The following is a 144,179-nucleotide window of genomic DNA, read 5'->3' as shown; positions in this document are numbered from 1 at the left end:
TTCTGAACTAAAGAATATAATCCATGGTGGGAAACTTCCCATGGGCCTTTGCTACTAAAATTACCTAAGTTACCCCTGACTCCTCTATTGGAAAATGTATTGCCAACTCAGTGAAAATCTTATGTCATAGGCAGTTAAGCAGTTTTTTTTCCCCCTATTTTATCATGGGCAGAGACCAATTTGGAGATACATACATTTGAGTCACAAACAGCACTCCCAGCCTGAGTTATTTATGCTCAAATTCCTCAATGTCTAATAACAAAAATGTCTCTTCTCATTAGGAATGTCAGAAACAAAGAGTTTTTCCCTGGGAGTCTAAATAAAATCACACATCTGGATTGGAAATTTAAAAAAATTATCCAGATACTTCTACATAGTTGGAAGTTTAGCATAATACAAACATTTAGAGTGAGCTTTTCCCCTCCAGTCACAGAGTTATTCCTGTTCCTTTGTAGATAAATGATTAAATGCTATTACAAGGTAGAAACTCCAATTTTGAAGATGAACTCTGAACTATTAAGCCTTCAAGACTTCATTCTGTAAGAGTCAATTCTAGAGAGTTCTTGATGATCAGGTTGTAGAGCAATGTATTCAAAAACCATGAAGCAAATATTCAAGACATTCTGTGGCCTGGCTATATCCAGGATCAATTATTCACAATATTGGGAGAGACTACTACATCAGTAATCTTGTAAAAATTTATAAAGGGACTTCAGCATGCAACTGAGGCTGGGACCCACCGTAGTCTAAACCATGTTATATGTGTGGTGGGATATTGATATTCTCAGCTTTTAGGGGGCTACAGTCCCTGCGCAGGAGCAGGTCACCTCTGGCCCTCAATCCTGCTTCTCTGGGTTGTGAAGAAACATGATTATTTTCTATGTGAAATAGGCTGAGAGCACCTGGTGGTTTAAAATCAACCCTTTCATTTATAGAAAGTGCTATGGTCTGAATGTGTCTCCAAACTCATGTGTTGGAAATATAATTTCCAATGCAACAGTGTTAGGAGATGGGACCTTTCGGGAGATGTTTAAGCCAGGAGGGTTCTGCCCTCATGAATGAATTAATGCTGATATAATAAGGGCTTGCAGGAGTGGGATCACTCTCTCTTGCCCCTTCTGCCTTCTTCCCTGTAAGGACACAGCAGGAAGACCCTCACCAGATGCCGGCACCTTGATTTTGGACTTCCCAGCCCCTAGAACTATGAGAATTAAATTTCTGTCATTTATAAATTGTCTAGTCTCAGGTCTTTTGTTATAGTGGCACAAAATCAATTAAGATGGGTCATCAGCCCGAGTGCCATGAAGTCAGTGTAGGCAGCCATTAGGTCAATCAGGTAAGCTGGTGGCTTCCAACAGAGGGTGCCTACAATGGATGTGCTTTGTTTCTTTCTCTCTCCACCACCCCCTATCACCTCTCTTTTCTCCTGTCTGCTGGCCTGCTTACCTGTTATTTAATTTACTTACTTACATTATTTTGCCAACAGTTTTCAGAGGAAAGTCTTAGGGAAACATTATTATAAATCTTTAATAAGTGTAAGAGATGAGTGATTGTTTGAGTGAACTTAGCACTGTTCCTTAGGCACCTCCTCCTCTGGATTTACCTATGGGAGTCCCTTAATCTGGAATTCTATTTTTCACACACTTTCTTGTGTCTTGGGATTTACTTACTTGATCTCTCACTGGAATCCTCTTATCTATATTTCCCCATATACACACCTTTCCCATACTTCATGATTCACTTACAAATGCTATCTTCTCTGCACACCCCTGCCATCAGAAATATAATCTATTGCATTTTTGAACTGTTGTAGCACTTTGCATGCTTTTTAATTTTATTATTATTTTAAACTGACAAAACTATATATACCAATGGTGTATAACATGATGTTTTGGCATATATATGTATTGTGAAATTGCTAAATCAAGATAATTAACCTAAGCATTACTTTTCATGCTTATATTTTTGTGGTTGCATCTTATGTCCTAAAGCACCTATCACTTTGTACAGCAAGCAGGTGGGTGTTTGTATACAGGACTTATCTACTGCTGGTGAATATTTTTGGGGGCCTATCAAGCTCCCATTTTCCTTGTGGCAGATTTCATTTTCCAAAAGAAGTTGCAACAACAATTCCAGTGTCACATATTCTTCCAGAACCTTGCCACTGAGCAAGGAAAATTCACTTTTCTTCTTTTCTATCACAAGGTCAAAGGATAATCCTGTCCCATTTGCTACTGATTGTTTCAGGATTCAATTCAGATCCAAATACAAGAGGACACGTTTGTTGGGGACTCCTTTGTTTTCTTTTTCTGGGAAAACTTCTGGAAGCAACTTTTACCCTCTTCTTTTAGATCTTGTCACGTGCAGACGTAGGGTCTAGAACCACTACACCTGTATCATTACCAGTCTGAGATGAGTCTTGCTCATGGAAGGGAGCAGAGGCCAAGAGTATTGCAGAGGAATGGAGCTAGAGTCACTGGAGCACACCATTCCCAAAGCCCACCCTACTGCAGTTCTTCCCATTATGTGAGTATGTCATTAGGGCCAGGCTTCAATGTGAGTCATGTGGACCTAAAATAACAATGACTTAAGTGGAATGGATGCTTAATTCTTTTTTCACGTAAAAGTCTGGAGGAACTCAGAGCAGGGCTAGTGTGGCAGCTCCACTTGGTAAAGTCCTCATGGACTCCGAATTCTTCCAGATCATCACTCCACTATCCCTAGGATATGACCTTTATCCTAAGGTCTGAGATAATGACCTCTGTTTTCCAGGCAGCTAGAAGGAGGAAGACATAAGACAGAAGAAGGTGAAGTGTATGTGCACCCTGTCTCTTGAGGAAGATTCTTAGAAGCTGCCAAATAGACTTCTATTTATATCTTATTGGCTAAAGCTTAGTGTGAAGGAGGCTTGGAAAAGTAGTTTTTATTCTAAGTGGCCAAATGCCCAGGTAATAATTAGGAGTTATATGATTATGAGATATTGGGGGACAGCTCAGTCTCCAAAACTGTGAAGCAATAAATTTCTTTCCCATTTAAAATGAGTTTATATTGGACTTTCTATTAACTTGTAGCCAAAGGTCATGATTAATACACCCTCTTTCTAGCGCATAATCTAGAATACTTTTCCTCTTCCAGTTTGTTGACCCAGTTCAATTCCAGGATCCTGGAATTTACAGACAGAGTAGTTGTGTGCTTTCCTTCTCTTATCTTATATCTTTTAATAGACAAATTATAATAGCACAAGATAGTCTAAGTCAGGAATGGGAAAAGCTTTTGTATTAAATGCCAGCCTCATTTCACAAGCCCTCCAGGAGGGCAGGGACCAAATTCCGTATTGTCTGCTGCTATAGCACAGCACCTGTGACAATGCCTGGCACACTGTAAGTCAGCAATAAATATTTGCTGAGCAAATGAATAACTAGATAAACTCTGATTGATTCATGTAGGTTTCCTAAGGAGTTGTGTTGAGGAGGGCTCCAGGGCTTTGTCTGGGCAGAGCCATGATCCATTCCTGGTATCTGCTGTGAGCTCAGTGTGGGGAATGCCAAGTATTTGCTGGTGCTTGATGGAGAAATACCTCCAGTGATTCTTTACGGTAGGTCTGTTCTGTGCATCTTACACATTGTATATAGACTTATATTTCAATTAACAACCATCTTTTCCCATAAAATTACATTTTTTCCACATAGGAAACCTGCCATAATAACTTGCACATGGTAGAATCAATAAATATTGAATCTCAATTGTGTTTTTCAAAAACAGTGTTCTGCGTTCACCGAGCAATCAATTAACTGCCCAGATGTGTTTTAATTAAATATTCCTACAGATGCCTTCATGCGTATTTACTCCAATTAGCGCCTTTTAATCCTCAAAAAAGAAATATAATCAGTACATCACAACTTGTTGGTAATGCTAAACTGAAGGAGAAGCAAATACTAGTGAAGGACTTGAACCAATCAAAACCTGTGTAAAGAGGGTTTTTGTTTGTTTTCAAGGAAAGTAATTCAAAGTATATATTAAGCATCTGGGAGCAATGACAACAACAGAAATGTCAAAATAGTCATGGTGAACGAAATGCTAACAAGACCCATGTGTGTAATGTGACTTCCTGATGGGAAAGGGCAGGGCTATTTTGGCTGGAATGTCTCATGGAGGAGGGAGAGCCAGTCCTTCTCTTGAGTCTTTTAGGTACAATTGCATTGAGAATGCCAGGTCCAGTTTTTAGACTCATTTGTCCCTATCCTCAAAAAATGATCATATGGGTGGAATAAAGAGAAATGCACGTAGATAATAATAATCAATAATAGTCGATATTGGTAGAGGTCTTTGTATGTGCTGGCTGCCACACTATATACTTTCTATTTATGCTTAATTTGGTCCTCAATACAAGCTCTTGAGGTAGCTGCTAATACTTTAAGGAATTAGGGATTGATTTATGATGAGAAATATAAGGAGAGAATCATGCATAGCTCAGCTGGGAAGGAGCAAGAAAGATGTCAGCAATAAGACCAAGCCAGGAGTCACTTGTATTTGACCTAGAACATGAAGAGAAGAGATGTATTTCAGAAAATGAACTCGGGCTGCATGCTGACACAACACTTTAATGGTAGTAGGATAGCTGAGATTGGGCCTCAGAGTCATCCCCTTTTGAGATGCTGGACTGTATTGGCATGGAAGGGATGGCCAGCTCAGTGGGTGTTGCCTTCTTCAGTAGCAGTCACATGCAGGACATGGATTCTTGGGCAGGAAAATGGCAGAGGACATGTAAGTACAAGTGTAGTGGTCTTTGAGGAGATACTTTTCTGTTTTTTTGAGATAGGGTCTTGCTCTGTCACCCAGGCTGGAGTGCATTGGTGCTATCTCGGCTCACTGCAACCTCCACCTCCAGGGTTCAAGTGATTCTCGTGTCTCAGCCTCCCAAGCAGCTGGGATTACAAGCACGTGCCACCACGCCCAGCTATTTTTTTTTTTTTTTGTATTTTTAGTAGAGACGGAGTTTCACTATGTTGGCCAGACTGGTCTCGAACTCCTGGCCTCAAGCGAACCACCCGGCTTGGCCTTCCAAAGTGCTAGAATCACAGGTGTGAGCCACTGTGCCCAGCTGAGGATATGTTCTTTATGCTCTTTCTAACACTTAGAGGTTATAAATTTGTAGATTAGGAAATCTCCAACTCTGGGTATTTTAAAAAGATGCCTCCATCTCTTCTTTTTCTCCCTCTCTGCTATAGTTTCTTCCTTAGAAATAATTAGATTACATAGACAGATGCGGTGGCTCATGCTTATAATCCCAGCACTTTGGGAAGCTGAGGCAGGAGGATCACTTGGGCCCAGTCTAGGCAACATAACGAGGCACCAACTCTACAAAACAACAACAACAACAACAAAAACAAATTGGCCGGGCACCTGTAGTCAAGCTACCCAGGAGGCCGAGGTGGGAGGATTGTTTGAGCCCAGGAGGTCGAGGCTGCAGTGAGCCGACGTCACACCATTGCGTGAGACCCTGCCTCAAAAAAATAAACAAAGAAATGAAGACAGAAAGGAAAAGAAGGAAAAGAAAAGAAAGAAGAAAGAAAGAAAAAGAAAGAAAAAGAATTAGGGCCGGGTGCGGTGGCTCATGCCTGTAATCTAGCACTTTGGGAGGCCGAGGTGGGCAGATCACTTGAGGTCAGGAAGTCAAGAGCAGCCTGGCCAACATGGTGAAACCCTGTCTCTACTAAAATGCAAAAATTAGCTGGGTGTGGTGGCGGGTGCCTGTAATCCCTGTTACATGGGAGGCTGGGGAAGGAGAATTGCTGGAACCCAGGAGGTGGAGGTTGCAGTGAGCTGAGATTGTGCCACTGCAATCCAGCCTGGGTGACAGAGTGAGACTCTGTCTCAAAAAAGAAAAGAGAAGAAAAATTACATTACAGTGCTGTGAGCAGCAATGGGAGAAATGAACATGTCAGACAGATGCACTATGGCTATTTTATAATTTTCTGTGGCCTATGAGTTACTGGGAAGGGCCAGAATGTTGCAGGAGAGTTCACCAGAACTTTGTCTTAGTCATTGTGACAAAGTGGGGAGAGTAGTAAGTAGTGGAAAGAGTCTCATAAATCCCCTCATCACTAGTAGCTCTTTCATCGCCTTCAGACCCCATATGCCTCGTTATCTTGTCATCTTTCTACCTGGAAACTTCATGGGGAACTCAGAATATATTATGAGCAAAGCTATAATACCAAACTCTGTGCTGGAGTACTTCTTCCCAACAGCCTGTGAAAAATCCTAACATGATTGCAAGGGTGGGGCAATACTTACAGGGTTTGTGTCATCGGGGTTGAGGTGTGATTAAAGGTGGGGTAGAGGTGCTGCTTGAAGCCCAGTTGCCTTTCCTAGGGAGGCTCTGGGTTACTCCGGGCCAAGGTCTGCAATTCATTTAAGAATATCTAATTCGGTGCTGCCCACAGGATGTTAGATTGTGGAGGAAACTCTGGAGAGCAATTTCAATGGTGGAAGAAAACAGGGCATATGTAATGAGGAGTAGAGGAATCACATAATATTGAGGAAGTAGAACATGGGGTAAGAAGTTAAACTCTGACTGGATGCGGTAGCTCACTCCTATAATCCCAGCACTTTGGGAAGCCAAGGCAGGATTGCCTGAGTCCAGGAGCTTGAGACCAGCCTGGATAACATAGGGAGACACTACAAACAAACAAACAAAATTAGCCAGGAGTGGTGCCACGTGTTCATAGTCCCAGCTTCTCGGGAGGCTGAGGCAGGATGATTGCTTGAGCCCAGGAGTTTGAGGCTGCAGTGAGCTATGATTATACCACTGCACTCCAACCTGGGCAACAGACAAGATCTTGTCTTAAAAAAAAAAAAAGAGAAGTTAAATTCTGCTTCATCCTTGGCGATTTCTCTTCAGTGTCATAGCACCTGCTAAACTAACTAACCAAATAAGAGATGTGGATCCCTCTCATGATAAGAACTGATGGGTTTTCACTTACAGATAAATATATATAAAACATAATGTGGTATTTGCTCCATACTCTCATAGATATTTGAACTAAAATTTCTATAAAATGAGAGTGGTTGAAAAATTAATGCTTTATGAGATTCCTAAATAATTAAAGGGTTAGATTTGATGGTAACAGGAGTTAGTAACACAGAGGTGATGGAAGTTGGAGCTGAAGGCTGCAACAGTGCCTCCTGCCACATCATGTGAACTCAGGAACCCTATGAGAAAACAACTGGGTGCTTACATGATTTGCCAGCCACCAAACACACATTGGGATCTCTTCCCCCTCTGCTTGTAGGACCCCTGATCATTCAAGATCAATATTTCCAAAGAAAACAAAATCATTCATTGACATTTAGGACTCTGTGGCTCTGTGCCCACTAGTGGTATTGTCACCAAAGACTAACAATGATCTTTGGCTAATTGTCAAGACTTTGATGAGCTCCTGTGCTCAGATGCCAATCTGCAAACCTGAATGCTCCAAGAGAAAGAATTCAGGAGGAGTTAGAATGGCCAAGGGATTCAATTTTGGCAATGAAAATTCTTCCATCTCCTGGAGTTTTTACTCTGGAGTTCTTGTATATTTCAGCAGAACTTTTTTGTGACTTGGACATTGGGAATGAAATCAGATCTCGGGATCAGCAGTGTTTTGCCCAGTGATCTCAGTCCTATGCCTGAGTCCTTCTGCCTCTTCATTCTTTCTCTTGCCCCTCCTTTATCTTCAGGGTCAGTGTAACACAGGCATTTTAATTTTAGGAATACTCAGCCTGCCTGAACTGGACTGATGTGTGAAGTGTCAGGGTGCCCAGGAGGAGAACTAAGTGCTGATTGACGGGCTTGCAGCCTGAGCTGCAGCCTGGCCCTGCAGCAGCGTTCATTAACAGAAGCTTCTTTGAAGAGCTTGATGTGCTCACTTCCAGATTGTCCCTTAGGCCCAGCTATGGCTCTTCAAAGTCTAAATGTCAGGGCTTGTTCTGCCTCTAGCCACATGCTAGAGATGTTCTCTGTTTTCCTCAGTCTGTTTTGTCTCTGGTGCTATGGAAATCCTCAACTCATTCAACCAGGAATTTAGTTTCTCATCCTCTTTTTTAGTCATGTGGTTGGTAGCTTTCAAACAGGATTAATACAGCTTCTGAGTTTAACCAGGTTTCCAAGTTGAAATCTGACACTGATTCCATCACACAGGTACAGAAGCAAGGGATGGCAGGCCGCTTCTGTGGACAAACTCAGGGACGGAGAGAAGTAATAATGAGTTTGGAGCCTGGGACTCCTTTAATGGGAGGAAAGAGCTTGTAACTTTGACGATGAAACTACTCTGGCTCCAAAATAAGCAGAAACATGATCCAGTGACTTAATTTCTTCTAAGAATCAATAGAATTAAAAAAAAAGAATTGATCCCATTTTCAAAACAACAGAAAGTTTTCTTTTTCTTTTTTTCTTTCTTGTTCTCTTCCCTCCTCTGCTGCCTCTCTTTCTTCTTCTTTTATTTTAACTCTCTTATATCCTAATGTGAAAGATCCAAGGAAAGTTATTTCTTCATTGAAAAGTAGATCTGTGCAAATTATTCATTACACTTTATGATGCCCTGAGTGCTCTATTGATACTGCATTGCTCTTTTATGATGCTTATCAAGGATTTTGGATCTAGGGATTAGGAAAAACTGTTTGGCTTTTATTCATTTCATAGCTATGCCATCCACTGCCTTGGGTGGCGATTTGATAGGCAAGAAATAAAACTTGGAAAGGTGTGGTGTACCAGGTATTTAAAACTAAATGTAACCATCCATGGAGACCCTAAAGCAGAAGTTTTGCCTAATACGTTTTCATGCCCTAGAGTCTCACCTAGTGTCTTATATAGAGTGGATGCTCATTCAACTTTAACAGTGGACATAGAAGATATTAGTTTCAGCTACTGGTCTCCTTCGACCTTCAGTGACCTCCTGGAAGAAAGGAACTGTGTTTTAGAAAAGCAAACAATCCCAAAAAGAACAAACAAACAACCCCTCCAAAACTTTAGGTTCCACATACTGGGTACCATGTAGCAAAATAATTGACCCATAGTACATGTCTTGGGCTCGATAAGCAATGAAAAGGTTGATTTTTATGTGTATAAACACCTCTGGGTTGCTTTTGAGTGTGTATATAAGTAAGAGGCATAGAATGTCAAGTAATCTATTCTACTAAAAAAATTTTAAGTAACAAAAGGACCCTTACTGTGCTTAGGCTATAACCATCTAAATGTGTGCTATTAGTTTGGGTAATATTTTAGTTATAAGCCCATATGTTAGAATTCAATGTCTGTCACTTGTCAGCTTTTTTTCCGTAGAATGCCCAAGGAATCTTTAAGCTGTGAACACGTAGCATCAGAACGTCAGTGTTGAATGAGCCTCTGTGTGCAAAGCCCTGCCTTATACACCATGTGTGAGGAGTGGGCAGGGCAGGAGAAAGAGCAGACCCCAAATAGACCATCACAAGAAAGGTTTTTTTGCTTCAGGAGTTTACCATGTTGCTGGGTGAACAGGAAATGCACACAAACCCATCATCTCTCAACACCTATGGTATATATGGTTGTTTACTCATTCTTAGCTTTTCAGTAACCCCAAAGAAGGTGTTTTGAGGCTGTTACTATTTGTTTTCTGAAATCAAGGAAAGATAAATGAAATTTCCTTAATGGAACTGGTATCTATCTGCATGACTGTATTTTACATACATACACACACACACACACACACACACACACACACACACACACACACACACACACGGTTTTCTTTGGTTAAGGTGGATCCCCTTTGGCCTTGGCCTTGGTTTGTCACATTCTTTCACACAAACCTGACTACTAAAGATATCAGGTTTTTCTGACAGCTCCTGGCACCTAACAGCTTTCAGCAGACGTGGTTTCAATTTATATTTAGTCTCTTAGACGCCCTTAGCAGGCTTATTCGCACCATGAGGTGAATGAGGGTGGAATGGCCAGGCCATAAATCATCTTCCTGAACATGTTCTCAAAGAGTCACTTCTAAAGGAGCAGGATCAGGCGACCTGTGTACTACTTTCTACTAACAAGTTCAAAGCTCTCGTAGACAAAGGCCAATTGATCTCAGCACACTTTCTCTTTGGAGGAAGATAGGGTATCCCATTTAGAGAGAGGGAAACTGAGACACAGTGGTGAAGTTACTTTCCTGAGGTCATGGGGAGCTCGTGGCAGAAAGGAATAGAAGCTTCCATCTGGCTGGCTTCTCTGTTACAGCCCCCTGCCTCAGCTTGGGTACAGTGAAGCTAATTTTGATTCAGATCGGGTTCCCCTGATCTATTCTTTATGCAGCAATGGGAGTGAGTTCTCCGTATTTCAACCTGCTTCCCTTGGATGCCAGAAGGAACTTTTGTGCTTTGGGGCTTCTGCTAAATGAAATACAGAGGTTTAATCCGGGAGAGCTCATTGTTGGGCCATCGTGGCCTCTCAGCAGCTGTGTGTCTTGGGAAAGTCACTTTATTGTCTGTGATTTGGTTTTCCTATGTGTAGAATGGGAAGGTAATCGTGACGACAGGGCCAGGTTCCTGTGAGGACCAAATGGGATAATGCACCAGAAAGCCTTTTAAAGCTTTTAACAAATTATTGTGTGCATTTTTTCTTTTATTTTTATTTCTTTGTATGAAATCTCCCACAAAGTATGTGTTTATTTTCATAAAATGGAAAACTTTATGCAAACAGAAATATATATACAAAGTATTCAACCCCCAGGGAATATTAACTTTCTGTAAGAATCTATCTACTACTCACTTCTTTTGGAATATTTTGAAACCAGGATTCTTCCTGCTGTCTGTTTCACCTACTGAACCCCACTCTCCTAAAGAGCTTTCTAAAGAGATTTGTCTCCTTATTGCTATGGCCAGTGGCTTTGTCTTTGTGTTGAAACTGCTTTTACAAGGATTATGACAGTGAGAGAAGTCTAGCATGGCTAACTCCATCTTGCTTCTAGCCTCACAGGCCGGCTACTGTGCTCATTCCTGGGCCTAGGCCAAGCTAACCATGGGAGGAATTTAGTTGATAGTTTAACTTGAAAATGAGGATGATAATAATCGTTCTCTAAAACGAACCGCCTTCTTTCTCAGGGACCAAAACTGCCTTTGTAAAAATAATGAAAGGCCATGAGATTATGGGAGGGCCTGAATTTTACTAAAATGTAGGTGTAGTTTCTCTGATCCCTTACTGCTTAGGAGTCATGTGGCCACAGGTCACAAGATTTGTAACTTCCCCAGTTGCTCCTATAGATAACATCAGTATTGTAGAACCTAAGACTGGTCTTTTGAGATATTTTTCAGACAAATTCCATCTGGACTTATGACTCAAATGGTCCTGTGGTCTGTCTCCCACCCAGAGAGGGACTCGGTGCATGATGACCGTTTTCCACACTCCTGTAATTGCATCCCCAACCCATCAGCTGCACCATTCCCTAGTCCCTTGCCCACCAAATTGTCCTAACCTCTGAGCCTTCAGGGAGACTGGTTGAGTAATAACTCCATCTTCTATGTGGCCGACCCCGATTTAATGAAACTCTTTCTCCACTGCAATAGCAGAGTGAATTGGTTTTTTCTGTGCACTGCACAGGAAGAACCCGTCTGGCCATTACAGTGTGCATCCTTCTAGAAGAATGTGCTTCTGATACTTTTTACATCTTCTTGATTACCGTTACTTATTTGGATTTTACCAAAAAACCCATGAAATGTATGTACACAGTGACAGATCAAACTATATCCAGAAGTGTATAAAGAAAAAGTTAATCAATTTCCCTTCCCCTCCAATCCTGTCCCACTTCAGTAATCAAAGTTATTAGTTTGGTGGTATGCTTCCACTCTTTTCTCTGTGCTCATGCAAATGCATTTAACTGTGCATGCATAAATATGGGTTTCTCCCCCTTATTTTTTACAGAAAGGAAATCATATTATAAATATTACTTTGCAACTTACATTTTGCTTTAAAAATATAGCACATCCCTTCAGGTTATAACATATATTATTTTTAATGGATACACAATATTTCATAGTATGACTACACCATAAATTATGCAATTATTTTCTTATCTGTGACAGTTTTTCAAAGTTGAGGTGCATCATTGGGTCAATACATTTTGGAATGTATTAGGTGCCACAAGATAACTGTTAAAAATAGATTGCAGCCATTTCCACTCCCAACTGCAATATATTAAAGAGCCTGACTCCCCACACCCTGGCTACCACAGATGCTGTCAATACTTCTGATAGGTTTTAATTTACATTTCCTTGATTACGGAAGATTATGAGTATTTTTTCAGATGTAAACTGACTGTTTTCAGTTCCATTCCTGTGAATTACTGTTCATAGTCTTTGGCCTTTTTGTATGGCAGATTTTTTCATATTAATATTAATGCATCTGCTATATGTAGTTTAGATGTGTTATGGTCTGAATGTTGGTGTCCCTCCCCGCCAAATTCATATGTTGAAACCTAATCCTCAATGCAATAGTATTGTACTGCAGAAGGTTGGGACTTTAGAAGGCGATTAAGCCACGAGAGCTCTGCCTCCATGAGTGAGATTAATTCTCTTCTAAAAGAGGCCCAAGGGAGACTGTTTACCCTTCCACCATGGAAGGACACATAGAAGGCACAAGGAGCAGGCCCTCACCAGACACTGAAGCTGCTGCTGCCTCGATCTTGGACTTCCAGCCTCCAGAACTGTGAGCAATAAAGTTCTGTTATTTCTACATTATCCAGTCTAAGGTATTTTGTTATAGTAGCTCAAAAGGACTAATTCAAGATGTTTTCTCCCAGTATACTGTTTATCTTCTATTATTTATGGCATCCCTTGCCACATGGGAATTTTTAAGTCAATTGCTCTCTCTTTTCAGAAATCTTTTTATTATCTGTGCTGCTTCAATATTTCTGTTTTCCCCCCTCTGTCCTGCACTCTTCCTTTTCATTTATCTCCTGGTTTCCTCTTCTTTTTTTTTCATGTTATCCAGTAGCTATGAGTTCTGTCCTCTTGGTATTTTTTTCTTCTCTCAAAATTTGGAACAATTCTTTGTCATTTCTCACCTTTATGCTGAAGATATCCTTATCTGTAACTCTAGCACCAACCTCTAGTCCTAGGTGTTCACTTCCCCATGAGGCATCTGCATTTGGATCTTTCTCCCACACCTCAGACAACTTGGGTAAGAGCAAATTCTTTGTTTAACCCCTTGCCAAAAGCACTTCTTCTCACCAACTTCTCTTCTATATTCTTTCTCAATATAATTAGTTATCTGTCACCTGGACTTGTGATTTTGGGTTCTTCAATTCTTATCCAACTCACTTAAGGGTTTTCAACCCAATCCTTTCCTCTCTCTGCCCAATGCCTCCTCCCTGGTCTAACACCTGGCACTTTGTGAGGAAATACTTCCATTTTTAAGGTGTGTGATTCCTCCTGCATGGACACAATGTTTGGTGCAGTGTATTAGGAAATGCTCTGGTACTTGGAAGAGTTAAAAACATGGTTCAAGGTGAGAGTTGTGGGCATGGGGATCCTGGACAGGAAACCTCACTAGAAGAATGAAGTCATGTGTGATGCCAATCACCTGGGGAGCAGGTGAGTCCTAGGTACGTCCAGGGAAATGAGAAAGAACTTCCACTAAGAAGGATCTTCTCTAAGTCAGATATCCTGATAGTTGCTTCCATTTTGCATGTTTTAAAGATGGTTTTACCACATGAAAAATGCTGGAAGGGGAGGGTATCAGGCAAGAAGTATTCAGGGATATCAGCCCTTGGAATGAGTAAAGTGTTCTGAGGAGATCATGAGGAACAGGGTAAGCAAGCTAGAAAAGGATTAGACATTTATGTTTCATAAGTCAAACTGGTTTTCTTAGTATTCTTCCTGTGTTTCTACTCTATTCTCATTTATGAGTTTTTTTTTTTTTTTAACAAGTTTTGGCTTGTGTCAGCACTGCTAAGGGGACAGGGCAGCAGACTGCTACTGGGATCAGCATGGTAGTGTTAACAAAGACGCTGATGGATGAGCTCAAGGAAAAAGGGAAGGTACTGAGTGAGAGCAGCTAAGTACTTGGGAGGCAATGCAGTGAAGCAATGGAGGATGCAGGCAGCACAGCTAGACTCCGGCTCCACCACTTGCTAGCTGTGTAACTGATATGGTTTGGCTGTGTCCCTACCCAAATCTCATCTTGAATTGTAGCTTCCATAATTCCCACATGTTGTAGGAGGAACCCGATGGGAGATAATTGAATCATTCCCATACTGTTCTCACAGTAGTGAATACATCTCATGAGATCTGATGGTTTTATAAGGGGTTTCTGCTTTCGGTTGGCTCTCATTCTCTCTTGCCCGCTGCCGTCTAAGACATGCCTTCCACCATGATTGTGAGGCCTCCCCAGCCACGTGGAACTGTGAGTCTATTAAACCTCTCTTTTTTTTTTTAAACAAATTACCTAGTCTTGGGTATGTCTTTATCAGCAGTGTGAAAATGGACTAATACAGTAATCTTCAGCAGGTCTCTGAACACTTCTGTGCCTCAGTTATCTTATCCATAGATGATAATAATAATAATATCTACTTCATGGTTCCTGGGAACATTAAATGAATTAGTATGTCAAGTCCTTAAAATACAGTGACTAGCATATAGTAAATATTTGCAAGTATCATTATTATATCACCTCTCCTTTGTAATAGGAGACTATGCTTTGGGTACTTAATTTTGGAGACTCTGCAGTTTACTTTGATAAGGAAGATGACATTCTTTTATATCCTTCATTCCCTGAAAAATATACTAACCTCCCATTTGTCACCCTCGCTAGATTTTCTAGGGTCTAAACCAAACTTGTCCAACCTAACTTATTTTGTTGCTGTTGTTCTGGTTTTTTTTTTGTTTGTTTGTTTTAGGCTTTAAGCAGCCTGAAGCCATGGTTTAGTTTCTGTCTGTAGTGATAAGCAGAAAAGAGGGATGAGGAAGGGGCTTTACTGGCCCAATCGGAAGCAGAAACTAAGAACCCATGACTGTATTCTCTCCCTTGGACAACGCTGCAACCATAGATTCCATCTTATCACCAGAATATCCTTCCTCAGAGTGTACTTGACCCTGGATTCATTCTGTCTGTGAACATCATCTTTTTTCCTCACAATTTGCTTTGTTGAGGTTGGTCTCATATACAATCCTTGTTTCTACCTCTTTGACTTCCTTAAGAATATAAGAATATTCCTTTACCTGGAATGTTCTCCATTGCCAACCACCCTCCACCTCCACCTCTGCACCTCCCTCTACAAACGCTACCTATTCTTCTGGGCCTAGTGTAATCCAAACTTTTCCAGAAACTATTCTATGGCTACCTTAGTTTTCAACTAGTGGGTCACCTCTACCAGATGTTTTGCTGGCACCTTGAGTGCAACGTATTTAAATCTGAGGACTTTAACCTCCACTTTTCCCATTCATTTTCCTACAGTTTTTCTCCTATTGATGCCAACCAGGGTGTGAGTTGAAGACACCCAGTCGAGATCCAGTAGAAATTAAGAACACCCAATAGAGATACATTGTCCTGGACACTTCTCATCCCATATTCTCAACACTAATTGGCTATCATGTCATCTTGGTTCTATATCTTAAGTAATTACTCCATCCCTCTCATTGGCTTTTGTTTGGACTATGGAAATACATTCCTAATTATCTCCTTGCCTCTAATCATGTTCCACGGCAAACAATCCTCCTTGCAGCAATTAAAATGATTTTTTGAAGATGTAAATGTGATTGTCTGAGTCTCTTTTGATATTCAAAGGCTTCCTATTGTGTAAAGCTGAAATCCCCCTCCTTTTTGCTATCTGGTCTCAACCACTACTGTGATTATGTCCCATGATTGCTCAACTTCGACTGTGGTTCAGCGATGACTGAAGCACGATGCCATTTCTTCACTCTGTATTTTGCACACTCAGTTCCTTCTACCTGGAAGACCCTTCATTTATGAGTCTACTTGGAAAACAACTTCAAGACTCTCCTCAAATGTCACCTTTTTTGTGATATTTCCTCCTAGTTCTCATGCCCACCTTAATGACTATTATCTATCTATCTATCTACCTACCTATCTATAAACAAATAGTCCAATCTTCACTGTTGTAAAATTATATGTGTGTGTATATATATAAATTATTTTTTTCTCCTCCTCTACCTCCCTGTAAGAATATATGTGTGTATAACTACAAACACACACACACACACACACACACACACACTGCATTGAAAGTAAATGATTTAGGTTGGATGCAGAGGCTCATGCCTGTAATCCCAGCACTTTGGGAGGCCAGGGTGGGAGGATCATCTGAGGTCAGGAGTTTGAGACCAGACTGGCCAACATGGTGAAACCCCATCCTTAACTAAAAATACAAAAAATTAGCTGGGCATGGTGGTACACACCTGTAATCTCAGCTACTTGGGAGGCTGAGGCAGGAAAATTGCTTGAACCCAGGAGGCAGAGGTTGCAGTGAGCCAAGATCGAGATCGTACCACTGCACTCCAGCCTGGGTGACACAGCAAGACTCTGTCTCCAAAAAAAAAAAAAAAAAAAGAAAGAAAGAAACTAAATGGTATGTTTATAGGTCTGCCAGTCCCCAACCAGACCGTGAGTTTCTTGTGGGTAATTGTGGGTTATTCATGTTCTTCTTATCTAGCATGTGCTTTACATATCATAGGTGGTCCATTAATATTCATTGAATAAGTTAATAAACAGAACAAACACACTTTTTACAACTGGAGTATAAAGTCTGCAAGGGCAACCACAGTGCCTTTTCCATACTTTTCATCTCACTCATGCTCTTCACTTAGTAGGTGATCAATAAATATTTATTGACAATCTCTGTGAAATTCTGACACACAGAAAGTGTTTTATAGTATTTGAAAATGTTTTAATGCATGTATGCCATGCTCTCATAATTAGATTTACATTCTTTCAGGATAGGTGCAATTTATATATATGAGTGAGATGGAGTCTCGCTCTGTTGCCCAGGCTGGAGTGCAGTGGCGTGATCTTGGCTCACTGCAACCTCCACCTCCCGGGTTCAAGTGATTCTCCTGCCTTAGCCTCCCATGTAGCTGGGATTACAGGCATGCACCACCAGGCCCGGCTAATTTTTGTATTTTTAGTAGGGACGGGGTTTCACCATGTTGGCCAGGCTGGCCTCAAACTCCTGGTCTCAAGTAGAATCCCCTGCCTCGGCCTCCCAAAGTGCTGGGATTACAGGCATGAGCCACTGAGCCTGGCCAAGAGCAATCTTTTATACATTGCTATCCCCACAGTTGCTCATGCAGTGCTGTTGAGTGAATGGCCTCTGATTGAATAACCAGGTAGCAAAGCCTGGATTATTTCCTTCCAACTTTTATGACATTTTACTTCCTGGAACAGTATCTGGTCTCTCCTATTAATGGTTTCTGGTGAAAATGTTGCCAAGGCCTCTGGGAACACTCCTCTTTGGGCCCAGCACAGGCTCTAAGCTCTTTATACAGGTCCCGATGTGCTCTGATGGGAATAACATCTCTAGGTGTCTCAGATATCACTCTGAAAGCACCTGGTCATTGACTTTCTCCAAGAAATGGCAGTGCTCCAGGGCTTGCTCATTTTGGCTGGTGGTGAATCAAAGGGATTCCCAGGCAGCCTGTCGAACTTGGGTGGCCATGTTCAATTCTGCCTTAACCAGCAGAGAGCTCTTTCGTGTTTCCTTATCTGCCAAACAAAAACGATAATTGCCTGTCATCTATCTCAATGAGTTATGAGGAAGCTAAACAAGACTATTCAATATGAAGGAAGCACAGGTTGGAAGTGCTTGAACAGCATAAGTACTGAATAAAAACCAGAAGATTCCTTCTCATCCAGTATTAATACCTGCTGTGACCTATAGCTGAGTGATGGAAATTATAAATGATTAGGAAGTGGAGATTTGTTCCATTAGATAAGGATACTTAGAGAACTATGAATATGAAAAGTCTTTTTTCTTCCATTTTAATTCATTTAAATCCAAATACAGTATTTGTCATCTTCGAGGATTTTGTATTTATTAGTAATGTAAAAAAAATGAATAACATTTTAGGTCTGAATCCTCTATTTCTTAACACAGGAGTGCCTCCTTACAAAATGATGGCCTGAGTCAAAAGTGTGGTTGTCACCTGTGATCAGATATTGCCCCCTGGTGGTCAAAAGTGATCTCACATTTTCTCAAGAAAGGGAATCAATCCAAAGGAAACAGACCAATCTCTCTCTCTCTCTTTTTCTCTCTCTCTCTCACCTTTCTCTGCCCCACCACAACTTCTTTTACTACTTAGTGTCCTTCCTATATCCACCATGTTCTTTTAAATCATATCTGCCATGTACATTTTTATCATTCATTCCTGAATAGACTTACTTGTTCAGTTTATAGTCAAGGAAACATTTATTGAGTACCTACTATGTGCCAGGCATTAGTCACCACCTCAGACAGGAATTTTCGGGCCACTTCATCTTAGTTGATCTCTCCCTTTTCTCTCTAACAGAGCGTGGTTCTCATCATTTTCATGGTCATTTCCCCAAGTTGTGTGAACGTTAATACTTATTTGCTGTCCACCTCCCCTCATCATTTGACGTCTATGAAAGCAAGGAGCATGTCAATTTTGATCACTATTGTGTACTGAGCACCTCGACAAATATTCGGCACCTAATAGTTCCTCAATAAAGTTTGTGGAGTGAATGGGTAAAACCTAAATCATTTCAATTGCGATGTGATAACTGTTGATAGAGGCAAACACAGAGGGTAACAGGAGAGCGGAGAGTCAGCCAACTAGGGGAAGTGGGGGAACATGGAGGTGTGTTCAAGACAGGTTTCTGAAGGAGGCCGTTGGATGTCTGAGAAGCAGAGGAGGCAGGCAAACAAGGAGGAGGAGCAAAAGCATCCCAAGCAGAGAGGACAGCATGAGCAGAGGCATGGGCCTGAGGAAGAGCATGGAGTATATGGGAGCTGTGAGTATTGTTTGGTAACATGGGAGGGTGAAGTTTGAGGGAGGTATGGTAGGAGGTGAAGCTGGCTAGGAGGACAGAGATCAGGTTGTGGAAATTCCTCTATGCCATGCTTAAGACTTTCCAATGAGTAACTGGAAAACTTTGTAAGAGCATGAGATAGCTACATTTGTTTTTTAGATTTGCTTTTTTTGCACATCACCATCTGCATGGCCTCAAAGCTGAGGATCAGGTTCTATTCATTTATGTGCAGGGCCTGGCATGCAGGGAGCACTACATACATGTTGAATGCAAACATGAATTAGAAAGAAAAGGAGTATTTTTTATACCTAGGAATCCAACTTACAAGGGATGTGAAGGACCTCTTCAAGGAGAACTACAAACCACTGCTCAAGGAAATAAAAGAGGATACAAACAAATGGAAGAACATTCCATGCTCATGGGTAGGAAGAATCAATATCGTGAAAATGGCCATACTGCCCAAGGTAATTTACAGATTCAATGCCATCCCCATCAAGCTACCAATGACTTTCTTCACAGAATTGGAAAAAACTACTTCAAAGTTCATGTGGAACCAAAAAAGAGCCCACATTGCCAAGTCAATCCTAAGCCAAAAGAACAAAGCTGGAGGCATCACACTACCTGACTTCAAACTATACTACAAGGCTACAGTAACCAAAACAGCATGGTACTGGTACCAAAACAGAGATATAGATCAATGGAACAGAACAGAGCCCTCAGAAATAACGCCGCATATCTACAACTATCGGATCTTTGACAAACCTGAGAAAAACAAGCAATGGGGAAAGGATTCCCTATTTAATCAATGGTGCTGGGAAAACTGGCTAGCCATATGTAGAAAGCTGAAACTGGATCCCTTCCTTACACCTTATACAAAAATCAATTCAAGATGGATTAAAGACTTAAACGTTAGACCTAAAACCATAAAAACCCTAGAAGAAAACCTAGGCATTACCATTCAGGACATAGGCACGGGCAAGGACTTCATGTCTAAAACACCAAAAGCAATGACAACAGAAGCCAAAATTGACAAATGGGATCTAATTAAACTAAAGAGCTTCTGCACAGCAAAAGAAACTACCATCAGAGTGAACAGGCAACCTACAAAATGGGAGAAAATTTTCTCAACCTACTCATCTGACAAAGGGCTAATATCCAGAATCTACAATGAACTCAAACAAATTTACAAGAAAAAAACAAACAACCCCATCACAAAGTGGGCAAAGGACATGAACAGACACTTCTCAAAAGAAGACATTTATGCAGCCAAAAAACACATGAAAAAATGCTCATCATCACTGGCCATCAGAGAAATGCAAATCAAAACCACAATGAGATACCATCTCACACCAGTTAGAATGGCGATTATTAAAAAGTCAGGAAACAACAGGTGCTGGAAAGGATGTGGAGAAATAGGAACACTTTGACACTGTTGGTGGGACTGTAAACTAGTTCAACCCTTGTGGAAGTCAGTGTGGCCATTCCTCAGGGATCTAGAACTAGAAATTCCATTTGACCCAGCCATCCCATTACTGGGTATATACCCAAAGGACTATAAATCATGCTGCTATAAAGACACATGCACACGTATGTTTATTGTGGCATTATTCACAATAGCAAAGACTTGGCACCAACCCAAATGTCCAACAATGATAGACTGGATTAAGAAAATGTGGCACATATACACCATGGAGAATACTATGCAGCCATAAAAAATGATGAGTTCATGTCCTTTGCAGGGACATGGATGAAATTGGAAATCATCATTCTCAGTAAACTATTGCAAGAACAAAAAACCAAACACCGCATATTCTCACTCATAGGTGGGAATTGAACAATGAGAACACATGGACACAGGAAGGGGAACATCGCACTCTGGGGACTATTGTGGGGTGGGGGGGAGTGGGGAGGGATAGCAGTGGGAGATATACCTAATGCTAGATGACGAGTTAGTGGGTGCAGCGCACCAGCATGGCACATGTATACATATGTAACTAACCTGCACATTGCGCACATGTACCCTAAAACCGAAAGTATAATAATAATAATAATAAAAAAAAGAAAAGGAGTATTTTTTTAGTAGAGACGGGGTTTCACCATGTTGGTCAGGCTGGTCTCAAACTCCTGACCTCGTGATCTGACTGCCTACGCCTCCCAAAGTGCTGACATCACAGGTATGAGCCACCAGCGTGATGGCAGGTGCCTGTAATCCCAGCTACTCGGGAGGTTGAGGCAGGAGAATCGTTTGAACCCGGGAGGCGGAGGTTGCAGTGAGCCGAGATCGCACCATTGCACTCCACCCTGGGCGACATGGTGAGACTCCGTCTCAAAAACAAAAAAAAAAAAAAAAGAAAAGGAGTGAAATAAGGGCAGTTATTAGGGGGATGGCATATTGCAAGTAGAAGATCAGAGAATGGGCTCATGTTTGTGTGTAGAAGAAAGAGCAAAGGATAGAGGATGAAAGTGAAAGTTTTCTTCCAATGAGTAAACTCCATGGTAGATACTTAATGAATGTTTGTTGGATGAATAAACGAACCTTAGAGCTAGTTACTAGAGAAATATGGAGCTGAAGTTGCTGCAGTGAAATTCTACAGATTGTGCAAAATTTGCTGCCTGCCAGGCACAGAGCCAGTTGCATTAAACAAGTTCTACTTTTGTTCTGGGCTTGTTGTATTGCTCATTCTGTAGTGTCTTATTGTATACGCCATTTAAAGACCTAGACCATTGATTTGCTTAGGTTTAACTTACACTTTATAAGGTTTCAACTATGAAATAAGTAAGGAAACTCTGTGAAATCTGGGTATCTCTCCCAGAAATTGGCCCTTACCTAAAAATTTATAAGTTTTGTTTTTGGCGTGCTGTTATGAAAATTAAATTTTGGCTCATTCATGGGGTAAAATTTTATCTTAAATGTATAGATAGAGCAAAACCCATTTCGGGGTATGTTTTTCTCTTTGTAGAGACATCGAAATTCATGGATTTTAAAATAAATATATTACATAAGAGTAAGTTTCACTGTGTGGCAAAAACCTTTCTCCAGCAGTTGCTGGAGGACATGAAAACTTAAGAGTCCAGCACAAAAATTTACAAATATTCTGGATTTTGTAAAACTCTTAAGGAATGATGTGTTTTTAGTGAGGTTTCTTATATTTTTAAGTGTATTGAATTGTTTAGTGATAACAGAATTGGAGGAGCCTGGTATGAGGCTTGAAAAGAAGTCTGATTTGAATTTAGACTCCAGAGAGTTTCTCTTTATGAAAATAATTTTTGGGTGGCATTTAAAAAATTTCCTAATCGTTATGGCCTTTAAAAAGATGATTAGCATGGCCAGGTGCGGTGGCTCATGCATGTAATCCCAGCAATTTTGGAGGCCAAGGTGGGTGAATCGCTTGAGCTCAGGAGTTTGAGACCAGCCTGCGCAACATGGAGAAACCCCGTCTCTACTAAAAGATACAAAATTACGTGGGTGTGATGGCAGGTGCCTGTAGTCCCAGCTACTTAGGAGGCTGAGGTGGAAGGATTGCTTGAGCCCAGTAGGCAGAGGTTGACAGAGTGAGACCCTGTCTCAAAATAAATAAATAAAAAAATAAAAAAGACCATTAGCTATCACAATAATGTCAGAAACTACTCTAATTATGCCAAACAGACAGAGATTAGAAGAAATTAGGTGCTTTACTAGAACTTTGGAAGTGCTGAAAGAGTGAAAGTCAGAAGGCAACCACTTTAACTGTGATCCAGAAAATCAGGAAGTTCCTGCTGCCACCCAGGAACCAGGAGATGGTAGGAAAGTCCACCGCCATGGCACAGTTGTGCTAAAGTGACAGGTTGTCAGGGAAACATAACTACCTAAAACAAGCTTGTCCAACTTGTGGCCCATGGGCTGCATGTGGCCTAGGACAGCTTTGAATGCAGCCTAACACAAATTCATAAACTTTCTGAAAACATTATGAGTTTTTTGCATGATTTTTTTAAAGCTTATCAGCTATCCTTAGTGTTAGTGTATTTTATGTGTGGTACAAGATGATTCTTCTTTCAGTGTAACCCAGAGAAGTCAAAAGACTGAACGTCCCTGACCTAAAAGACCATGTTTGCTGAAATCCACACATTCACTGCCAATTACGAGAAAGGCCTCTGCTCCCCCTCCATCTTCCAAATCTGGTGCAGGTACATGGCATTGCAAGAATCTATAGAGTATCAGAAACTCCAGTAGCAAAGAAGACAAGGAAATGCAGCTCACAGACTTTTAGTCCCTGGGAAGACTACGGGAGGAAATGGAAATGATGCTGAATGACATTAGATAATATCTGGCATATTCATCAATAATAATTAAAATAGTTATACATTTACAGATTTTTTTATATCGACACAGGATATCCTTGACTAATTTTTCATAAATTGAAAAGTAACTTTTACGAGTTCTTATATGTCTAAAAATATCTTTATTTTGAACTCACATATGATTGATTATTTGGATGGATACAGGATCTTAGGTCCAAAATTATTTTCTCAAGACTTTAAAGATACTACTCCATTATCCAGTAATGGGATGGCTGGGTCAAATAGTATTTCTAGTTCTAGATCCCTGAGGAATAGCCACACTGTCTTCCATAATGGTTGAACTAGTTTACAGCCCCACCAACAATGTAAAAGTGTTCCTATTTCTCCACATCCTCACCAGCACCTGTTGTTTCCTGACTTTTTAATGATTGCCATTCTAACTGGTGTGAGATGATATCTCATTGTGGTTTTGATTTGCATTTCTCTGATGGCCAGTGATGATGAGCATTTTTTTCATGTGCCTTTTGGCTGCATAAATGTCTTCTTTTGAGAAGTGTCTGTTCATACCCTTCACCCAATTTTTAATGGGGTTGTTTTGTTTTTTCTTGTAAATTTGTTTGAGTTCTTTGTAGATTCTGGATATTAGCCCTTTGTCAGATGAGTAGATTGCAAACATTTTCTCCCATTTTGTAGGTTGCCTGTTCACTCTGATGGTAGTTTCTTTTGCTGCGCAGAAGCTCTTTAGTTTAATTAGATCCCATTTGTCAATTTTGGCTTTTGTTGCCATTGCTTTTGGTGTTTTAGACATGAAGTCCTTGTCTATGCCTATGTCCTGAATGGTATTGCTTAGGTTTTCTTCTAGGGTTTTTATGGTTTTAGGTCTAACATTTAAGTCTTTAATCCATCTTGAATTGATTTCTGTATAAGGTGTAAGGAAGGGATCCAGTTTCAGCTTTCTACATATGGCTAGCCAGTTTTCCCAGCCCCATTGATTAAATAGGGAATCCTTTCCCCATTGCTTGTTTTTCTCAGGTTTGTCAAAGATCAGATAGTTGTAAATGTGTGGTATTATTTCTGAGGACTCTGTTCTGTTCCACTGGTCTATATTTCTGTTTTGGTACCAGTACCATGCTGTTTTGGTTACTGTAGCCTTGTAGTATAGTTTGAAGTCAGGTAGTGTGATGCCTCCAGCTTTGTTCTTTTGGCTTAGGATTGTCTTAGCAATGTGGGCTCTTTTTTGGTTCCATATGAACTTGAAAGTAGTTTTTTCCAATTCTGTGAAGAAAGTCATTGGTAGCTTGATGGGGATGGCATTGAATCTGTAAATTACCTTGGGCATTATGGCCATTTTCACGATATTGATTCTTCCTATCAATGAGCATGGAATGTTCTTCCATTTGTTTGTGTCCTCTTTTATTTCCTTGAGCAGTGATTTGTAGTTCTCCTTGAAGAGGTCCTGCACATCCCTTGTAAGCTGGATTCCTAGGTATTTTATTCTCTTTGAAGCAATTGTGAATGGGAGTTCACTCATGATTTGGCTCTCTGTTTGTCCGTTATTGGTGTATAAGAATGCTTGTGATTTTTGCACATTGATTTTGTATTCTGAGGCTTTGCTGAAGTTGCTTATCAGCTTAAGGAGATTTTGGGCTGAGACGATGGGGTTTTCTAGATATACAATCATATCATCTGCAAACAGGGACAATTTGACTTCCTCTTTTCCTAATTGAATACCCTTTATTTCTTTCTCCTGCCTGATTGCCCTGGTGAGAACTTCCAACACTATGTTGAATAGGAGTGGTGACAGAGGGCATCCCTGCCTTGTGCCAGTTTTCAAAGGGAATGCTTCCAGTTTTTGCCCATTCAGTATGATATTGGCTGTGGGTCTGTCATAAATAGCTCTTATTATTTTTAGATATGTCCCATCGATACTTACTTTATTGAGAGTTTTTAGCATGAAGCACTGTTGAATTTTGTCGAAGGCCTTTTCTGCATCTATTGAGATAATCAATATAAATTATGCTGCTATAAAGACACATGCACATGTATGTTTATTGCAGCACTACTCACAATAACAAAGACTTGGAACCAACCCAAATGTCCAACAAAGATAGACTGGATTAAGAAAATGTGGCACATATATACCATGGAATACTATGCAGCCATAAAAAATGATGAGTTCATGTCCTTTGCAGGGACATGGATGAAGCTGGAAACCATCATTCTCAGCAAGCTATCACAAGGACAAAAAACCAAACACCACATGTTCTCACTCATAGGTGGGAATTGAACAGTGAGAACACTTGGACACAGGAAGGGGAACATCACACACCAGGGCCTGTTGTGGGGTGGGGGGAGAGGGGAGGGATAGCGTTAGGAGACATACCTAATGTAAATGACGAGTTAATGGGTGCAGCACACCAACATGGCACATGTATACATATGTAACTAACCTGCACGTTGTGCACATGTATCCTAGAACTTAAAGTATAATAATAAAAAATATATATATATAAAGAAAAAAAAGATACTACTCCATTATCTTTCGGCATTTAGAGTTGCCAAAACTTCAGAGGCAATTTGATCTTTATTACTTTATAAGTAAGTTATTTTTACCTCTGTTGAAATTTAAAGGATTTGAAGTTTCAAACGTGAGCATTTGTATGGGTGTAGTCTCTTTTTATTCACTCTGTTTGGCACTTGGTGGGTTCTTTCTATTCTCTGACTCACACTAGTACTAGAACATTTTCTTCTGTTATTTCTTTATTTTGTACACGAGCTTTCCCTCTCCAATCTAAATGATCTAGAAGAGCTTTTAGATGAATGTTGGAACCCTCCACCCATCCTTCTTCCTTTTTAACTTTTCTTTTAATGGGAGTGATATGCTCTGTTCTTCATTTGAGGATATTAGCTATTCTTATTTCAAAGCCCTCTGTTTCCTTCATTAAGCCAATCTCAGATTTTCTGTTCATTTGTTTTTGTTTCTGTTTGTTTTATTTTAGTGTCTCTATTTTATGGCATTTGCTTTTCTCAAACATTGTGATTCTCTGTGGCATGCTCTTCTTTATTTCTGAGCTTTTGTTTGCAGGCATTTGAATGCCGTTTCTATTTAGCATAAACTTCGTGTGGTGAATATAGAGAGGGGGAGGGTGTGCTGTGTAGAGGGAGGGTTTGTTTGTGGGTATGTGGACTCCTATGCTTCTTTGGTGGAAATAGCTATCTGAGGCACTACTCTGCCTCTGTGTCCTTAGGGCTTATACTCTTGGGACTGCTTTAGTGTGAGTCCAAAGAGTGATCACTGCCCAGTGCTCAGCAAAACCTGGAAAGGGGAAAGGAGTCAGTTGGACTGGATGCTCAAGAAACATGTTCTCAATTAAATATGCACTCATATCTGATGGCTTTAGCATCTGTTACCTCTCGACTCTGGGCTTAGGGCTCCCCCAAATTGCATATACCTCTGCAATACATGGCTTCCACCAGCTAGGTTTCTCTATAGATCTGAGTCCATTTGTCTTTCGGAGGTTGCTCAAAATTTCTGGCCTGGTTGTAGAATCTTTGTTTTCCATTACTGCAGTGGAATTATTTTATCTTTAAATATCTTTGATGCCATTTCACAGGTTTTGAGTAGAGGCAGTGATACATGAATGTATCCAGCCCTACATCTTGATCCAGCTGGTGACTTCTCAATTATGATTTTTCAAAACTTTATTCCTTAAATCATTTATAGTATCACTGAAATGAAAGGAACTCACCATTGACTTTAAACATTTTAATTAAAAAATTAGATTTCAAAACATGTATATTCACAATTATCATCCTTGGTTTATAGCACCAAAATTACAAAGTTGTTATTCTGTCTGCTCTGATGTGTTACAACGTGCAGACCTGCCCAGTGACTGAAAAATCAACTTGTTAATCTGCTGAAATTATTTTTAAATCTGAGTTTTTAATTGTTTTGTTTTTTACTACCCAGACACTTAAAAAAAGTTGTCATTGGCTATGGTTGTGGGTTATAGCTATGAAAAGAGAAGATGAATATCAAAATCATTTAAAAAGTATGTGTTCTCTTTATTTTATCCATTCATTTTCATTCATTCTTTCACTCCATAAGTATTTATAAGACTCCTGCTATAAACTAGGCACTGTGTTAAATGTTAGGAATAGGAAATCACAGTATTTTCCAGAAACCAAAGGAAATGAGGCTGCTACATAGGTTATGAGGCTCTGGTAAGAGATGAAAGCAGTGAGATCACAAGTTTGTAAATTATGCTACAGAATTTAGATTATCCTAAGGGCAATGAGAATCTCCCAAAACATTTTAAGTGGAGAAGTGACACAATCAGATTTCAATTTTAGACACCTCCCTCCCTCTTTGGTTAGAGTGTGTAGAACAGATTGGAGGTGGGTAATTTTTTTTTTTCCAAAAGACCGCCTTGTTTCTAGCACTTTTTTCTTGCTCTTCTCCTACATTTGGTGTTAACATCATTTTACAAAAATGAAAACCTAGCCAAAAAATATAATCTAGTTTAATTAAGAAGGTTGCATTTGATTCTGTAATACATATTCTGTAACAGTAGACATTGCTCACGTTTAATAGATTTTTTCCCATCTCTTTTGTGGTAATATATAACTATGCTTGGTTTATAGCCTTGTACTAGAAATTATGTTCCTTTCTTCTGTAACCATTAATTTCATATTGAATGTGCGAACATTAACAGTTTCCAAGATAGATATTACTCAAGATGTGAAACTTTGGAAGAATCCTTGAGTCATTCTGTTACTCCCACTATTTTCTTAGAGTATATAATTTACCATTAATTATTCATCTCCCAGTAGATAATGAAAGAGCTATAGAAGCAAAATATTGTTTCCGAGTGAGTGCTTGTTAGTGAGTAAGTAAATGAATTACATATAGAAAGTTGTTGACAACAGTTTGAGGTTGTAACTGATTCTTATGTTTTGTTGGGTGATATATTCCGTCAGCAAAGTAAAGGTATGTGACTAATATGTTTGCTCTTTGTGGCTACAAAAATTGTGAGAATAAATATATTTATTTATACCTTACCATGTTCCCAAAATGGCCATACACACACACACACACACACACACACACACACACACACACGTATATAGGTTCTCACTGCAGGCAAATATGTGTTTGAAAATTAAATCTCTAATAAAACTTCTAAGAGAATGTAAGTTGTCCAGGTAAAACTATAAAAATTCTTTTGAATAGCTATTTGGAATGAGTTTAAAGTTCATGAAAGAAAAGTTTGTATCTCAGCACTATTCCTATCAAGCTACCAATGTCATTTTTTCACAGAAAGAGAAAAAAACTTTTCTAAAATTCATATGGAACCAAAAAACAGCCTGAGTAGCCAAAGCAATCCTAATCAGAAAGAACAAAGCTGGAGGAATCACACTACTCAACTTCAAACTATACTATAAGGTTATGGTAACCAAAACAGCATGGTACCGATGCAAAAACAGACATGTAGACCAATGCAACAGAAGAGACAACGAAGAAATAAACTGCACACCTACAGCCATCTGATCTTTGATGAAGTCAACAAAAATAAGCAATGGGGGCGAGGACTACCTATTCATTTAATGGTGCTGGGATAGCTGGCTGGCCAGATGCAGAAGAATGAAGCTGAATCCCTGCCTTTCATCATATATAAAAATTAATTCAAGATGGATGGATTAAAGACTTAAATGTAAGACCTTAAACTATAAGACTCCTAAAGGGAAACCCAAGAAACACCATTGTGGACATCAGTCTTGGGAAAGAATTAATGACTAATCTTCAAAAGCAACTGCAAAAAAACCAAAAATTGGCAAGTGGGACCTAATTAAACTAGAGAGCTTCTGCACAGCAAAATAAACTATCAATAGATTAAACAGACAACCTACAGAATGGGAGAAAATATTCACAAACTATGGATCTGACAAAGGCCTGATATCCAGAATCTATAAGGAACTTAAACATTTGAACAAGCAAAAAACAAATAACCCCATGAAAAATGAGCAAAAGACATGAACAGATAGTTCTCAAAAGAAGACATACACGTGGCTAACAAACATGTGAAAAAATGCTCAACATCACTAATCATCAGTGAAATGCAAATCAAAACCACAATGAGATGTCATCTCATGCCAGTTAGAATGGCTATTTTAAAAAAGGCAAAAAATAACATGCTGGTGAGGATGCAGAGAAAAGGGAGCACTTATGTACTGTTGGACTTATGTACTGTTGGTGGAAATGTAAATAAGTTCGTCCACTGTGGAAAGCAGTTTTGAAATTTCTCAAAGAACTTAATACAGAGCTATAATTCGACTCAGAAATCCTATTACTGGGTACACATCCAAAGGAAAATAAATTCTACCAAAATGCTGAGTGTGGTGGCTCATGCTTGTAATCCCAGCACTTTGGGAGGCTGAGGTGGGAGGATCACTTGAGCCCAGGGGTTCAAGATTAGCATGGGCAACATAGTGAGACTCCATCTCTACAAAAATTTTTTTTAAAAAATCAGCTGGGCATGGTGGTGCACCTCTGTAGTCCCAGCTACTCGGGAAGCTCAGGTGGGAGAATGGCTTGAGCCAGGTGTTTGAGGTTGCAGTGAGCTGTGACTGTGCCACTGCATTCAGCCTGGGCGGCAGAGTAAGACTGTGTCAAAACAAAACAAAACAAAAAAGCAAAAAAAAAAAAAAAAAAAAAAAAAAAGACAAACACCCTGTATTAGTTCATTCTCACACTGCTATAAAGGACTGCCTTGGAGTGGGTAATTTATAAATAAAAAGACATTTAATGGACTCACAGATCCACGTGGCTGGGGAGGCCTCACAATCATGGCAGAAGGCAAAGGAGGAGCAAAGTCACATCTTACATGGTGTCAGGTAAAAGAGCTTGTGCAGGGGAACTCCCATTTATAAAACCATCAGATCTCGTGAGACTTATTCACTACCATGAGAATCATGGGGGAAATTGCCCCCATGGTTCAGTTATCTCCACCTGGCCCCACCCTTGACATGTGGGGAATATTACAATGCAAGGTGAGATTTGGATGGAGATACAGCCAAACCATATTGCCTTCCCAAAACCCAAAAAGACACATGCACTCACATGTTCATCACAGTACTATTCACAATAGCAAAAAACATGAAGTCAACCTAGGTGCCAGTCAGTGGTGGACTGGATAAAGAAAATGTGGTACTTATACAACCTGGAATACTATGCAATCATAACAAATAATGAAATCATGTATTCTGCAGCAACATGAATGTAGCTGGAGGCCATAATCCTAAGCAAATTAACACAGAAACAGAAAACCAAATGCCACATGTTCTTACTTATAAGTGGGAGCTAAACCTTGGGTGCCCATGGACATAAAGATGGCAGCAGTAGACACCAGGGACTAGTTAGACGTGGGTGGGAGGCAGGGGGAAGGGCTGAAAAACTAAATATTGGGTAGTACGCTTAGGACTTGTGTGACGAGATCATTTGTACCTCAAATCTCAGCATCACGTGGTATACCCATGTAACAAACCTGCACATGTACCCCTGAATCTGAAATAAAGTTGAAATTATATTTAAAGAGCTTGCATCTCGGTTCCTTTTAGATAAAAATAACAAAAATAATGAATACTTTATACTTTGTAAGTATAATAGTATGTATGACTCACTAGGGGTCAGACATTGCTTTTAGTACTTTAAGTTGCTAATACATTTAATTCTCACTAAACTTTATGAGGTTGTTACTATTATTGTCCTCCAATTTACATCTGAGGAAACAGAGGCCAAAGGGGTTAATCTATTTGTTTACTGTCACATGACTGCTAAGTAACAAAGGTGGGCTTTGAATCCAGCATTTTGTTCAAAAGTCCAAAGTATTGTCTAGCACATCATGCTGTTTCCAAATAGCTAGGAAGCTATTTCAATAATCCAAACAAGAGATAATGGTAGATTAGTCAGAGGTGATAGCGTCTATATCTATATGTATATCTCCATCTAGTTAGGCAGATTTTGAGAATAGAGGCAACAGAATTTTCTCACATTTGTCTGTGGGGCATGAAGAGAATAAGGGGAATCAAAGATAGTACAAGAATTTTGGCTAAGCAATTAGAAGAATGAATATGCAAGAGATGGGGAGGGAATGTTGGGAGTATTGTTTTGGATGTGTTTTGAGATGCCACTTATGTATACAAATGAAGATGTTTAGGTAGTCAGTTCGTCACATGAGACTGTAGTTCAGGGGACAAATCTGGAAAAATGAGTTTGGGAACTAGCAGCATATATATGATGTCTGAACTGTAAGATGGGTGTAGATCACCCAATGAAGTAAGAGTAAGCATGGATACAGAAAAGAAGGAGACCAAAGACTGATCCCTGGGGCATGCCAACATTTAGAGTTTGGGTAGAAGAAGAGGCAGCAAAGGAGATAGAGAAGCGGCAATACTGAGATGACAGGAAAGCGAGGAAAGTGTGGGGTAGGAAAAGCCAAGTGAAGAAAGATATCAAAGAGGAGACTCATCAGTTATGTCAAATAATAGGTAGAGTAAGATGAGGGCTGAGAACTTACCATTGGATCTAGCACCATGGAGATCATTGGTAACCTGACAAGAATAGTGCAGCTGCAGTGGAATGAAGGTAAAAGACTTATTGGAGAGGGTTTATGAGAGAAGGAGAGGCAATAAATGAAAGACAGAGAGTGGAGACAATGCTTTTGGAGTTTTGTGTAAAGTGAACTAGAGAAGTATGTCAATAGCTGCTGGGAAAAATGGAATCCAAAGTTTTTTTTAAGATGCAAAAAATAATAGCATGTTTTATGCTGAATTTGTAGAAAGAAAAAATGATAAAATGGGAGGGAGAGAAGAGAATTTTCAGAGCAATACATCTGAGATAGTGAGAGGAGATGGGATCTAGTGTACAAAAGGAAGCACTGGCTTTAGATAGCTCATCTGCTGTAGTAGTCAGAAGGCAGAGCATAAGGGTGGTAGGTGGGTTGATGTGTTGGAGGGAGTCTATGGAAACTATCTTCTAATTGCTTCAGTTTCCCAGTGAAGTAGGAAGAAAAGTCATTAGCTGAGGATAGGAGAGGAGGTGTTGGATGTTTGAGGAGGTTTAAGAGAGTGTAAGACTAGGGACGTATAGTGTGATTGCCAGGAAAAATTAAGGGCTCACCTGAGGTTCATGTTCATGAATTTAAAGAGATACCAGTCAGCATGGCTATTTGGTTTCTACAATTATGTTCGTCTATATGGGTACAGGCATGGATTAGGTGGAGAGTTAATTTAGCTAGCATTATGGGTTTGACCTTCTGAAAACAATACATTAAGAGAGAGAGTTATTGGGTTATATGAGAGAGATTACAATAATGGAATGATTAGAATTTAATCTGGGTAAGGAGGGAAGACTAAGGATGATAAGGGACATGGAACACTTCTATAAATGTATGGAAATCCCAGGGAGATTGGAGGATAGGAGTCAAGCTACTCAAGAAATTTAGCTGGAAAGACAGGAGATGGTGGTCAGAAAGTGGCATACATGGAATGGAGATAATGGAAGCAGTGTGATACTTAGTAGTGAACACCAACAAAGAAGTGAAGTGTTTCAACAGATTGGAGACATGAGCTTCAAGAGTGAGTGTCTTAGACAGGACTAAGAATGATCTAGAAGTCACATATGAGAGCAAGGATGATACTCAGCATACCTCCTTGAGAAGACTGCAGATGGGGCAGTGTCTTCATGGGACAGACAGGAAACACTCTGTTTACCCTCGGGATTCTCTCTCTGCTTTTCTTCATCCTGCTCGGCCTCAGAGGCTGAGTTCTACACACAGGACAACTGGGATCCCTTGCCCTCTAATTTCTGGTTGGATTTGGCCATTGTGAAACCTTGGCTAGAGATTGAAGGGTGAGGGAAGAAAGATATTTAGATATTTATTCCCAAATCCTTCCTTGCTAGGCTGCATTTGTTGGAGGCTGAGTTCATCTCCTAAAGGTCATAACTTCTCATCAGGCAGTGCTTCATCATCCTTTTTTGGTTTCGCTTAATCTGCCAACACCCTGATATAGTTTGGATGTTTGTCCCCTCCGAATCTCATGTTAAAATGTGATCCTCAGTGTTCGAGGTAGGGCCTGGCAGGAGGTGTTTGGGTCATCAGGGTGGATCCCTCATGAATGGCTTGGTGCCCTCTTCATGGTAATGGGAGGGTTCTTGCTCTATTAGTTCATGTGTGAACTGGTTGTTTAAAAGGGCCTGGGGGCTCTCTCTTGCTCTTTCTCTCACCGTGTAACATGCCTGCTCCCCCTTTGCCTTCATGCCTTCTGCCATGAGTGAAAGCTTCCTGAGGCCCTATCAGAAACTGAGTAGATGCTGATACTATGCTTGTACAGCCTGGAGAATTGTGAGCCAAATGCACCTCTTTTCTTTAGAAGTTACTCAGTCTGAAGTATTCCTTTACAGCAACACAAAATGTACTAAAACACACCCTTTTAATATAATTGTCCTTCAATTCTCATTATTTACTCTTTTTTACTGTGCCTTCTGTTTCCTGCTAGGATCTAAACCAATATGGTGATCAGTAAAAACTTAATGACTCTTGGGTCCCCAGGTTTGGTGGACAGCAAACAGGCCGAGAAATCTGCTTCCAAGGAGATTCAGATTCCAAGGAGGCATATTTCTCAATGTCCTTGTAATGTGACCAAGGAGAATAAAGAAATAGGAAGATTTGATTAGAGAACAGAGCCAAGAGCCATGAAGAACATTGGACTTAGGAGCTCCTCTCTGGGAGCATAATGGAGACAGAGTCAAGGAATGTGCCCCGTCTCAATGGTAGAGGGCCTCACAATGTCTGGCCAGTGGAATGCCAGAATTTATATGATCAGTAAATGTGGTGTTGCTCCCATTCTTATCCTTTAGAATGAGCATATTTATTGTGATTATCCTGTCCCGTTTTGCCATTACATATTGAATATTCAGGGAATGATGACTTGTCTTTTTAATTTATTTGTTTCTCAGGTCGAAAGAACCCATGTCTAAATGTGTGTGTGTGTGTGTGTGTGTGTGTGTGTGTGTGTGTGAGAGAGAGAGAGAGGGAGAGAGAGAGAGAGAGAAAGAACTGTATATTACCCAAGACATTGAACTTGATGCCATGATCAAATGATACTTGGAAGTTTTATGTCTTGGGGACAATGTGAGTGTACTTTACATGGAGGAAGGAGAGTGGGCTAAATATTTAGTGACCAGTGGGGTGACAGTCATTGTTATGACTCATCAAATAAATATTTCTGGCTTTCCTCCTGAACTTATGATGAGACTGCACTTTTCTACCTATTTAGAGTTAAATGGGATCATATCACTTGCTTTGGCCAATGAGATGTGATGTGTGCTACTTCTGGGTAGAAGCTTTAAGAGAACCTGTGCATGATTTGCCATGCATGCACGTTCCCTCTTCCACAGTGACCAGCAACATTCCAGATAGAGGCAGCTCCATCGCATTTGGCTCCAGAGCGAGGCACAACATAGAGAAGAATCCACAGTGAGCAGGTTGGGCATATAGCAGGAGTAGGAAATAAACCTTTGTGGTTTTAATTTACTGAGATTTGGGGGTTTTATGACAGCCTGACTTAGCCTTTCCTGTTATACTGTAGTGAAGATAATTTCACACAGAGTACAACGTGTGTGTGGAAGCCTGAAATGTCATGTCATTGCCACGTCAGAGTGAACCGTTTGGGGTTCAACGAGAGTAGTGTTTTTTTTTTTTTTTTTTTTTTTTGAGACAGGGTCTCTCTGTGTTGCCCAGGCTAAAGTGAGATGGCACAATCATTTCTCCCTGCAGCCTCGACAACCTGGGCCCAAGCGAGCTTCCTCCCTCAGCCTCTTGAGCAGCTGGGACTACAGGTGCATGCCACCATGACCAGCTAATTTTTTTTTCTAATAGACTTGGGGTTTCACCATGTTGGCCAGGTTGGTCTTGAACTCCTGAGCTCAGGTGATCCACCTGTCTCAGCCTCCCACAATGCCGGGATTACAGGTGTGAGCCACCACACCTGGCCAGCTAATTTTTAAACTTTTCATAGAAACAAGTTTTCGCTATGTTGCTCAGGCTAGTCTTGAACCCTTGGGCTCAAGTTATTCTCCCGCCTCGGCCTCCCAAAGTGCTGGGATTACAAGTGTGAGCCACGGTGCCTGGCCGAGAGTAGTGTTCTTGAGGAAAGAGAGTTGGTGGAACACTTTAATGTCATGTAGAGGAGTGCAGATTGCATTCTGCAGATAGAAGGGAGGGGCAGTAGAGTCCTGGAGAGACTTGGTCACTATGTGTGGGGGCTGTGGACTGGAGCAAAGGAGACTTGTGAGAAGGCTGCTGCAAGTGTCTACCAGGACCCAAACTAGATGGTGGTTCTGGAAGTAGAAAAGAAGCAAGGACTGCAGGACAGTGTGGAGGTCAAATTGACACCATTTGATATTCAACTGGAGGTGAGTGGTGGGGGACAGTGAGGAATCCAAGATGACTCAGGTAATTTGGGGGAGCTTGGGGGCCTTAGCTTTGTTCTGGGCTCTGTGCTTGCCTTAGCAGTTTCAGCAAACTGCCTGATTAGATGTCAAGGATGTCTTGTCCAGGGGCTGGGAACACAGGGATGATGTGTTATTTGGCTGCTAAAGCCACAGAAGTCATGTCTCCCCCTTTTCATCCTCTCCCTCAGTAGGAGGAGGGTAGATGGGCCACAATATGCCTATTAGCACTTTTTCCCCTATTGTTTTCTCCTCTCAAGTGTTGTGAAGGCTGATGAAGAGCACAAAGGCAAGACTCTTGCTAGAAAAGAGAATGACCTTTGTCAACATTCAGTTGTTCCATACATTTTTGGGTGTAGAGGAGATAGGGGAGGAGGGTGAATCATCAAACTAATGGAACTTTGTGAATTTTCACAGAACATTTCAAAGACATTTACGCAATTTAAACACGGTACTGAAGGAGCCAAGACTCTGTAAAAAAAAAAAAAAAAAAAAAAAAAAAAAAAAAAAAAAAAAATCTGTAACGGGAACCAGGCTAACAAACTGGGTAATTCACAGAATGGCAAATCCTTGCAAAAAGCACTCAGTTCATCTGTTAAAGGGTGGGGAGCATCTTCAGATTTTTGATCCTTACTGAAATCATGTTGTGTGAGAGATGCCGAGTCATTGGTACTCTGATTCCACCTTAGCTCTATCCCAGCTCCTGGCTGCACGATTGCTTCCATTATTTTATTATCCTGCAAGGCACAGCTGTTTATCTTGCTTTTTTCTGGATTCCTCTGCATCCTCCCACCCCCGAACTTTTTTGAATAAGAGTGAATGAGTTTCTCTTCTTGCCCTGCCTCCAATGGAACATGCCCTGATTGAAATGGATTCCCTCAGTGTGGCAGCCACAGAGAATCCACACACCTGGATCAGTTGCATTGTTGACAGCAGGGCTTCTCAAGTGAGGGCTGCAGACAAGCAGTATTAGCATCTTCTGGGAATATGTTAGAAATGCACATTTTCAGGCTTCCAGAGACCTCAGGAATCCAAAGCTCTGGAGGCAGGACTCAGCAATCTGTTTTTAACAAGCCCTTCACATAACTTGGAAGCACACTGACATTTGAGGCCCCCTGGCCTCACTGGTCTGGAAGGTTTAGAGGTGTTCTTTTCCCCCCCTATTGTGAATTATGCTCTTTTATTTATTTATTTTTCTTTAAAAATTTTTTTTCCTTTTTTATTTCTATAGGTTTTTGGGAAAGAGGTGGTATTTAGTTACATGAGTAAGTACTTTGGTGGTTATTTTTGAGAGTTTGGTACACCCATCACCCAAGCAGTATATGCTGCACCCAACTTGGAGATGTTCTTCTGAGGACCTCAAATAAGGGAAGAAGTCATGAGATGTGGGCATTGTGGTCTGGAGCCAACCACTCACCTTTCCCTCCTCTGCTTTTTCACTTTCTTTCTTTCTTTCTTTTTTTTTTTTGAGACATGGTCTCGTTCTGTCACCCAGGCTGGAGTGCAGCAGTGCAATCTCAGTTCACTGCAGCCTTGATCTCCCCAGGCTCAGATCATTCTTCTATCTCATCCTTTCAAGTAGCTGAGACTACAGTTACTCCCCAGCATGCCTGGCTACTTTTTGTATTTTTTTTTGTAGAAAAGATATTTCACCTTGTTTCCCAGGCTGGTCTCGAACTCTTCCCTTCAAGTGATCTGCCTACCCTGGCCTCCCAAAGTGTTGGGATTACAGGCAGGAGCCACCGTGCCTGGCCTGCTTCTTCATCTTTGAGATTAGGCAGCTGGACTGGTCAGCAGTTTCAGTTGTCATACAAAGTACTATGAGAAGTTTGTCAAATATTTCTAATATTTCAGAAACTTCTTAGAAATGATCCATTTTCCCCCAATATGCTGCAGAGGACTGACCAACATATCATGTTTGCTGTTTTGGGGCCCAAATAAGCTACTGGACTGTCAGCTTCTTGTGGTCATTCATGTTCATGTTTCCAGGGCTTATCATAGGGTCTGACCCAATGAGTAATTCGGGTAATGTTTTCCAAACTAAGCTATATAAAACCAGTATGAAGAGACAACTCATTTCATGCTCATCGGAAGCTCATGTGTTTCACATCAAGCACAGGCGTCGTTTGTAGCAGTGTTAGATTCCCACAAATATTAAAGGATATTCAAAATAGAGACCAGGTGGCCGCAACCCTAAACTTGGCTTGTTAGAGCTCCTATGGACCATAGCCCACTGTACTTATTCACAAATCTGTGTGGTTTCAATTATTTATGATTTTCTGCTAAAACTGGATGTGGTTCCTTTGGTCCTGTAAGATCCATCTGGGTCACTAACAGGACCCTGCTGCGCCCATGTGTGCAGTGTGTTTATTGGCAGTACAAAATTCGGCAGTATGGCAGGGATCACATCTTAACAGACGGTCTAGGCTGGGGGAGGTGTTCTGTGGGCCACAGGCGAGAACTTGAGATAATGCCAGGAACCTTCAATGTTTCGAAAAGGGCTCACTTGCTCAGAATTATCAGTCTGAATCTTGTGGTATCTTGTTCAGTCCTGTATGTTTTTAAGGGGAGCAGATTGAAGACCTCTCCCACTGTGTTGGCCCATCAGAGGGCAAGAGAAAAGAGATGCGGCCTGCTGTTCCCAAAGGGAAATGACTCAGCAGGGCACTGGTTTCCTTCAAACTCTCCTTATTATCTCTTTGCTTGTGAGATTGTCTAATTCAGTGGCTGCCCTTTTGAAATCTGAACTCCAGGGTCAGACACATGAAGGGGCAAGAGAACAGACCAAACCTTTATTAGTTCACAGAACTCCAATTCTTTATTAATCACAGCTTGCTCACAATGACATACAGGAAAATAGCACTAATGAAGAGTAAATATGCAGGCAGCAACCTTCAGGAGTTGGGAGTTGGGGAGAAACGACTTCAAAACTGCGATAGGTACTTATGGTGGGTATCTGGTGATTCTTAGTTGGCACAAATGCCCTGCCTAGCCCCCTTAACTGCGTCAGCTTCACAGATGGAGTGTTTTGTTGTTGGTATTGTTAGTAGGCAGGATTGCCTTACACTGGGGAAGAAAGACCAGCTTGAGTGAAAGTCCGCAGTGTTTTTGATTTTGTTTGTATGTGTGTTTTAATGCAACAACCAGCTCACAGTTTCCAAGTGGAAAAATATTCAGTAGCATCATGTACTTGTACTATAGGTAAGAGCTTAAAATGAACATCATCAATCATGGCATCCACAAATAAGCCACCTGACACATTAATTAATTCATTCCATCAAAAGAACTTAAACTAGAGAATTAAGCCCACTTTATGAAGAGCGATTTCACGGCTGCTTGAACCATTCGAATTTGGATTTGTGTTCAGCACTTTAAAAGGTTCAACTTTTTGCTTCTACCCAGATTGGTCTCAGGTCTGTCTTCTCATCCATCCCTTTCTAAAGCCAAAGCACATTTGTAGCACATAATCCAGGAGAAGCAGAAGTAAATGCTATGACTGGTGGTATTTCTTAGCCTGGTTTTGTAGTTTTTAGGCAGTAAGTAGATTATGAGCGAACAAATGTGAAGGTTCATGTGGAATCATAATACCTGTGATCTAGGTATGGTCTTAGTCAAGCTCAGAGACAACAAAGCCTTCTAGGTCATTAGGCAATGGTGGGTTTCTAGCACCATAGACTGTCTACTGACCTCATTTTTCTTTTGGAATGGAGTTAGACATGGGGAGCTTCAAAAAGAACAGACCTAGCAAATTCATTTGAGTGGAAAGACACAACATCAAAAGCCTGTTACAGGACATGTAAGATTATGAAATAACTTGCATAATGCAATACTTGTATTTTTTAACAAAAATGTAAGTATTTACAAAATAAGATCCAAGGTATTTTTTAAACATCAAGCAAAACATTCTGCAAAGAGACCGCATTGATTTTTTTTTAATTTTTGATTCTTTTTTTTTTTTTTTTTTATAATGAGTTCTTTTTAAACCATGTCATACATTCCCCATCCTGATATCGCATGATCCATTATAATATAGGCAGGGGGATTTACTATTGGTGGGGCGTGCCAGACCCTCCCTTGCTTCAGCCAGACAGTTCAACCTGGAGTTCCTTGTTCCTGCGCACCTCCGCAGCATGCCTCTCCTAAAAAACACAAAAGGAAGAAGAAATGTCACAGGCCCTTGTTGTCTGGTCCTTTGCGTACCATGTGTTTGACTAGATGTAACCCAGTTTGGTGTCTACTTTTAGGAATTTTTCCCATTTCAGAAGAGAGGAAAATATGGGCCCTGCAAAATGTCATGTTAGAGAAGATCTTACAAGACTTATTGTGTTTTAAAAAATATATTTAACACTGTTTTTGTTTAAAACTATGACGAAAAGTTCATGTTATTAAGATAATTTTGAATATTAGGATCACAGTGTAAATCCAGAGAAAGGCAATAAAACATCACATTATTGTTTCTTTATCATTTCTAATGATGTCATTCCTTTTCACTAATATTTTAAGGACTTTATAATCCTGATGGACACTCTGGGAGGGCTAGATCCAGGATGAAGACTTTCTATACTGCTTCTTAAACTCTTGACCTGTTTGTCAAGGCCCTTCATAATTGCAGTCCAAGTGACTTTTCCAGTCATAACCCCCATCTTTTCCTACACACACTTGATGTTTCAGTTTAATGGAATTGTCTTGTCATGCAATTTTCAATGCTAGTATTTCATCTCCACTGGTCAGGATTATAAACTTACTCTTTAAGCCCTATGACCATCGTCCTTTTCTCCATAAAGATTTTTATGAGACTGCAAAGACTAATCTGCAAACTTATCTCACTTTCCATTTGAACACCTGCATAAATCTTTCCTTTTATTCGGCAGTCATTTTATTCTAGCTTGTATTATGAGCCTCTCTGTTCTTGTCTCCTCTGTTATATTTGACTGTAAGCTCATTGAGGGACTGGACTATGTTTTCTCATTTTTTTTTTTCCATTTGCAGGGCCTAGCAGAGTGCTTTGCAGACAGCATGTGATTGGTGGATGTTTACTTACATAAGGAACCAAGGTACTAGCCTTGGTTTGGGAATTGAACTTCCTGAGGAGGGAACTGATGGAGGAAGTAGTTTTTAGTACTAAAATCAGTATTTTTTAGTATGTGACTATACATCAGATGACTAAAATCAAACTGTCTTGCATATATCATAGGTGCTAAATAAATGTTCATTGAATTGAAATTTTAAGATGCTAATTATTAGTAGTAGTATTTATGTTTCTGTAGAATGTTGCTTACATTGCTTCTCTCCCTCCCTCTGAAGCTCCAGAAATTACTTGAGACTCTATAGATTCTTTTAGTTCAGAAGAAATAAACTTGACCAGCTATAAAGTAAAACATCATTAAACTCTATTAATCTCAAGGAGTCTACACTTATAGGGTTCTTTATATTATAATACTGAATATTTATTAGGCACTTAATGTGTACCAGACCTGCATCAGTACAGGTTTTACCTGTATTAATTCCCTTAATCCTCACAATAATCTTATAGTGGACATTCTATTATTGTCCCGATTTTGCAGATGAAGAAACTGAAACACAGGAAGGGTAAGTAACTTGCCCATCTTCATGATACTAACAAGTGGGATATAAACCCAGGGAACCTGGCTCTAGAGCTCACCCTCTTAATCACTGCTATACAATTTCAATGTTGAGTGAGGAGAACATTTTATAGTTGCGTGGAAAAAGTGTCTTTTCAAGTGTAGATTCTGGGAGAAAAAAGGCATAGACCACCCTACACTTCCTTCAAAGATACAGAGTTGGAGTAAGCAGGAAGTTGACTCTAGAGAAAGAGATTAAAAACAATTTTATTTAATTGGTTTAAATGAGCTTTTGTATATGTTCAAAAACCATGAAGAGAAGGAAAAAGGCATGCATAGAGAAATCAAATCCTGTTTGGAAATGTCACAGGGGAAATTAGCATGGATGCAGCTGATTCTTCTTTTTGTTCTGCTATTATGAGGAAAAAGATGAAGCAAAATCTTTTTCTCATGCAGAAAGAAACTAATTAGTGAGAGCTGAGCTCTGGCAAAAATTGAGAAAAAGCCCAGACCATCACTATGCTAGGAAAAAGAAGCCTCAAGTCTAAAGATTCATAGAAATTCAAATTGATAACATAGCAGGAAACATTATAATTAGTATTATTAGGCTACTTTGGAATACACTTCTTGTTAAACTCAAAATTAGTGTTAACAAAATGGATTTTGCCATAGGAAAGAATAAATATAATTTGTGAGCTTGAGATAATGTGGAAAAAGAGAAAATAAATAATTATGAGTTTCTAATTAAAAATTATTTGTTTTCAGGCATTTTAGTCACTCTATTATTTGAACACTTTACATTCACATTATTGAATATTTGCTCATGAAATCTTAATGTGACTTTATATCAAAACGTGGGAGAACCAAAGGCAGTCATGCAGGAAGCGTGTAATTTCCCACACAGTCTGTTTTTCTTGTCAGCTCACTGTTTGCAATTACCAGATCTTGAATCTAGAGGTTCCTAAGGCAGTTGTGATACTCAGAGACCTTGAATCTAGAGGTTCCTAAGGCAATTGTAATACTCAGAGACCTTGAATCTAGAGGTTCCTAAGGCAGTTGTGATACTCAGAGACCTTGAATCTAGAGGTTCCTAAGGCGGTTGTGATACTCAGAGAAGGTTCATCGAGAAGACTACTCTTTGATAATATTTATTTCATTATTGAGCTCCTGATATTTGCTAGGCACAGTCAGAGGCCCAAGCATTTCTAAACTTACAATGTTTTCTGCAATTTACCCCCTTCCTCCCATCAATATAAAGGAAATGTAATACAATATTTGAGCATTGTATGCAACTATGCCTTGTATATGAAAAAAGATGTATGAAAGTTGATTTTAGGAAAAATTCTGGTCCTCTAATTCTTTCCTCTGATTTCATAGAAAGATTTCTCTACTGGAAGGTAAGAAATATGGGGTCTTTTCTTTCTTTACTTTTTAATGTCCCTTTAATCTCACCAGGTATCAAATATAAACAAGGACTTGGACTATATGACCTAGGATGTCAATTCCATCTATGGAATTCTGTCATATGAGCCTAATTAAATTCACGATGAGGTCAGTATCATCGAAAATCCTTTTTACTAATGACTGTGCACTTGCAACATAAAAGAGGGGTCAGGAGTGAGTTGTGTGAGCTAAGACAGCACATGTTCATACATTAAGATGTTGGTAATCAGGGGTCATGGGCAGATAGTAAAAAGGTTTGGAGTCAAACAGACTTGCATTCAAATCTAGTCTCTGTGGTCTACTTGTGATCTTGGCCAAATGACAACCTTCTTAAAGACCAGGTTCCTTAGATGTGAAATGGGGATAATCACAGTGTTTTCTTTTAGGTTGTTGTTTGGATGAAATGTGATAGTACATCCAAAAATGTCTGGCCTATAGCAAACAATTAATAAAGGCTAGTTTTAATCCCTTTTCCTATTTCATTATTCATTCATCAGACATGTTCAATAGTAAGTGGTTGCACAAATGCTATTTGTGCATCAGAATCACAAGAAAACAAAAGATGAGAAGAATGCAATAGGTGTAAATTGATAATAGCTGAAATCTATAACTAAAGAGTTAAATATTATCAACATCAGGGAAATGCAAATTAAAACCACAATGAAATACCACCTTACTCCTGCAAGAATGGCTGTAATTAAAAAGTCAAAAAACAATAGGTGTTGGCATGGATGTGATGAAAAGGGAACACTTTTACACTGTTGATGGGAATGTAAATTAGTATGACCACTATGGAAAACATAAAGAACTGAAAGTAGAACTATCATTTGATCCAGCAATCCCACTACTGGTATCTACCCAAAGGAAAAGAAGTAATTATATGAAAAAGACACAGGCTCATGCATGCTTATAGCAGCACAACCTGAAATTACAAAGATATGGAACTAACCTTAGTGTCCATTGACCAACAAGTGGATAAATAAAATGTGGTATATATACACCATGGAATACTACTCAGCCATAAAAAGGAACTAAATAGTGTCTTTTGCAGCAACTTGGGTGGAGCTGGAGGCCATTATTCTAAGTGAAGTAACTCAGGAATGGAGCACTAACTATCATATGTTCTCACTTATAAGTGGGAGCTAAGCTATGAGTATTCAAAGATATAAGAGTGATATAACGGACTTCAGAGACTTGTGGGGGAAGGTTGGGAGTGGGGGTGAGGGATGAAAGACTACATATTGGGTACAGTGTACACTGCTTGGGTATTGGGTGCACTAAAATCTCAGAAATCACCACTAAGGAACTTTTCCATGTAACCAAACACCACCTGTATCCCCAAGACTATTGACATTTACAAAACAGTTACATATTATCAAAATTACCTCTTAAGGAAAGAATCACAGAATCTTATTCCCTGAAAATATTTTTATCATTTTAAGTTACATCATATTATGTGCTACTATTGCCACTAAAATATGGCTATAATATTTTCATTTGACATTTTCTAGATATTAGAAGTGAAATGATGAATTATAGTGAAACAATTTCTTTTATTTCCTAAGTACTGTACTTCATGGTTGGATAGGGGAAAGCCGTTGTGAAGTTTGTCTGGGTTACTTGCTTCTCTCCTTTCTAAACAATACTGAAAGCTCCTTTGGTATTTGTTACCATGTTATGAGCTCAGATGTCTTGGCATTGACTAAGATGATATGGTAGAATTACAAAAGAAAGAAGATATGATACAATCTGGATTAAGTGGGGAATTCAACAAGGTGCAGTAGAAGTCCTCTTCAGTAACTTGCCATGTTAACCCTCTCTGTTCCTTCCATCGTCCTGCTGTCTTATGGCTCCTAAATGCTGAGTTGCTTGAGAGGAAAAGGCTCTTCCCTAATATCGCCACATACTTTCCTTCTCAACTGGTTGTGTTATATGCTTGATTATAGCCAATGGTATTTCCACACCTGTTTAGCAATTTGCATTTGAAAATTTAACTATCTAATTTAATTAAGTACTACACTAATGGAAAATTGTGAGGGTGGAGAGAAACCTTTGGAAATACATGAGAAAGTGAAGTATTTAGTAGATACTGGGTGAGTCAACTATAAAAGCTACAGAAAAGTTGTAAAAAGTCTATATCCAGGTTATTTTGCAGATGTCTTTAGTCCCTACTCAATTTTAAAGAAATTAAAACTGCAAATCATAGCTAATGTGACTTAAGTGTGAATAATGGCAAGAAAAGAAACCCCCATAGAACCCCCATGAACTGATCAATTTTTGGAGAAGGTATTGGGCCCAACTACATCAAAAGATTGATCAATAAGTTTACACTTAAATATTTGACATTAAAATTATATGTTTAGTGAATAGATGTATTGTTGTTAAAATGATTATACCTGCTTTAACTGATTTTTCAAAACTAACTGTCTCACTGCAATTCTTGATTGGGTCATTTGGCGCTCCTACTACTCAGGGTTCCTAAAAGGGACAGGTGGTGAATTTTCTGCAGGATGCTGCATAGTGCATTAGGGGAGAAAGGGACACATCAGGGGAGGAAGAAAGTGTCTTGAATCATTCCTGTATGTCAAGAACAGGTGTTTCCCCCTCTCTCTTTCCTTTCTTTCCTCTCTTCCCCTCTCCTCCCCTTCTCTGTTTCTCTCCCTTTCTACGTCTCATACCACTCTAAGGATAAGAACATTTTTAACTTCACCAGTCATAATCCACAGACTAGTCTTTTGAGTCCTGCATATGACATCAATCGATCAGCCTAATGCAGGTCTTTGTGGCACAGGCATCCCTTCTGAACCACAGCCTTCTCCACATTTGATTCTTTTCTATATAATAACCTGGAGTGTTAAGATGAGGTGTTATGAAAACAGGAAGCTGAAATAAAAAATGAGTGTAACATTCTTCTTTGGAGGAAGAAAGAACACTTATGCAACAAAGACAAAAAATACTAAAATATAATTTATGATGACATCACAAAGCATATTTAAGAAACATTTAGCACAGTGGTTCTCAACCACGGCTAAATATTAGAGCCTACTAGTGAGCCTTTAAAATAATACAAGGTTCTTGGCCCCATTCCAGACAATTAAATCAGAATCCCTTAAAGAGCTGTCCAGTAGATTCTGAAGTGCAGCCAGGGCTGCTTTTGCTTTAGGCTTTCAGTTTTAGCTAAAGGCTTTGAGCTAACATGGCTGGGGCTCTGGGAGGTTTCTGGGAATTTATCAGTCAGTGACATTGAAGACACCATTATGGGCATCATGGTGAAAATATGCTTGAATGCTCAATTATCTTGACTGAAGGGAAGAGAGACTGAGTGCTGAATGGTAGGCAGATTGTGAAAAAGCTTGCACAGAGTTGTATCATGTCTCTTGCTTAATTGATAGGGCCAGTGAGGGCTATCAAAAGGGTGGGTGCATGGTGTAGTGACCTTGATGTGAATTTACTTTTACTGATATTATTCAGTGTCTTTGTATTTACTGTCTATATTGGACCATACTACATGTCATCTTATTCTCTAATTGTTGGTGCTATATTATTTATTGCTGAATTTTGTATTGTCTGTATTGGGAAAGACATGGTTGGTAAATACCTTTGATATTACAAAGGTTCCCCTAAGCATATAGTAGGGATTCAATACATATTCATTGAATGATTAACTCATTAAGAGGTGTCATTTCAGAAGCAGTCATCTTTTTTCCTCTTTTTGTTTTAGGGACAAGGTCTCGTTCTGTTTCCCAGGTTGGAGTGCAGTGGCACAATATTAGCTCACTGCAGTCTCGAACGCCTTGGCCCAAGTGATCCTTTCATCTCAGCCTTTGAAGTAGCTAGGACTACAGGCATTTTTACAAGTGTGCCACCACTGCTGGCTAATTTTTGAATTTTTGTTTGAGGCGAGGTATCATTATATTTCCCAGGCTGGTCTCGAACTCCTGGCCTCAAGCAATTCTCTTGCCTTGGCCTCCCAAAGTGCTGGAACTACAGGGGTGAGCCACCATGCCCAGCATAATTATTTTTTGATATGGTACATTTCAGAACAGCTTATGTTACATTGGCAGTGTCATGCCTTTTGGCTTTACTGTTATTACTGACCCTCTTTTAAATTTCTAATTTCATAGGAGTAACTTCATTCAAGCAAAATGCTAAATATTGCTTCTAATATAAAACTTTGTTTTATTTTAGGAAAAAGCAAAGTAGTTTTAGTTTACACAAACACATTCACAATATGTAAACCACAATTTTGTACTAAATCCACCTGTGTGATATACACAAACCAAAGTAAATTTGGTATTTCCTCTTTATTGAGGAGATAAAAGATCTTGACTGACACTGGCCAAAGATCCTATTAGATTTGAAAAGCACCTCATTAGCTATGAAATACCAGAAAAAAATGTGGTCCTAGAAATTATCTGGGCTGCATTATATGACATGGGATAGAATGCTGACAGCTGAGATTTAAATCAGAATGGGCTACAAACCACTAGTTCTCAAATCTGGCTGCATATTGGAACTATACAGAGAGTTTTCAAAATGTATGGATGCTGGGTCCCATCCTTGGAGATTCTGTGGGTTGATGTTAGGAATTTTAAGCACTCTGGGTTGATGATTTGCAGGAAAAGTGGTGTGCAGATGTACATGTATGTATGTATGGAGGAGGGCACTAAATTTGAGTGGGAGTGGAAAGAGTACAAAAATGAGCTGAGCATGGCTGGGCTGGGTGAAGAGAAAAAAACACACAGAGGAAAAAAATGGACTGTTAAAAGCTAGCACTTCTGGAAATATTAGATAAAATATGGAAATTTTTTGAACTAGTTTACAATTGAAATCAAGAAGGATATGCCCTGGCTGGGCACGGTGGCTCACACCTGTAATCCCAGCACTTTGCGAGGTCGAGGTGGATGGATCACTTGAGGTCAGGAGTGTGAGACCAGCTTGGCCAACATGGCAAAACCCTGTCTCTACTAAAAATACAAAAGTTAGCTGGGCATGGTGGTATACGCCTGTAATCTCAGCTACCTGGGAGGCTGAGGCACGAGAATCACTTGAACCCAGGAGGTAGAGGTTGCAGTGAGCTGAGATCGCGCCACTGCACTCCAGCCTGGGCGACAGAGTGAGACTCTGTCTCAAAAAAACAAACAAACAAAAAAGGAGGCTATGCCCTGTGTTTGTGTATATGGAATTTGAAAAATAAAAATGCTCCAGGACTGCCAGTGATATAAATCTTGCATTGAGGCCTAATTGAGAATGCTGCAATAAGAACAGCAGGTACCGTTCCTAGCAACTTCACTTAATTTTTTTAGGGCCTAGGATGTGAGATGAAGGTTGAGTCACAGCGATCTCAAACAGATCATACAGTGGCCTTCTGCTGTCCGTGTTACGAGCACTGGTCAAGCAGGAACATCCTTAGTTCTCTAGAGAAGTGCAAAATGGGGGCAGATGGAGGAAGACTGACCGGTTCAAGGTCAGGGGAGTAAACTTTAGCAAATGGAACTTTGCTCTCCTGTATCTGAGTAAAACATGTGTTCCTATACCGCCATAAATCACCTGGAGAGAGCCAAATTCTGTTGCCTCTTCCAAATCATGACTTGACTCACTTGGGTGAAACGCAATGACATTTTCCTGAGAGTATAAAAACACTAGCTTATAAATACAAATTTAATCCGAACTTTCATGTTTTGGATAAGGCATCAGGTAACTATTCCGGCTCTTGCCCAAGTCAGCAGTACTCGTCCATGTACCTCTGAGAGCCTCAGTGTCTTACTGCTGCATCAGAGCCCACACACCCTTCCCCAGCAATGCTTTCAAAAATTCCTCAAGAGCACAAATGAAGATCTCCATGCAATTATATCTTTAAAAGATTCCATGCCTGATTTCCTTTGTTTCTAGCTGGATATTTGCAGTCAGAGACTGAGAATGAAAACAGAATCATCAGAACTTCAGGATAAGGTTTTCTGAACCTTAGATGAGATGGGCCATCTCTAATAGAAGACATGAAACTCTGAGAAATAGTCAGAAAACAGGAGGCTCATCTGACTAAACTCTCAGGGCTCTGATGACAGGCACACTCCTGTTTTGCTCTGCATCTCCAATGCCTATCACACAAAGGCACTTGCTACTGGCGGGAAGGGTACTGACTGCTCAGAAAAGGATTGAGGCATCTTTCTCAAACATCCCATTTCTCAATGCTTATTCCAATTTCTGGAAATGGACACAGCTAAACTACTCACAGCTATACTGTATATTTTCAAAGGAAAGGTTTTTTGAGGGGATAGGTGGGAGGCAGCATAGAGAGTACAAAAGTGAAAGACAGCATTTTTCAGAGGAACTCCAGCACAGCTCCTCCTGACTCATGGGAATGAATATATGTTTAGGTTGTTGAAGAGAAGGGCACCAGGATACCAGAACTGGATGAAACATCCCCTATGAGCTAATCTTTGCTATGGTCCCATGTGATGCTATTATACCCTAGAATGGGCTTACCCGTGTTCATAAATACCCTGGCCTTTTCTGGCAAATATATTTTTCTAATTTAATATTTTAATTAAATATATATTTAATGTCATATATTAAACAAATATTAAATCAAATGTTATTTATACTTTATATCAATATAATATATTGACATTAATATTTCCAATGTAACATTTTTCCTACAGATTGCCTCGTGAGGCTTGTATAGAAGTCTTACACATTTCAAAAGCATGAATCAGCCTCCCTGAATCCACTCACCATGGGAAAATTTGACAAAATTCCAGCTTTCATGTTGGATTCCCACTTCTCTACCATGTTGCACCTCCTGCTAACTCAATGCTACACTGTGAGACCCTGCCCATGGGAGTTAGTTGTCCTCACACCTGCAGCCAATTTTGACTTAGTCTCTGTGCTCAGGCATATGGAAGTTCACCCAGCTGTGTTGCATATGAATATATCCATCTGCTCAGGACTCTGCTGAGATTACCTTTTCCTGCAGACGTTCAATAATAGCAGCTAGATTAGCCTCACGGTTTTCCTTAATTTGTTCCATTTTCAGGATCAGCTTTTCCTCCGCCATCTTGCTGAAGTTGTTGTTCTCCTCCAAAGCCTTCTGAAGGACTTCTCGCTCGTGTTCCCTCTTCTCTGCCAATTGTTTCAGCACCTGGGCCTCCTGAGACTGGGGAAGAAAAACATAGCCATCTTATAATTATCCAAACACAAACCTAGCAGAATAACGGCCCACCAATTGGAGGGAGCGTTCTTTTTAGATGAATAGTACTCCCAGCCTTGAGCACTATTGTCAAGTCTGTACTCATCTGCATGGCTTAGAGTTTTCTATAGAATGTGGCTAGTTGGGAAATGCAGCTAGCTGAATTTTCAGCTGTGAGTATATTTCGGACTGTCTTAGAAGAAGAAGCATTTAATCCTCATTGAGGAGTTACAATTTTTTTTTTTAAAAAAGACGTTGCTGCTAAGCATTTATGCAACAGAAAATGCTATAATGAATTACAGGATGGCAATATTCAACCGAAGCCTGAGGAAAATGGTTGAGGACTGAGACAAGTTCTTATCTTCTTCCTGATCCATTGTTTTTTCATCAACTGTAGGCTAGGCCCTACAATGAGCTTTTCAACTTTCATCAATCAAATCATCAAATTCACTTTCTCCTTTTATTTCACACCCCCTTCCCCCTCTCCATCCCCCATACACCAAAGTCTCTTTGGAGATCTGAGAACAGTGCAAACTTAGTGTCCACTTGGCCACAGAGAGCAGAAAGTCCTTGTTTTGACCCTCTCTTTAAACCCTGTGGTTGCTCAGTGATTTAGATCCAGATGTACACCCTGCCCTGCACTTTGAGCACTGTAATTTTCTTCCAGCGTCAGGAGGCTGTTTGGCTCTGTACAGTAGATGGTAATCACTGGAGCACTTGATAACAATGCAGGTGCCTGGCATCTACCTCCAAAGAGTCTGATTCCAAGGTTCTTTGGTGAGGCCCAGTGATAAGCATCACTAGTGATTCAAATGAAGGTAGTCCAGTCTACCTTTTGTAAGTCATACTGGCATGGGCTTTGATGTCAGGCCTGTGTTCAAGTCTTACCTCTGTTTGTGACCCAGGATGTGTTACGTAACTTCTTTCCATATTCTTTTTATTCTCCCCATTATGCAGCTAAGAAAAGTCCTACCCAATACTGACCTATTTAGGTTTAAGACTAAATTATTACACACTCATGGCTCCTGGATAATTTCTCAGGATCAGCTGACGCCCCGAGGCGATCCTTCACAGGAGTAATTGTAAGTGGGAATATCTAAAGTTTATTCTGAAGTTGATCAGGAATAGGTCTGTGGCTCACTGAAGATTAGACAGAAAATCCTGGGAACCAGCTCTGCCTCTTGCTTTAACCCTATAATGGTTTCAGGACATTTTATTATTTATTTGCTTATTTTTTTTAGATAGAGTCTTGCTCTGTCACCCAGGCAGGAGTACAGTGGCGTAATCTCTGCTCACTGTAATCTCTGCCTCTGAGGTTCAAGCGATTCTCATGTCTCAGCTTCCTGAGTAGCTGAGATTACAGGTGTGTGCTACCACACCCTGCTAATTTTTGTATTTTTAGTAGTGATGGGGTTTCATCATGTTGGCCAGGCTAGTCTTGAACTCCTGGCTCAAGTGATCCGCCTGCCTCGGCCTCCCAAAGTGCTGGGATTATAGGTGCGAGCCACTGTGCTTGGCCGGTTTTAGGACATTTTTAATGGAACCAATGCTTTCTTACTTTGTATTTGTTTCAGGAAAACCAATACAAAAATAATAAGAAAATTATAACATAAATTGAGTTCAAACTCCAATGGAGCCTTTCTGGAAGAAACATGAATAAAATATTTTCTATCTAGTTCACTCTCCTGCCTCTAGGTGGGACTGTTGGTAAAGCATCCTACATAGACTTTGCTTATTTGCTGTTATCAGGACTACGGAATTGTTACAGGGAGAGAGGTGTGTGTGTAAATATTTAAAGTTTCTCTCTCTGGGAAAAGTCTTCATGAAATTAATTTTTTTGTATATGGATAAGAATAGTACCTATCTCATACAGTTGTCAGGATCAAACAAAATAATGTTTGCAAGGTACTTAATGCAGTGTCTAATATCAAGTAAGTTAGTACTGAATGAGTGGTAGTCATTATCAAAAGAAAAATTTAAGACACTTGTGACAAGGAGATGATGGCAACTGGACTTACTGGTATAACAACTCAACTGTAAAATTTTGGCAATTTCATGTGTGCGAAGTATTTGTTCAAACTTCTTTGATTATGGGCAGTTAGTGGATTCAGGGATCCTGATGGTTGATGAGAGTCCAAGTCCTTCCTAACTCCCTCATCTCCATCTCACGCATGCCCACTGACTCGGGCTATATTAATAGGAAATCTCACAGTGAAGTGAGCACCACAAAGAAATAAGAGGAGATAGCTTTGCACCTTCATTTCAGAAAATTCAATACATGTAACCTCCAGTCCAGAAAACCTTCTCGAGGAAGAAGGCTAGGTTATCACAAAACAAGGGTGCAATGTGTCCAAGAATTAGGAATTGGGTTAGAGCCCTAGGTTTCTCTTGTAATGAACAGAAATCCATGGAGGATGCTCCAGGAAACAAAGTCAAACCAAACAAATCAAAATAAAGCAAAGTAAAACTTCAACATTCTCTAAGTGCAGTGCTTTAAAATCATTTTTCTATCTTAATACACTGTTAGGTAATGCTCTTCTTAGCAACTGGTACCCATCAGCCACAGCTGCTAAAGGCAGGTAGCAATGTAATATTTCTGCTCAGTGGTTAAACAATTCCTTCCTGCTCCTCCTCCCATAGATCAGTGTTTCCAACACTGCCCTAGATAGGATCCACCTGGATTTTTAATGGCCACTTTTTTCAAGTAGCCTTTCTGCAGAAACTCCTGTGGCACAGTGACATGAGCCCCAACCTGGTATTTGGAAAGCCTGGGTTTGCATCCTGCTTTGCTGAGCCTTTGAGATGGACTTCATGGCCAGGGGTCTTGTGCCTGCTGCTCTTCAGACAGGATCAGCTTACAGAGAGTTACTGTGAATTATTATCAAGAGGCCACTGCAACTGCCTAATGTTTCATTTTCAGATGCTTCAATTAACTTTGGCACTTTGTTCAGTTGTGTTTTAACTTAATGTTTATATTTGCGTTCTTAATTTTCCTTTGTGAAAGAACCAAAGTCAAGATGAAACACAGGGAAATAAGATTCAGATGGGAAAGCTTTGAAATTACAAGGTAATACAGCAACACCACTTTTCCATACTTCTTGCCTTGGTGGGACACATTTGATCTGCATGAACAAACTCCTGCGGTTTCCATTATGAATAATGGAGAATTCCCATTATAACCAATGCCTACTGCATTTACTGGAGGGCAACGTTTGGCTCAGTTTGAAATGCCTCAATTTAATGGGGCTAGTACTTTTGTAGCTATTGGGGCTAAATGAGATTACACAGCATAGGTGTCAAGTGCATTTCTTTAGCACAATTAATGGGGTGAAACAGAAACAGAAGGCAGTACAGAGTGTGGTCACGTGAGTCTGCTGCTAACTCACAGAGACCTGCCAAACCGGGCCAGGCTGTGCTTCAGGGCTGCTCCCTTCTGTGGTACCTTTTCTTACACCCGGGAAGGGAATGTTATATCCACTATTATCTCAACTCACACATTTGCAGGACTTAATAATTGTCTGTGTTTCAAATATTTAAAGCTTAAGTCCATACATACAAAAATACAGGATGTCAAGTCAATTATGGTAGAAAGCATTCTATCCCAAGGAAATACTTATGACTTCCTATATTAGTCTCTATTCATAAGCACTCAATATTTTTTTTAATTTAGAGACAGGGTCTTGCTTTGTTGCCCAGGCTGGAGTACAGTGGTGTGACCTTAGTTTACTATAGCCTCAAATTCCTGGGCTCAAGAGATCCTCTTGCCTCAGCCTCCTGCATAGCTGGGACTACAGGCGTGCACCACGACACCTGTCCAGCAGTCAATTTTTGAACAAATTATTCAGCGGTGCTAATAACCATGGGGGCATCTACCTCAGTTCCTAAGGTCTCTGCTACCCGCTTGGGGCAGAAAGGCATAACCTCGCTTCCTTTTTCACAGTGTAGCATCCAGATAGATATTGCTGCCCATAACTCCTCTAACTCATTTCTTAGGTAGAAATTGATTCTCACATGAACATAGTTTAATCTTCTAGTCAGACCCTCGAGGAAGAAAATTGGTTCTGATTCCAGTGAGCAAATAGGCAGTTTAATCAATGAGAAAATAAGCAGTTAGTCCAGAAAACTGCACTAAAACATGACGTGAAATGAGTGAGGCTGTAGAATAAAAAAATGTGACATACGAAAGTGGCAGCATTTTCCTTCATTTTTGGCAGAGAAGTAAAGTTCTCACTACATGTTCAGATAGGTATTCTTACTTTATATCTTGACTGTGCAGATTAGCAGAAAGGAATTGTGATTGCGTGGACTTATGATACGGAGGGTGGTGAAGTGAGAAAATCGCTAAAAGTTGTTAAAAATAAATTGTTCAAGGAAAACGTATCTGGCCTTGGAGGAACACTTCTAAATAACATGTACCTAACATAGAAGGTCACTAAAATATTAAAATGGAAAATTAGGGCAAGACAGTGATCAGCTGATATAATGCAAATGTCAAGGCAAAATATAGAACTGAGATGTTCAACTGTGACATTCAGGGAGACTAAAGAACCTTCTCGATCTTGCTATTATGGGAACTGAGGCACATTATTGGTGAGCACATTTTCTAGGCATAAACCTCCTCACACTGAACTCAATCATTGAAATAATTACATGAGAGGTACGTGAAATGAAAAACAATGAGACAGGGAAGGAGACTTATTGTACATTTAGGAACACTTTAACATTTTGCAAAGAGGTTAATTACCAATTTGTATGTTACTGAGTGTAAGAGTTTAATTACTGTACAAATGGAGTGGAAGATAAATTTGAGTGGTACATAAAACTCATTTTACTTTATGTACACAGATGAGACTTAAGACTACATTTTAGATAGCACTAATTTTCCATTTATTTCTGAAGTAAACGTATTTATTTTCTTGTCACTTTTCATTATTTGGGGAATATATTACTTGCTATTCAGGACCGTTGATCAGACACTAAATCTCCTAGTACCAAAAATGCTTTTACACAAGTAGGTTAGGTGATGTGTCTGTAATTATTGACTTTACTGCTAACAATGAAAATCATTATCGACCCATCTAAAGTCACAGATAATGTCCTGTTGAAATATGACAATTGAATATAATTATGTAAAACCAAAGAGTACAATATTCACTTTGTGTTGAAGAGCCTGAAGCATAACAGGAAATTTAAAATGATTAAAATCCAAAGACCTTTAGAATGAGCCCTTCTGCTAAAGTGTGTAATGGGTTTACTGTGGTTAGCTCCTAGGAAAAGAAATGTGGGGGGTGCTCTTCTTCACCGAGAAGGTAGCACACGGAAGATTCTGTGGCGCACGTGCCATGTTCTGTAAGGAGCAGAATGTTTCCTGAATGTCAAGCTGTGAATAATCCAGTACTTTGTTTCATAATCCATTGCTGTACAAACCACCCCCTCTTTCCCTGGATTCCATTTTAATTGCCATCTACAATGTGAGATGCCAACAAATGGAAAAGGTAAGTCTATCATGTTTGGTGATTAATGATCTACTTTTATGCCATTTTATTAAGAATAAGCAACACATCTTCCTTTCAGAGGCTTAGTGACTTTGAAGCTGATTATGCCAGTAATGAGAGCATGCTAATGAAATCTCACTGGACTGGTTCGAGTAGGGTGATTTTTAATTTAATCTCTTCTAGGGTGAGGTTTTATCATGTCATTAAAATTCTTTTGTTTTCACAATATTAATTTTTTCAGGATACTTTTAGTTGGCCTGACCTATTTATATTACCTATCAAACTGTCTTTTCTTCTATGCAATTTGATAAAGAATATTTTATAATGTTTAAAAATATTGGCCGGGCATGGTGGCTCATGCCTGTAATCCCAGCACTTCGGAAGGCTGAGGTGGGTGGATCACCTGAGGTCAGGAGTTTGAGACCAGTCTGGCCAACATGACAAAACCTTGTCTCTACTAAAAATATAAAAATTAGCTGGATGTGGTGGTGGGTGCCTATAATCCCAGCTACTTGGGAGACTGAGGCAGGAGAATTGCTTGAACCTGGGAGGTGGAGGTTGCAATTAGCCAAGGTGGCACCACTGCACTCCAGCCTGAGCCTGAGTGGCAGAGCGAGACTCTGTCTCAAAAAAAAAAAAAAAAAAAAGCAATGTATTGTATGGTAGCATTTCCGTCTCTGTTAATGAGAAACTTCTTTTCTTTATAAAATCATGAGTTTGCTAGATAATCTCTGTGAAGTCAGAAACTGGATGCTTCTTCACATAGTAATTGCTAACCCTTTTACCATGCCGGTTATACGTCTTTATTGTAGAGTAACCTTCCAATTCTCACACTAACTCCATAAGTTCTATTACTAGTCTCATTTTACAGATTGACAAAGGAAGACATAGGGAGATTAAGTCACTTGCTTGAGGTCACACAGCTTTTAAGTGGTGGAACCAGGATTTGAACACAGACATTCTCTTAACCACATGTTCTTAAAGACAATATTTTAAAGATGCCCTTAAACACTGTGCCCTGCTAAGGATGCTCATGTAATTGATTGTCCAAACTGGAACACTCATGAGAGTAAAGAGAAATAATTAATAATGGTATCAAAACAACAAGAGTTAGCTGGAGTTGTCCTGGGCCAACTGGGATGTATAGTTATGCTAGCTCTGCTGCCTCTTGCTAAATACATGTTGGTTGAATGAATGAATAAATGATAAATGGATGGTTAAAGCGTTCATGTCATTTCACCCTTGTGGGTCGGTTGCATTATGGAAACTTTGATTTCAAGAGATGAGGTTCAAACTGACTGGATGAGATTGATATAGACTCATAGATATGATCATCACTGACTACCAGCGATAATCAAAGAATGGAGAAAAAGCAGGGAAAGGGCTTATTCTTTTTATGACAAGCTTCTTCTACTAGCTAATCACTGGAACATTAATTCTGGTTCAAAGGAGCCTGAGGGAGTATCCTCCAACCTAGGAACCAGATGGTCAGTGCTGCAGTAGTGTCAACAGATGAAATGGGGAGGTGGGGAAATTGCCAAAACATTGAACACAAAGTGAATCTGAGCTCAAGTGGAGATGCCTCTGTGGCAGCCTTCCAGCTATAAATCCAGAAAGCCCACCAAACACAGCCTAGGTCATAGTTCCCTGAAGGGGTCCCTGAAGTCCCAGGAAGAGGCCTTCAAGGTATTAAGGGTAGGGGGAGTGAGGAGAACTCGTAAGTTTTTTTAAGTTTAAAAAGCCCTAACAGAAATCATATTTCACATCTATATTCATGTCTATCTGTATATTTACTTTGAGTTAGAATTATGTCAATTTAGTGCAAAACTGCTTATCTTTTAATAATCAGAAATAATTAGCAATTACAGATTCCTTTGATTATAATCATGGTAAGATAATTTATTAATACTTATTTAAAAGTAATATGTTTGCTAGGTAGAATCTTCACAAACCTGTAACTTATTGGGAAGGAAATGGGTCCAGGACAACAAAAATGTTGCTAACCCGTGGGCCAGGTGGAACATGTATGTATTTTTGGAAAGTCTGTAGTGACTCCTTACTGCTTATATAATGGAGTTTGCACACTAACCTGGCATTCACAGCCCTCCCTAATCTCACCTCGCTACTCTCCAACTCCCTATCTAAATCCACTAGTCCAAACCATTAGTCTACCCACTGCCCTGAAACACACACTTTCTGCATTCTCGCCTCTGTGGATCCTTAGTTCTGGAATCACTGTCTTAGTCTAGAACGTTTTCCTGTTTTCTCTATTTATCTAACACTATTTATTTTTCTAGTCATCTCCCCCTTTAAAAAAACGGATACTTCTTTAAAAAGATGCTGTGATTCACATAAAGTAGTGAAATGGCTTTATTATCCTCCATGATCTCCCATTTCATGTGAAGTCAAAGTCCTTAATTGTGACCTCTGACTTCAGTTGCTACCTCTCTCCCCCTGCTCTCAGCTTCAGCCACGCTGGCCTCCATGTTATTTCTCAAACACACCTCGTACATTCCTATCTCAAGGCTTTCGTACCTGCTACTCTCATCACTTTGAAAGTTCAGGCCCCAGAGAAGAGCTGCCTCCCTTATTCCCTTGCTACCTTTGTGCTTCTTTTCAAATGTTGTCTTATTCAAGAGGTTTTTTTCTGACTATCCAATAATTATATTATTATATATAGTAATAATAATATATAATATAGCTTCTTTCACCCCCACACCCCCAGTTCTCTTTGTTCTGCTAATTTTATATCATCTAATATGCTGCATATGTATTTATTAGCTCTTTCTCCCCCACTGGAATGTAAGGTTGATGAGTGTCCTCTGTGTCTAGAACAGGGCCTATCAAATAATAAGTGCTTGATAAATATCTGTTGACTGAGTGATTTTGCCCAGACTAGGATTTCCTTAGCGCAATTTCAGATGTCATTTGGAAACTTAGTGACTATAATTGTTTTAGGATGGGAGGGTGGAATAAAAAATCAAAACAAGCTATAGATTGCCGCTTTCACATTTGGCCCTGAAAGTTATTATTTATTTATTTACTTAAAAACGTTTGTAGTATTCAGGCAATGACTAACAGGAGTTGAATAAGAAAGAAAAAATTTTTGTAGTACTAACTATTGCCAAGCACTACTAAACAAAAGACAAGTTCTATCTTCATGGAGTTTATACTCTAGTAGAAGACATAGGGTTAAATAAATACATATGCATATACATACTAATATGCCAATCAATACTAATTACTTACTAATTGTGCTAGGTGCTACAAAGGAAAACCTGTTTACCATGAAAGACAGTAAGAGATGAAACCTAGATTCAGAGAAGTCCCCTCCCCACAGTGAGGAACTGAAATAGAAACAGAGTGGGTAGCTGAAGAAGAGGGCATGAGATTTAGAAGATCCTATTACTTACAGTACATCCTAAACTTCACACTTGGCATTAGTTCTGACAATGTAAAGACTAAAACCATAGAATGGAAATTTCTTTTGAACTTTCCGAGTTCCCATATCAATGTAATTTTTAAAGAATATATATGAAAAAACAAAGTAAAGTTGAATCTGAATAATTATCTGGTATGGATTTTAAAAACTTAGTCCTAAAATTTCCCCATTATTCACTAGATGTTTTCTGTTTTAATATCTGTATCTGTGCTACCGGCTGCCTTTGGCTATTAGGCACTAGGAATATGTCTAACATGAATTGAAGAGAGTTGTAAATGTAAAATACACACTGGATTTCAAATACTTAGTATGAATAAAAGAATGTGAAACAGCTCATTAATACTTCTATATTGATTACATGCATATTGAAATAGTAATGTTTTGAATATATTTGGTGAAGAATATTTTACTAAAATTCATTTCATATTTCTTTTATTTAAAAAAATGTGGCTTCTAGAAAATTTAAAAATACACATATGGCTCACATTATATGTCTTTCTCTTTTTTTTGAGATGGAGTCTTGCTCTGTCATCCAGGCTGGAGTGCAATGGTACCGTCTCTGCTCACTGCAACCTCCACCTCCTGGGTTCAAGCAATTCTTCTGCCTCAGCCTCCCCAGTAGCTGGGATTACAGGCGCCCGCCACTATGCCCTGCGAATTTTTGTATTTTTAGTAGTGATGGGGTTTCACCATGTTGGCCAGGCTGGTCTTGAACTCCTGATCTCAGGTGATCCACCTGCCTTGGCGTCCCAAAGTCCTGCGATTATAGCCATGAGCCACCACACCGGGCCTGGCTCACATTATATTCCTTGGACAGTACTGTTTCACAGAGCTGCCTAGATTAATATTTTTCATTCTATCTATAAGAAAGTAACTGCAGCAGGGCAACAGAAGAGAGATACAAATTGAATAGTGTATGAACTAAATAATTATTCTAATTGTTATAGTAACACTAAACATTTATAGATAGAAAATGTGGACATCTATAGTTTTGTTTACTTAAGATCCATTACCCCTTCCTCTTGTGAGAACACCTCATTTTTCTTCTGGGGAAGTACTCCTCCACAATTCTCACCCCAGGGATCTTACCTAAAATCCTTTGCAGGTCAGTGGTGGGCATGTGATTCAGGCTAGCATATCAGACTACTACATCCTCTTGGCCACAGTGATTGGTTCTGGGTTGGGCCTGTGATCCAGGTCAGGCCATTGAGACTCAATTTCAGGACTTTTGTTAAACTATTGGGAAAAAGAAGCTCTGTTTCTGCTGGAGTTGCTAAGTTGTGAGAAAAATAATTTGGAGCTGACTATTGAAATTAAACTTTCTTGATAATGAAACCAATTAAATGCAGGAAGAGATGACAGGCACTAAAAGAAAGTTTTCTGAGAATACTGTGATCCCTGGATCCAGCTGTTCCTGATGCTGTAGCCACTCCTAGACTTTTTAGTCACATATTTGCTTTTTGTTTTAACTAGTTGAGTTGGGTTTTGGTTATAGGCATGTCCTTACTAACATAATTACTGAGATATATGCACTTGCTAAAGACTCTTTAAAGATAATTAATAGTTCTTTAAATTAGTGCTAATTAAGTCAGTATAACCCAATAGAATAAAATCAGTTAGTGATTTTTTAAAGTTGGCACTTTCTGCTAATTAGTTGTATTTTCTTTTAGTTAAAACTCTACCATTAACAAAAAATAAAAAATAAAAAACTAAAAATAAATCCCGATCACTGGGACATAATCTATATGGTGATTTTTGCATTACAAAATTTTTAACAAATAACCGGAAAGGTGATGGAATATGGCTTTTAAAGTGTTCCAAGGAATATATTTTTTTTCTGGGTGTCATAACACTGGATGATTACATTTGTAAATGTCTTTTAACCATGTGGCCAGTTTCTAGTTAAATTCAATTGTTTAAATGTATAATCATTGATAATTTCTTGCTGTCAGGGTGCAGGAGCTCTATCGGATTCATTAATTAGTAACCTCAGGGACTTTTATAAGAACACCTAGTTAATTTTGGTGATCTCAGTTCTTTTTTTATCCTCAATAATTTCTTTCAAATTAAGTGTAGTACCTAGAAACACCAGCAACATCCTAAACCAGGATGCTGAATTTTGGTTTGAGTTTTAATTTCACCTCAGTCACTGACTCCGTATTCTAATCAAGTCATAGCATCTCAATATATGTCGACCTATGACTCTCATCTCTACCTAGTGCCTATAAGATGCCAGTGCTTGGGTCAGAACTTAAACTGCTTTGGGTGCAACATGCTCTCCACTGTTTTAGGTATTGCTTACATCTGCTGGCAGCAAAGTTTTGATAATGTTGAATAATTTATTTTAGCTTTACTATGAGAATAAAGCTATAAATAACAAAAAAAAAAGCTGATAAAAACGTTTTAAAGCAACTTCCTGTATATATGTAGTCGAGTTAGTAGCTCAGTTTCCTGCTTTTTAAATCTAGAACAATGATAACTAGTATTATATATATATATACGCATACACACACCAATATTAGTATATAATTATGTTACATATATACCGATATTAATATATAATTATGGCATATATACAATATTAATATATAATTGTGGTATACATATACATATATACACATCTCATATATACCGATTACCATTGTTATATCTATATCTATAATTGGTTTATGTAATATATAGAGATAGCTATATATAATATATCTATAATATAGATATCTCTATATACCAATTACCATTATAATTATATATATAAAAATATATATTATATATATGAAATGCTCATCAGACATTTGGAGAACATCACTCTTAGGTGAAAATTGAGATCAGCATGTTACATATCACAGGAAGATTTTTTTTCAACTACAAAGATTAGTGTTTTCTTGTTTAGAAAATTTAATCTAAGGATTTCTAATGTTTGAGCCTCATTATTTGATAATACACATATTTGTGTACATTTATGTGTGTATATATGCACATATACTATACACAGCACACCTGTGTTTGTCCCGCATTCTCTCTTGGAGAATTCAATCTTTAGGAGAAGGACTATCTTCATTCTCTTTGTAATTATCCAACATAGAAGTATCCAAAGTGTTGGCTGACTTTTTACAGACAACATCATAAAACTGTGCAGGGAACATGTTCTTAGTGATTACCTGATTCTAAAATTATATCATAAAAAATAATGGGAAATACAATGTAGGGATGAATTACATAAAAGAATTCCATTTTTGGATGATCATGAGTACCTTGATGGGATTAACTACCATAACCACATGGTTGGAACAGACACATTCAAACAACTTCTGTCTGTGTACAGAGTCCCTAGGATTTCTAAGTGTTCTCAAATATTAATACCCTTGACTCTTCTTAGCCACGTGATTATGGAAAAGTAAAGATCTGGCAAAAGGAAAGCTCTTTAATACAAGCAGGGACCAATGGCAAAAAGAGAAAAATCCCCATCAAGGCTTAGAAAAAGATGAACATATTGAAAGATCTCAGAGAAGGTCCTGATCTTGGAAGGACCAACTTCCAGGGCAGGCAGTGGGACTCTGAGGAGGAAAGGGGAAGCTCTTGGCCCTTACCCTGGGCAGGAAAGCTCTTGGAGGGAAGATCTGATAATTTGTAATTCCAAGGAAAACCATGCCTGACACAGGGGGCGACACAGATCCTGAGAGGGAGGAAGCAGCCCTTCTTCCCCTCCCTACCACTGGAGTTCGCCAGGGCTGTGTTTTCTCTACAGTGCTTCTGCCTGATGGTCTAGGGAAGGGAGGCTTTTATAATAAGGGGATTCAGTATAGGGGAAGGGGCACTAGGGCACTGAAGCTCTTTGGGTTTCTGAGAGCTCTGGTTTGGCTAGCCTAAAATTAGCATTTATCTTACAGTTTTTACCCCAACTAGCCTGGTTCTGTGTCTACTGAAAACCTATACATGTTGGGATGGCGCAGTTTCAGCTGTCATTGTTCTCTGTATGTGTGTGCATATGTGCATGCCTGTGTGCCTGTGTGTGTGAGAGGGAGGAGCAGGGGAGGGAGAGAGAGAAGGAAAACCTATGGAAAAAGTTACCTTTCTTCTTTCCTCTGCAGCCTCCAGTTTCTTCTGGATCTCCTCCAGGGACAGGTCTTTCTTCTTTGGAGAAGCTAAAGTTCGTGGGGCTTCTGAGATAGGAGATGGTGGCTTCAAGATCAGCTCAAAAGCCTGGCCAGAGGCACGTTTGTTGATTTGCTTCACTTCCATATCTGAAAAATGAACATTTGAGAATGTTAAGCATACAAAGCTGGCAGCACTGGTTTATTTTAATAATTGAGATTCCAGCAATTGGAAGTAGTGTTGTTATTCCCAGAGATAGGAATAAAATGCTGTTTATGAGCATTTGCTCTATGTTGTTTAGAACATATGAGACCTCTCTGTCTTTAGTATAACTGTGGATATATTTTAACAGAATAAATATTTACAATATTGAGAAATTTGACAATATCTACAGGGAGTTGAATAATGGTAAGCATACTTAGATAAAACTAGCCTAAACTGATTTTAAATTAAGCTTTATTTTCCTTTTGAACAAATATGAGCTTTGCCTGAAAATCAAGTAGCACAGATTTATTTTTTTGGAAATTATCGTAGCTGTAGGCCCTTTTTGGTTAGACGAGAAAAATAACAGAGTTCTTCAGTTCTCACATATAATGAGATATCATTATCTAGATATGTGTATATATGCATACATCATTATATATATTACCACCATTCCTGTGCTTAAGAATCACAGGAGCTAGGTTAGAACCAATATAACTCCCTGAACAGTTGGGCATATTTGGCAAAGTCAATGCTGAAATGCAAAGCATCCTGCTGATTTCTGTTTTGCCTTTCTGTATGTTCATTGCTTCCAGTCATCAATCATGCACAGTGCCCACTCCAGGGATGATAACATCATTCTGTGATGGGGGTCCTTGTCTTCAAGGTGCTTACAGTCTAACGGGGGCAATAAGACAACACCCCATTGTAATGTCTTTGCTCCTGTGTTGTCGCTCCTTAGAGTATCCTCCTCTAGTGTACTCGGCTGGAGCCAGGAGCCAGGGAAAGAGCCACTGTGGTGGAGGAGGGAGTGGCAACGTCTACTAATCTAATTTATACGCATACACATGGAATACTATTCAGTCTTAAAAAGAGTTGGGGGAAATCCTGTCATTTTTGACAACATGGGTGAACCTGGAGGACACTATGCTAAGTGAAATAGGCTAGGCACAGAAAGACAAATACCACATGATCTCACTTACATGTGGACTATTCATAAAGATGAACTCACGGAAGCAGAATAGAATTGCGGTTACCAGGGGTTACGGGTGGAGACTGGGGAGATGTTGATCAAAGAATATATAATTTCAGTTAAACAGGAAGAACAAATGTAAGAGACTTATTACTGAGACAGAGTTTCCCTCTATTGCCAGGCTGGTGTGCAGTGGCACTATCTCGGCTCACTGCAACCTCCGCCTCCCAGGTTCAAGCAATTCTCCTGCCTCAGCCTCCTGAGTAGCTGGGATTACAGGCACTCACCACCACGCTCGGCTAATTTTTGTATTTTTAGTAGAGGCAAGGTTTCACCATGTTGGTGAGGCTGGTCTTGAACTCCTGACCTCGTGATCTGCCAGGCTTGGCCTCCCAAAGTGCTGGGATTACAGGCGTGAGCCACTGCACCCGGCTGCAGAAGACTTATTGTACACCATGCTGACTATTGTTAATAACAATGTACTGTATTCTTGAAAATCACTGAAAGAGTAGATTTTTTGTTCTCATCACAAATAAATGACAGGCGTGTGAGGTAATGCATATGTGAATTTGCTTGACTTAGCCATTCCCTATATGTATACATATTTCAAAATATGCTATACGCCACAAACATATACAATTTTTGTCAATTAAAAAAAGAACTGAAGAATGGTTAGCCATTTATTTTCTATCAGTGGCTTATGTATTAAAGATAAGCAGATTATCAGACTCTTATGTTTTAAGCCTGCATAATATAAATTATAATATAAAATGGTATAATTTATAATAGAAAAGATGATAGCTAGCACCTGCTAGGACATTTATAATTACAGAACTCACAATTTAGTAAAATACAATGATTTTTAAAAGAACCTCGCTGGTCATCCCTCAATTTCAGATGAGCATTCTTTGAGTCCCAAACTCCATCTCTCTGGTTTTAGCTCACTGATCCTTGTTTGAAGTCTGAAGCTACCCATGATTAGGCCATTCTCTGTGGTGCACCACCATTTTTCAAGTATTTGAAAACAGTTATGTTCCATTTCAAGTTGTTCCCCCAGGCTAAACATCTTCAAGTGCCCCAGAATGACACTGTTTCTAGATCTTTACCACCATATTATTTCCTAACCTCTAAGTGCTCTCTAATTTGTTAACGTCTTTTTTAAAATTGTGGCAACCAAGCCAGCAGGTTATGTTCCCGTTAATGTTCTTTTAGCAGCCTGGTTAGCGCACATGGAGGTTGTGGTCAAGTAAAATGCCAGGCTGGCAGGACTTGACCTCAGATCCTTAGCTGCTAATAGATATAGTCTAGATAAAACTAACTCAATAAGTATATTGTAAATGATGTGGGCTTTTTCCTTCACAAATGTAAAAATATTTTTCATTTTCCTGATGGCATCCAAGATTATACTTAAATTTTAAATACAATTTTATAAAAATTATGTAAGCCTATGGATAAGGATTATAAGAGAACACGGACAAATAAAAACAGCTTATTTGATAAGGTGATGGGGTTTTAAATGGCTTAGATTAGAGGCTCTGGAATTAGAACTGCCTATATTTGCATCCAAATAGTAAGCCCCTCTTAATAGCTGTGTGACACTAGGTAAGTTAATTAACTTATTTATGCTTTTATTTCCTCATTTAAAAGATGGAAATAAAAAGAGTACCTTCCTTCTAAGGTGGTTGTGAAGATTAAAAGATAAAGGATGCTGAATGCAAAGCACAAGCCATATACTTAGTGCTTACAAATGTAAACAATAATAATAATTTCTTGTTATAATGTTGCCTGTAATAAACAAGTCTCATTATTATCTAACATAGAAATATCAGGTCAAGTTAAAGACTGCAGAAATTTGAAATTCTCTACGGACTCTTTTAGGAAGCACAGTTTACGAGAAATGTTGAATTATCTATTCAACTTTAAATACAGCTCAATAAAAATTATGGAAGCCTATGGAAAAGGGTTATAAGAGAACGCAGGCAAATAAAAACAGCTTATTTCAAGAATCAGCTCACACACAACTTCACATTTTTTTCTTCCCCTTTTTTCATTCCCTAACCCAGCAAAAACCATCCCTGGCTCCTTTGTCCTAACCACTCTGTGTTCTACATTCTAGTCATTCTTGTAAGACTCTTCTACTAAGCCCTGAATTCTTTGAAGGTGAGGACTATGCCGTATGGAAATCTGGATCCTCAGTGACAACCCATAGTTAGACATTAGAGTCTCATAAGAAACATAGCTGGATCCTTCTTCACAGCTACATCTAGCAAATAATAAAGGTCTGTCTAATTTATTTGCTGACCGAATGAATTTGTACAAAGTAGGCATTGGCCCTGCATTCTAATGAAAGTTTTGTTTGGAGACAGAATTCCTTTCACATGGAGGACATTTCCTTATGGAACAGTTAATTAGCATTTATGACTTTTGTGCTACGATAGAATAACTTTGGAAGGAAAATGCCTTTAAGTCCTTGAATAGGCTTTAAAGGCGCAGAAGGGGTTAACTGCCACAAGGTCAGTTTGTCTTGTCGTTAATGTCTTTCTTTACATATGTGGAAAAGAAAAATAATTGTGAGCCTGAGAGTTAGCAAAATATGCCTTAGGGATATCTAGGATACATAGAACTGTATAAAATATTTTAGTTAAATTGACTGAATTAGGTAAGGATGATGTTGATAATGATAGCTATCATTGTAGAGTGATATAATGAGCTAGGCTTGGTTTTGCGTATTTGACTTACATTAAACCATTTAAACCTCACAACAACTCCAAGAGGAAGATGCTAGAGTTAAATGAGACTTAGAGAATCCAAGTATCTATTTGCCCAAGGTCATGTGGATTGTGGCAGAGCCAAAGTAAGCAAAATGAATCAGGATAAATCAAACCTAAAGAGTTGCGCCTCAATAATGTTAATTGCCATGCTAATTCTTTAGGCTTTTCTTTTCAGACTCTCTTTATCTAGGGCCTCAGTAGTAAGTCAGTTTTATTTATTGAGTCAATTATTATTATTATCATTAGCTGGTTGACATGTATATACAAAGTATAGAAACTTTATAAAGACTAAAATAAAGCAAGAACAATTATGGTTGTTGATTCTCTTGAGTTTTCTAAGTATAAAGCATTTTCTTACAAATTATGATCTACACCAATTACGGCTTAGCCTATTAAATTATTTGCAAAGAAAGACCTTAGACATATTGTGGATGTTGATATGCTGGATGTGGCTGTTAATGAGAATCCATCCACATTTCTTAACAGACATTGATGTGTTGTTATTAGCACCAAATTCAAACTGTTTTCAGCAATAGGTAATCAATTGGACATAATAGCTAGACACGGCAAGTCAATAGTGAGATCTACAAAATATTGATGTAATTATATCAGGAGCTGTGAGAAACAAATATATGTCAACCTTTCCAAATGATCTAGCTAGCAGGGGCATGTCTATCCTAGGTTACTCACCATCGTAAGTATAGATGTTGATGTTGCGAGGTTCTGGGTAAAAGCAAGAGCAGATCAGTGACAGCATGGACAGCTCCTTCATTTTTTCCTTGTAGGCTGAAATGAAAAGCTGAAGATTAGTATATTTCATTTTTTCTGAATTTCCCTTTACTGCTTCCTTTAATTTGGATAATAATTATTGCCTCCTGCAGAGTGAATATTGCCAGGTAGACTCCTTTGCATTCTTTCACTAAATATAAATGAATGCAAGATGTCAACGGAATTCTGAAGTGCATGTTCCTTATTGCAGAGGACATCAATTGCATAGTATAGCAGGTTAAATAACAAGAGAAAGAAAGGGAGTTAGAAAAACAAGGGAAGGTTGAAGGAATTAAGATCTAGCAGGATAGGAGGGAGAGACAGGAAACAGATGGAATTAGTGGAAGCAGACATGATTACCAGAGAGAGAGGCTCATTCTAGTAAGTGTGCACGCAGGTCTATTGTACATAAGTAAGATTCCAGAGGGCTACTCTGTTGGTTCAGCCTGAATTTCCACATACTCATTTGGGAATAGTCAGATAACTCATCAGGATAGGTATTAAGCAAACACATTATCCAGGGTCCTATGTTGCTGCTTTCTCTTAATCTCCAAGTGCATTTTCTTATCTGTCCATCTTTTCTTTTTTCTTTCCTTTCTCTCCCTCTTTGAGACAGAGTTGCTCTGTTACCCAGACTTTAGTGCAGTGGTGTGATCCCAGCTCACTGCAACCTCCACCTCCTGGCCTCAAGTGATGTTCCCCCCTCAGCCTTCCCAGTAGCTGGGACTACAGGTGCGCTCCACCGTGCCTGGATAATTTTTGTATTTTTTGTACAGACAGAGTTTCATCAGGTTTCTCAGGCTGGTCTCGAATTCCCAGGCTCAAGCAATCCGCCCACCTTGGCCACCCAAAGTGCTGGGATTACAGGTGTGAGCTTCTATTTCCAGTCTCTTTCTTTTTTTTTTTTTAATTTCAAGTTTTATTTTAGATACAAGGGGTATATGTGCAGTCTTTTTACATGGGAATATTACATGATGCTGATGTTTGGGGTGTAAATCCCATCACCCAGGTATTGAGCATAGCACCTGATAGGTAGTTTTACAAACCTCTCTCCTTCCCCCCTCTAGTAGTCCACAGTGTTTATTGTTCTCATATTTATGTCCATGTGTGCTCAGTGTTTAGCTCCCACTTATAAGTGAAAACATGCTGTATTTGATTTTCTGTTTCTGTGTTAATTCACTTAGGATTATGGATCCCAACTGCATCCATGTTGCAGCAAAGGACATGATTTCATTTTCTCTTATGGCCATGTTGTATTGCATGCTGTATATTTACCACATTTTCTTTATCCAATCTGCCACAGATGGGCACCTAGGTTGATTCCATGTCTTAGCTATTGTGAATAGTGCTGCTATGAACATACGAGCGCATGTGTCTTTTTAATAGAATTATTTATTTTCCTTTGGGCATGTACCAAGTAATGGGATTGCAAGGTCAAATGGCAGCTCTGTGTTAAGTTCTTTGTCTCACCCTCTTTCTACACACACCAAAGCCCTGAATCTGAGCTCTGATTACATCTGATAAGGATCTCCTTCACTCTGTTGCAACACAGCTTGTGTGCCAACCTTGCCATGCAGTTGCAAGAGTCCAGATTGTCACCTCCTCAATCCTTCACTCCCCTTCCCCATTTCATTTTCTCATTTTTCCTCTAGGAAGCCTCCTGCCCTGGTAAACTTGGTGAGTATCTCATCACTGTCAGTTGTCATCAGGCCAAGTATCTGCAAACTACCAGATGGGGATAAGGAGGTAAAATCTTCTTACCTTTGTTAATTATGCAATTAGTAAAATTAATAAATTAAGGAAAATGGAAGAAAATGATGGGTATACTGTGCAGTAACTTGTGAGAAAGTATCAACAGATGGCTGTGACATAAAATATAGACCTCCCAGGTTAAGAGTTGCTTCTTGGCAGGGGCTTCTGATCATTACTATAATATAACCCAAGGAAGAGTGGGTATCTTGGGAAAGAGGATTCTCAGAAGATGAGTTTGGGCATTATTGACAGGTGCATCTTTTCTTGGCCAGAAAGAAACATATTCAACCCCTGGATGCTTTAGATCCACAGATATTAGAATTATTCTAAGAGATTATTTAGTCAACTGTCCACCTACCTCACCACCAATTTTACAAATGAGGATATAGCCCCACAGAGGCCAAAGTCACATGTAGCCAGTGACAACGGTGAAGCTTCTGGATAAATTGCAGTAAATCAATCCATTTAAAAACTACCAGAAGGCTTTCTTCTAGCTCTACAATTTTAGGATGAGGTGCAATGTGTTAACAGGTGCAAAGATCAAATATCATTTGCCTATGATTCAACCTAACACATCCTGAGGATCTGCTAAAAGAATCTCCTCACTATTTAGCTTATTTTCTTAAAATAAGCAATACATGTTGTCCTGTGCCATAAAAATCCTGGAACATCCATTCTGAGGTATTTTGTTGAACACCTTTGGAATTTTAGAAGCCTAAACCAAATTTCTTTGTATCATTTATTTATTCAGTTAATGAAATTGTGTCACTTATAAAGGCCCAGGCAGATCCAGATTTATATGGATGTTAAGTGACAATCATAATTTCTGCCAGAGGATAAAACATTTAATACATTTAATTCCGTGAGCTAATTGAAAACAATAACAGCAAGGTTTTGTAGGCTTGTACCTTTTTTGGAAGAGAAATGCAATCTGGTATCCAAAACATTTTGCAAAATTAAGCACATATTAGAAGCACATGAAGCATATTAAATGCCGACTTTATTAAGAAGGGTCAATCCAAACATAAAAATAAAATGAAAGATTTTTCCATCTCAAAAATTAGTAACAGATGAAAGCTGCAGCAGAACATGAATTTTTAGTGAAGAAAAAACTCCTCAATATCTGTCCTTAGGAAACTAAATTCAATAATTTTCAGTAAGGCCACTGCCCTAATTATGCTTGACAAGCTAATAAAGAGAGGTGAATGTAAAAACTGTCAGAAGCCAGCACATTTAGAGCCCTATGTGTAATGAGTAATCATTACTATTACGGACTGAATATTTGTGTCCCCCCAAAATTTGTATTTGAAATCTAATTCCCAATGTGATAGTATTTGGAGGTGGGGTCTTTGGAGAGTAATTAGGTCATGAAGGTGAAGCCTTCATGAATGGGATTAGTGTCCTTATAAGAAGAGACCAGAGAGCTAGCTCAATCTCTTATTGCCACATGAAAATGCAACTAGAAGTTGGCAGTCTGCAAAACCGAAGTGGGCCCTAACTAGAATCTGATCATTTTGGCAGCCTGATTGCAGACTTCCAGTCTCCAAAGCTGTGAAAAATAAATTTCTGTTGTTTATAAGCCACCTAGTCTATTGTACTTTGTTTTATCAGCTAAAACTAAGAAAATGACTGATAAAAATGTTCTTTCTTGTTCGAGGTGGTCTGGGGACAAAACCCAGTTAACCTCTGTGGGTGATTCCTTTAACAGCATTCTTATCTTTACTGTTATCTGTATCAAAGGCTATGACCCCACATAGCATGACTCTACCCAGTGACAGCCATTGCAGAGATTCTAATTGATGAGTTGCTTGCATTCTAAGGAGATCCTTAAAAGCCAGCTGCAACCACAGTCCAAGCAAATCCTGATTCCTTCCCTGCAGCAAAGGCACACTCTCCTGTGAAGAAGGGTTTCCTCCTAACGTGGTACAATTGCCCAAACTCCCCAGATGGCATTGCTGGAAAGGCATGTCATCAGGAAACAAACTTGAGACACAAATGAATAAAGCACAGCAGGTTATGTACCTGGCTAAGGGAAATAGTGCAAAGAGAAAAAAAAAAAGGGAAGAGACTTAATGAAAGAAGAACTGATAGGAAACAGTAACTGAATTCGGAGCCACTGAACACTTTGAAAGGTGGGATTAACTCATGAAAGACTCTTCTTAGAAAGATTTTTTTTCCGGCTTGTGTGGGAACAATCATTAATATGAATTTTAACACTTATCATTTTGTTGTTATTTAATTTGGAATTGATAGTGCAGTATCATAAAAATTTCTTCTGTTTATTCATCCTAGGCAAAATTTTATTTGAAGCTTTAGTTTTGGCTAATGCTGTGTAAAAGAAGCAGTGATGTGTATTAGACTTCCTGATCACATATAAAAGATAGTAAAGAATGCTCTGGAAATGTCATTAGTATACTACTTTGGGAGAAAATGTGTCATAATCCCTGAAAGTAATACTTGTTTGTGTCCCAACACACTGGTGTTCTTAATGACCATAAAGAAAACGTCATTCGCAGGACCAGATGTCTGACCATGGCCTTGTGTTCAGGACGGCTCTGCTGACGAGGCCCAGGATCTGTTAGCACACTCCCTTTCCACTTTTCCTTTCTCTTGTTTTCCCTGCAATCATATTAGTCTAGTGGGAGGTTTTCTTGGCAAGTCCTTAATACTCAATTTAAATGCAACCTCATTTTTTTCCTTTTGAAATGTGCCTGGGGATAAAGTAAAGGACAAAATCAGATGCTATAGAATGCAGGATTGATGTCTCTTGCCCTTGGTTTTACAGCAATTCGATTTGCACAGTTTCTGATAGACAGAAAGGACAAAAGCACTTTATTTGAAGCTTACCGGTTTATATATACGTGGCAGAAAGCACCTCTTTCCTTAAGAAAAAAACCCCTGTCATTTCCAGGCAGTGGTGTCTTTAAACTGGGTAGAGTGGGGCACTAGCTATGGACCCTGCAGTCCTCAGAGCTGGTGCCAGGATTTAAAAGGACAGCAGTTAATCGGAGAAATAGGGTTCTCTGCTAATGGGTTCTAAAAAACCTGAGTCTTGCACCCGCAATTGTTAAACACTGCTCCTCTCCTAATTCTGTCCTTCCTTTTCCCTTTCTCCCATTACCTAAATCTTAACATAGACAGAAATCAGCTACCTTGCAGTTCATTTTTGGTTCCTTTTCTTTTCATAAGGAAATAACATTTCCTTTTTAATTTCAGAAATTAAGCCCCTGATGATAATTTTAACTCAATTCTGATCATATTGTGTGTTTGGAAGTTTGCTTACTTTGGGGCACTATAACTCAAGGTCAGATAATTTTTTTAAAAGTCAGATATGTAATGCCATTTAAAAATCCTTTTGGGAGGTCCATCCCTGTGATCTTCTTCAAAGACAAAATAGACCAAAATAATTTCATTTTGAACACTTCTTACATACTATATCAGCTCAAATTTGGAGCGTAAAATATTTTGGTTGATGAGTATGTAATTAATGATGTAACTTTAAAAAGAAAAAGAAATAACTCAGATTTTAAAATACCCTTTTTAACATATCAGAAGATCACTGACATGAGGTAATATTCTAGATATTTCTGCTGTGATGATGTAATGCTAATTGCTTTAGAATAAAATTAGATTCATTCCACATTCCACCATCTCCCTCTACAAAAATTATGGTTTTCTAAGCCAGGGAGGTTTTGAAAGATTAATATTTTGACCAAACAAAGCATTATAGTTTTTCTATGGGAATGGATATCAAATCAAATAAAGGGACATTTAAGAAGGTCAAAGTAGTACAACCCATCACTGGGTCATACAGAAACATATGAGGCTCTTAAATTTCAGTTTGATGTATTCTTAGCACCAGTGATAGCGACAAGGAAAAGAAACGAGATGACATGAATCAGTCCTTGTGATCAAAATTGTAATAGAAGCAGTAAATTGTTGTAACCTGGTACCTCACCTTACTCTGGATTCCAGTTAAAGCTCCTGCTGTGTTTAATGAGAGTTCCACTACATCATGCAGGCTCTTGTCCTTTTTTTCTTTCCCCTGATGAAAGAAATTCTTACAGTCCTTGATAGAGACCAAATGACACTGTGGTTTAGAGGAGTAATGAAAGCGCTTTATTCTGTTTATGTGTTAAGATTTTTATCACCAAGTCTAATTCTGAGTATTGAGGGGTTTTTTACCCCCCTAAGCTCCTAAATACTAGCAGGTAGTAAAACCTAAAATGATAGCTAGATTGGTTGGGCTTAAATGAGACAAAGCCAGGGTAAAAAATGGAGAGTCTATTCATCTGATTAAGGACAGTTCTCATGTAAGAATGACTATGCTCTTCCCTTCCTGCAATCTTCTAAACTGGGGTGCTCCTGAGCAGCAATTTGAGGCTGCCATGACATTCTCTGAATTGCTTCTCCAAAATGGCTCAGTGTAGTACCCAAGTGATTTAAATTTCTCCCTATTACTTTTTAATTCTTGGCTGACGAGTAGAAAATATTTTGGATCAATTTTTAATTAGCAGAACTCACTTCCTATGCAGAATGATTATCGCATTTGTAGGGCCAATGTCCAGAGTCACAAATGTTTTGGTCACCAGTGATAAGGATGCCAGCTTCATTGTTTGCTTTGTTGTAATGTGTGGCTTTTCTCCAGAAAATAAACCTTGACTTCTATCTCACATGGGTTTTTGAATTTAGCCTGACTATGACTTTGTATATAAGACTACATAAGGGTGGATAGCCTATTATGCTCTCAGTGAAAGCAGAAACTTTCAGAAATAGAAAGTGCGAGACTTTTATCACACTGCAAAATAAAAAAAAATATTCAGGTGACTTTATTTTAGTTCATGGGCCAGTTGACTTTTCTGTTTGAATTAACCAGAAGTTTGGAGACTGAGAATACAGATTTAATGAACTCAAAGGGAGTCCTAGAGCTATCACCGTGGGATGGGGTTGACTGTCTTTAGATAATGGAATATCTAATTCATATAGAACACTGGGAAGACACAGAGTCAGATTAAGCAGCAGCAATTTGTACCACAAACCTATTAGTTATATCATGATTTAATTCCTCTATCAATCTAAGGAATTAAAAGTTCAGAGCATATTTCTTGAAGAGTTTGCATAAAAACCTCTACTTCTGTAGGCTGGTATGAAGTTTCAGTGGATTTGAAGAGCTCCATATTGCTGTTTTAGATCTGAGTATGTCTTATAAAATTCACTTTATCTATAATAGTTATTAACATCAACTGTGAAACAAATATTTTAACTTGGTGTTACTGCCAAGTAATATTTATCGATGTTCCACCAAAAAGAAGTCTTATCTGGGTAGTGTACAAATTGTACGTAAGGCAGTCTCCCTGAATGTTGTCTTAGGAAATGAACGATATCTAAATAATTAATGGGAGATGACTATTTCAGGCAAAGGCCACAAAAGCTGCATGTAGGAGCCAAAATTTTGCTTCCCTCCATAATCCTAAAAAGAATATCCACGTGTCCTTCAATGAAATTTTGTAAAATGCGCAGTGTGTAGCATTTCTCAACAGTGTCCTAAAGTTGCATTTTTCAAACCCCACTCATTAGAGTTTTATTTTAGTCACTCATTCACAACACTGTGCATTGTTTTGCACAGTTTGCAGCATTAGCTTGGCTTATGTAAATGGTGCAGTGAACAAAAACTGAACAGTTAGGTAAGAGTTTCCTCCTGAATGACAAGTCCCATGACTTTGCTAGTCATACTTAAGTAATATGTCTTATGGTCACTTTGTGTCAAAGAGAATAGAATAAATATATTCTATTTTATATTTATAAAATATATTATATTTTATACTTGTAAAATATAAAGTATACTATATATAAATAGAAAATAATACCGTTGAGGTTTATAACTGCCTGATGCTGCAGTGATTTTATTTTGGAGTATCTCTGGCAGTATGTGGGAATAACAGAGCCTGTGAGGTGAGTGTGAAGCATCGTACTATTGTTCCACTGTGTAATTATCTTCAGCATCCATCTTAGAGGCAGCTAAATAGGGTGAAAGAAATCTTTTGGGTTAACCCAGATATGACATTGAAAATTGCTTTTTTGTTTTGAAACTCAAATGTTACTTCCTCAACCTTTGCATGTAGACTCATTTCCTGAAATAGATTTTATCACATCATAGCCTGAACTTTAATTAGTACAATTTTCTGCAAACAACCAAAAGCAATATACAAGCAAGTAAGTAATCCTCCTAAAGCCTTTGCTTTCCAGTTTTGTGTCATCCAGTTTATGTCACAAACAAGGTCAAAATATAAAAGACAACTTACTCTAGGATAAATTTTCCATTTTTTCTATTTTTTTTTGGATATTTTGAAATAAAAGCTCCTCTGAGAAGTGGTTATTTTCTCCTGAATACACAGTTCTCAAAGGAAGACATATTAATGTCCAGCAGTTATATGAAAAAAGGCACAAGATCACTAATCATCAGGGAAATGCAAATCAAAACCACAATGAGATATCATCTCACACCTGTTGAAATGTCTATTCTCAAAAAGACAGGAGATTGGTTAGCCAGAATGTGGAGAAAAGGAATCCTTGTGCACTGCTGGTGGAATGTAAATTCCTAGAGCCATTATGAAAAGCAGTATGGAGGCTCCTCAAAAAATTAAAACCAGAACTACTAGGCCAGGTGCGGTGGCTCACACCTGTAATCGCAGCACTTTGGGAGTCTGAGGTGGACAGATCACTTGAAGTCAGGAGTTCGAGACCAGTCTGGTAAACATGGTGAAACCCCGTCTCTACTAAAAATACAAAAATTAGCTGGGCATGGTGGCGCGTGCCTGTAATCCCAGCTACTCAGGAGGCTAAGGCAGGAAAATTGCTTGAACCCAGGAGGCAGAGGTTGCAGTGAGCCTAGATGGCACCACTACTCTCCAGCCTGGGTGACAGAGCAAGGCTCTGTCTCAAAAAAAAAAAATAAATAAATAAAAAAAAATAAAATAAAATAAAATAAAACTACTAGATGATCCAGCAGTCCCACTACTGGGTATACATCCCAAAAAAGTGGAATCAGTATGTCAAAAAGATATCTGCACTCCTATGTTCACTGCATCATTATTCACAAGAGCCAAGATATGGAATCAATATGAGTATCCATCAACAGATGAATTAATAAAGAAGATGTGCTACATACACACAATGGAATACTATTCAGCCTTAAGAAGGAAATTCTGTCATTTGTGACAACATGGATGAGCCTGAAGGACATTATGTCAAGTGAAATAACCCAGGAACAGAAAGACAAATACTGCATGATCTCACTAAAAAAGTAGAACTCATAGAAGCAGAGAGTAGAAGGGTGGTTTCCAGGGGCTAGGGTGGAGGTGGGATAATGGAGAGATATTGGTAAAGGATACAAAGTCTTAGTTAGATAGAATGAATAATTTCTTTGTATTTCATAATGAGTATATATATGATAGGCATAAAATATTATATACGATGTGACAAATGCTTCATAAAGAAATTAATGTCTTGAATTTCAAATTGTTTAACTATCAGGGCAAGTTCTACTCTTCCACATGCTACATGCAAGGTCTATTTTTGGCTTCAAATATTCTTTTTCTACTGTTAGAATAAGTGATGCATAAACTATAAGCTTTTTGGATGCCATCTGGAACTCCCTTTGAATTCTTGATACTCATTCTTAAGACATGAGAAGGACTACATGTTGCTATGACTGGCTGAGTCAGATTGGAATAACCTGTGCATTTTATCTGTCACAGAAAATACCATATGACTTGGTCATAAACATACCCAATAAAAAAATTAAGGCAAAAATAGGATCAAGTGTTTGATCTGCATAGATAAATACGACTTGGAATTTGGCATGATAAATTGCTGATAAACCAAACTCACAACTTGGGAATACATTATAAATGAAGGCACAACATTGGCTCTCCTTTATGTCCTATTTTCTCTTGTTTATTCAGCCTAAATATTACTTATAAAAAAAGGGGGATTCATGGTTTTAAACATTGCTCATATCTTCAAAAATTTTACAAAATATTAATAGGAAGGGCCAGACAGAGGATATATGGATTAGAATGTGGTGACAATTCCTAAATGTCTCCAGTAGTTGTGGCCTTGAGGTTCAATAAGACTGGGTTTGTGTCTTCCTAAAAACAGAAGTGAAGCAAACTTAATGGTTTTCTTCACAAGGACCTTGGAGTTTCTTTTCTTTCTTTCTTTTTGTTTTTTTCAAGGACAAGTTTATTTTCCAGGCTTGTTTCACAGACCTTAGCCCTTACTTCTCTATGGCTTTGTATGCTGCTAATGATTTCTTTGCAACTATACTTAAGTTTCCTGAGGGCAAGGGAAGGCATCTCCTTTAACATTTGTTGTATTTTCCCTCGTACATAGGAGTGTGTGTTGCAGTTAGCAGGTGTTCCATAAATGCATATCCATTGGTTGCTAAGCAGGGAGGGGCTGTCCCTCAGCTGCAGATGGCAGCTGCTGAATCTTCCAGTGGCCCAGTTGGCTTCCCGATGAAGAACAAGTGTAGGGTAGGGGTTAAGAGCCGAGATGTTGGAGCCAGATTGAGGTCAACTCTTCTCTCCACTAAATTCCTTTATATTATGCTACTGACTGGTATTTCTGTGCATTTTGAAGTGCAAGAATACTTCTTCTCTTCCTTGGCCCTTACCTCATAGCTTTAGCTACAGTGATAGTTTGAAAATGGAACTACTGGTGGTACCACTCTAATTTCTTGGCATAGAGGCAAAATTTAAGAAAGTCTTCTCATTTCTATCCTTCAAAAGGCAAACTTCACAATAGCAGATAATCGACCTTCTCTATGTAAGGAGAAAGAGAAAGCAGGTGAATGTCTCCTTTGTATTCATTTATACGTTCTCTCCCTTATTTTAGCTCCAATGCTAGTGAGTGAATGTTAGCTACCCCAGGGTGAGGGCAAGAATATGATAGAAACTGAAGATTCGAGCTCTAGGTCAGGAACTATTCAACCTTAGATAATTTATTCAACCTTCTGAACATGAGTTTATTTATCCACAAAATGGGGATAGGGGGTTGTTGTAAGGATTGAGTTAGGTAATGTATCGAGAAACTGAAGTGCTGTGCAAGACATTGCTCATAAGCATTAATTTCTCCAAATTGATCTTTATTTTATTGATTGATTGATATTTTTTTTTGAGTCAGAGTTTTTTGCTCTTGTTGCCCAGGCTGGAGTGCAGTGGCATGATCTCAGCTCACTGCAACCTCCGCCTCCTGGGTTCAAGTAATTCTCCCTGCCTCAGCCTCCCAAGTAGCTGGGATTACAGGCGGCAACCACCACACCCAGCTAATTTTTGTATTTTTAGTAGAGACAGGGTTTCACCATGTTGTCCAGGCTGGTCTCGAACTCCTGAACTCAAGTGATCCACCCACCTCGGCCTCCCAAAGTGCTGGGATTACAGGCGTGAGCCACTGCGCCCGGCCTGATCTTTATTCTTTGGGTGACCTTTTGAAGTTTTAAGGGGCTTTGCTATAGCCAAGTGTTGTGGAGCCTTATTTCTTATAATTCTCCCTGCTTCTCTTACTTACTTTGTCATAATAATCAAATCACCAAACACAATTAGAGCTCTTACTATGTCTAAGAAGACTGTGTGTACAGTGGTTAACGAAGTCAACTTGGGTCAGACTGATTTGTTTCAAATCCTGGTGCTACCATTTTTGTTGGCTGTGTGTGACTTTACCTCCTTTCCTTTCTCACTTGTAAAAATGAGGATGATAATCCTCCTATAAGATACTTGGCACAATCACAGTACTTGACCCAGTAAGTACCCAATACGTGTTGGCCAGTATTGCAGCAATCCAAAGAAAGGGAAAGTAAGTGAAACAGGTTTCTAGCCTGAAAGAAGTCATCAATATAGTTGGGTATAAGAGAAAAGAAGTCTACAGTGCAAAAAATAAAAAATAGTTCAAAATGAGGAAAAAAGTCTATAGTGCAAAAAATAAAAAAAATAGTTAAAAATGAGGAATCTAGAGTGCAGTGGAAAGACCATTAGATTTGAAACTCGGCTCTTCCCTGGCCAACATTTGTGATCCGGAGCAAGTCACTCAACTTTCTATGGCTTCTTTCCTGTCAAGCAAGAATAATGAGATATGTCTCAAAGTGGTATAAAAATCAAATAGGAAAAAGTGCATGGGACATGTGACTTGCAGCTGGCTCAAGCAGAGCAGGTGAATGATAAATAACAAGGGATATGATAACAAATATTGCTATAAGATGGTATGTGGCTATTGTCAAATTCATTGTTAGATAGTAAACTAGTGAAAGTTCACAAGAAGGAAAGATCAAGGAAAGCTGGATTCAAGGTTGACTTGGAAAGCCTGCTATTATTTATTTTGTGGAGAGCATGATCTTTCTGAGCAGCAAATTTGAGAAATCCTCCTTGGCTTCTTAGCTGGCTATCCTCACCGTATGTATTCATAGTTCACTTCTAAAATTTATCCAAAGGGATGAAATGTATAGTTTTCTGGATAGAATAATTTCATGACTCTTTGCTATTTGTAGGAGTGACATCTTCTTTTTGCAACGAGTTTAAGTGGATAGGTTTTTATTCTTTTCAGCTATGCAAGCTGGACACAAAGTCTATTATTCTTTTCAAGTGACTTTTTTCCTTCTTTCTTTCTTTTTTTTTTTTTTGAGACAGAGTCTCGCTCTGTCACCCAGGCTGGAGTGCAGTGGCACAATCTCGGCTCACTGCAAGCTCTGCCTCCCGGATTCACGCCATTGTCCTGCCTCAGCCTCCCGAGTAGCTGGGACTACAGGCGCTCGCCACCACCCCCGGCTAATTTTTTGTATTTTTAGTAGAGATGGGGTTTCACCGTGTTAGCCAGGGTGGTCTAGATCTCCTGACCTCGTGATCCGCCCACCTCGGCCTCCCAAAGTGCTGGGATTACAGGCGTGAGCCACTGTGCCTGGCCTCCTTATTTATCATCTTGGGTAAGTTGTAATATGGCTTGCCACAATCCATAACCAATACACACTGTAACTGTGTACACTGTCTTAAAAAAATTCATTCTCAGAAAAATTTCAACAAATGGAATCTGATTTTTTCAAAGCTGCTTAGTTCAATATTTCTTCAATGTTGTTCCTGAAATTAGAAAAAGTTTTCATCCTAAATGCTGAATTTCATTTACCTTATTTGTTCTACCACAAAACCTTTTTTAAAAAAATCATCAACCAAGTCAGAAGACGCAAAACCTTTTTTTAAAAAATCATCAACCAAGTCAGTTCAGAAGACATGCAAATCTTTTATTTCCACCTTTATGCTTCGGCTCTGCATTCCAGAACCTCATTAGAATTTTTTTTTTTTTAAATAAGTAAGCTGAACTCTCCTGCTTAGTGCAATATATTATGACCTTGTGAGAGTTTAAATTGTAATGGTGCTTTCATATAAAGCTCCTTCTTTGTCACTATTCCATTTTTATGAGAGAGTAGAAGCTTATTTTATTACCTGTATTTTATGGCTTATAAATGTGAAAAAATATTGAGCATTTTTATATGCAGATTATCATCAACAGTATCTAACATGAAAAAGAACTGTACTATACTTGTAAATATAAGCACATATTTCTCTTAATATGTCTGCAGCTATGTCATAAATATAATTCCTGGTTTATGTACCACACATTTACATGATTTGATATTTAGGAGGCAAAACAAAATGCTTAAAATGCTTTGGTATTGGTAGTTATCCTTTCTTAAACCTTTGTACCCAGTTGCTAGATGAATACTAATTTGATTTCACAAGATATCTTTGTTGCTCTAGTAATTACATTTTACTGATACCTTATAGATTTTAAAAATAGCAATAACAGATTACTGATTGGTACCTGAAACACTATTGATTGTAAAGCCTTTGCTTTCCTGAGTGGCTGAGAGAATAGTGCTAAACTCTAAGTATCCATATCCTTTTCGTCACCATGCTCATCTAAGGTATATTCTGTTTGTATTATTTGGCTCTAGTGTCTTTGTCGTGCTTATCCACTAATGGGTGGAGAAGAGGAAGGCTAAACTGATCCAGATAAGAAAGTAACTGGAGGATCCCTGAAAGAAAAGATCTAGCTGAAGGAAGGGTGTTTAAAGTGGAAGCAGGAGAGCAGGAGGGTGCCAGGCAGGGAGAAGACTGGGAGGTGGTGATGAGATATTGTGCACAGTCAGGTGATACGGGGTGGGAGTGAAACTGATGGATTGATAAGATATTAAGAAAGAATGAGAGGTTCTGTGTGTGTGTGTATGCATGCATGCATGTACGTGTGTGTGTGATATAATTCTTTTTCCTGCATTCAAAAGACCTCAGTGTAGATTTTTATATTTTAATATTTCTAAAGTCATCTTTTATTTCTACTGAATGATGAAACTTCCTGGGTAAGCAAGAAGGCTCAGTTTTATTGGAGGTATATATGTATTTGAAGTAGGGTAAGATATAAAATATGATAGGGAAACATGAAATGAGAAATATATGCAAGAGAAATAGACTTTTATTTTAATTATCCATCTTGCTTATTGTGCTGTGACCTAGATAAAATGCTTAACTATTAAATTCTGGCATTATGTAGAATGGATTTTTCCTTGGAGATATACTATATTGGCTGCTGTCTCATAAATGTGATACCAACTCTCCCTCTACCACGAAGAATTATTAAGCAGTAATCATTTCGTCAATTCCAAGTAATTTCTAGTAGATTTGTGATACATGTAGAAATTAACAAAGTATAAGAATTGAGATGTTCACTTTAAATTTTTATTATTTTTATTTAGTATTTTCATCATTTATCTAGGGAATCAGGGAAGGGGATTAATATTTTTGATTACCAAATGCTCAACAATCAATTGCTTACTTAACAACCATGTGATTTAGGTATTGTTTTCCCATTTCATAACTGAGAAAATTGTAATACAGAAATGATTAATAAATTTGCTTAAGAATTCTCAGATAGTGAGTAGTGGAGCATGGTTCAAAACCATGTCCACTGGATACCCACACCCACCTCTAATCCACTAGAGCTCTCTCTTACCTGTAACAGGAACAGTTACTGACCTAAGGACTTTTGGGGAGAACTTGTGGTACTGCTTTTTAATTTTCATAGGATTTAACATTCGTTTGAGTTCCAAGACAAGCTGATTATTTTTAATTGCACAGAGCTTTACACTTCTGTTTTAACTTTTGAAGACAGCTTTAAACTAAGCCTTAACACATTTGGACATGGGCTGCTTTGTCTAAGCAGAGTTTGTACCATCTCAGGAAGGTGGACTCAGAGGGTAGAGTGTCAAGGTGGTGCCAAGAAAGGGGTAGACATGGACCAGAAGCAAAGTTAAGTACTGAGTTTTATCTCTGGCTTATCAGCCCTCTCATATTTTCAGTGTCTACTTGCTGGGGACACCCCTGCTTCCAGAGATTCTCTAAGCTTGATGGCTGCCATCTTGGGCCACCACTTACCATCCTTCCCTTAAAGCAGATTGAGTTGGGGAAAAGTTGGATGTGGATTGACTGTAATAAAACGTCGGATGAGTTAATTGCTTCTTCTGAGCCAGCCTTCATCTAAGAAGAAGAAGGCTCTTCTTTAGGAGGAAGAAGGGCTAGCCAGGTGGGTTCTAATCACAAGAACTGCAAAACGTCTGATGCTGTTGTCAGAGGGACTCAATTAACATTTTATTTCACTTTTCATTACTTAGAAAGTATTTTTCAAAAAGCAAATGACTCAGTTTTTGATTGTGCTCCTTCTTCCCTCTTTACTCATTCTAAATGCGTGCACATAGGTATTTATATTATATCTAATGACAATTTAAAAACTCAACTTCTTGCATTTATATAGTACTTGACAGACACTAATCACTTTCACGTTTGTTTCCTTGAGTCTGAAAAAGACCCTCTGATATGGACAAGGCAGTTCACATGGCTATTTTACAGATGCTGAATTAGAGGAACAAAGAGGAAAATTGACCTGACCAAGGTGAGTCAGCAAGAGTAAAGACTGAAACTCAGAATCCCTTCTGGGCTCTTCCTTCCATGAAGCACCAGCAGCACTGGTGGAGAAGGGTAGAGCTGATGGGGACTTAGACTCTGACCTCTTGATGCCTTGTTGCAGAGCTCCACAGAGGAGGTAACTCACATGCTGTCCTGGCTTGCTGCTTGGAGACCCTACAGGTCACTGCTGTTTTAGGTTTACTCCAAGTGTGGTTCTGAATCAGCCTTACCAGCACCACCTAGGAGCTTGTTAGAAATGCAAATCCATGGGACCTGCTTCAGACCCATAGAGTGAGAACCTCTGGGGATGGAGGCTAGCTCCTCAAACGCTGCTGATTCTCAATAAAATTTGGGAAGCACTTTAATTAAAGAATTCTCTGACCAGATTGGTTGATGGACTCATTAAATATTTAAATTTTTCAGCCTTTTGGTGGATCTTAGTACTTCCTAGTTGATGTTACTAGTGTATCATTATGTACTACGTTGTAATATTGTAGGGCAGTTAAATAAAATTGTTAAGATGGTGAAATTGTGAGATGGTGACTTCCATTTATAGTTATAAATTACCATTATTACTATTGAACTTTTTGACATGTACAGGATCTTTTTTTCTGCAAAAGACTAAATCCACCAAGGGTGAGGAACATTTTTATTTTTGTTCTCATAATACCTAGCACAGGCTTCAGAACAAAGTTGGTGCTCCAATCTATTTTACTTTAGTTAGTGACACTGACTATCAATGACTTTAAACTGAAGACAAATATGCCTAGTGTATGGCTATTCTCACTGTGCACATTTTATTACAGGACAGTGGAGGGAGTGCTAAACCTTATTTTGCGTGAGTGTGTATGTATGTATGAAATAGGCACATACATGATATATAACATATTTATATATTACATATAAATATTTTATAATAGGTAAATAATATACACAACTTTATTATATGTAATACATATATTATATGTTATTATATATATATATATAATATATATTAGACCTGTGTTCCAAGTCTGCCTCTGAGGCTTGCCACTGAATAAATTATTTGAACTTAAATTTACCAATCTTTAAATAAGACAACTTGTATACTATGCCCATCTCAGAGGGATTATGTGAAGATTAAAAAGGATGAAGCAGGTGAATGTTTTCTAAAAATGACAAGGTCCCATATAGATAGATCATGCAATTTAATTTTTCTTTTGAACATTTTTTAGTCTTCTATGCTTGCCTGCTCCTTTTTAAAAACTATATAAGAAAAAAATCATCAGAAATAAAATAAAAATATAATTTTTAAAGTGACAAGAGTGCAGGATCATGTAATATGTCATCAAAAAACTAGAACAACTTTGGTAATTTTTCATGTGTTTGAATAATTATTATGAGAAGGGTGCTAATTGGAATTTCTCAGATAAAGCCATAAGACTTAAATAATAACAATAGATATTTTTCTTGGAAATAAAAAGTAACTGCAGTAATAAAAATAATTATGTTCTGAAGCAGAGTTCCCAGGGAGGCTGCAATATGTCTATCCTAAAAGTGCCTGAGATGATTGATGTTCTTCCCCTGAGAGTCTGGAAATGATAACAGTACCATCCTGATGGAATTTTCTGGTCTCAGTTTTGGAACAGTCAATATAAGTTGGGGTTGTTTCATGTGAGTTAGGTTGCTCCTCACTAGGAAGCCCAAACTGGAAAACTATTATTATAATAGGTTTACTGTGAGCAGCTTTGTTAATGGAAGTTAAACTTTATGGCTGCATTTCATAAGGAAAAAAAACTTCTAAAGAGAGTAGAATGCTGATAAAAATTTAATTTACACTTTAACATGCTCTCTTGTAAAAGTATTTGTGGGACTAGGTTTAGATAAATTTCACTCAATTCTCTTTATCCTGATGTAAAGACATACAACCAAAAGATGGACACATTTATTATCCTGATGATCTATTGTTATATTGGGTACTTGTACTAATGGATAATGTACAAACTCCAACATCCAAAATACAATTATTCCAGAAGAATAACTGCTAAATAGGCACTCTCGCTGGCATTGTTTTTCAATCTTTGTAAAAAAAAAATTCAGTCCTAGGCAATATTGTTGCCCTATAAAAATAAATTATTTTAAATGTGCTCTGTGAGAACTGTAATTATCTATTTCTTGCCATAAAATAAATTTTGAAACCTATAATTTTCCAGAGTATTAAATATTTTACTCTGGAGGTCAACAACAAGTGAGAAAAAACTTAAAATATTTTTGTTATGGTTTTGTAGTATAATATGTGACTCCTTCTCTAAGTACAGTTCCTAAAGAAGCTATATTTCCACATGACTAGCAAAATGATTGCCGAAATGCATTAATTAACCTTTACATTCATATAAAAGTGTTTTGTGAGAACAAATATACACAAATGTTATCTTTAATAATGACTAATAAAAATGGATATTATAAACACAAGCTTTACTACTGCAAATGTCTCCTTGACAAATGACAGGGCCTGATTCCTTTATTAAAAGATAATTAAAAATGTTTCACAAGGGATTCAGAACCTTCCTACAGTTCTCTCCTGCCTGCCTGCCTGCTTTGATGGTAATATGAAGAGAATCTTGAAATAACATCTAATAGTTATATTAAATGTGAATGTGTAAATTTATTTTATTCAACAAAATGTTAAAACTAAGTATCTCTGGCCTATGGAAGTAGTTAAGGAGGCATTTTGAAATGTGCTAACCATGATGGGACTGAGGAGATTAAGTCAACGTTATTTCTGGAACTGGTCATCAGAGTGTGTTCATGCCAGAAATCGATGCTGTGCTGAGCCTGCAGAATGCCATGTGTCTCATACATTACAACCCACACGGCCTTATAGCTCTCTTTCTCCCAAAGCCTAAATCATGGCAATTATTTGAATAAGCCCCAGGTAAGCTATTAAAACTAGGCATCAATTTGGAAGTATTTTCTCTTCAAGGTGAGTCTGTGATCAGAAAGGAGAAGACCATCTCAGGTCTGTTTAAATAAAATGGTGATATCACAGGTGTGACCTGTGCAGTGGGAGCTCACCTCTAACGTGGAACAGATACGAGACTAGCAGGAATCGGTGAAACATGGATTCTGAAGCCAGAGGGCCTGGGCCCAAATTCTGGATCTGACTAACTGTGTGACCTTCAGTAAGATACTTCAACTTTATGTGCCTCAGTTTCCATATCTGTAATAGAAACTACTTCTTAGGATTATTAGGTGATTAACACAGTTAATATGTGGAAAGTTCTTAGAACAATGCCTTGCGTGTTATATGTGCTATACAAGAGTTAAATCAATCAATAAAAGTTACTTCCCATAGAGAATATGGAATTTATGAATACACCAGAAAAACTGTTGAAAGAAAGCACCACTGCGGTAAAATGTTTGAGTAAAGAAATAGTTAGGAAGACTTATTGGCTCGAGGCTCTCAAGTTTAGATTTTTGTCATCTCCAAATGAGGTTATACAGATAGCCCCGCCCGACTGCCAGAATTAAACATTTAAAACATGAATTACTTTTGTAATGCTGTCTTAGTGTGTCTTCCTTTCCTTCAATGTACAAGCAATTGCAAAAATGGAAAGTTTCCCAGCTTCTGAGAGACCCTGAAATGAGCTGTTAACAACAACTGAATGGCTAACTTTGAGACTTAGTCCAACTTTGTGTTGAGTAACAGGATATTCTGCAAACCCTGAAGCTAGTTTTATTTGGGATCATGTTTTTAGTGCCCTATTTGGGAAATGCTATATTTTTAATTTGAGATATTTCATGTATTGTATCATTTTTGCAGCATAACATTTCCAGAAAGGTGGTAATGGCTGCATGGTCAGCCAGTCACTGCATGGGAGACCTGACTATGTCTTTGATGCTATTCCTTGAAGATCCTCTTTTTGATCTGTAGGTTGACTTCCTTAGAAAGTTAGAATTGAATAATGAAGATCCTTTATTGGCTTAGATAAGCAGAAGAAGACACTCTTTTCAAATATACAGTCATACTCAATAAATTCTTAAGAATTTTCTCACATGGTATTCAGGAAGAAATACTCAGAATAATTTGGCAAATAATAAATAGAAGATATAATGAGACAGCAATCTTTTGTTTTAATTTCTTCAGTATTGCTGTTCATAAATAATAGTAAGCTTGCATTATTGATTTATCATCCTTGTCAACTGTGCCACAAGCCGCATTCACATTCATTTCTTCTTAGGCAGACTCTCTCTCTCTCTCTCTCACACATGCACACATGCTCACACAGAGAGCCAAATTCTTATTTTCTACCTTTCTCTCGAAGGTCTTCTGCTGAGTCCTGCAATATGAATATAATTTAAAAAATCCAATTAAGAGAGAGTGATGGGGCAGAACAGATAATTCCCAGAGTAATAAAAATCCCTAGGTATATGAGTTCAGAAGTAAAATATTTTGTAAAGATTACCATGGATTTAAAAATGTTAAGATATAATACCAGAGCTTACTAGGAGGGATACCTGTATATTACAAGTTAATATCCCTAAAACTGATGTGTTTGGTGGTCAGAATCAGCATCATCTGGGAGCTTGTTCGGAAGACAGAATGTCTGCCTCAAGCTAGATGTATTGAATCAGAATTTGCATTTTAATGAAAATCAAAGGTAATTCATATGCACATCAAAGTTTGAGGAACACAGTAATATGACACTATTAAATATTTTATAGATGATTAGAATTACATAAAATGTAATTGAAAAATAATTCTATCAATGCATACATTTAAAAAATCCACTTTTGATGATACCAAAAATTAGTTTATACTTATATATTTCTTCTTACTTCATTAAAATTAACATCGATTTTCTAATAAACAGAAAACCACTACAAGGAGATGCTCAATAATTGTTGAAATCTGATAAAATTAGATTGAAATCACATTGGATTAGATTTAAAAAGTTATCTTTAAATGGAAAAGAAAGACAGACTTAGAAGATGGGAAAAATAATAGCAGTCAGTTTTTGGTACAGCTCCTCAGTATCACATACCTGCCTGTTTTACTCGCTAACCTGCATATTCTCTGCAGGTGGAGACTCTGATATTTAGATGTGCTCTGAACAGGGGGCACATTTCAAATCGATGAAAAAGTAAACAATGATTTTCTTTAATTTATTCCTTTATTTTTAAGCATTGAAATATTCGGCTGCTAAATAATTTTGCTATTACTACTGACATTTCTCTACTATTTATCCACTACAAAATCTCAGAAGTAACATAAATGGTATTATAATAACAATGTAATAAAACTGAGAAGTAAAACCATCAGGGAATAATTAACCAGGGCGTGTATCTACTTTCAGATTATGACCACTCATTTCATCCTGTCTCCTTGAAAATTGTACAAGCTCTGTTCATCCACTAGGGTAAAGCATGGCACCAGCTTATTGAATAAACACTCGAATGTTCCTGGTAAAAGAAAAGATTTTATTAAACGGTTAATATTTGGAACTAGGTTTACATCAATCATCTGCTTTTTTAGAGAACATGATTGCCCTCTAGCGTGGTGAAAAGTTAATGCAGACACCGAGGTTTTCCAATGGACAGAACCAGTCTAGGTTCTGAAAACATCTGGGTCACTGGCTAATTCAGTATTTTCTTTTTTAATGAAAAAATTCTAGCATTTTTCATATAAGGTCACAGATCTTGTGACAACAGGATAATATGTTTTTCTTCCCACGACCAAAAAAGAAAATGGTGTGAGCTGGGGTTCGCTATCAGCAGCTCCCAGTGGCCACGCCCAGGCCTAGGTTTGTGCTGTGAGCTTCCTCCTGCTCGGAGGCCAGCTTTTTTCAGCCTCCTGTGAGCAATGAGCTACCAAGGTAGCCTGAGCATATGATCAGTCACACTCAGTTGAAGTAAAAAATCATGGTGATTGATAAATCCGGAATTTTCCTAAAGATGGTCTGAATTTATCAATGACAAAGTCTTCCATTCAATATGTAATCGATTCATCCTCCACTTCATTGTTAGTTGTACAGATTTAACTTTAAAATTCTGTTTGATAGCTACTGCTAGGTATTCACAGAACTAAGTAACTATTTGATCTTAAATTATAGGGAAGAAAACTATTTTATTATATGAATCAGCCTTATGGCACCCTGAAAGGACATTTCCTGAATCTGAGTAAAATGTAGCCTCTTGTAGCATTTTTTAATCACTGAGAATGAGCTATTTGATGGAAGTCATATTGTGCCAAATGATCAAATGCTTATTCCACCGTCTATCCATTAGTAATTTGAAAAATAAAAACCCAAAGTAATTAAAACTGCTTTCAATGCAACAAATAAAAGTTTGCTAAAAATATTAACCAGGTAATAGCTGTAACAATAAAAACACTCATTTCTCTTTTAGAATAGAATAATTTACTACAAATCTGTAAGTCACATTATTGTAAAAAAACCATTGTGAATTTTGACTAAAGTTGTAGATTTTAATAGCACAAATGTCCAATCTTAATTATCATTTTAAAATATACTTTCTCTCAGAGAATTTTAACGTGCATAGACAAACACCACCAGGTCTGTTAATTTATCCTATCATTCTAGCTACCTGCGACGTGTTACACTGGGTCAGAGAGTGTTTATTGCAGGCTCAGCTTACTCACCTGGTATAAACTAAATACATGAGATTAATTGATAAACTACTGTCATTTCTTTCAGTTTTATCCTGAAGTCCTGACCAAACCCTCAGCTTTTCATTTCTAGTTACTTATATATCCATTCGGAAGGTACCCACTTCATTAGAAAAGATAATGGGGAATATTATATGCACCTCTTACAATCATGCTGAATACGTAATTGTTTAATGAATCAGGAAAAAAGCACTCGCCCTGATAATTAATTATCTTTGAAATTGGAATTAATTTCAAAATCTATTATTTTAATACTGCAGAAGTAGTGTTCTTTTCATGATTTGCAAATGCAGCTAAATTATGGCCAGAAAGGATCCTTGCGTTTGTCGTATTTGGGGTGGGATTTTTATTTGGATGGCAGCTACCATTTCACGATCCATGTATCTGTGTAGGATTGAGGCTGTATCAAGAATCAGCAGTTGGAAGAACAGTTTCGGGGGAAAAAACTTAAAATTTTGTGCATAAACTGTATTTATATATTTATAGATATAACCTTATGTTGAAGATCATCTCAATTATATATGTGTATTTTCACCCATTGCAGCCACAAACAATTCTTTGCAGAGAATTTTCCAGCAATCTTTGGCACACAAACCCTGCTCTTAGCAAGCACCTGCACATGTATCTTAGCCACATGAACATACATAATCCTGGCAGGAAGCAAAAATATATTTGCTTTATAACTTAAAATGAACAACTGGAGAGAAATTTTCATGTTTGTGGGGGAAAGGGATGAGGGCAATTAGGAGGAAGCAAAGTGAATGCAACAAGGGTTAATCCTTAACCAAGAGCAATCCACGTCCCTTTTGAACAAATGAGAACAAATCAGGCTACTGAATCATTAAATAATAACAACGATTTGAAATGATAATAATACTGATGATGACGATGAGTTTGCAGCCGCTAGCCTGCAGCGGAAACCTTTCTGAGGGGTGCAGAAAGCGAGGCGAGATCGCCCCCACCACCCATTCTCAGAACCTTTCTGGACGTGCGAGTGAACTGCGAATTGTGGAAAGCGGGGGTAGCTCAGGACACTGCGCAGAAACCGGTCTCCCTGTCTGCACCGCGGGGGCGAGCGCCCAGCTCCGGGGAGGGGAGCGCAGGGCGCGGCGCGGGGCTCTGCAGGGCTGGCTGCGCTCCACGCACCCAATCGCCACGTGCGCCCCCACCCGGCCAGCGGTAGGCGGCTCTGGGCCTCAGCTGGGAGGGGTGGGGCCGAGCCGCGCCCCGCTGGAGGAGCGAGGGTCTCTCTTAGAGAAGCTCCTCGCGGGGTCTCCATTCTGGAAAATCATAGAGAACAGAGGGTGTGCGGGGGGCTTGGGCTGGGGGAATAAAAGCCCCGAGCTCCGCGGACCGTGGGTGGGCGAGAAGAGACAGCCCTCCCTGAATCCCTGGGAAGGGGGTCACCTCTGCGGTCTCGCGCCCGGGCTGGGTGGGGCCGCGCCTTTGTGTGGCCGGGCGGGGCTCGAGCCAGCTTTTCTGCAGAGCCACCCGCTTGACTGGGAAGGGCTCGGTGCCGGAGCTGAGAGCCACGCCGGGGGTCAGCGCACATCAAGGGGTGCTCGGGCCGTTGTGGACTGCGGGGCTGAAAAAAGAGGTTCTAGGACTGCATACAGCTCAACTGCCCCGCCCATATTCCTCTTCCCCGCCAGTCTCGGAGCCTGAGGTCTTCCCGGCTCCGCGGGGAGGGTGGGGCAGGGCGGAGCCGCGCAGATGGAGCCCTTTCGGCAGCTTTCCCTGTCTCCGCATCCTGCAACCAAGTCCCAGGGGACACGTGCTTCCAGCTGCCACAGGACCCCAGGCCCCACCCTGCCTGTTCACCCCGGGGCCACTGAGAGCCAGAACCGTGGGCACTCAAGGCACAAGACCAATTGCGGATGAAGGCCCTGAATCCAGAATCTTTTCCGGTCATCCTGTGTCTCTACTGTCTTGTCTCTCTGAGCTTATGAAATTGCCGATATTTGGCACTGTCTGACCCACAAGACGGAAATTTCGCGTGGCTCAACTTAAGACTTTGACCTCTTTTGCTTTATATACGGTTTCATGTCATCTCTATTATTATACATACACGTCTAGGTTCTAGAAGCTTTTCCCGCAAACGATCAAAGGTCTTCGAAGAACCCTTTATCTGTGTCTATGTCTAAACACTCTATGTAATTTGCTTCCGAAAAGAAAAATGTTAACCCACTTTTCCCATCTCTCTTAAAAGCAGAACAATGAGGCCAGCGTGGGGAGGGCGGGGTCAGTGGTCAGGTCTCTCTTGGAAGCCGCGGCGGTGAGTCGGGAGCGGGGAGCGCGGGGCGTGGCGCCGCTGTCCCTGCAGGGCTGGGTTCCTGGGTGTCACGCTGCGCTCCCCACCCGACCCCCTTTCGAAGGAAGATGCAGCACGGGGCTGGGGGCGGGGCTGCGCGGTTCCGCACTGGGTGGGGCTGTCCGCATTGTGCGCCCAGCGCTGCAGGTGCCTCCCCCCGGGACCGCTGGTCCGCACACAAAGAAACCCCACCCCAGCGCCTTCGAAGCCGCTGTCCCTCCACCCCTCCCCGCCGCGCGCTTCCCCGCCCCTGCAGCTGCCCACCCGCGCCCTCCACGCCCTCCGCGACTTCCTCTCTCCTTCCCCTCCCTTGCCCTAAAACAAAGGAGCGGAGGTCCTACCCCCACCCTGTCCCCCGCCGTCTTACCTCCCTGCACCGCACCCCAGGACTAGCGGTTTCTCCGACGAGACAATACCGTAAAATGTGCCCAGTTCTCTCCATCCCCTCCCCCCGTCTCCACCCATCTTTCAAACAGCGGGATGGGACCGCTTTGACTTTGCAATTTTCTTTTTCCTTTCTCCCACCTTCCCTTTTCCCCTTTCCTATTTTCTTCTTAAACTAGAGAAGAAATAAAAAAAAAAAAGGTCGTTATAAAGCACTTTCCAAAATGTCCCTTAAGCCCATTTAAGGCAAACAGTTAAAGTAGCTTCCTCCCCTCACGATTGAGTCCTAATTTTAAATATGGAAACAGAATAAATTCTCTACCCACAGGAGGGCAACTTACCTGCTTCTACCTTTTAAAAGAAATTCTTCGCTTTAGATTTCCATAGACCTCTTCTCTGCCCTCCCACCTCCCCCAGAACTGCCCTGTCCTTCCTGGTCCTGTGTTACCATTAACGTCTTTTTCTTTATAAAATATCTCTGAATGCTTCTAGAGCTCAAGAGAGGAGGTGAGAGGTGGGCTCCAGGTAGAGCCGACGGAGAACGAGGCGCAGTGCCTTACCCATTGCTGTTTTAGCCATTGTAGGGATGTGCAGAAGCTGAGCAGTGGCGAAGGCAAAGGGTCCGGCTACAGCAGCGGAGAGAGCGAGAGAGAAGACTGAATAAGGCACTGAGTCTGCAGAGTGGGACCGTGCTAGAGAAAGAGCAAGAGGCAGGAGCCCATGAATAATTATCACTCAGAAGCTCAAGCAGATTGGCTCCCAAGGTCCCCTGACATGACTCCCGCAGAGTCAGAATCTCCAAGCATTAAATATTGATCGGCCAATGGTGCTGGAGTACAAAGTACCAGAATGCAGTTTGAAATGGAAATCAGTCCTTCCCTGGCGGCTCCCCCCATTTTGGGGGCCTGATAGTACAGTCCAAGTAGAGTGGAGCTTTAAGCCCTGAAGCTTCCTAGGAGCTAAGAACTGGGCTGTGCCTACCTAGGAGCCAGGAGGCTTGACTTTGCTCATACATGTGCCGTTGCACAATTCAATGGAAAAGGATTCAGAAGCTTGAGAAGTCCTCACTATATGCAGACTGTTGGAAAATTCTGTTTAAATACGGTGTTTTCACTTTTTCATATTTTCTTTCACCTTTGGCTCTGTCCTTGGTTCTAGTCTTTCAGGGCTACCCTGTGTCTGGCTATGGTGGCAGCTCAGAGCAGACTTGCATTATTGTCCTTTATCTTTTAGCACAGCTGGACTTAGGCGTCTCTAAACTCTTGAAGGTCTCTCAGGAGAGGGAAGCATGGTGTTTTCTTCCCTTGGCACAGAGGAAGGGGCTACCTGGTTGCTTGGGAATAGGGATGGTAATTATGGTCCACCTGGAGACATGGGGGAAGAGGAAGAAAGTTTAACTTCTGGCGCCTGTGTCCTGTCCATTTGTTAACGCGGCAGAAAACAGGTTGGCTGGCTGGTTTGGGCATTAAGGAAACCACAGGTGAATGCCACGTTGCCCCGAAGGTGTAGGATTAAGTGGGTCAAAATTTTAGTAACCTTTCCAGGGCTCTAACGAGAATGCTTTACATGGAAAACTTAGAAGAGATGAAAGGTGTGGTCTGGGTTATTGTTTTTCTGAGATCCAGAAAGATTACATTTATGTGGGCCCAGGAAGGATGTGTTCAAGTTTCGGATTGAGCAATGTTGTATGTGAGGATCTTTGAGACTAGTTGCAAAAAATGACTTTCATTACAAACAAGGCATTTATTAGTTCCTCCTTCTCACTTAATGGATGCCAGTCATTCATTTGTTCTCTTTCACTTGACTTAAATATGTATTGAGCATTTACCATGTGCACAGCTCTGAAAATGGTGAGAAAAAGTTTAGGAGTTGCTGCATGAAGCTTTTAATTACTGCCAATTTAACACTTCTGTGACTTTATTGAGCCAGTCTAATTCCATGCAGAAACTGGTTTTAATATTAGAAAAATAGGCAAAGAGTTGCTAATTCCGACATATTTGAAAGCTGAAAGAAGAGCACGTTGTTGCAATCATGAACAGGTATGAAACCCTGGCAAGTTTTTAATTTCAGAAAAATGAATTTTTTTTCTTCTTATTAAAATAGTCTTTTAGCAGCTTTCTGTCCAATCACGTTTCAATTTTTTTTCTATCCTCAGGAACAATACACAGTTTCAAATACATAAAACCAATTGAAAAATAGCAGGGCACTCTCCTTGGTGCTGAAATACATTTCTTCACCTCCTATTAACTTGTAAGACATTTTAAATGGACGTTTTGCTGAATGATAGGATGCTACTGGAACTGGAACAGTTTTGACCTGCTGAATCATGGGGAAAATAAAAGATGAAGTGGAGATCAATAAAATTATTTCTTGAACAGGAAGATTAGAAATTATAGTTCCTGTCTTTGAACAGATCTGTGACTATGACACAGCAAGAGAGCGATATGGAAGTTGGCAGGGTCTGGAAATAAATAACCATTTTTGGTTGTGTTTCTGCCAGGCTTTGGTATCAGGATGATGCTGGCCTCATAAAATGAGTTAGGGAGGATTCCCTCTTTTTCTATTGATTGGAATAGTTTCAGAAGGAATGGTACCAGCTCCTCCTTGTACCTCTGGTAGAATTCGGCTGTGAACCCGTCTGGTCCTGGACTTTTTTTGGTTGGTAAGCTATTGATTATTGCCACAATTTCAGCTCCTGTTATTGGTCTATTCAGAGATTCAACTTCTTCCTGGTTTAGTCTTGGGAGGGTGTATGTGTTGAGGAATTTATCCATTTCTTCTAGATTTTCTAGTTTATTTGCGTAGAGGTGTTTGTAATATTCTCTGATGGTAGTTTGTATTTCTGTGGGATCGGTGGTGATATCCCCTTTATCATTTTTTATTGCATCTATTTGATTCTTCTCTCTTTTTTTCTTTATTAATCTTGCTAGTGGTCTATCAATTTTGTTGATCCTTTCAAAAAACCAGCTCCTGGATTCATTTATTTTTTGAAGGGTTTTTTGTGTCTCTATTTCCTTCAGTTGTGCTCTGATTTTAGTTATTTCTTGCCTTCTGCTAGCTTTTGAATGTGTTTGCTCTTGCTTTTCTAGTTCTTTTAATTGTGATGTTAGGGTGTCAATTGTGGATCTTTCCTGCTTTCTCTTGTGGGCAGTTAGTGCTATAAATTTCCCTCTACACACTGCTTTGAATGCATCCCAGAGATTCTGGTATGTTGTGTCTTGGTTCTCGTTGGTTTCAAAGAACATCTTTATTTCTGCCTTCATTTCATTATGTAGCCAGTAGTCATTCAGGAGCAGGTTGTTCAGTTTCCACGTAGTTGAGCAGTTTTGAGTGAGATTCTTAATCCTGAGTTCTAGCTTGATTGCACTGTGATCTGAGAGATAGTTTGTTATAATTTCTGTTCTTTTACATTTATTGAGGAGAGCTTTACTTCCAAGTATATGGTCAATTTTGGAATAGGTGTGGTGTGGTGCTGAAAAAAATGTATATTCTGTTGATTTGGGGTGGAGAGTTCTGTAGATGTCTATTAGGTCTGCTTGGTGCAGAGCTGAGTTCAATTCCTGGGTATCCTTGTTGATTTTCTGTTTCGTTGATCTGTCTAATGTTGACAGTGGGGTGTTAAAGTCTCCCATTATTAATGTGTGGGAGTCTAAGTCTCTTTGTAGGTCACTCAGGACTTGCTTTATGAATCTGGGTGCTCCTGTATTGGGTGCATATATATTTAGGATAGTTAGCTCTTCTTGTTGAATTAATCCCTTTACCATTATGTAATGGCCTTCTTTGTCTCTTTTGATCTTTGTTGGTTTAAAGTCTGTTTTATCAGAGACTAGGATTGCAACCCCTGCCTTTTTTTGTTTTCCATTTGCTTGGTAGATCTTCCTCCATCCTTTTATTTTGAGCCTATGTGTGTCTCTGCACATGAGATGGGTTTCCTGAATACAGCACACTGATGGGTCTTGAGTCTTTATCCAATTTGCCAGTCTGTGTCTTTTAATTGGAGCATTTAGTCCATTTACATTTAAAGTTAATATTGTTATGTGTGAATCTGATCCTGTCATTATGATGTTAGCTGGTTATTTTGCTCGTTAGTTGATGCAGTTTCTTCCTAGTCTCGATGGTCTTTACATTTCAGTATGATTTTGCAGTGGCTGGTACCGGTTGTGCCTTTCCATGTTTAGCGCTTCCTTCAGGAGCTCTTTTACGGCAGGCCTGGTGGTGACAAAATCTGTCAGCATTTGCTTGTTTGTAAAGTATTTTATTTCTCCTTCACTTATGAAGCTTAGTTTGGCAGGATATGAAATTCTGGGTTGAAAATTCTTTTCTTTAAGAATGTTGAATATTGGCCCCCACTCTCTTCTGGCTTGTAGGGTTTCTGCCGAGAGATCCGCTGTTAGTCTGATGGGCTTCCCTTTGATGGTAACCCGACCTTTCTCTCTGGCTGCCCTTAACATTTTTTCCTTCATTTCAACTTTGGTGAATCTGACAATTATGTGTCTTGGAGTTGCTCTTCTCGAGGAGTATCTTTGTGGCGTTCTCTGTATTTCCTGAATCTGAATGTTGGCATGCTTTGCTAGATTGGGGAAGTTCTCCTGGATAATATCCTGCAGAGTGTTTTCCAACTTGTTTCCATTCTCCCCGTCACTTTCAGGTACACCAATCAGACATAGATTTGGTCTTTTCACATAGTCCCACATTTCTTGGAGGCTTTGCTCGTTTCTTTTTATTCTTTTTTCTCTAAACTTCCCTTCTCGCTTCATTTCATTCATTTCATCTTCCAGGGCTGATACCCTTTCTTCCATTTGATCGCATTGGCTCCTGAGGCTTCTGCATTCTTCACGTAGTTCTCGAGCCTTGGTTTTCAGCTCCATCAGCTCCTTTAAGCACTTCTCTGTATTGGTTATTCTAGTTATATATTCTTCTAATTTTTTTTCAAAGTTTTCAACTTCTTTGCCTTTGGTTTGAATATCCTCCCGTAGCTCGGAGTAATTTGATCGTCTGAAGCCTTCTTCTCTCAGCTCGTCAAAGTCATTCTCCGTCCAGCTTTGTTCCGTTGCTGGTGAGGAACTGCGTTCCTTTGGAGGAGGAGAGGTACTCTGCTTTTTAGAGTTTCCAGTTTTTCTGCTCTGTTTTTTCCCCATCTTTGTGGTTTTATCTACTTTTGGTCTTTGATGATGGTGATGTACAGATGGGTTTTTGGTGTGGATGTCCTTTCTGTTAGTTTTCCTTCTAACAGACAGGACCCTCAACTGCAGGTCTGTTGGAGTACCTGGCCGGCCGTGTGAGGTGTCAGTCTGCCCCTGCTGGGGGGTGCCTCCCAGTTAGGCTGCTCGGGGGTCAGGGGTCAGGGACCCACTTGAGGAGGCAGTCAGCCCGTTCTCAGATCTCTAGCTGCGTGCTGGGAGAACCACTGCTCTCCTCAAAGCTGTCAGACAGGGACATTTAAGTCTGCAGAGGTTACTGCTGTCTTTTTGTTTGTCTGTGCCCTGCCCCCAGAGGTGGAGCCTACAGAGGCAGGCAGGCCTCCTTGAGCTGTGGTGGGCTCCAGCCAGTTCAAGCTTCCTGGCTGCTTTGTTTACCTAAGCGAGCCTGGGCAATGGCGGGCGCCCCTCCCCCAGCCTCGCTGCTGACTTGCTCTTTGATCTCAGACTGCTGTGCTAGCAATCAGCGAGACTCCGTGGGCGTAGGACCCTCTGAGCCAGGTGCAGGCTATACTCTCCTGGGGCACCGTTTCCTAAGCCCGTCGGAAAAGCACAGTATTCGGGTGGGAGTGGCCCGATTTTCCAGGTGCCGTCTGTCACCCCTGGAAAGGGAACTCCCTGACCCCTTGCACTTCCCGAGTGAGGCAATGCCTCGCCCCTGCTTTGGCTGGCGCATGGTGCACTCACCCACTGACCTGCGCCCACTGTCTGGCACTCCCTAGTGAGATGAACACGGTACCTCAGATGGAAATGCAGGAATCACCCGTCTTCTGCGACGCTCGCGCTGGGAGCTGTAGACCGGAGCTGTTCCTAGTCGGCCATCTTGGCTCCTCCCCCCGTCAATTTCATCAAATATTTACTTTGACAGTAACATTAGACTTGAACTGGGCTGGGCGCGGTGGCTCACCGCCTCCCAGCACTTTGGGAGGCTGAGGAGGGCGGATCACGAGATCGAGACCATCCTGGCTAACGTGGTGAAACCCCGTCTCTACTAAAAAATAGAAAAAATTAGCCGGGCATGGTGGCGGGCTCCTGTAGTCCCAGCTACTCCGGAAGCTGAGGCAGGAGAATGGCGTGAACCTGGGAGGCGGAGCTTGCAGTGAGCCGAGATCGTGCCACTGCACTCCAGCCTGGGCGACAAGAGCGAGACTCCGTTTCAAAAAAAAAAAAAAAAAAAAAAAAAAAAGAAAAAAAACACATTAGACTTGAGCTCAACTAGAGGCAGCAAAACCCCATTCCACTGTTTTTTTTCCTCTCGTCACATATTTAATGGCTTTTTCTGTTTTTGGTTTGATCACTTCCTGAACTACACCTATCTTTTTAGTTCAGTTCAGCAAAAACGGAGCCATGTGCAGTTAGTCGGCAAATGCTGCCTTTTGCGGCAGAAAAGAAATTGCCCAGAGATTTGCAGATGTGTTATTTGGGTTTATTTAGAATGCGCAGGAAACGTCCTCTTTTGGAAAGAGGATTTCAATAGCTTGAATATTTACATCAAAATATGAAAATATTGTACTTATATTTTTGTCATAAACTATTTCAAACGGACACAAGAAAGCAAATAATGAACTTGTATTAGTCAAGTTAAGAAATTACCAAAACTTTATTGCTTCTGTTTCTTTTTCCTTTTTCATCTTTGCTGAAATCTTTAAAAGGAAGTCACGACAATCATTTAAATTCACTCTGTGTAGTTAAGTATGTATCTCTATAAAACATGAACCTTTCTTACATAAATACAATTCTATTAAAATACTTAACAATTATAATCACATTTTCATGATTGTCTCAAGAATGCTATTGCTTTGTTTAAAACAGGACCCAAATATGGTCCACATATTCTATTCACTTTCATGTTTCTCAAATCTCTTTTAATCTGGTACAATTCTCCCTTCATTTTTAAAATTCCCACCATTGGCTTTTTGTAGAAACTGGGTCAATTGTCCTATGAACTTTCTTACATTTTGGATGTGAGCCTTTGCTTCCAATGTGGTCACTTAACTTGTTCCTGTCCTCTGTAAATGAAAGTCAATTTTGAAGCTTGATTAAATTCAGGACAATCTCACCAAAGAATAACTCAGTTTAATTAAAAGCACAGCTGATATTTATTCACATGTGCTGGAGATCAGTCATGAAACCAAGGCAAGGGGGGATTTATTAAAACAAAACCTACAGTAGCGTGAGGAACAGTGAAATATTGTTTTTTTGTCTATGGGCAAGCTGATTAATTAAAACATATCAGGGAGAGCATTTTCCCCAAAGCAGACTGGCAGTTATCACAGAAGGCAACTTTATTTGTGAGGCTTTGGAGAAATCTTGTTACTAAAAGTGCCAGAAAGTGATGTTTTATTTCTGGGTGTGGCTGCTGTTGAACTCTGCCGGACTTCTGCTGAGCCCTTCACCTTAGTTAAGCTAGGAGTGCACCATTTCTCTACTACAGTAATGTTGTTCCTCTTTTAGCCAAAGTCTGCTGAGTGAGCTGTGATAGTTTCAGTCTTTTTGATGCAGAATTGCAATGAACCGAATATTTATGTCCCGCCTCAAATTCATATGCTGAAATCCTAACCTCCAAGGTGACGGTACTAGGAGGTGGCACCTTTGGGAGATGATAAGGTCGTGAGCGGGGGTGCCTTATGAGTGGGATTGGTGACCTTATACAAAAGACCCCAGAGAGCTGCGTTGGCTCCTTTCACAAGTGAGGATACAGCTAGAAGGTGCCATGTATGAGCCAGAAGACGAGCCCTCGCCAGCAATCAAATCTGCCAGCACCTTGATCTTGGAGTTCTTAGCCTTTGGAACTGTGAGAAATAAATTTCTGTTGTCTAAAAGCTAAAAAGTTTGTGGTATTTTTGTCATAGCAGCCTATATGGATTCAGATATAGCTGAGTGTAAGCCTAGCATAATGGCACTATAGTAATTTTTAAGTAATTGCCATCTCATTCAGAAGAAAATGCAAAAGGTATGAGGACCATCATAAATGTCGAAAGAAACATTTGAAATCCCATCTTGTATTTAGTTTTAAAATGGCCTATAACCAACTAGGAGAACAATTCCCATGGATCATTTTGGGCAACCTTATTTATGCTTTTTTTTTTTTTTTAAATCAAATTAATGGCTCCACTTTTCCTGAAGTGTATTGGTTACTGTATTGACTCAATAGATGGTTGACCTGTAAATAGTCAGGAAAAATTTTATTGGCTAGATTAGTCTAGCCAATACATTTATGCTGGTTGGTTAGACTTCTCAAACTTGAGCTGCTTTATTTGTTTTTTGGTCCTAGTTATAAAATGAGGATCACACATTTCAGTCTAAGGAAAAAATGCTAGTGATATTTGGTGTCTCGCATATTTTCTGGTAAGTTACCATGTCAGGTTCCCCACAAAATATGAGAAATAGTAGAATTTTTTTTTAGTCCTTACAAAGACGATCTTGACAAAGAATAGGTCACATTTCGATGTCATTAGCATGAGAGGCCTATCTAATTAAATAGGAAAAATAATCTTTTGGGTGCATATAGAAGGGACATAAAAATAATCAGTTGGTATCAGTTGCCACCTAAATGTGTTTGGTCTAATTGCAAAGAACAAACATTCTAGGTAAATTTAAACAAGTCGTGAAGTTTCTGAATTAATTCATGACAAAACAGTTCAATCATAAGTTGCGTTATTAGTCAACTGTTCCTTGTTATCCTTATATCCCATAGGTGACTTTGAGGCTCTGGATATATAAGTAACAGTAGCAACTGTGAGGAGGGACCTAGAGTTAAGTTGAGGCATGTGGAATAGATGTGTTTGAGTTAATATTTTTTATATGTGCCTAAGCCATATAAAAAATTGTGCAATTGGCAGTGTCGGCAGCGGTGGCAACTGTCTGTTTCAATGATCTACTTCTGTAAGTTTCTTACTTTTGGAGGCCTTTTAGTGAGCTCAGGGTTAGATATCCAGTGGGGATGGATATTCATGTTGTAAGATCCTTAATATGTTTGCATTAAGAAGTATAAGTCCATGGGTCCTGTGTTCTAGAGTTTACAAGCAACAGTAGCGGCTTGAAACACTTGAAATGGCCCTTTTCAATATAGTTCTAAGGCTGACTCTCACTGGTGTCTTTTCCTATATAATGTCTACTGGTTGTGTATTCTGTAGGGGTGTATTCATTGGTGTCTCATTAGGAAATGCAGTTTGTACCTGTTAGGTACGACTCTTGTGTATGACATTAGATTTTGAAAACACCTGACAAGATCAGAATGTAATAAGGTAATGTGGTCAGAAGGAAAGTGAGAATTTATGGGGATTTTGTGATGTAGATTACATTATCATTAAGGCTAGGGTGGAACTTTTAGATAAGATATATTGAATTCTTCTCTAAATATTAACTGTTATGATTTTAAATATTATTAGTTTACACTTTTAAACAGCGCTTTGCTACATACCCTTAAAGACGATAAAACCTGCAAAAAAATCTCGAACACTCTTTAATAGTTTCTTGTGTGTATAGTATGGCTGTGGAAATTCTAGAACTATTTTATATATCTAGTGGGATTAAGAAAAAGGGTAAACGTAATCTCATTGTTGGGAGCCAATGTTCTCACTGGGGAAGAAGGAACTACATACATGTATGGAATTGGGGAAAGTAGGAAAGAATCTTGTGGCATTAGACTGGAGTTAGAATAATACACACATATATTTCTTAATTCATGATTTAAAGGATATCCCATTTATAATAAAAGTCTACATTTCTTAGCTCTATTCACTAAATGAGCTTAGAAGCAATTACACCTTGGTACAATGAGCACAGCTGGCACCCAGATTTTGTTTTTGAAATACCATTCTCCACTAAAAGAAACTAGGGCAAGATGAATGTCGGAAAGGCAGGATGATCTTGTCAAAGTATAGGTCACATTTTCATGTGATCAGCATAGGAAATCCTTCTAATTACATAGGAAAAAGAGTTCCTAAGGGAACATATTGAAGGGACAAAAGTTATTGATGTAACTGTAGAGAACAAACACTCTGGGTAGACTTAAACCACGTAACGGTTTCTGAATAGTTTGAAGCCATGGCTGAATCCAGAGCTGAGATAGAAAACTCAACCTGAGTCTGAAGCACTTTATTGTGCCCAAAAGTATGGAATTTCTAAAAAAAAATGGATATTATATAAAGGTCACAAGAAGCAGCTTGAAGGGCTCTTGATGGCTAAATTTATTATAGGACAATCTAACCATCAACAGAAATATAACTAATGTCTGATAACCCACTGAATAAAATAAGAATCTATAGCTTTCTGTTGAAGCTAAATAAACAAATGGGAGAGAAGGAAAAATTCTTCATTATGATATAATGTTACATAATAAACATAGAAGAAAAGATAGTTAAAAAATTATGCAACTATTATAATTGACTCAGGAAAGAATCATTAATAAATGCTAAAACTACTGTGTGAAAGTTTGATGGGAAACAGATAAATACATTGTCTCAGAGTACTTCCCCACAGATCACTTATCAATTACAAAGAAAATATTGGTGATTTTACATGGAGAAACCTTGTGGACGCCATCTGAGCCAGGTGATTGAAGTTATTTAGCATCACTAGTAATGTGATAAACTAACATCATGTGCCTCTCAGTATTAAGGTGCACCAAGTAGGAAGCAATATTAGTTGTGTGGTATTCCTGCCAAACTTGCAAAAACAAATTGTTACAAAACATCAGAGAAGTTCACATTGGGAGAAGGTCCACAAAACAACTAGCCTGTACTCTTCAAATATATCAATGTCATGAAAGCAAAGAAAGGTGAGCAACTATTACAGATTAAAGGAAACTAAAGAGAGATGATAACTACTTGCAATAGATGATCCTGGGTTGGATTCTGGATCAAGAAAAAGAAACCACATAAAGATTGTTTGGGGATGATTGGTGAAATTGGGATGCTAACTGCATATTATATTATGATATTATATCGATATTAGATTTTCTGAATTTGATAACTTTATGTTGGTTTATGTAAGAAAATGTTCCTATTCTTAGAGAAGATAAACACTGAAGTACTTAGGAATAAAGGCTGGGACGTTTGCAACCATTGGCAATGACAATGAACATTAGCAATAATAACTTTATTATTTATATGAATATATGAATGTATATAGAAAGAAAGACAGAAGGAGAAATATACAAAGTAATGTGCAAATGTGAGTGTAGGTGAAGGGCATATAGGAATTCATTAAACTGCTCATATAAATTTCCTATAAATTTGGATTTTTTCAAAATAGAAATATAAAAAACATTAAAATTTGTTTAATGATTATATAAAAATATCATTTTACATTTTCAGGGCTTTGAGAGTGAAAGCCAATGAAGGTTCTGTTTTAAAGGAAAAACTTTATGTAGCCCCTTAAACATTTCATCTGTAAAGACGGAAATAAACTATACAACTGTACACAACTGCCTTTCTCTCCCTGCAAAGTTTAAGTGTTATACTTTCAGCAAGGGAAATCTTCAATCTAACCATAAAACTTAAAGCCTACTTAAAGGCTTTGTGATTTGGGCAAGTAAATAAATCCATTTGTAAATACTCAAATTATCCTTGGAGTTGTGAGTTTTGTTCTATCTAGCTTTGCAGTTTTTCCTGTGTTATGATAATTACAGAAAAGGCAAGATTTGGTCACTTGTGAATCTTTCAAGGGAAATGTCTTTATAAATATTTTTGAAAAGTTTGAGCCAATTTACTTTTGCCATTGTGGGTATTTCATGTAGCATGTGCACCAAAGGGCTGGACATATACTTGGGTGCATTGAGTAAATGTCTTGGGAATGTCCAAATTCATCACTGTTTATGAAACAATGCTGAGATATCTTTTCTTTTCCTGAGGGAAAGACTGTTATTTTTGAATAAGTCCTTCTGGAATCATGAAATTAGAGGAGAAGGTTTTAACACCAAGAATATAAAAATCAGTAGGGAGTTATATTACAGTTCTCTAGAGAGATAGAACCAATAGCATATATATATATTATATATATATTTTCCTCTCCATATCTAAAAATATGATTAATTAATTCATTCATTTATGATAAGAAATTGGCTCACATGATGATGGAGACTGAGGACCCGAGCTCTGCAGTTCAAAGACCTAAGAAGCAGGAGAGTCAGTGGTGTAAGTTTCAGTCTAAATTCAAAAGCTTGAGAACCAAGAGAGCTGATAGTGTAAGTTCTAGTTCAAGTTTGGAGACAGAAGGCTGACATCCCAGCTGGAAGACCGTAAGGCAGAGAGGGCTCAGCCTTTTGTTCTATTTAGGCCTTCAAGTGATTGGATGATTCCCACCCACTTTGGGGAGGGCAATCTGCTCTACTTTAATCTACAGATTAAAATGTTATACTTATCCAGAAACACCCTCACAGACACATCCAGAATAATGTTTAGCCAAACATCTGGGGACTCTGTATCCCAGTCAAGTTGACACATAAAATTGACCATCACAGGAGTGCTTTGTGCATTGTAGTTTGTGGATAAAGTAGTCCCTTTAGTATCAGAAATGTGGGCTTTAATTGATATCTAAGACTTCCTTTGTATGTAGAACTGCCTCTAATAAGTCACTTCTTTCCTTATGTTTGATTGGGGTATCTCAAGAAGTTAGAAAATCTCTTTGTTTTTATGCCATGCCTATAGGAGAAACTGCGATGTGGCAGCTGCATTCCTCATTAGGACTGGAGGACCTAGGCCCTCAGCCATCAGCTCTTCTTAGAAATTGCTCTCTCCCCTTGTTTTGTCCAAGGTCATGCTCTCTTTTCAGGGGAAGCTTACATCCAGTGACTGACTGATTTTGAGTAAAAAAGGATAATGGGGAATAATTCTGAAAGGGCATCCCAGCCTCAGAGCTGTCCATAGGGTTGCCTCAGATCTTGGTTAAGAATGCATCACAGCCCAATCTTATCCTTTGTCCAATCTTGCCTTTTTTCCATTTCCCTTCCAGACGTGCTGAACCCAAGTGTACACTCTTGTAAATGTCTTACACTAACTAATCTCTGTCTTAGATTTTGTTTCTTAGGAACCCAACCTGCAACAAAGCTGCAATCATGAACAACTTCCAAGACATGTTAACTTAAAATTTTAAATAAGGGAGATTCTGTAACAGAATGCCTAGCACAAAATGTACATAGACTATTGTAAAGACATGAGTAATCAACAAAAATATATTGAAGTGTTTAGGAAAACATTAGTCAAGTCAGGATAGGGCATTATGAAAAACTGTTAAATAGTCATGAAATTTATCTTTACCAGGAAGAGGAAGTAAAGTAGCTGCCCTTAGATTGGAGCAGCAGTTGACTATTATATGGGAATCAGCAAAGTAAAATTTTATAAGTGGGAATAAGTTTGGCTAGGAGGTGTTGGATGTTATTTTAAAGTAATGAGGCTTGCACTTTATTAGGGAGTCACAGTATGAGAGGTGAGGCCAGAACACTTTCTATTGAAGCTTCAAGTAGTTAAGCTGCTGCCACTACCACGTGCAAACAAACATGAATTAACAGAGTCAAGAGACATGCTAAGAAAAGCAATGGGCTTATGACAAGGTTCCACTTTGGGGGATAATCACCATAAATCATAGCTTTTTCTTTTACCTATAATGAGAAGGGTTTTACATAGCTGGGGAATTCAGGAATTGTAATTCCTTCTTAGGAAAGGAGAGGACTCTTTTGGTACTAGAGCCCAACAGGTGTCTCTGGATTATTTATTTTAGTATCTTTCATGGTGAGATAACTAATATATGAAGAATATAATATATTAATTATTTCCAGCATCCATCCCTTATAATGTATAAAAGTAAACTAAGTGGGCCATTTGAGAAGCACCAAGGATTACCTGAGTGAAAAAGATATCTTAAAATGTCCCTGTCTGACAGCTGTGAGGAGAGCAGTGGTTCTCCCAGCACGCAGCTGGAGATCTGAGAACAGGCAGACTGCCTCCTCAAGTGGGTCCCTGACCCCTGACCCCCGAGCAGCCTAACTGGGAGGCACCCCCCAGCAGGGGCAGACTGACACCTCACAGGGCCGGCCAGGTACTCCAACAGACCTGCAGCTGAGGGTTCTGTCTGTTAGAAGGAAAACTAACAGAAAGGACATCCACACCAAAAACCCATCTGTACATCACCATCATCAAAGACCAAAAGTAGATAAAACCACAAAGATGGGGAAAAAACAGAGCAGAAAAACTGGAAACTCTAAAAACCAGACTACCTCTCCTCCTCCAAAGGAACGCAGTTCCTCACCAGCAACGGAACAAAGCTGGACAGAGAATGACTTTGACGAGCTGAGAGAAGAAGGCTTCAGACGATCAAATTACTCCGAGCTACGGGAGGATATTCAAACCAAAGGCAAAGAAGTTGAAAACTTTGAAAAAAATTTAGAAGAATGTATAACTAGAATAACCAATACAGAGAAGTGCTTAAAGGAGCTGATGGAGCTGAAAACCAAGGCTCGAGAACTACGTGAAGAATGCAGAAGCCTCAGGAGCCGATGCGATCAAATGGAAGAAAGGGTATCAGCCCTGGAAGATGAAATGAATGAAATGAAGCGAGAAGGGAAGTTTAGAGAAAAAAGAATAAAAAGAAACGAGCAAAGCCTCCAAGAAATGTGGGACTATGTGAAAAGACCAAATCTACGTCTGATTGGTGTACCTGAAAGTGACGGGGAGAATGGAAACAAGTTGGAAAACACTCTGCAGGATATTATCCAGGAGAACTTCCCCAATCTAGCAAGGCAGGCCAACATTCAGATTCAGGAAATACAGAGAACGCCACAAAGATACTCCTCGAGAAGAGCAACTCCAAGACACATAATTGTCAGATTCACCAAAGTTGAAATGAAGGAAAAAATGTTAAGGGCAGCCAGAGAGAAAGGTCGGGTTACCATCAAAGGGAAGCCCATCAGACTAACAGCAGATCTCTCAGCAGAAACCCTACAAGCCAGAAGAGAGTGGGGGCCAATATTCAACATTCTTAAAGAAAAGAATTTTCAACCCAGAATTTCATATCCTGCCAAACTAAGCTTCATAAGTGAAGGAGAAATAAAATACTTTACAGACAAGCAAATGCTGAGAGATTTTGTCACCACCAGGCCTGCCCTAAAAGAGCTCCTGAAGGAAGCGCTAAACATGGAAAGGCACAACCGGTACCAGCCACTGCAAAATCATACCGAAATGTAAAGACCATCGAGACTAGGAAGAGACTGCATCAACTAACGAGAAAAATATCCAGCTAACATCATAATGGCAGGATCAGATTCACACATAACAATATTAACTTTAAATGTAAATGGACTAAATGCTCCAATTAAAAGACACAGACTGGCAAATTGGATAAAGACTCAAGACCCATCAGTGTGCTGTATTCAGGAAACCCATCTCACGTGCAGAGACACACATAGGCTCAAAATAAAAGGATGGAGGAAGATCTACCAAGCAAATGGAAAACAAAAAAAGGCAGGGGTTGCAATCCTAGTCTCTGATAAAACAGACTTTAAACCAACAAAGATCAAAAGAGACAAAGAAGGCCATTACATAATGGTAAAGGGATTAATTCAACAAGAAGAGCTAACTATCCTAAATATATATGCACCCAATACAGGAGCACCCAGATTCATAAAGCAAGTCCTGAGTGACCTACAAAGAGACTTAGACTCCCACACATTAATAATGGGAGACTTTAACACACCACTGTCAACATTAGACAGATCAACGAGACAGAAAGTCAACAAGGATACCCAGGAATTGAACTCAGCTCTGCACCAAGCGGACCTAATAGACATCTACAGAACTCTCCACCCCAAATCAACAGAATATACATTTTTTTCAGCACCACACCACACCTATTCCAAAATTGACCATATACTTGGAAGTAAAGCTCTCCTCAATAAATGTAAAAGAACAGAAATTGTAACAAACTGTCTCTCAGATCACAGTGCAATCAAGCTAGAACTCAGGATTAAGAATTTCACTCAAAACCACTCAACTACGTGGAAACTGAACAACCTGCTCCTGAATGACTACTGGGTACATCACGAAATGAAGGCAGAAATAAAGATGTTCTTTGAAACCAACGAGAACCAAGACACAACATACCAGAATCTCTGGGACGCATTCAAAGCAGTGTGTAGAGGGAAATTTATAGCACTAAATGCCCACAAGAGAAAGCAGGAAAGATCCAAAATTGACACCCTAACATCACAATTAAAAGAACTAGAAAAGGAAGAGCAAACACATTCAAAAGCTAGCAGAAGGCAAGAAATAACTAAAATCAGAGCAGAACTGAAGGAAATAGAGACACAAAAAACCCTTCAAAAAATCAATGAACCCAGGAGCTGGTTTTTTGAAAGGATCAACAAAATTGATAGACCGCTAGCAAGATTAATAAAGAAAAAAAGAGAGAAGAATCAAATAGATGCAATAAAAAATGATAAAGGGGATATCACCACCGATCCCACAGAAATACAAACTACCATCAGAGAATATTACAAACACCTCTATGCAAATAAACTAGAAAATCTAGAGGAAATGGATAAATTCCTCAACACATACACCCTCCCAAGACTAAACCAGGAAGAAGTTGAATCTCTGAATAGACCAATAACAGGAGCTGAAATTGTGGCAATAATCAATAGCTTACCAACCAAAAAAAGTCCAGGACCAGACGGGTTCACAGCCAAATTCTACCAGAGGTACAAGGAGGAGCTGGTACCATTCCTTCTGAAACTATTCCAATCAATAGAAAAAGAGGGAATCCTCCCTCACTCATTTTATGAGGCCAGCATCATCCTGATACCAAAGCCTGGCAGAGACACAACAAAAAAAGAGAATTTTAGACCAATATCCTTGATGAACATTGATGCAAAAATCCTCAATAAGATACTGGCAAACAGAATCCAGCAGCACATCAAAAAGCTTATCCACCATGATCAAGTGGGCTTCATCCCTGGGATGCAAGGCTGGTTCAATATACGCAAATCAATAAATGTAATCCAGCATATAAACAGAACCAAAGACAAAAACCACATGATTATCTCAATAGATGCAGAAAAGGCCTTTGACAAAATTCAACAACCCTTCATGCTAAAAACTCTCAATAAATTAGGAATTGATGGGACGTATCTCAAAATAATAAGAGCTATTTATGACAAACCCACAGCCAATATCATACTGAATGGGCAAAAACTGGAAGCATTCCCTTTGAAAACTGGCACAAGACAGGGATGCCCTCTCTCGCCACTTCTATTCAACATAGTGTTGGAAGTTCTGGCCAGGGCAATTAGGCAGGAGAAGGAAATCAAGGGTATTCAATTAGGAAAAGAGGAAGTCAAATTGTCCTTGTTTGCAGATGACATGATAGTATATCTAGAAAACCCCATTGTCTCAGCCCAAAATCTCCTTAAGCTGATAAGCAACTTCAGCAAAGTCTCAGGATACAAAATCAATGTGCAAAAATCACAAGCATTCTTATACATCAATAACAGACAAACAGAGAGCCAAATCATGAGTGAACTCCCATTCACAATTGCTTCAAAGAGAATAAAATACCTAGGAATCCAACTTACAAGGGATGTGAAAGACCTCTTCAAGGAGAACTACAAACCACTGCTCAAGGAAATAAAAGAGGATACAAACAAATGGAAGAACATTCCATGCTCATGGGTAGGAAGAATCAATATCATGAAAATGGCCATCCTTCCCAAGGTAATTTACAGATTCAATGCCATCCCCATCAAGCTACCAATGACTTTCTTCACAGAATTGGAAAAAACTACTTTAAAGTTCATATGGAACCAAAAAAGAGCCCGCATCGCCAAGTCAATCCTAAGCCAAAAGAACAAAGCTGGAGGCATCACACTACCTGACTTCAAACTATACTACAAGGCTACAGTAACCAAAACAGCATGGTACTGGTACCAAAACAGAGATATAGATCAATGGAACAGAACAGAGCCGTCAGAAATAATGCCACATATCTACAACTATCTGATCTTTGACAAACCTGACAAAAACAAGAAATGGGGAAAGGATTCCCTATTTAATAAATGGTGCTGGGAAAACTGGCTAGCCATATGTAGAAAGCTGAAACTGGATCCCTTCCTTACACCTTATACAAAAATCAATTCAAGATGGATTAAAGACTTAAATGTTAGACCTAAAACCATAAAAACCCTAGAAGAAAACCTAGGCATTACCATTCAGGACATAGGCATGGGCAAGGACTTCATGTCTAAAACACCAAAAGCAATGGCAACAAAAGCCAAAATTGACAAATGGGATCTAATTAAACTAAAGAGCTTCTGCACAGCAAAGGAAACTACCATCAGAGTGAACAGGCAGCCTACAAAATGGGAGAACATTTTCGCAACCTACTCATCTGACAAAGGGCTAATATCCAGAATCTACAATGAACTCCAACAAATTTACAAGAAAAAAACAAACAACCCCATCAAAAAGTGGGCGAAGGACATGAACAGACACTTCTCAAAAGAAGACATTTATGCAGCCAAAAAACACATGAAAAAATGCTCACCATCACTGGCCATCAGAGAAATGCAAATCAAAACCACAATGAGATACCATCTCACACCAGTTAGAATGGCGATCATTAAAAAGTCAGGAAACAACAGGTGCTGGAGAGGATGTGGAGAAATAGGAACACTTTTACACTGTTGGTGGGACTGTAAACTAGTTCAACCCTTGTGGAAGTCAGTGTGGCGATTCCTCAGGGATCTAGAACTAGAAATTCCATTCGACCCAGCCATCCCATTACTGGGTATATACCCAAAGGACTATAAATCATGCTGCTATAAAGACACATGCACACGTATGTTTATTGCCGCATTATTCACAATAGCAAAGACTTGGAACCAACCCAAATGTCCAACAATGATAGACTGGATTAAGAAAATGTGGCACATATACACCATGGAATACTATGCAGCCATAAAAAATGATGAGTTCACGTCCTTTGTAGGGACATGGATGAAATTGGAAATCATCATTCTCAGTAAACTATCGCAAGAACAAAAAACCAAACACCGCATATTCTCACTCATAGGTGGGAATTGAACAATGAGAACACATGGACAGAGGAAGGGGAACATCACACTTCGGGGACTGTTGTGGGGTGGGGGGAGGGGGGAGGGATAGCATTGGGAGGTATACCTAATGCTAGATGACAAGTTGGTGGGTGCAGCGCACCAGCATGGCACATGTATACATATGTAACTTACCTGCACATTGCGCACATGTACCATAAAACCTAAAGTATAATAATGATGATAATAATAATAATAATAATAAAAGAAAAAAAAAAAAAAAAAAAAGAAGAAATGCTCAAAAGAGACTTTCATGTTGGAAATAAAAATACACTAGACAGTAACTTGTAGCCATATGAAGCTATAAAGATCTCCGGTAATATATATACATTGGCAAATATAAAAAGCAGTATTACCGTAATTTTGGTTTGAAATTCTCCTTTTTTGTAAATAATTTAAAGGTAGACATAGAAATAAATATAAATATATGATAATGAATACATAATGTATAAAGATATATTTGTAACATAAAAAAAAAAAAAAAAAAAAAAGATATCTTAAGAGTTTTATTATTCTGAATTTGGAGACTACACTTAGGAAAGACAGAATCAGAGAAATCTCATTATATTAGCATAGGACAGAGGTGCCTGAAGCTAGGAAATTATTACGTGGTTTTGAAAAGGTAGTGTGTTTAAAATGAACACAATAGCAAGTACAAACATATATTAGAAATAATAGCATTTTCAGAAACAAAGAAAGTTTTCATTAAAAATTATTTAAGTTATCCATTCATCCATTGGTGGACACAGGTTGTTTCCATACCTTGCCTATTGTGAATAATGCTGCAGTGAACATGGGGGTGCAGATATCTATTTGAGAAGCTGACTTTATTTCCTTTGGATATGTACACAGAAGTGATATATGTACGTATACTTTTTTCATGATAGTTCTATTTTTAAATTTTTGATGAACCTTCATACTGTTTTCCACAATGACTGTACCAATCTACGTTCCCATTAACAGTGTACAACGGTTCCCTTTTCTCTACATCCTTGCTTTTTTGAGAATTTATCTCTCATCTTTTTGATAATAACCACCTTAACTGGTGTAAGGTGATATCTCATTATGGCTTTGATTTTTATTTCACTGATGATTAGTGATACTGAGCACATTTTCATATACCTGTTGGCCATTTGTATGTCTTCTTTTGAAAAATCTCTCTCTCTCTCTACACACACACACACGCACACACACACACACACAAATATATTAATCAGCCACGAAAAAAAATCCTGCCATTTGTGACAATATCTATGAACCTGGAGGACATTATCCTAAGTGAAATAAACCAGACATAGAAAGATGAATACTATATGATCTTACTTTTAGGTGGAATCTAAAATAATCGAATTCATAGAATCAGGGAGTAGAATGGGTGTTTTCAGGGGAAGACAGGTGGGGGAAGGGGAGAATGTTAGTCAGAAGGTACAAACTTTCAGTTATAAAATGAATGTGTTCTGGGGATCTAATGTACACCATGGTGACTATAGTTAATAATACTATATTGTTTTCTTGAAATATGATAAGAGGAAAGGTGTTAAGTGTCCTCATCTCACACACACACAAAGTGGTAACTATGGAAAGTGATGGATGTGTTAATTAATTTGATTGTGGTAATCATTATACAATGTATAGCTATATCAATATATCATATTGTATACTTTGAATATATATAATTTTGTCAATCAAATATTTTAAAATAAAATTGATTTGTTATGTGTATTTTGCCACAATTGAAAATAAGAGAAAAAATTTAAAAAACAATTTGGAATTGTAACAAAAGTTCTACTCAAGATCAACCTTTTTCTGAACTAACATATAAAGCTTTCTTTAATAATTAAGATAACCTTTTATGTATGCATTTAAGCATAAATAATATGCAAAATGTAGGATTTCTCCCTCTTCAATTATATGCTGTTTTCTGTAGTAGATTAAGCATATACAAATTTACATAAAGTTGCTTATGTGTTTAACTTGAACTTTAAAAAAATGGCAGCCTTATCGGTATGTCCAGGGCAATTAATATCCTCACTGAGTTTGCCATCCTAATAAAATTGCATCTATTCCCTTGATAAGAAGATAAAACACATCCACCATTTAACATAACAGTATGCAACTATGGTATTCTTTGTAACTACTCTATCACCTATATTAATATCTACTTTTTTAAAATAGTAAATTTTGATCCTTTCCACTTATAAAGAAAACTGGAAAGTAGATAATTGAGAACTACTATATACTATTTATTACTTTAGTGGGACTTACTTTTGCTTGAATATTACCCAAATATACCCTAATGGAATTTTTCTGTATTTATATGTCCAAAAATAAAAGTTATTTAAATTTAGTATAAAAGAACTAAAGTTCTACTTAGAAAAAAGGATAAACTATTTGTTAGCCTGACATAAACTGGTATTTATTTTCTTTTTATATTGCGACTTAGCAACTAAATCCTCATTAGTGGGATTCACAGTTAAACTCAAACTCCTTCTTTTTCTTCCTATGAATTTTAGTTCCTATGGTTCTTAAATAACCAGGATTTTAAAAGTATTTTCTACTTTGCTTTCTTGGAGTTTTTGTTTCTCTAGGCTTGTTTACATAAGGGCTTTAGAAGCCAATCATATAATAGGCGCCCCTCTCAATCTGAGATAATTTATAATTTATTAATATTCTCTGGAATAGACAAAGGTATGGCAATATGTTTGTTTGAAACATATCTCATTGCTCACTGTGTTGAAGAACCTCATCACACTCCCAGAGACATTGAGATTTCCCCCTCTTTCATCATATGCTGCTTTCTAGTACTTTTCCAGTAGACTTCCCTAAGTCAAGCCAGGGGCTCAACTTTAAATTTTTGTTGACACTAAAAGCTTTCCTTATGCCTTAATTTGGCTTATTTTGTGTATTTCTATGGAATTCCCTATTTCTTTTCTGAAGACAGGAGAAAAAAATCATGCAGTCAAAAAGTTCAAATTTCATGGGAGATCATGAAGCTTCAGACAAGCCAGAACCAATTAGTTATATTCCATTTGCATTCCCCTTCCAGCATAATCATACAATTATCATACAAATAGAGTTATTTGTTTTTGAAGGATGCAAATGTTTATATTACTTCCTTATTATCCTTGTAATATCTGTAAGAGGATTTGTATTTATGTTTCCTCTTTCATTCTTGACATTGGTACCTTGTGTCTGTTCTCTTTTTCTTGACAGTTCTTGCTTTTGGTGTTGTTGGTTTTCTCTGTTGTTTTTCTGTATCATACTTTATTGCTTTTTCTCTTTTTTATTTTTTAATTATCTTTTTATTTTAGGAAATTTTATTTTTATTTCAATAGTTTTTGGAGTATGAGTTCTTTAGTAGTGATTCCTGAAATTTCAGTGCACCTGTCACCCAAGTAGTGTACACTGTACCCAATATGTAGTCTTGTATCCCTCTCTCCTCTCCTAACCTGCCCCCTTGAGTCCCCAAAGTCTATTATATCATTCCTATGTCTTTGCATCCTCATAGCTTAGCTCCCATTTATAAGTGAGGACATACGATATTTGGTTTTCCATTCCCGAGTTACTTCACTTAGAATAATGGCCTCCAGCTCCATCCAAGTTGCAGCAAAAGACATTATTTTGTTCCTTTTTATAGCTTTGTAGTATTCCATGGTGTATATGTACCACATTTTCTTTATTTACTCATTGGTTGATAGGCACTTAGGTTGGTTCAATACCTTTGCAATTGCAAATTGTGCTGCTATAAACATGCATGTGTCTGTGTGGTTTTTATATAATGACCTCTTTTCCTTTGGGTAGATACCCAGTAGTGGGATTGCTGGATCGAATGGTAGATCATTTTAATTCTTTAAGGAATTTCCATACTGTTTTCCATAGTAGTTGTACTAATTTATATTCCCATCAGCAGTATAAAAGTGTTCCCTTTCCACCACATTCATGCCAACATCCATTGTTTTTTAAGTTTTTAATTATGACCGTTCTTGCAGGAATAAGTAGTATCTCATTGTGGTTTTAATTTGGATTTCCCTGATAATTAGTGATGTTGAGCATTTTTTCATATGTTTGTTGGCTGTCTGTTTATCTTCTTTTGAGAATTGTCTATTCATGCCCTTTGACCACTTTTTGATGCAGTTATTTGTTTTTTACTTGCTGATTTGTCTGAGTTCCTTGTAGATTCTGGATATTAGTCCTTTGTTGAATGCATAGTTTGCAAATATTTTCTTCCACTCCGTGGGTTGTCTATTTACTCTGCTGATTATTTCTTTTGCTGTGCAGAAGCTTTTTAGTTTAATTAGGCCCCATTTATTTATTTTTGTTTTTGTTGCATTTGCTTTTGGCATCTTAGTCATGAATTCTTTGCCTATGACAATGTCTAGAAGAGTTTTTCCAATGTTATCTTCTATAATTTTTTGGTTTCAGGTGTTAGATTTAAGTCTTTTTCCATCTTGAGTTGATTTTTGTATAAGGAGATGAGGATCCAGTTTCATTCTTTTACATGTGGCTTGCCAGTTTTCCCAGGGCCATTTTCTGAATAGGGTGACATTTCCCCAATTTACGTTTTTGTACGCTTTGTCGAAGATCAGTTGAATGTAAGTGTTTGGCTTTACTGGGTTCTTTATCTTGTTCCATTAGTCTGTGTGCCTATTTTTATACCAGTACCATGTTGTTTTGGTAACAATAGCCTGGTAGTTTTATTTATTTATTTATTTATTTATTTATTTATTTTGAGACAGAGTCTCCCTGTCTCCCAGGCTTGAGTGCAGTGGCGCGATCTCAGTTCACTGCAAGCTCCACCTCCTGGGTTCAGCCATTCTCCTGCCTCAGCCTCCCGAGTAGCTGGGACTACAGGTGCCCGCCACCATGCCCTGCTAATTTTTTGTATTTTTAGTAGAGACAGGGTTTCACCATGTTAGCCAGGATGGTCTCGATCTCCTGATCTCATGATCCACCCGCCTCGGCCTCCCAAAGTGCTGGGATTACAGGCGTGATGAGCCACCGCGTCTGGCCACCTGATAGTATAATCTGAAGTTGGGTGATGTGATGCCTCCAGATTTGTTCTTTTTGCTTAGGTTTGGTTTGGCTGTGTGTGCTCTTTTTTGGTTCTGTATGAATTTTAGTATTGTTGTTTTCTGGTTCTGTGAAGAATGATGATGGTATTTTGATAAGAATTGCATTGAATCTGTAGATTGCTTTGGTAAGTATGGACTCTTTTCATGAAAAAGTTTCCCTTCTTCTTGGCTGAAAAACCTCAGGGAGAGCTGTCTGTCTGGGAGTTGACTGGGAATTATCAGAGAAGGCATTTTCAGTTTTATGGGATCTTCAAGAAATCTTGTTGATTGTAGGATATGTGTGGTATATAAATTTCTAGATAGTGGCTACTGGAGTGTGGCTTTTAGTATCTCCATTCTAGTTAAGCCAAGAATGTATCATATCCTTAATTATAATTTCTTCAAAAATTTTGGCAACAATTGACAAATTAAGAATCATGAATTGTCCATATTTTTGTGATGCTAAGAATGATCAGCAGGCTATGGGTGGTGATGGCCTGATCCCTCCGTTGTAAAGTTCCCCACAATCTAATGATTCATCTATTGATGATGATTGAATTGATTATTTTATTTGGAGTAATAAAATGTGGTTTTAAGAATTCTATAATTTCCCCCACATCAATCGGTAGAGAATTTTCCTTCATGAAGCAGAGTTATTTTGTTACTCTGAAATATAGTTAATAGAGTAGGAATGGATCCTTAATTTCATCCTTCTAATTGATATTTTTTAAATTTAAAAATGCTGTTTACTAAGTAGGTTTTGTTTTTTACTTTCTCTCTTTATTATTATTATTTACTCATTTAACATATCTATATTCAATGTGTTTTAAACAATTACATTCATTATTATTTCTGATATTCAAATCATTTCAAATTTGGCCAAGGGGCATTCTTTCATGTTGACTTGTGTTCCCTTTGGAAATGACCCTTTGACCTTCATAACTTACTTGATTTTTGGGATAACGAAATGTTCATCTTGTATATTTCCAGATACATACTTAGAATCCACTATTTTTTGAAGGCCCTGAATTCTTTTAGTAGGGAATGGTATTTAGAGAATTAGTGTTATTTGGTTGTCATTCAAGAGGCTTGTAGACTTCTTCAGTGGACAGAGCTAGGAAATTTGTATTTCCTAAAAAAAGAAAAAAGTCATGGGTTTATAATGATATTTCAAATTCAAATATTAATTCAATATTAATTAAAATTCAGAATTAATATCAAAATATTTTAATTAAAATTAAAAATTTCCCAGCTTTATTAAATTATAATTGATAAATTAACATTGTATATATTTATGGTGTACAGTGTGATGTTCTATTATATGTATGAGGGGACTTTAAAAGTTTGTGGAAAATGAAATTAAAAGATAAAAATAAAAAGTGCAAACCTTATTTCTCAACATAAGCTCTATCAAATTCAAGACACTTTTGTAAGCAATGATACCAGCTATTTAGTCCATTCCTAAAGACTGAGAGTCCTGGAAAGTTAGCATTATCAATGCATTCTTTTTCACATTATTTACTGCAGAAAATGGATGCCAGTTGAAGATATTTTTAAGATTAGGAAACAAAAAGAATTTAGAAGGAGTCAAATCAGGACTGTAAGGTGGATACCTAATAATTTCCCAATGAAACTCTTGCAACATAGCTCTGTTGTCTGATGAGAGAAATGAGCAGGAGCAGGAGCGCCAGTGTCATGGCAGAGAACTCTCTGGTGGAGTTTTCCTAGGCATTTTTCAGCTAAAGCTTTGGCTAACTTTCTCAAAACACTTTCATAATAAGCAGATGTTATCATTCTTTAGCTCTCCAGAAAGTCTGCAAGCAAAATGCCTTGAGCATTCCAAAAAACTGTTGCCATAGCCTTTACTTTTGACTGGTCCACTTTGACTTTGAGACTGGACCACTTCCACCTCTTAGTAGCCATTGCTTTGATTGTGCTTTGTCTTCAGGATCATACTGGTAAAGCAGTGTTTAATCTCCTGCTACAATTCTTCAATTAAATGCTTCAGGATCTTAATCCCACTTGTTTAAAATTTCCATAGAAAGTTCTGCTTTTTTCTGCAACTATCTGGGTGCAACAGTTTTGGCACCCAGTGAAGAAAATGTTGCTCAACTTTAATTTTTCAGTCAGAATTGTGTAAGCGGAACCAATTGGTATGTCTGTGGTGTTGGCTGTTGTTTCTGGCATTAATCATCAGTTCTTTTCAATTAGGGCATGAGCAAGATTAAGTTTTTCCTCACAAATGGATGTGGATGTTCTACTACTGCGGATTTCATCCTCATCATCTTGTCTCTTCTTAAAACAAGTTATTCATTTGTAAACTGCTGATTTTTTTGAGGCATTGTCTCTGTAAACTTTTTGTAAAGCATCAGTGATTTCATCATTCTCCCACCCAAGCTTCACCACAAATTTGATGTTTGTTCTTACTTTAATTTTAGCAGAATCCATATTGCTGTGATAGGGGCTCTTTTCAGACTGATGAATTATTCTTACTGCCTCAAACTAGAGCTTATTCAGACAAGTTATAACAAGTTTGTACGAATTTATTTTGGTACATAAACATTTTGAAATCCATGCTTAGTTTTTTTGTAATATGCATTTCCATGAACTTTTTGAAGATTCCAAGAATATTGTAAAATTATTAAATCAAGCGACTTCACGTATCCATCACCTCACATGCTTATCTTTTTTTTGTGGTGAGAACACTTAATATCTACTGTCTTAGCAATTTTCAAGTGTATAATATAGTATTATTAACTATCATCACCATGCTGTACAATAGGTCTCCAGAACTTATTCATTCTAACTGAAACTTTTTACCATCTGACCAACTCTCTATTCCAACCCTCCACCTCCAGCCCTTGGCAACAATTCTGATAAAGTCACCAATACTTTCTGATTCTGCGGATTCAACTTTTTTACATTCCACATATAACTGAGATCATGCAGTATTTGTTTTTCTGTACCTGGCTTATGTCAGGTGATATAAGGTGTCTAGGTTCCTCCATGTTGTCACAAATAATAAGATTTCTTTCTTTTCTAAGGCTGAATAATATTCCATTGTATGTATACAATATGTTTTCTATATCCATTTATTTATGTACCCTTTGGTTGATTCAATATCTTGGCTATCGTGAATAATGCTATAATGAACATGAGAGTGCAGATACTTGTTTGATATACTGATTCCATTTCCTTTGGATATATACCCTGTAGTGGGATTGTTGGACCATAGGGTAGTTCTATTTTTAATTTTTTGAGAAACATTTGTACTATGTTCCTTAGTGATTGTATTTTTACATTTCCACTAACTGTGTAAAAGGGGTCTCTTTTCTCCACATGCTTGCCAATATTTGTTATCTTTTATCTTTTTTATAACAGCTATTTTGACAGGTGTAAAATAATATCTCACAGTTTTTTGATATAATTTTCCTGGTATTTAGTGATATTGACCGTTTTTTCATATTCCTGTTCATTTGTATGTCTTTTTTTGAGAAATGCCTTTTAAGGTTCCTTGCCCATTTAAAAAATCATGTTATTTGCTTTTTTTTGCTATTGAGTTGGTTATTTATATATTTTGTGTATTAACCTGTTATCAGATATATGGTGTGTAATATTTTCTCTCATTCCATAGGAAATCCAATATTTTTTCCAACTGTCTTTACTCTATTGATTATTTCCTTTGCTTTGCGGGATTTTGGTTTGATGCAATCTTATTTGTGTATTTTTGTTTTGTTGCCTTTGTTTTTGTAGTCATATTATAAAAAATCATTGACTAGGCCTGTGTCAAGGAATATTTCCCCTGTGTTTTCTTTCAGTAGTTTTACAGTTTCAGGTCTAATATTTAGATCTTTAATCCATTTTGAGTTGACTTTTGTGGATGATGTGAGATAAAGGTCCAAGTTCATTCTTCTGCATGTGAATATTAAGTTTTCCCAACATCATTTGGAAGAGATTATCCTTTCCCTATTGTGTGTCTCTTTCCCATAAAGCTTCATTATGTGGCAGCTTGGTTCAAGATCAATTGAACATTAATGCATGGGTTTATTTTTGGGTCTCTATATTTTTCCATTGGTCTGTATGTCTGTTTTTAGGCCAGTATCATGCTGTTTTGATTACTGTAGCTTTGAAGTATATTTTGAAATCAGGTAATGTGATGCCTTTGGCTTTGTTATTTTTGCTCAAGTTTGCTTTGACTATTTAGAGTCTTTTGTGGCTCCCTATGAATATTAGAATTTTTTTCTATTTCTGTGAAAAATACCATTAAAATTTTTGATAGGGAGTGCATTGAATCTGTACATCAAAATTACAGTATAGACATTTTAACAATATTAAATCTTCTAATCATGAACACAAAATAATTTTCCCTTTGTTACTTCTTCAATTTCTCCCATCAATATTTTGTAGTTTTCAGTGTATAGATCTTTCATCTACTTGGTTAAATTCATTTCTAAGTATTTTATTTTATTTTTGATGCTATTATAAACTGAATTATTTTATTGATTTCTTTTTTGGATAGTTGATTGTTAGTATACAGAAATGTTACTAATTTTTGTGTGTTGATTTTGTATATTACAACTTTACAAAATTAGTTTATTAGTTCCAAGAATTTTTCAGTGAAGTCTTTAGGATGTTCTATATATAAAATAATGTCATTTCCAAACAGAGACAATTTTATTTATTTCCTTTCAATTTGGATGCATTTTATCTTTTTCTTGCTTCCTTATTCTGGCTAAGACTTCCACTACTTTGTTAAATAGAAGTGGTGAGGTGAGTATCCTTGTCTTGTTCCTGATATTAGAGGAAAAGCTTTCCACTTTGTGCCACTGATTCTGATGATAGTTATGAGCTTGTCATATGCAGCTTTAATATATTCAGGAACACTCCTTCTATATCTAATTTGTTGACAGTTTGCATCATGAAAGGATGTTGAGTTTTGTCAAATGCTTTTCCTGCATCTGTTGAGATAATCATATGATTTTTGTCCTTCATCCTGTTAATGTAGTATATCACATATATTGATTTGCATGCATTGTACCATCCTTGCATCCCAGAAATGAGTCCCACTTAGTCAGAGTGTATAATCCTTTTATGGGCTGTTGAATTTGGTTTGCTAGTATTTTGTTGAGGATGTTTGCATTTATGCTCATCATCAGGAATATTGGTCTGTAATTTTCTTTTCTGTCTTTCTCTGGCTGTGGTATTAGGATAATGCTGGTCTGGTGATATGATTAATTCAACTTTTTGATTATATAGTTTTATTGCTTTTCTCTTACATGGATATTTTATTGCTTAATAATATTAAATTTTACTTGTAATATTGTTATGTAATAATATTTAAATATTCATTTTAATGCAATATTAAATTTAGGTGAAATCAAATATTAAATTATTAATGGAATGATTAAATTTTAGGTGAAATCAAATTTTACTTAACATTAAATTTAATTATATATTTGCATTATTCTAATATGTATAGAATATCAAAATAAAATTAACAATGTTATGATTAATGATTGGGCTGCTGTTAAGATTTCTTTCAAACTCTATGAAATATATTATATTCCACTAAATATGAAAAATAAAAATACTATGTAAAGAATTTTTTTGTGTTTATATCTCTAATTTGATATACAATTAGCTTGTTTTTGCTTTGTTTTCATATTTTAGGGCTTTTGGTTCAATTGCAATTTCTTGTATTCTCTTTCTTTTCTCTTTTTATAGCTACTCATTTCTTATAACCAGTTGTTGGTTAGTAAAAAAATTCCCTTTACAAATGTAATTTGCTAAATAAATGCAAATTCTTTTTCTTATATAAAAATAGCACATTATATATGCTATTCTGCATTTTTTCATTTAGTAGTATATCCTAGAGAATATTTCATATCAGTGTATAGCATTCTTCTTTATTCCTTTTTATGGCTATATAGTATTAGTTTACCATAAATTATTTAGCCAGTCTCTATTAATGGACATTTGAATTATTTCCAGTTAAGTATTAAAATTATTCTATAGTGAATAATCTTGTGCATAAAACATTTCATAATTTTGCTTTTTTTGGAAGATTCCTAGAAATGAAATTGCTGAGTCAAAAAGAGAATGTATAAGTAATTTTTCTAGCTGTTGTCAAATCCCCCTCTATTTATATTACACTTTTGCATTTCCAACTCATGTGGTTGCTCCGTGACAATTAAATAATATATTGTCTAATTTTTGGATTTTTGCCATTCTTACAGGTGCGAAGTGATCTCTTAATTAAATTTTACTTTGTGAGTCACGTTGATTATCTTCTCATGTGTTCCAGTTCTTCTTCTGTGTTCTATTTGTCTACATCTTTTACCCATGTTTCTATGTACCATAGAAATATCCCTTTGTCTGTGACATAAATTGCATGTATTTTTTCTTAGTTTGTCCTTTGTCTTTGTTTATAATCTTTTTGTATACCAATTTTTAAATTTTTATTTAGTGTAGTCAGACTTTACTTCTTTTATTGCTTCCAAATTTTGAACGAGGAATATTTCCAACTCTCAGATTATAAAAAAATTTATCCTCATTTATTTTTCTATTGTATGGTTTTAAAAATTTTTACATTTTTGATCTTTGATCTATTTGTTTTCAGTTTGAAATGAAGATTTAGTTTTATATTTTTTTTTCTCAAGCATTATTTTAAAGCATCCATTTTTTACTCACTGATTTTTGTTTTGTTTTGAGATGGGGTTTCACTGAGTTGCCCAGGCTGGCCTTAAATTCTTGGGCTGAAGGAATCCTCCTACCTCAGCCTCCTGAGTAGCTGGGACTACAGGCGCATGCCACTGTGCCTATGTTTCCCTCACTGATTTAGAATGCCACTTTTGTCATAGAAGATGATGTACTTTTCAAGTTCAAAAGTTCATACAAACATTTCGGTTATCAGAGCTAGATGTTTTTAATATTTGACAGACACGAACTGCCTTCATTTTAAATAACGTCAACCCAAACTCATCCTTGAATTTTCTATAAATATTTCATGGTAGCTCTTATTTAAATGCAAATATATTAAAAACAGGAGTAAAATTTACAGATATTATCATATGCCATGCTACAAAGATGTATAAGACACAGACTCTGTAATTAGGATTTTATAGCTTAATGGGAGAAAGAGATATACAATGAGATTATTTCAATGTATTTTTCAATATACAGGTTATTATTGATTTATACACAGAATCTGCAAAGATACATATATGGACATGGATTCTTCAAAAACAAGATGGAAGAAACTATGCAGGTAAAACAAAATGATTGTGCTTCTTTTATGTCTACTCTTTGATATTATTAGTGTTGTCCTAATTCTTATTTTCAAGATAGACCTAAAAGACTAGCAAATCAAGCTGAGTAGATTAAGCACAACATACAAATAAGGAGGGGGAAAATTACTTGTGCAGAAGGCAGGGCACAAGGATAATAAATTCTTAAAATTCTGGTGAAGAAGGAATTCTGCCCTCCACATTTAAGGCCAGGGTACTGTGTGAAATCAGAGAAACTTCAAATTCTCTTTATATTTAGTATCTAAAAGTTCAACCACTTAGGAAGAGGTTTCCTCCCTTTGGTGAATCACCACCTCCAGCATTGACAATGCCAGATTAGATGGAACACTTTCAACCCTGGGGTCAGGTATTCTTGCTTCTGCCTAAGGTTTTTAATTTTAATTGACTCCACTGCTCCCTCTCTCAGGGTTTAAAAAGACTCTTATTACTGGGAAAAGAGTCGTTTTAATTTTCCACTAAGAAGGTTAATTAAAAATCTTTCCTGCTTGGTGTTTGAGTGACAAGAACTTTTCCTCAAATGTCAAAGGCTGAGGAAATGATCTAGAGGACGGATTCCTGGGACAAAGATATACGAACCTGTGTCCTCAACACAGAAGCTTTTCAGGGAGAGTGGCAGACAAACGTATTTCTCCTTCAGAACTGTCTCAATCCTAGGCTAGTGGTGTATGTTGCAATGCTACCCTGGGGAGAGAGGTGATAGAAAGCTGTGTTAAAAAGATGTCTTAGCTAACAGCCTTATGTGATAAATAGCATGCCATTTTTCAATCAATGTCATTTCTAAGTCCTGTAAGGAAATCATTTGTGGGAGTGGTTATTTTGACAATTCATATATCATCTTGATCCATTTCTGACCCCTAGGTTTGGTCAAATGGACTTAAAGATTTAATTAAGAAAAAAATATGACTTTTAGCTTTTTTTTGGAGTTTGAATGGAGTGTTCATATGAATTCTCAGGTCTGTGTATGTATTAGTCTGTTCTCACACTGCTATGAAGAAATGCCAGAGACTAGGTAATTATAAAGGAAAGAGGTTTAATTGACTCACATTTTCACATTGCTGGGGAAGCCTCAGGAAACTTACAATCAGGTGGAAGGGGAAGGAGAAGAAGGCACCTTTTTTTCACAGGGCAGCAGGATGAAGTGAGTGCAAGCAGGGGAAATGCCAGATGCTTATAAAACCATTAGATCTCATGAGACTCACTCATTATCACAAGAACAGCATAGAGGAAACTGCACCGGTAATTCAATTACCTCCACCTGCTCCCCCCCAACATGTGGGGATTATTACAATTCAAGGTGAGATTTGGGTGGGAACACAGAACCAAATCATATCACTCCACTTTTGGTCCCTCCCAAATCTCATGTCCTCACATTTCAAAACACAATCATGCCCTTCCAACAGTCCCCCAAAGTCTTAACATTCCAGTATTAACCCCAAACTCAAAGTCCAAAGTCTTATCTGAGACAAGTCCCTTCTGCCTTTTATCCTGTAAAATCAAAAGCAAGTTAGTTACTTCCTAGATACAATGGAAGTACAGGCATTGGGTAAATACTCCCACTCCAAATCAGAGAAATTGGACAAAATGAAGGGGCTACAGGTCCTATGCAAGTCTGGAATCCAATAGGGCCATCATTAAATCTTAAAATTCCTAAATGATCTCCTTCGATTCCATGTCTCACATTCAGGACTCCCACAACCTTGGACAGCTCCACCCCTGTGGCTTTGCAGGGTCCAGGACCCCTCCCAGCTACTTCCATGGGCTGGCATTGAGTGTCTGCAGCTTTTTCAGGTTCATGATGCAAGCCGTAAGTGGGCCTACCATTCTTGGATCTGGATGATGGTAGCCCTATTCTCACAGCTCCACTAGACAATGCCCCAGTGGGGAATCTGTGTGGGGACTCCAACCCCACATTTTCCTTCTGCACTGCCCTAGCAGAGGTTCTCTATGAGGGCTTCACCCCAGCAGTAAACTTTTGCCTGGACATCCAGGCTCAACACCACATGTAAGCTGCCAAGGCTTGGGGCCTGCACCCCTTGAAGTGATGGCTCCAGTTGTACATTGGCCCCCTTTATCCAGAGCTAGAGCTGAAGCAGCTGGGATGCAGGGCACCATGTTCCAAGGCTGCACAGAGCAGGTGGGCCCTGGGCCTGGCCTAGGAAACCATTTTTTCTTCCTAGGCTTCCTTCCATTTTTCCAGCCTTCCCTCCAGGCCTCCAGGCTGCTGTGTTGTTCTCTGACATGTCCTGGAGACATTTTCTCCATTGTCCTGTTGATTAACATTTGGTTTCTCATTACTTATGCAAATTTCTGCAGTGGGCTTGAATTTCTCCCCAAAAAATGGATTTTTCTTTTCTATTGTATTGTGAGGTTGCAAATTTTTTCAAACTTTTCTGTTCTGTTCTTCTTCTTGAATGCTTTGCTGCTTAGAAATTTCTTCTGCCAGATACCCTAAATCACCTCTCTCAAGTTCAAAGTTCCACAGATTGCTAAGGCAGGGGCAAAATGCTGCCAGTCTCTTTGCTAAAGCATAGCAAGAGTCACTTTTACTCCAGTTCTCAAGAAGTTCATCATCTCCATCTGAGAGCACCTCAGCCTGGACTTCATTGCCCATATAACTATCAGTGTTTTGGTCAAAACCATTCAACAAGTTTCCAGGAAGTTCCAACTTTCCCATGTTTTCCTGTCTTCTTCTGAGCCCTCCAAACTTTTCCAACCTCTGTCTGTTACCCAGTTCCAGAGTTGCTTCTGCATTTTTGGGTATCCTTATAGCAGCGTCCCACTCTTGGTACCAATATACTGTATCAGTCTGTTCTCACACTGCTATGAAGAAATACCTGAGACTGGGTAATTTGTAAAGGAAAAAGGTTTAATTGATTCACAGTTCCATGTTGCTGGGGAGGCCTCAGGAAAATCATGGCAGAAGGCAAAAGAGAAGGAGGCACCGTCTTCACAGCACAGCAGAATGGAGTGAGTAGAAGCAGGAAAAATGCCAGATGCTTATAAAACCATCACATCTTGTGAGAACTCACTCACTTATTATGAGAACAGCATGGGGGAAACTGCACCCATGATCCAATTACCTCCACCTGGTCCCGCCCTTGATACATGGGGATTATTACAATTCAAGGTGGGATTTGGGTGGGGATACAGAGCCAAACCATATCAGTGTATTCATGGAATTACTATATTTGCCGCCTTCAAGTCTTGTAAAAGGGAATAATTAAACACATATTATGAAGCATGATAAAATCATAAGAATTAGAGATGGAAAGAAAAATAAAATTACCTAACCACAAAATAGGACTTATCTACTTTCATGTTCCTATGTACTTTCATTGGAAGAGGACACAGAGCCTATTGTTCCTAACTGGATTCCAAATCAATTAATTCTTTCTGATGTTTGGCTCACAAATAGGTGAGGTATAACCATTTCATATAAATAGATATAATTTTTTAAAATGTTTACCTTGTACTAGTGGCTTAAGATATACATATTTGTAATGTTTATATTTGGTTTGATTCAATTGTCATGTCAACCTTATGAGATAGGTACTGTTGTTCCCATTTAATATTAATAGGTGAATATTTAATATTAATAGGCAAACATTAATAGGTAGAACTTTAGGGCTTGGGAGAGTCTAATAACTTGTACAAAGTAACAAAAATACCAGGATTTGGACCCAGGTCTGTCTGATTCTAAAGCACATGCTTTTAGTAACTATAAATTATTCATAGAGAAACCTAAAAAGTATTAAGATTTGGAACTTTATTTTAGACTTAAAATACATTTTAGAAATTTAATATGGTGTCTTGGAGAAAAATGAGAAGAGGTTATGTCCAGTGATTTGAGGTCTGGACACCGGTTGCTATGGTGTACTATATGGATAGATGCATATTTATCTATGTGCCTATGAATGAATGAATGGACTATTACATTGCTGACCGAGAAATTAGCATTTATATATGCACAGATATGGACATATCTATGAATTCCTCAAATAATTGATGGGATTTTTATATGTGGTAAGTTAGTTATCAGGAACTCAGTACACAATTTCCTATAGAACCAATGTTATATGTCATGCTTATGTATTAAAACCAATCCATAAAACATTCATAATTTTATCTGTTTGCATATGATCATATCCCCAGACTCAAGAGTGGTGCCCAGAATGCAGAAGACAAGCAAATGTTTTGTTAAATCAATAAATGAATAAAATGAGTGAAAGAAACTGAAGAACAATACTAATAACATTAAATATCTATTTTTATTTATATTATTGCTTCTATTGAAAAATTACATTTGGAATTCTAACTTGGGATGTCAGTAACTTACCTTTCCTCCTTACTTGCCTAAATACACAAAGGTGTGAGTGAAACTCTTCATTGGGCTACTAGTTTATTTTTCACAATTTAGGAAGTGGTGTCCTGCAAGCCAGAAATCATTGTACTGGTAAGAAGGGATAAGAAGGGGATTCTGGGGTTTGGGAGTAGAATTTCCAGGAAGAGGACCGTGGAAAGGTGCAGTAGTGTGGTGTGGAAATGTGGAACAGATAAGTGCATGGAAGGGAGGGAGGTAAAGAAATCTTTACTGATGATGAGCTAGAATCTAGAAGAACTCCTGCAGCCTGGCTGAGGTAGCCCTCAGCACATTAAAATTATATATAAATCACTATAGTGTGTGTGTGTGTGTGTGTGTGTGTGTGTGTAATGGAAAGACTGTTTTTTGTTGTGGATAATAGAAATCACTCTCACCATTTTATAGCCGCAGCACAAGCATGTGCACTTAAACTTCATATCACAGCCCATTTATTAGAAGTAATCCTCAAAAGAGACAGAAGATTCATCTACACTAGACTAACAGGATTTGCGAGTTAGGCAAATTCATTGAACGTAAAACTGAAGAAAATATAGCTCCTAGTCTATTTTTGATTCATGCATATTCCCTTAGAAGAGCTCTATATAAGACAGTGATGACTGTGAGGCAAAAGAAGTCCAAAGAAACAGAGTATCTGCATGAGAGTGCTTAGAGGTAGGCCCAGATTTCTTTTGCATTATCAGTATTGACCTAAAATATATAGAATCTTTGGAAGAAATGGAAAATATTTTCTTCCTCTCAGTTCACATATGTTTTCCAGAAGGCTTAAGCTCTCTAAAATTTGTATTAATATTCCTCTGCTATTACATCAACAGCATCCAGGTACTGCAGTCTTTGTTAGAATCCTCTTTTTTGACCAATACCCAATTCATTTCTTAGTAGAAAGCTTGTTAATATAAGAAACTCTTTAATCCTTTCAGTCCACCAAGATACAATCTTGTGCATTACAGTAGCACTGCTTACAGAAAAATGTTCCAGACAGCCTTTCAGAAAGTGCACAGGTCTAAATCTCAAACTACTGAAGTGTACTCAATGGCCCTCACAGTCAATTCATTTCTACCCAGGGTATTACAAGAACAACTTCAATCTAAAGTTACCATTGAGGGTTCTTCTGTAGTAAATAAATTAGAACGTGGGTATTTGAGTTTCTTACAAGTTTTCTTAGTATTCCTTTCCTTTTGGAATATATTTGTGTTCTAATCAGCAATCATTTGATTGTCACCAAAACCCACTCAAATAATTTAAGCAAAAATGAAAATATGTTGAAAGGTACAATGACCCAATGAGAGAAGGGAAGTCAGACCTTACAGAGAGCTGGAAGCAGAAGTGGGAGGTCGCTCTGCTCCACTGCAGCCTCCCTGTCTGTCTCTCTCCCTCTGGGCCCATATGGTGTTTCTGCTCTCACATGCTCTCTCTCTCTCTCCCTTTCTCTGCTCCTTCATATTCCTCTCTCTCAGCAGTTTGACGTTCTTGTACACATAGTAGAAAATGGCCTTCTGAGTCCCCTAATTGTTTACTCAGTTTGATGCTAACAGAGACAATGAGCAATCTCCAGATAAACCTCTGGTAGAGAAAATCCAGTTGGCCTCGTTTGAGTGAGTTTTCCACTCTCTGTGGCCAAGGAAGGGACGGAATGATGGCTGCAAGAATCTGTTACCGAAGGTTGCAGTGAGGCAATTTTAATAAGTTGCTAAACAACAACAAACATTTATATAGCATTTGCTAGAAGCCAGACACTCTTCTAAGTTCTTTGCATGTAGTAGGAAGGCATTGGCTGGTCTATGTCTCAAAAGGTGTCCACAACAATTTAGTGCCTCTCAGGGTCTGGATAGCCATTTTAGTCTATGTTTTCTATGTGTGTTCAAATAATATCCTAATGTAACTTGTTTGTGACATATGTTTAACAAAATTTTCTTATGGATTAATATATCTTGGGTGGCCTGTGATACCTTTGATCTTTATTCTTTCTTCAGTTCTAAATTTGTCTTTGTGTCCTCAATCATTTTATTATGTGACTTTTTTTCTAGTCATAAAAATCCCTAGAGATGGTGGCTGTGTTTTGCTGAGTTTTATGCACTGACAAGACAGAATGATACCACAGCAGGAGTTGCGTCTTTGGGGTCAGTTGGAAGGGGTTTAAATTCTAGCTCAGACAGTTCTAGCTCTAGGACCTTGGTCAAGTCTTTTAGCTTCTTGGATTCTTGGTTTCCTCAAGTTAAAGTGCATAAATATGTATGTTACATGTAGTATTAGAAATAATCTTATAAAGGGCCCAGCATATAGAGGCCTTTGGTAAATCATACATAATAAAGTTTGTTGTTATATATTTATTTTTTGTGTGAGTATGGCATACTGGCGTTGCTTAAAAGAAGTTTTTTGATGTATTTTTGTTGAAACGTTCCGAAGTTAATGTACCTGATTTTCATGGCTGCAAGGCCTCATTCTAATATGAATACAGAAGGGAATAGAAAGAAAATAGAAGTGGTGGAGGGACAAGTATTTGACCATTGATGAAGTTATGAATATTGGCAATTAGAATAAAAATGCAAACTGCATTATGTGTGTGTGCACATGTATGTGTGTGTGAGAGATAATTTTTAAATTTTTTAAAAATTATTTATTCTTTATTTTAAATTGACAAATAGTAATTGCATATATTTATGGAGTACAATGTGATGTTTTTCTTTATGTATCGATTGTAGAAAGATTCAATCAAGCAAGTGATTATCAGAGGCTTGGGATGGGGAGAGGAAAATATGGGGAAAGGGGAGAATAATGATTTTTTAAAAATCATTGTTCAGAATTGCAAAGCTGAGGCTTCCATTGATGGTCATTCGTCATCATCCTAGGTTGTCTATATGTGATTTCTAACAGGAATTCAGCAATGTTGTTCTCCCAATTATTCATACTCAAAAACATAACAAATGAACCTATTTATAGACTTATTTTCTCTATAGTTTATGCAAAGCCTTTTGCAGCGTTGTCTGCCTATTCTTTAATCTCCTGTTAGAAACCACCTATATGTCTTTATCTTTCCAGTGTCTTAAATTCCTCCTATTCAGATATTGAGTTCAGATGTACACAAGTTTCTTTTTTATGAAATTTATATTCTTTTCTATTTTAATTCACTTGGGCAATTTCACTTCTAATTCTTCAAAAATGCCTGGTTATCTACTCAATATATAACACACTGGATCAAGTCCAGGCAATGTCATTCATTAACATTATGACTTTCAACAACGTTCTTAACTACTCTGTGTCTTAATTTCCTCATCTACTAATACACAATTGGGCTAACAGTACCTATCTTAAAGGATTTTTTTTTTTTTTTGAGATGGAGTCTTGCTCTGTCACCCAGACTGGAGTGCAATGGCCCAGTCTAGGCGGTCTAGGCTCACTGCAACCTCCGCCTCCTGCGTTCAAGTGATTCTCCTGCCTCAGCCTCCTGGGTAGCTGGGACTACAGGCATATGCCACCTCCTCCAGCTAATTTTTGTATTTTTAGTAGAGACAGGGTTTTACCATGTTGGCCAGGTTGGTCTCAAACCCCTGACCACATGATCCGCCTGCTTTGGCCTCCCAAAGTGCTGGGATTACAGGTGTAAGCCATCACGTGCCCAGCCTTAAAGGATGTTTTGAGGATTAAATAGTATAATTCAGAGTAAAAACTCATGGAACAGTAGTACCTGGTATGTTTAAGTGCTTGATAGATATTACTTCCTAATATCATTAAACAGGTAAATTTTGGGTATACTTAAGCATCTATTTTGATACAAAAATTTTCAACCTAGAAAAGAGGTAAAAATCTGAGTATTCTTACAAAGGATTCAATATTTTCAGGGTCCGTTGGGTCATGATTTTGTCCTAAATTACCTTAACTTTCTCAGCCACTCTCAGGATAACAGTAATTTGCCACATTGCTATGCTTTATTTCTGTTTTCATGTAGGCAACTTCCCATTCTAATCTACATTCTTACCTATCTCTGTAAGTCTGAATTTCTCTGAAATTCTTTTATAGTAATAAGGAGGTCCACATATGGAAAATGTTAAAGAGCCTAGCAAGAAGATTGCAAAGGACTATAGATTGCATCTTCACTGGTATGCATGTCACTAAAGTGATAATTAAGTTGCCACTTGGAAGCAGCTTTTCTTTTGTGAACAAACCTTCCAAAGAAAAAGATATTTAAAAATGCAGAATATAACATAGTTTCCATACAGGACAGAAACATATTGAGAAATAAAATAGATGACAGCTTTTGAGTATGGTCCACTGGGGAGTGGAAAATTGAACTTGAGGTTAGAAGATGTGGGTTATGGTCAGGGTCCATACACATATACATGAGCATGTCACTGACAAATGGGCATCATAACTCTGTTAGTCCACTTGTGTTGCTATAAAGGAATACCCGAGACTGAGTAGTTTAAAAGAAAAGAGGTTTAATTGGCTCATGATTTTGCAGGCAGTACATGAAGCATAGTGCTGGTATCTGCTTCTGATGAGGGCCTCAGGAAGCTTACAATCATGGCAGAAGGTGAAGGGAAGCCAGTGTATCACATGGTGAGAGTGGGAACAAGAAAGAGAAGGGGAGGTGCCAGCTCATTTAAACAATCAGATCTCATATGAACTCATTACTGCAGGGAGGACACCAAGTTATTCATGAGGGATCTGCCCGCATGACCAAAACACCTCCCTCCAGACCCTACTTCCAACAGTGGGGGATTACATTTCAATATGAGATTTGAAAGGGACAAACATCCAAACTATATCAATAACTCTACTCTATTTCGAGGTTAAAATACTGTGAAACATTTGAAAGAATTTTGTAAGCTATTGGTTAAGTCATTAGGAGTTGTGTAGACTATTTTGATTCTTGAATATTTACCATATGCTTACAGGTAAGTAATTTACTTTTTATACACAGCTTAACTTCAAATATTTACAAATGCTCGTTGTTAAACATTTGGCAGCATTGGCATTGTACGGGTCCAAGCTTACATGCAAATGAGTTTGTAATTACCACCTTGAGAAGAAATGTCATTAAAAAAATTGCAGTAGATGGTACCAGAGGCATCCTGTTCTAAAATTTTATCCTTTGGAAAAATATCACATCTCTCTGCAAGAGACAGTAGTTCTAATTTGTTTGATCAAATACATGCAATTTGTGCCTTTCACCGTAGGGTATTATAGCCTACAGGCATACACATAGCATTACTGAAGGAAAATGACTCCCTGATTATGTCCTGAAAAACTAATGAAAGCCTGTCAAAAGAAAAAAAAAAGCCATTGCCTTCTACAGAATAAAAGGGATTAATCATAGAATTAGAAGGAAATGAATTTGGACCTTTGAAGAAATTGACTCCCTGATAAGAATGCAAGTCAGAGAACTGAGCAGGTCATGAAGGCCCCCTGCAATCCAAGGCAGCACACAGCTGTGTGTGCACATTTGTCAGGATTGTTTTATTTTTTAAAGCAAGTTCACCACTTAAAGCAAAGATCGGAAGTCCAGATTACAGGAAAAAAGGCAGCAATTGTTCCCAAACAGAATTATTGGGCAAGAGAACTTGCAAAATAGCAGTCTAATTTGTGCTTAGAGAAAAAAAAGCTCTTTTTGGTAAGGACAGGTGAATGTTCTATGTGAGATTATTGTTTGGATAACTTTTGGTTGGGGACGTAAGGTGGTGGCAGGATCTCGGTGTGGCTATGCAGATGTAGCGAGTCATCTTAGAGAGAAAACAGCCTGGGAAAGTGAGATGGCCGATGGGAAAGTGAGATGGCCGATCTGACTCCCTCTCCAGTTCCCATAGCAGAAGCTACTGGATGGGAGAACACAGGCTAACACATCCCTTAGGCTCTGGGGTCATTTCTGTTTCTAGTAGACTGCATGGGGCTTTAAGAAAACTAGTCCTGGCCAGGCGCAGTACTCATGCCTCTAATCCCAGCACTTTGGGAGGCTGAGGCGGGTGGATCACCTGAGATCAGGAGTTCAAGACCAGCCTGGCCAACATGGCAAAACCCTGGCTCTACTAAAAACACAAAAACTAGCCAGGCGTTGTGGCAGGCACCTGTAATCCCAGTTACCCAGGAGGCTGAGGCAGGGAGAATTACTTGAACTTGTAAGGCGGTGGTTGCAGTGAGCCGAGATCGCACCGCTAGACTCCAGCCTGGGCAACAGAGTGAGACTCCGTCTCAAAATAAAAAATAAAAAAAAAATTAAAAAAAGTAAATAAAACAAATAGATAAATAAATAAACCTAGTCCTGAAGACCAAGCTTACCTTAACCTTCCTGATGATCAGGCCCGGATTTATTTGCAGTATCAAACTCTTGCCTACTTCCTGTAGGCAGGTCACTGTCTTATTTCAGTATCTGAATCCCTGAAATAGTCCCATGTGCCTTTGTCGTGGTTCTTTTCCAGTACTGCAACCCTGCTTTGCCCCACCTCAATGCTCCCAGGGCCTTGAGGGCAGGCTCTGGATCACAGGCACCGTGGCCATGTACTTGCATTCCACTGGTCTGCTTGCCTATTACAAGAGTTCCATGGCAGCATACTCCATCAAGCTGGGATGACTTCTGATGATGCTATGTTCTAGACTGTAAGATCCATGAGGGCAGAGATTGTGTCTGTCTTATTCAGCATTGTGTTTTCAGGATCTTGCATGGTGCTTAGTACAGGCTAGGTGCTCAATACATTTTTATTTATTTATTTATTCGTTTTTTGCAGCCAATGTCTGCTTTAGTCATCTGTGCTGCCCTGACTAATCCATCTTATCTGGTTCTGGTCATCAAAACCTGACCCGCCTCTGCTGATTGATTCCCAATACTCACATACATAATTTAGTTGAAGCACCATGCTAATTATTATTCATAGAAACACTTAGCACTTTTCATCACTGAAATGTCTTCCAAATTTAGTTACTTAATCAACCACAGATTTGTGTGGAGGTGACTATAAAATCTGATGAGTGATGATAAATCATTGCAAAGTATCATGATAGTTTTTAATAGGAAAGAGATAAATGTGAAGATAATTTCAGATTAACTGTTGTAGGGAAGTCAACTGAGCAGTGTGTGTTGTCTCCCATGGTTCCTCAGATTAGCTATGCACAATGAGTCAGGGACAACTGAGTTCAATCTTGAATCTACCAATTATTACCTGAATATTATGAGCACGTTTACAAACCTAAGTCACCTCAGTTTTCTTGTATGTGAAATGGAAGTAATGATAGTAAGTACATCAGAAAGCTGTGACGATTAAGTGAAATAACACATGGAACACCGAATACTGTGTTTGGCAAATAGTAAAGGCTTAATAAATACCCAATAAAGAAGTAACTCTACAAAACCACAGCTCAAATCAGAAATGTAGAATTTCCTGGAATTTTGAATCAGTGGAAATTTACTTTTTGGTTCAGTATAAAGAGAGAGAAGGCTTTGGAGCCAGAAGGCCTGTGCTTCCTCTTCTCATTAGATGGGAGAATGTGGACAAGTCACTTGATATGACCAGGTTGTACAAATCCTGGATGTGTAGCTCACTTGGAATACAATGGTAATTGAGCTCCTATGGAGTTTGACCTCATATCCTGGCTTCTCAACTTTCTTACCTGTAAAATATGTATATTAATATTTTTCAGGGCTGTAAGAATTGAGGCAATGTTTACAAAGCTCAGTGCATAGTATATGGTAGGTACTTGATAAATAGCTATCATTATTTTGGGAAAATAAAAATGTACATAATGTTTAGTATCATGTGTAAAGTTAGATCTAAAGTTACTTTTAGTGAATGAATATTGAAATATATTATTCCTAATTTGGTTTTGAAACAAAACCATAATGTTTACAGCTATAAATGCCTGGAGAAAATTTCCACTTTATAGAAAATGAAAAATAATCCTCAGATAAAGGACATTTTCCCCCAAGTTCTCATTAGTTTTTTCTTTTCTAAGCTTTTAGAAGTCTGCTTCACGCAAATCTCTCACTCTATTGATGTATAGATTAGCTCTGTTTATTCTATTTTTGATCTTTCTAATGGAAAACTCGTTTCTTTGGTAAAATCCCATTATCTTTTAACTTGATTTCTTTCTTTACATCCGTATTCCTTCCTGAAACCACTATTACCATCTTCCAAACTTTGATCTTCATTTCACTTTCCTTCTTGGTAGGAAGCTGAGGTGATGGGAGAGTTACCTCTGTGGTTACATCAAGTTTTATAAAACTCTGTTCTAACAGACTGGTAAAAGAAATACTCCCGATGGCCTTGAAGAAGTAAACATCCATGTTGTGAGACACCCGATGAGAGGATTATGTAGCAAAGAACTGTGGGCAGCCTCTAGGAACTGAGAGTAACTCCTGGCTGACAGCCTGGAAGAAAATGGGGACCTCAACCCTACAGCTACAAGAAATGGAATTCTGCCAACACCTACGTGAGCTTGGAAGGGCATCTCAAGCTCCTGATGGGAATGCAGCCCAGCCAACATTTAGGTTAAGACCCTGAGCAGAGGACCCAGTTAAGTCAGGCCTGGATGCCTGACCCGTAGAAACTGTGAAATCAACAAGTGGGTATTGCTTTAATCTGCTAAGCTTGTGGTAATTTGCTATACAGCAACAGAAAACTAATATGCATCTCCTTCATTGGATATAGTACACAAGCAAGTCCCTGATTGCCCTCACAATGTGATGTGACAATATTGTTTAATCTTACAGTACTTTTATTACATTATCTATCATAGTATATTGTTGTTGATTATTCATTTGTCTGTTTATTGTGTTTGGTTTAATGATCCTGGGTTATTTATAAACATCTAGGCAAAGAATCAAGACAAGTAAAACAATGCACATTTGCAGAACATCCCCAGAAGGTAAGATGACCACTTGGCTGGCTGGGTGCGGTGGCTCACTCTTGTAATCCTAGCGCTTTGGGAGGCCAAGGTGGGCAGATCACTTGAGGTCAGGAGTTCAAAACCAGCCTGGCCAACATGGTGAAATCCTGTCTACTAAAAATATAAAAAAAATTAGCCAGGCATGGTTGCAGGCGCCTGTAGTCCCAGTTACTCGGGAGGCTGAGGAAGGAGAATCACTTGAACCTGGGAGGCAGAGGTTGCAGTGAGCCAAGATTGCACCACTGCTCTGCAGCCTGGGCAACATAGCAAGACTCTGTCTCAAGACATGTTTCCAGGCATGGGTCCCTCGGCTTCCTGCCTCAGAAGTGCAGCAGGAAGCATCACAGGAAGGTGAAGAGCTTCCCTAAAGAGGACTCTTCCAAGCTGGTCCACCTCACAGCCTTCCTGGGATACAAGGCTGGCATGATCCACATTGTGCGGGAAGTCGACAGGCCAGGATCCAAGGTGAACAAGAAGGAGGTGGTAGAGGCTGTGACCATTGTGGAGACAACCATGGTGGTTGCGGGCATTGTGGGCTATGTGGGAACCCCTCGAGGCCTCTGGACCTTCAAGACCGTCTTCACTGAGCACATCAGTGATGAGTGCATGAGGCATTTCTATAAGAACTGGCATAAATCTAAGAAGAAGGCCTTCACCAAGTACTGCAAGAAATGGTGGGATGAGAATGGCAAGAAGCAGCTGGAGAAGGACTTCAGCAGCATGAAGAAGTACTGCCAAGTCATCCATATCATTACCCACAACCAGATGCGCTTGCCTCCTCTGCACCACAAGAAGGCCCACCTGATGGAGATCCAGGTGAACAGAGGCACTGTGGCTGAGAAGCTGGACTGGGCCCACAAGAGGCTTGAGCAGCAGGTACCTGTGAACCAGGTGTTTGGGCAGGACGAGATGATTGATGTTATTGGGGTGACCAAGAGCAAAGGCTACAAAGGGGTCACCAGTCATTGGCACACCAAGAAGCTGTCCCGCAAGATCCGCTGAGGCCTCTGTAAGGTGGCCTGTATTGGGGCATGGCATCCTGCCCATGTGGCCTTCTCTGGGGCACGCACTGGGCAGAAAGAGTACCATCACTGCACTAAGATCAACAAGAAGATCTATAAGATTGGCCAGAGCTACCTTATTAAGGGTGGCAAACTGATCAAGAACAATGCCTCCACTGACTATGACCTGTCTGTCAAAAGCATCAACCCTCTGGGTGGCTTTGTCCACTATGGTGAAGTGACAAATGACTTTGCCATGCTGAAAGTCTGTGTGGTTGTAACCAAGAAGCGAGTGCTCACCCTCCGCAAGTCCTTGCTGGTGCAGACCAAATGACAGGCTCTGGAGAAGACTGACCTTAAGTTCATTGACACCACCTCCAAGTTTGGCCATGGCTGCTTCCAGACCATGGAGGAGGAGAAAGCATTCGTGGGAGCACTCCAGAAAGGCCAAATTGCAAAGGAAGAAGGAGCTTAATGCCAGGAACAGATTTTGCAGCTGGTGGGGTCTCAATGAAAGTTATTTTCCATTGAAAACAAACATACAAACAAAAAAACCACTTAGCTAGACGACAGCTCCAAGTCTCAGTCTGTTCAATTCAGAATAGCTGGACAATATACCTGGTCAGGTGTCTTTTATCATTGTTCTTAAGTGTATTAAATAAGAAAGAAATATATGCCATTATGTTTATTGTAGGAAATGAGAAAAAAGATAAAAAGCATATTTTAGTGATTTGTAGGGTAAAGAAATGTATGGAGGAAAAAATACTGCTTCATAAGGTTAGTAAATAATTTATTAATTATTTGAAAAATGTTCAGCATTGTCATAAAGTTATTTTAGTAGGAAGGCATATAGGTTTTAGCTTTGTGTAGTAGAAAATATAAAAGAATTGTGATTTCCTCCAAATCAACATCTTCATTCTTTCTACTGAATCTAAGCGCACGAGATTGACCTTCACATAACATTTTTGAAAGCTTGAAATGAAAGAAAAAACTTTTACCTCTACTGTTTAGTATTTTAACTATTCAAATGCTTTTTTTCTCTAGTGCATAAGCTCATCTTTTTTTGGGTTTTCATTTTCATCATTATGGCCTCAATAAATGAACCTATGTCATTGCCATCAAAAGAAAAATAAATTATTACACTACAGAATAAAAGAAGATTATGAATAATTATTTATATAGCCTAAGTCTGTAGGGCAATTAGAAGAGCAATTCAGTTTTATTTTTCCTGTATCCATAAAATTCCTCCTCCGACTCTGCTATTATAGCTGTATGCTTCCAAATATGAAAAATAGAAATAACCTGATTTCAAATGGAGATTGATAGAGAAGAGCTGCTTACAAAACTTAAATATCTCAAATCAAGTGCATTATTCCAGGATACATCTTACTTTCACTCTTTCTCTCCATACCTGTCTCATAATTTAAGCATAAATGAACCTATTGGGAGTTGTAAGCCATTCTGATTTGCGGCCATTTGTTGAGGTGATCTGAAGCTAAACTGAGAAGTAGGCAATGCTTGCATCTAGCGTTGTTTTCAGCCACCTTATTTTGTTCCATTCCACTTGAGGGACTCCCATTGGAGTGAAACACCTAGTTCTCCCTTCCTAAACATTATCCCACTTCAGAGATCTCCTCCATCCCAATTCAAAGTTACCTGTGTCTTGTTTTCTCAGCGTTTTATTAGGTAATAGGCTAGAATTCAAATTAGTCAGTTGGTTCTGAGAAATTAATGTTTTTTTTCCTACTGAAAGATAGCAACTCTTTATTTTATTTTTTATTGTTATTTTTTAATATTATTATTATTATTATTATTATTTTTATACTTTATGTTTTATGGTACATGTGCGCAATGTGCAGGTAAGTTACATATGTATACATGTGCCATGCTGGTGCGCTGCACCCACTAACTCGTTATCTAGCATTAGGTATATCTCCCAATGCTATCCCTCCCCCCTCCCCCACCCCACAACAGTCCCCGAAGTGTGATGTTCCCCTTCCTGTGTCCATGTGTTTTCATTGTTCAATTCCCACCTATGAGTGAGAATATGCAGTGTTTGATTTTTTGTTCTTGCAATAGTTTACGGAGAATGATGATTTCCAATTTCATCCATGTCCCTACAAAGGACACGAACTCATCATTTTTTAAGGCTCCATAGTATTCCATGGTGTATATGTGCCACATTTTCTTAATCCAGTCTATCATTGTTGGACATTTGGGTTGGTTCCAAGTCTTTGCTATTGTGAATAATGCCGCAATAAACATACGTGTGCATGTGTCTTTATAGCAGCATGATTTATAGTCCTTTGGGTATATACCCGGTAATGGGACGGCTGGGGCGAATGGAATTTCTAGTTCTAGATCCCTGAGGAATGGCCACACTGACTTCCACAAGGGTTGAACTAGTTTACAGTCCCACCAACAGTGTCAAAGTGTTCCTATTTCTCCACATCCTCTCCAGCACCTGTTGTTTCCTGACTTTTTAATGATTGCCATTCTAAATGGTGTGAGATGGTATCTCATTGTGGTTTCGATTTGCATTTCTCTGATGGCCAGTGATGGTGAGCATTTTTTCATGTGTTTTTTGGCTGCATAAATGTCTTCTTTTGAGAAGTGTCTGTTCATGTCCTTTGCCCACTTTTTGATGGGGTTGTTTGTTTTTTTCTTGTAAATTTGTTGGAGTTCATTGTAGATTCTGGTTATTAGCCCTTTGTCAGATGAGTAGGTTGAGAAAATTTTCTCCCATTTTGTAGGTTGCCTGTTCACTCTGATGGTAGTTTCCTTTGCTGTGCAGAAGCTCTTTAGTTTAATTAGATCCCATTTGTCAATTTTGGCTTTTGTTGCCATTGCTTTTGGTGTTTTAGACATGAAGTCCTTGCCCATGCCTATGTCCTGAATGGTAATGCCTAGGTTTTCTTCTAGGGTTTTTATGGTTTTAGGTCTAACATGTAAGTCTTTAATCCATCTTGAATTGATTTTTGTATAAGGTGTAAGGAAGGGATCCAGTTTCAGCTTTCTACATATGGCTAGCCAGTTTTCCCAGCACCATTTATTAAATAGGGAATCCTTTCCCCATTTCTTGTTTTTCTCAGGTTTGTCAAAGATCAGATAGTTGTAGATATGTGGCATTATTTCTGACGGCTCTGTTCTGTTCCATTGATCTGTATCTCTGTTTTGGTACCAGTACCATGCTGTTTTGGTTACTGTAGCCTTGTAGTATAGTTTGAAGTCAGGTAGTGTGATGCCTCCAGCTTTGTTCTTTTGGCTTAGGATTGACTTGGCAATGTGGGCTCTTTTTTGGTTCCATATGAACTTTAAAGTAGTTTTTTCCAATTCTGTGAAGAAAGTCATTGGTAGCTTGATGGGGATGGCATTGAATCTGTAAATTACCTTGGGCAGTATGGCCATTTTCACGATATTGATTCTTCCTACCCATGAGCATGGAATGTTCTTCCATTTGTTTGTATCCTCTTTTATTTCCTTAAGCAGTGGTTTGTAGTTCTCCTTGAAGAGGTCCTTCACATCCCTTGTAAGTTGGATTCCTAGGTATTTTATTCTCTTTGAAGCAATTGTGAATGGGAGTTCACTCATGATTTGGCTCTCTGTTTGTCTATTATTGATGTATAAGAATGCTTGTGATTTTTGTACATTGATTTTGTATCCTGAGACTTTGTTGAAGTTGCTTATCAGCTTAAGGAGATTTTGGGCTGAGACAATGGGGCTTTCTAGATATACAATCATGTCATCTGCAAACAGGGACAATTTGACTTCCTCTTTTCCTAATTGAATACCCTTGATTTCCTTCTCCTGCCTAATTGCCCTGGCCAGAACTTCCAACACTATGTTGAATAGCAGTGGTGAGAGAGGGCATCCCTGTCTTGTGCCAGTTTTCAAAGGGAATGCTTCCAGTTTTTGCCCATTCAGTATGATATTGGCTGTGGGTTTGTCATAGATAGCTCTTATTATTTTGAGATACGTCCCATCAATACCTAATTTATTGAGAGTTTTTAGCATGAAGGGTTGTTGAATTTTGTCAAAGGCCTTTTCTGCATCTATTGAGATAATCATGTGGTTTTTGTCTTTGGTTCTGTTTATATGCTGGATTACATTTATTGATTTGCGTATATTGAACCAGCCTTGCATCCCAGGGATGAAGCCCACTTGATCATGGTGGATAAGCTTTTTGATGTGCTGCTGGATTCTGTTTGCCAGTATTTTATTGAGGATTTTTGCATCAATGTTCATCAAGGATATTGGTCTAAAATTCTCTTTTTTGGTTGTGTCTCTGCCAGGCTTTGGTATCAGGATGATGGTGGCCTCATAAAATGAGTTAGGGAGGATTCCCTCTCTTTCTATTGATTGGAATAGTTTCAGAAGGAATGGTATCAGCTCCTCCTTGTACCTCTGGTAGAATTCGGCTGTGAACCCATCTGGTCCTGGACTTTTTTTGGTTGGTAAGCTATTGATTATTGCCACAATTTCAGCTCCTGTTATTGGTCTATTCAGAGATTCAACTTCTTCCTGGTTTAGTCTTGGGAGGGTGTATGTGTTGAGGAATTTATCAGTTTCTTCTAGATTTTCTAGTTTATTTGCATAGAGGTGTTTGTAATATTCTCTGATGGTAGTTTGTATTTCTGTGGGATCAGTGGCGATATCCCCTTTATCATTTTTTATTGCATCTATTTGATTCTTCTCTCTTTTTTTCTTTATTAATCTTGCTAGTGGTCTTTCAATTTTGTTGATCCTTTCAAAAAACCAGCTCCTGGATTCATTTATTTTTTGAAGGGTTTTTTGTGTCTCTATTTCCTTCAGTTCTGCTCTGATTTTAGTTATTTCTTGCCTTCTGCTAGCTTTTGAATGTGTTTGCTCTTGCTTTTCTAGTTCTTTTAATTGTGATGTTAGGGTGTCAATTTTGGATCTTTCCTGCTTTCTCTTGTGGGCATTTAGTGCTATAAATTTCCCTCTACACACTGCTTTGAATGCATCCCAGAGATTCTGGTATGTTGTGTCTTGGTTCTCGTTGGTTTCAAACAACATCTTTATTTATGCCTTCATTTCATTATGTAGCCAGTAGTCATTCAGGAGCAGGTTGTTCAGTTTCCATGTAGTTGAGCGGTTTTGAGTGAGATTCTTAATGCTGAGTTCTAGCTTGATTGCACTGTGATCTGAGAGATAGTTTGTTATAATTTCTGTTCTTTTACATTTATTGAGGAGAGCTTTACTTCCAAGTATGTGGTCAATTTTGGAATAGGTGTGGTGTGGTGCTGAAGAAAACATATATTCTGTTGATTTGGGGTGGAGAGTTCTGTAGATGTCTATTAGGTCCGCTTGGTGCAGAGCCGAGTTCAATTCCTGGGTATCCTTGTTGACTTTCTGTCTTGTTGATCTGTCTAATGTTGAC

At 38.6% G+C, this 144,179-nt stretch overlaps 1 protein-coding gene and 1 pseudogene across 1 annotated transcript; one reads left to right on the top strand and one right to left on the bottom strand.

The window, feature by feature from the left end:
• Nucleotides 1-38,583: 38,583 nt before the first annotated feature.
• STMN2 (stathmin 2) lies at nucleotides 38,584-93,711 on the bottom strand. The gene is made up of 5 exons (XM_054499535.2): nucleotides 93,426-93,711; nucleotides 67,671-67,766; nucleotides 63,012-63,184; nucleotides 49,782-49,973; nucleotides 38,584-39,931 (listed from the first exon to the last, which is right to left on the bottom strand). The coding sequence occupies exons 1-5, from the start codon at nucleotides 93,442-93,444 to the stop codon at nucleotides 39,872-39,874; spliced, it is 540 nt and encodes a 179-aa protein (XP_054355510.1). The 5' UTR covers nucleotides 93,445-93,711; the 3' UTR covers nucleotides 38,584-39,871.
• Nucleotides 93,712-138,136: 44,425 nt separating this feature from the next.
• LOC129042099 (large ribosomal subunit protein uL3-like) lies at nucleotides 138,137-139,298 on the top strand (annotated as a pseudogene).
• Nucleotides 139,299-144,179: the final 4,881 nt, after the last annotated feature.

Source organism: Pongo pygmaeus, chromosome 7, assembly GCF_028885625.2.
Source record: "Pongo pygmaeus isolate AG05252 chromosome 7, NHGRI_mPonPyg2-v2.0_pri, whole genome shotgun sequence".
Taxonomy (NCBI): Eukaryota; Metazoa; Chordata; class Mammalia; order Primates; family Hominidae; genus Pongo; species Pongo pygmaeus.
This window is presented reverse-complemented; position numbering and strand designations above follow the sequence as displayed.

Coding starts and splice junctions, on each gene's coding strand:
- STMN2 (XM_054499535.2), bottom strand. Junction 63,185..67,670: donor CAACATCTATACTTACGATG/GTGAGTAACCTA, acceptor TTCATTTTTCAG/ATATGGAAGTGAAGCAAATC. Junction 49,974..63,011: donor CTGCAGAGGAAAGAAGAAAG/GTAACTTTTTCC, acceptor TTTCTTCCCCAG/TCTCAGGAGGCCCAGGTGCT.